The 121,896-nt window shown below is 38.2% G+C and overlaps 1 protein-coding gene across 3 annotated transcripts; it reads right to left on the reverse strand.

Moving 5' to 3' along the window:
* Positions 1 to 14,875: 14,875 nt before the first annotated feature.
* SH3GL2 (SH3 domain containing GRB2 like 2, endophilin A1) lies at positions 14,876 to 104,464 on the reverse strand. 3 transcript variants are annotated; one of them, XM_065740628.1, is made up of 9 exons: positions 104,417 to 104,464; positions 36,992 to 37,056; positions 34,821 to 34,893; positions 29,146 to 29,289; positions 26,705 to 26,838; positions 25,296 to 25,454; positions 23,286 to 23,389; positions 18,666 to 18,799; positions 14,876 to 16,341 (listed from the first exon to the last, which is right to left on the reverse strand). In XM_065740628.1, the coding sequence occupies exons 2-9, from the start codon at positions 36,998 to 37,000 to the stop codon at positions 16,142 to 16,144; spliced, it is 957 nt and encodes a 318-aa protein (XP_065596700.1). In that variant the 5' UTR covers positions 37,001 to 37,056; positions 104,417 to 104,464; the 3' UTR covers positions 14,876 to 16,141. The 3 variants fall into 3 exon arrangements, with proteins under 3 accessions (XP_065596700.1, XP_065596698.1, XP_065596699.1); XM_065740626.1 differs by lacking the exon at positions 104,417 to 104,464 and adding an exon at positions 103,739 to 103,791 and having other exon boundaries at positions 36,992 to 37,060; XM_065740627.1 differs by lacking the exons at positions 34,821 to 34,893; positions 36,992 to 37,056; positions 104,417 to 104,464 and adding an exon at positions 103,739 to 103,790.
* Positions 104,465 to 121,896: the final 17,432 nt, after the last annotated feature.

A 121,896-nucleotide genomic window follows, 5' to 3' on the forward strand; every position in this document is an offset into this window, starting at 1 on the left:
GTTTGCTCTCCTGAAGTTCAGGGTCCTGACTTCACACTTTGCCAGGCCCACATGCTCAAAATCATGAACTCAACCAGGGCATGGTCACTGCAGCCCAGGCTGCCTCTGATCTTAGTATCATTAACGATCTTCTCCACACTGTGAGCACAGGTCTAGCAATGCTTCACCTTGGGTCAGTCTGTCCAATATCTGAACCAGAATGTTCTTGTCAGAGGACTCCAGCAGTCTCCTGGATCACTTACAGCTTGTCTTGTTGTCTTGCCAGCAGGTATCTGAGTGGTTGAAATTCCACATCAGGATGAAAGCCTATGAACTTGAAACTTCTCATAGCTAAAGCATCAGAAAAATCAGAATAAAGTTATATCAGGTCATAAATGTTGCATAGTTACCGTTATCTACAGGTACAAGAAAATATAGTTTGAATATTAATACTATCTCAGTCATTCCAAAGCTTTCCCCTTGTTTGAAGTACTTGAGTAAAACCTACTGGTTAGAGAAAATCATATCTTACTAAATTATATTGTGAAACTATGCAGTTAAAAGCATACCACATGTCTTTTTTTTTTTCCTGACATTTATTTGAACTGGAATTACAATGTGCAGTAATACATTAAATATTGCCACATTTTTTAAGTTCCCTTATGCATTCTTTCAAGACACCATATTTTCTCTGCACTTCAGTACCAGTAACGACTAGTTTAGAAATGAGCTATCGTAATAGAAAGCTGGTATATCACCAGCTTTTTGGCAGCATATCAGAGATATAAAATGCAAGATTTTCAGATCCTGTTTGCACACTCAGCTGAGATCACACTGTTGATCTGACTTGCTGGCAAACTCAGTGATAGCGACCCACTAGGCTTCCTTTTAAGAAATGAGAGAGGAATTTATCACTTAAAATGTTCTTCATATATTCAAAGGAAAAAATCTTAAACTTATTAAGTTATTAAACTATCAGGACTGTTCTTTTAACAAAGGGAAGGAAAGTCATTGCTGTGATGTTGCTCTTTCTCCCTTTTATTTCTCCATCTTTAATGATTTGCTTCCTTCTTCCTCTACCCTCCAATTTCCTTGATTTCTTCAATACCAATTTCTTGTCTTTGAGAGTCATAGAAGCAGTTAAACACATAGTAACTTATTTCCAGCCACAGCATCTCATCCAATTAACATTACCTAGGAACTGCACCTACAAACTGTGCCTTATCATAATCTTTATTTTGAAATAGACTGAGTCACTAAGAGATTCTAGATACATCTCTCCATATTTTGTCAAATATCCTATCTTACTGTATTTATGAATTCTTCAGTAGAATCATAGAATCACCAAGATTGGAAAAGACCTACAAGATTATCTAGTCCAACTGTCCACCTATCATCAGTAGTTCTCTCTGAAGCATGTCCCTCAACATGTCTAAATGTTCTTAAATACCTCCAGGTTTGGTGACTTCACCACCTCCCTGGGTAGTCAAGTTATACAAATTAAATATATGTTTGTATTATCTCTGTTCGGTTATAAAGCTAAAAAAGGACTGAGTCTTGTCCTTGCATATTTCCCTGGCCTTGAAACAGTCAGCAACTCTTTTCTCCCATTTCCATTTTTCAATTTCTTTGCAAGTTAGAAATGTATTTAGTATTTTGTCATCGGTTTCACTAGTGCTATATATTTTACTAAAATATCCTCTCTAGACATGGTTAATGCTCATTTTATGTGTTTCAGAAAGTTAGTGGCACTATTGCTAAGGTAGAAGTGTATATTATAACATAACAGATTGATAACAAATATGTGAAGTGTGTCTAAATGTGGCTGCTATCAGAAACTACCATTTAGAGCCTAGGCCTTATTTTGAATGCTTCTTTCTTGTAATACTTAGTATAATACTCACATTCTCAGCACTTCCTCTTGTTTTAAAGTTTGTGACCTTTGTTTTTATGCACATATTTCTTTAACAATAACCACTTTGTCACCTCATGGTGATCTTCATGTTCTCTTCTTATCAAACTCCTGCATCTACCCAGAATGAAACATACAGTTTTGAATGGAGCAAACTCCACCACTCTGTTCATGTACCAATGGATCACTGTTACAATATGTGGAGATAAAGGATGAGTATAAATATTGCTAGATGGGGAAGAAAACCTCACAAATCTTCAGATTTTTCCGGTAGCCTAAGCAGATATTCAGGATTGGAATTTTGATCAGTTAATAAAGAATAACCATATGTTTACACTGTTTCACCTCTACCCTTGCATAGAATTTTTGGTAACAATTTCAAGATTTATGCACCTATAATTCAAGAAAAGCTGGTCAGATAATGTAGTCATTCTTCTTTAAAGATAAAATTTTCCGTAGTAAAAGCATCCATGGTATCTCATCAATGTAGATGTCTGCGCTGTGGTAATTTTCATCATGTCAGAAACTATGTTAAGCATTGCCACAAAGTTAACAAAACATTTCAACTGGTAAATCAATACTTTGGGGATTTGTTTTGTTGGAAAGTTTAGTTTTCTTGTTCATATGTGGAAATAATAGAAGTGAAAATTGAGATGCTCATATAACAAAATGTCTTCAGACTTGATGGGAAGATAAGAAAATATCCTGAAGCTTTTTCTCTTATTACTCTGGGGGAGAGCGTTCACTCAGAAGTTTCTTGCTATCTGCTATCCGTATTTACTTTGTGTCAGCCTGAGCAAGGACCTTGGATGGCAACTTGCTTGATACAATCCACCCAGGAATTTCAAATTAGCACTATCTGTCTCTAGTTACTCAGTCAGATTCCTATCCTCCAGCATCTCTTTCTACCTTCCTCTGTGTACAGAGCTCTCTCTAGCTCCTGTCTTCAGCAGGGCTAACCAGGGCCCTGAAATGGATGGGGTTAGCTGTTCCAAAACATTGCTAGTAGAAAACTCTTAGTCTGCTACTGTATTTCTCTGTAAAGTGCTTTGGTGCAGGAACATCTAAATAATGTCTTTACAATCTAGATTTTCATTACAAACCTGGAGATGTTTAAAAGCAAGTTCAATAACATTGCATAAAATACACAGCAAACCTGCTGAAGCCAACATTAAGATTTACTGAATGGTATGAAAAGTTATGCCTATAGTTGCAAACAACTTGATACGATTACTTCAGTACTTGTTCCAAGTCAGCCATAGCTCTCAAAAAAATGATATTGGGATTTACTTAGTTTCTTTTCTATACTATAGACCTCTTCCCTTGTGTAACTAGTGATAGAACTAGAAAGAATGGCCACTAGTTGTACCAGGGGAGATTCAGACTGGATGTTAGGAAGTACTGCTCCAAAAGAGTGGTCAGGCACTGGAATGGGCTGCCCAGGGAGATGGTGGAGTTACCGACCCTGGAGGTGTTCAAGGAATGTTTAGACACTGTGCTGAGGAACATGGTTTAGAACTGTTGGTGATGGGTGAACAGTTGGACTGGATTATCTTGTATGTCTTTTCCAGCCTTGGTGATTCTATGATTTTATATGCTGTAGAAGTAAAGCTAGGTAATTAATTGCCTAAGCGTAAGATCAAACTATTTGAAAGACAAAGCAGATGCACAAAACCTATGACAGTGCAAGGCATATTTCTTTATACACATAATGTACAAATTCACAGGATTTTAAGAAGTATTTTACTGGCTAGGTACCTGGAATCATATAGGAAAAACAAACAAACAAAAAAAACCAAACAATCCTACCACCTTGTCATGGTTTTATGATTTTTGTTATTGGTATTCCACATCATAACATCATGTAGTGCAGTGGGAGTTAAAGAGTTAATGCTTCAGCTCTGTGGATCATCAAGAGTTCTGGATATACCTGTCTCAGAAGAGAAGAACTATGTTCCCTAGAGGACCGTGTGTTGCTTTGCATTTTTTCCATTTTCCGCTCAGAGTGAAAGATAAAAACTATTTGTGCGTCACGAGGCACTCTCTTCCCCTTTCAGATCGACTCAGCAGTGGGTGCTCGCTGCCGTCTCACCTTCAGCATTAGCATAAGGCCTCCGGTTTTTTGAGCACTCTCTCTTGCTCATTTTATTTGGTTTATTAGCTTCAGTTCCAATTATATTCTATTATTTTATTTTGCATTCTGATATCTTATTTAGTAAATTAGCTTTCCTCCTCAGATCGTTGATACTGTTTTGTTTTTAAGCCTATCTCTGTTTTCCTTTTTCACTTTCCCACTTCCCCTTTCCCAGGATGTGGGTCCATGGTTTCCCTGCCCCAGCAGTCACAGTTCTGGGCCAAACCAGCCCGTAAACCATTGACACACCTCGATGAAGTTTTGCAGAACATTAGGTACATTAGGACAAAGACCAAATGCAGAACTACAGAAGTGAGAAGTAACTGTTTTCAGTCACTACAGGAACGTGGACAGATAATTAGGATTAATGGCAAATCGTGAGAGAGATAGAGGTGATGACAGGAAAAATGAAATGTAAGAAGAATCTTGGTAACAGGAATTTGGATGATGGAATCATCTTTATAAAAATTGTCTCCTTATGGACAAACTCATTAACAAATAGCTGTATATCTTATATGTAAACCAAAGCTATTCTCCATAAATCATGGAAAAAATATATAATAATGGTTGCTCTTTCCATCTATAGACTGGAAACTAATACGGGGCAAAGATACGTTGCAGGTTCTCCACTAATTTTTAGTATCAAACTTCACCAGTTTTAGATACCACACTACATAACACCAAAGAGGAGTCTAAGAGCAAATGTTTTAAATATATTTTTCACAGCTAGAAACATTTCTGTTGCTTTTCAGTTTGTTGTTTTACCAAAACCTAGGTAAATCATAGCTTCTAACTGTATGAGATAAAATTACAGACCTATCACTTGCAAATTCATCATTAAAAATAGTACATGACATTAGACTATTTCAGTCTCCATATGAATTCAAAGGGGAGAAATTTTACAAAAAAAAAAAAAAAATACTCCAATGTTAAGCTTTTTAAAGAAAACATTTTAGTAGTAAAAGAAAATTATAATCTTCCCCAGAAGTATGAAAATATTTTGAAGGAATGTAATTTCTAGGGTTTTGATAACAAAATAATGTAATGGAGGGAAGAGGATAGTAAGTTAGCATGGTTGAGTTAATTTTATTAAGGGGATAAGAAAGTGGGATAGGCTGTGTCAAGTAAAAGAATTATACCTGTGTATTTACATGTGCACAGACACACACAGATAACATACGTAGTTATGCACATGATTCCCCTCAGGTTCTCATGTCAAGTAGTTCAGGTTGCAGAAAAAGCAACATTCTCCTCACCCACCCCATGGCAGACTCTATCCTGGGGCTTGGCACCTGTGCTTCAAGAGTTACACCTCAGATCCTCTGCTTCTAAATGTGTCAGATGTCCACATTCCAGTGTTCCTCAGTCTCTCTTACTGTAGTAATCCCAAGCCAGGTGCTGTCTCAGAGTGCACCACAATATCACACTCTGCTTGTTCAACTGTTTCAAATGTTGTTCTCCTGCCATTTGTTATATCATGAACTGTAGGAAGGGTCATCACACTCAGCTCTTGCTTGCATTGTCCTGTTGGCCATGGCTCTTTATGCTCAGTCACCCAATCCTGATCAAGGTAAAGGTTACAATGCTCCCATAGCAAATAAAAAAGATGTTGAAGAGAAAAAGAAATTAAAAAAACAAAAACAAAAACAAAAAAAACTTGGAAAGAGATGATTAAAATATCCAATGAAAAGGATTTACTTTCACCACATCCAAGATATTTTGCCATCACAGCTGTGTAAATTTACCATAACACAGAACATGTGAATAATTTGGAGCCTGGTCCTTAGAAGCTTTGCACATTGTCAGCACAGGGGTTATAACTTTAAGGAATTCCTCTAGGTCTTCAGGAAAAAAATATCTGCTGAAGCAAGTGCTAAACCAACCAATGATGCTTTAAAAGAACACAGTAATAAAGACAGTAAAGATTGGTTGCTGGAAGGGATTTTCCAGAGCTCATCAACAAAAAGCTTTCTACTTTACAAGTTCAAGATACTTGTAAGAACTACACTGATGCTGTCATGCCCGCAGCACAGCTTGTATGCTTTTCCTAGGACAGGTGGAAGCAGCAGCATTTATTCCTTAAGTTCTGCTACTTCATCAGTTTTTTTATCAGCCTCTTTTGCTTTCTTTTTAACCCATTCTAAAGAGTCAAAATGATAGCTATCACTGGAAAAGGAAAAGTTGTCTCAATTATACAGGGAAAAAATGCATTTCATGAAGCACTGATAATATGCATAAAGCTAGTAACTTCACCTCTTCCATGTGCCAAGTAGGAGCACATACACAATGCGTTGCTATTACTGCTCCCTGATAAATAATGACAGGACAAGAGGGAATGGCCGCAAGTTGCGCTGGGGAGGATTTAGATTAGATTTGAGGAAACATTTTTTCTCTGAAAGAGTGGTCAGGCACTGAAATGGCCTGCCTAGGGAGGTGGTTGAGGCACCATCAAGAAGCGTTTAGATGAGGTGCTAAGGGATTTCATTTAAGTGGTTTAGTGGGTAAGGATGGTGATAGGAGGATGGTTGGACTAGATGATCTTGTAGGTCTTTTCCAACCTAATGTACCTATGAACCTATGAACCTCCCATCCCTTTGACATTCTAAGTAGCTTCTGCCTCAACTATGCCAATCTCATAATGCCTCAGATTATTATCCTTCTACCCCACACATTGTCTCCACTTGCAGGACGACATGTATGAGGGGGGATATTTAGAAACTGTTTTGGAGTCTGGTTTTACGATTTCACAATAAAGAATAAATTCTTTCATCACTTCAACAGGTGCTTTTTCGCTTAGTTTATCAATCCGAGTAACACACCTGTACTCCTCAAGGTCAAGCTATCAATTAATTACATTGTTATTTAATTAGACCCTCCACTTCCCCTTACTAGTCTTACATTGTTAGAGAAACAACCAAAACACATTTGAAATTATTCTAAGCTTACAGTGAAGTACAGCTGGGGACCAAATCAGCTACTTCATTATATGCTCTGAAAGAGGTTGGTCTTAATCACATGTGCCTCAAAGGCCCATATCTTAAATGGTATACTAAAAAGGATTTTGATGCAAGAAGGAACCTCAATTAATATGCATGAATTATTTGGAGAACTTCAGATGAAAGGTGGCACGAACGGTCAAAGCATTCGTATTCTAATACATTCCCTGAGACAGTTTGGCTCAAAGTAGGCTTAGCTCTCCTTGTGGCTACAAGCAAACAGATGTACTTTGGGATGAATAATTTGTGCTTGAATGAACAATTTCAGAAGTGATTCTGATTTTTTAATGTTTTCTGAAGGTGAGCATCTGCAATTCTATTATTATATGGGGGAGGAGAGAAAAAGCTGTATCCAAACATATGTGTGTCTGACTGAAATTATAAAGCTTTGTGCTGGAAGGATCTGTAGCTAGGAGACAGCTAAAAATAACTTTATTCAGGACAGATGGGTGATGTGAATATACGAGTGTTATTCAACTGTTTTACAGGACTTTTCACCCCTTTGATATGTTTCATTCATCCACTCTGAAGATCTGCATGAACAAAAGTTTGCCTATATCATACAAAAATAAATAAGTAAAGATGATGTGTGACTAGGTAGGATTAACTTGTCAAATTCCACAAGTTTGGGTTATTTTCCTTTGTTGGCTTTGGTTTTAATTTTAACGTTCAGGTTTGAGTGGTATTGAAAAAGCAACCACTTTTGCACAGTGGCCTTCATCAGTAGAAATCTCTACATTTGTTAAAGTATTTTTTATAACTTCAAATCTGAGGAGGAAAACGGATCTATTTGATAGTTCAAAACATTAAAATTAAATGCCAGAGTGCCCTCTACTGGCTCCCATTATTAAAACAGAGCTAACAAAAATCAAATATCTGTGACCTGGGGAAAAAAAAAATATATATATATATATATATATAAAATTAAAGAACTATGGGCCATAAATTATGAAAAGTTTACCAGTTGTATTTAATTCGAAGCATGCTGGACTTACTAAAAACAAGTCCCACCCTCGTTTTGAAAAAGATGGTGGCAATATGCAATGTATGGAGCTTGAAAAGATTGACGGGCTTTTCCAGGGGCTGCTAATGGCATGCTGATAGAATAAACCACGTTCATAGCCAAACAAAAAGAATACACTTTTATATGTCACCAATTCAAAAAATGCTTTGCAGGATATGAAAATAGAACAAAGCATGCTCTATTACATTATCTGTGGACAGTGGAAGCTTAAAAGTTCAGTAGGGACTGTGAGTTTTGTGCTCTTGCAGACCTTCCCTGCTATGATTTCCCACACTAGTGATGGCAAGAGGGCTGCTTTCTTATATTAGGTTTAGAAAACAGACTGATAGTTGTTTACTATCAAAGGGATCTCTTCAGCACAGAGATCAATAAGAAGTTTCTTGCAAAAACTGGAAACACTTTCTTAGAGGTACCAGCAGGTGATTGCTGATCTTTTTCGGGGGGGGGGGGGGGGGGGGGGGTGTGACTCTCATATGAATAGAAGGGATTTTAATATCTGACTGTACTTGCAGCTTCACCTGGCAGCCTCCAGAAGTGTTTATACAGTGTTAAAAGGCAGTCTTCAGACTCCAATATTGCAGGGAGCAGCAGACAAGCATGAGTTTTTGTTAGATGAATCACTGCAGAATTCCAAGAACTTCCTTCAGACATAAGAAAGTGAAAAACGTGTAAGCTAATGAGAATATTCTTTTACTTTATAGGCCCAGAAAAACAGAGAAAGAGCTGCTGATGCTGTCTGTGCTATTATTCAACAGTTAACTCTGACATAAGGGTGTGGAAGAACATAACTGCAGTTAACTAGAGAAATGCTGAAGTTGTGGCCTCCAGATATCTGACTATGAAATTGCATCAGATTAATATATTTAGCTGCCAAACATCATCCTAATACACACTGGAGGATACCTTCCACTTAATTTATTTTTCTGTCTCTGAGATGAATGTGTTAAACTTTAGCAAGTATTCTTCAGCAAGCAAAGAAAAAACATCAGAGTTCTAATTTGTGTAAATGCAGAATTTTTTGTTTGTTTGGATTAGTACAATAGCCATACAGAGCAAACTGAGCAATTTTACCTCAAGGATTAAGTCTGAGAGCTTTATGGACATTTTTATACATTCTCAACAGTTATATGGAACATGAAGTTATTATGAGCACCACTGTACAATTGGAGGTCTAGAACCACACACTCCCCAGTTTCTGTTTATAATTCCCTGACAGTGCTGGAAATCAAGTCTATGCTGAGTCACATCCCAGGATCTTAAACAGATCTCTTTGTAGTTTGGAAACAGGTATGACGTGCCATCTGTAACTTGGGTATTCCCATGAGGCCCTTCTAGGTCAAAAGTTAGCCATTTTGCAGTGCTCTCTAGAGTGAAATCTGTGAGCAGTTTCTGGGAGGAGGAAGGCTGAAGAAGCTATGAAATGATTAGTTCTGTTCTGAGCCTCTACAACTCCCTCATTTTACATAGCTATTTCAGCTTCATGCGCAGCTGAACACAACTGCTGTTCTTATGCAGTAGATGTAGTGAGTCTAAGCTATTTTACGTGTGCCAGGTTTTTATCTCTTTTTTTCCTAAGAAATACTAAAATGATGGCATACACAGTCCAGCTACCTTCTATTTACTTCTTAATTCGTCTTGCTTTCTGAAGAGGAAGGCTTATTGCACCTGTTGCTATGCAGGAACCAATGAGCTACCTTAGCACAGTCCTTTTCTCTATCCCCACTCTATCATACAAAAACTGAGTGCAATGTTGGTTCAGAAAGCTGCATACTGTTGGAGGAAGCTGATGCACCTGTGGTTTCCTTTGGACATCAGTCACCACTGGTACATGCTGATGTCCATCCTCATGGATCAAGTCTGTATTAGGGTAACAGTTTTTAACAAGCCACTTCTGCTTAGTGCATAAGGCTACTGTCAGATGCTAGCTTCTCTCACACTGAATAGGTATGCTTGCAAGGTTTCTCTTTGTACCTCTGTTTTTCTCTTCACGTTGACCCAAAGCAGTTCTGATCATATTTCACTAAAATATAAAACTCAGAGAAATTCCAGGAACACAAGTCTAAAATAGAAATTTATAAAGTCCCTTCATCCTTCACTTACAGAGTAATCTGCTGTTTCAGTCTGTCAATTTAGCAAATGTTTTCTTCCCCAACGTCAGCTGAAAAGTTAGTAATGTAGGCTCTGAAGCTTCCTGCCTGCAGACTGATCACCCTTTGTGCCTCTCCAAGAGCTGCCTTCATCATGAAACCCCATACATGAGCTGAAAACTTCTGCATTTCTACAGGAGTTGCTAGGATTCATACTCTTCTCCTGATCTTTACAAGAGCTTAGGCAGAAGGAGATAGAATATGTCTTCTTGGTATCTAGCTAGCGTTTGTGCTATAAATTTGCTAAGGATGTTGGAATATTAAATCAGCCAAGAGGCCTGGATGTAAATTTAAAAAATAAAAAAAAAATGAGGCTGCAAAGTGGACTGAGTTCTGCTTGCAATATTGTGATATTATCTAGCTCGTCAATTGCAAAGAGTTGGATTTGCCAAGGCTTCAGTGCTTCTGGGTAAGAAATTCAGGCACTTGAGGAACTTCACAAACAAAACCTGTTATCACCACCAGGTTAAGTGGAAAGTCAATAGGCACTCTGAGAAACCAAATTTAATATATAGACACTTAAAACAGGTATTAAATCCTTGAAAACTAGCCAAGACATTTGTGGAATTTTCCTTTTGCAATTAGCTCAGTGTTATCATGCAAGTTGTGTATTGTCATTTCTACCATTAAATGCTGCATTGTCTTTCAAGTACTTCATGCTGTCAACCACTGTAGCTCCAATTGTTGCACAGAGCCATAACTAGTCTTGTTCTCACTAAACTTTGGAGGCAGGCAATAAAGGCCTGTGGACATCTAACTATTCTGATGCATAGCATATAGCACTTAGGTTTTAAAGTCCTATGACTTCATTAATTTCATCTGATACTAAGGTTGTTCTACCTCTCTGTAACAGGGAAAAAAGTTTGGAGAATTCACAGCTCCAGATTTTATATGTTCAGGACTTAAATGGACATGGTCCTGAGCATATGAACTAATTATACATTCTCTGAGTAGGAGGTTGAACCAGCCCCCTGGATAACTCTCCAAATCTGATTTTTTCTTTGATTCTATGAAATTTTGTTTTCCAAACTATCATGAAAATGGATGTTAGATCTAAAGAGGGGAAGTGGGGTTGGGGAATAATCCTTCCTCTCTAATCAGCAGTGATAAGTAAAATTTGGAGCCCAATGTCCACTACTGTGCTCACTGGCAGAAGAAAGACATGGATATATTGAAACAAACTCAGCAAAGGGCAGCTGTGATGGTGAAGGGCCTGAAGCATCTGCCACATGAGAGGAGGATAAGAGAGCTGGGCCTGGTCAGCCTGTAGAAGACAAGGCTCAGGGAGATCTTATAGATTCATAGATTCATAGATACATTAGGTTGGAAAGGACCTACAAGATCATCTAGTCCAACTATCCTCCTATCACCACCCCTACCCACTAAACCACTAAATCAAATCCCTCAGCATCCCATCTAAATGCTTCTTGAACAGTACTAGGGACGGTGCCTCAACCACCTCCCTAGGCAGGCCATTCCAGTGCCTGACCACTCTTTCAGAGAAAAAATGTTTCCTCAGGTCTAATCTAAATCTTCCCCAGCGCAACTTGTGGCCATTCCCTCTTGTCCTGTCATTATTTATCAGGGAGAAGAGTCCCACCCCTCCTCACCACAGCCCCCCTTCAGGAAGTGGTGGAGTGCAAGCAGGTCTCCCTTTTCAATGTGTACAAATACCTGAGGGGACTGAATGAAAAGGATGGAGACACATTCTGAACAGAAATTAACAGAGAAAGGGTAACAACCAAGGGGCACAAATAAAACACATGAATATCCACCCAAACAAAATAAAACTTTTCAGTTGTGAAGGGTGTCGAATGCTGCCAGATTGCACAGAGGAGTCAGTCATCATCTGTGGAAGTACTTAAACCTGAAAGGGCAGAGACCTGGGAAAAGTGCTCTAGTTGACTCTACTTCAGTGGGGCTAGGGAATTTCAGAGGTGTTAGCGAGCCTCAAAAAGACAGTAAGGCAGATATCAGTACCTTTCAGAAATTCCAAGTCTGCATTTGGACTACCAGAGACTTAGAATTTCAAGATTAATAGTAATTTCAGAGCACTCTAGAAATCCTGAGCCTAAATCTAATATTTCATGTAGTCAATTTCTTGGTACATAACAGAAAATAAAGACGAAGTTCATTTCGATAGAACAGAGTCAGATTTAAAAAGTGTTACGTGGATATATGCCCTAATTTGTTGCTTAATTTGCCCACCTTGAACATGGCCTACTTCTATGCCAGGAGTAAGACTCTTGTACAGTACGTGATGATCCATACAGATCCTGCATGTCACCATAAAGACTAGAAGGGCATAAACTATATGAACCCAGGAAAGAAGCTTTCTAGTATTTCATATCATGTCTCCTTATAATGCAAACAATGTATAACATCAGAATTCAAATGAGATTCTGGCATGACTTTTCATCCTTTTTCTGTCTTTCCAGAGGGAAGATGGTATTTCAAAAAGAGGGTGAAGAAAGACACACCCACTAGCCCTAAAATGGTCGATCATCTATTTTATTTTGTTTTGTTTTGTTTAATTTTATGTAAAAATACTGGACCTTTCAGGAAACAGGAATACAGGAGTGATGAGAACTATACAGTGCAACAGGTCTGGACTTGTGTCATCAAGTGGTGGCATTTAACAGATTTTTTGACCATTTGTGCATTCTTTCTGGATCTATTTGTAGAAAGACCCTAAACAGGGTGGGGATGGGACAGAGCTGCATATTTGCTCTAAATCATACAAGATTTTCTAATAGATAGCTGCTGTACACTTTCCATAAACCCTACGAAGTAATAAACTAATAGTAATAATATGGAGGTGCTCCATAGCACAACCCCATGTTCATGATGCAGCCCATAGAAAGGAGCCATAGCGGAGCAGAGTGAAAAAAAAGAGGAAGGAGCAGCAGAAAAGTTTCAATGAAGTGACCACAAACCTCCTTCCCCTGTGCTGCTATGAGAAGGAGGAATCGGGAGGTAAGGGATTAATTTGAGCATAAGAAAATTGGGCAGAAAAGTTGTTACTTCAATGTTAGAATGCTTTTTCTTTGTTTCTTACTACCCAAACCTATTTTAATTGTTGATAAATTTTCTCTAAGTTTAGCCATTGTGATGCTTCATCCTGCTGGGCAGGTAAACTCCACCACACTGATCTCTCATTCCCATTCCTAAAAGGAAAAGGGGGGAGCAAATACAATGGAAAAGGGCTCAAGGGTCAAGATAGGACATGGAGATCACTCAACAATTATCATCATGGGCAAAACAGACTAAACATAGGGAAACAGAAAATTTATTGCCTGTTTCTGATGGACAAGAGAAGTGAAAACTAAAAGCAACCTAAAAAAAACTTTCTCCCATCCACCCTCTTCTACTTCTTTCCCCTGAGCAGTTCAAGTGGAACTGGCATCGGGAGCTGCTGTTGTATCAGAACACTATATCTCTGCCGCTTCTCCATGGTCACACTGCCCCTGTTCCATGTGGATCCCCACCATAGGATGCTGTCCTTCCCAAACTGATCCCACGTTGGCTTCCCACATGCTGCAGCTCTCTAAGCACTGCTCCAACATGACTCTCATTCCTCACAAAGCTGCTACTGCTGCACAGCAATTTTTTTTTTTATTTCTTATATATGCTTGACATAGTTTCACATGACTGTGCTTCACAAAGCTTGTGGAGGGCCTACAGAATAAGTCCTATGAGGAGCAACTGAAGGAACTGGGGCTGTTTAGTCTGGGGAAGAGAAGGCTGACAGGAGACCTTACTGCTCTCTTCAGATACCTGAAAGTTAATTCTAGTGAGAATTAATTCTCTTCTCACTGGTGACAGGTGACAGGACAAGGGGAAATGGCCTCAAGTGGAACAGGCTCCCCAGGAAGGTGGTTGAGTCACCACTCCTGAATGTGTTTAAAATTCATTTCGATGTGGTACTCAGGGATATGATTTAGCAGTGGGTTGTTAGAATTAGTTTGGTTTGGTTGTGATTGGACTTGCTAATCTTGAAGGTCTTTTCCAACCTTTGCAATTCTGTGACTGAGATTCTATGCTCTCCAAGGTACAACAGTGTCTCTCACTGGCTAGCAGTGAGTTTTCTAGACAGATGGAACTGGCTCTCTTCTAAAATTCGTCAGTTTCTAGACTCTTCTCACAGAAGCCACCCCTGCAGCCCCCGTTACCAAGACCCATACAGTCAGTTTGTCAGTGACAGTAACAAATAAATGATCTCCCTGTCTCACTCTTGGCTCACAAGCTTTTTCTTCCTATGTTCTCTCCCACACCACTGAGAAGGGACAAAGACATTGGGTGGATGTCTGTTTCTTTGCCAATGTTAACCCATGACAATAACTGTGCAATAATGAATATGACCCTATGTAACTCTAATAAAAAACCTTCAAAATAAAATCATAAGCTAAGTGAGCCATAGCATTACTTGGTGTTTTTTGAAACGCAACATGCTTTAATAGAAAGTATCCTGTCTCCACAAGATTGCATGCTGGTCATAACAACATTAACTTTATGTGCTCCATGTTCAGCCTACCCTATTTATGAAGATCATTTTACATTTTCAAGTCAGAAACATGTTTTCTGAAAAAAAAAAAAACCCCTCTCTTATTAGACAAAGTTAAGTACTCGAGATTTGTAAACAATAAAATAATAATTCACAAAAATATTCTAGTTATTCTCTCAGCATTTATTTTAAATATCAATATTCCATGATACAGTTCATATATTAAGCAGTAGGGATTTGTCATCATTTCACATCATCCAGTACTGAAGTGGCACGTTCAAAGCAGCACATTTAAATCTCTGAAAGAGTCTCTATAATTTAGATAAATAGAACTCTGGATAACTAAACTAACAGAACTTTTGCATCTGAAAGATCGCTGAGAAGCTAGGCACAGCACTGTACACACCAAGTGCAGTAAGGAGGAAAAAAAAGAGTGAACAAAACAAATGGGGAAATGTTTTTGCACATACAGCCACATGTCTTTAATTGCTCAACACAAAAAGAAGTAAGTTTTATTTAGTCCTCATTGAGGGCAGAATACACACAAATGATGTTCGAAGAACACATGGTAGATAAAAGTAAAAGTAGGGAAGGTTGTATTTGGTTGGTTTTCCTCCACAGTGAATGAGTTTACAAAGACTATCTGGTGCTTAAGCAGCATGATTTCGTGCCAAAACTTGACAAGAAATAGTTAACACTTATAACAGTTTTATCCCCCATCTTGCCCTTTTACTGGCATTTTACTGAGCATGCTCAAAGTTTCTGAAGGGCAAATTCATGTAGTTTGTGGTTCAAGCTTGTTACTATAGGAATCCCCTTTTTATGGTTCAAAGTTTCCCTACAGATGGAAATAGGTCTTTTAATAACAATCAAAAATACAAAAATGAGCAGAGACCAGAAGGGCACACAGTACAGTGGTTCACTTTCTGAGAAACCAGAGAGTCTACATTTATACTGTCTCTGTGAGAATAGCAAGCCATTTTGGTCAGAAGATACAATTCTTGTTAGTCATGGTTAGACCTGTGTGAACTGTATCACTAGGAAGGGAAAGATGGAATGGCAAGAACTTTTCCCGCTTTTTATACAGAACTAAGACTGAAAAGTAATATAGTGGTGATAGGCATTATCTTCCCAATACCACCTTCACTTCCCATACTTCACCATGAGTTACCTGTTTGGCTTGCCATCATTTTCCCAACTTCATCTCAGCAATACTCTGGTTACCACCAAGCCAGCAAGGCCAAGTGATCTAACCCACACTGTGTTGGCTCAGAAGATACCACGCATCACCACTACGTAGTATGACAACACATAAACCAAAGATGCTCAGTGGGACTTGACGATTCTAACCACTGCAGTTTGCACTTGTAAGGTGTAAGAAGCAGCATTTTGAAAGCAGTGGTACTGACATTACTATCTGGGACAGAGGTGGTGGGCCAACTACCCTAATTGGGTAAAGGAACTAGAATATCGACATAATTGATGGGAAAGAAACCTGACTGGCCATGAAGCATCCCTTCATACCAGTTTTCATCGATCTGGTTAGTGAGGGTAATAATATCACCCTCCTTAAATCCCAGCTCCCCTTCATTTTCCGGTTCGAAGTCATACAGAGCTCGGCAGCATGGCTGATCCATGTGAGCACCTATGGTAAAGAAACAGAAAAAAATAACGTTTAAAAATCTCAGCAGTTACAGTATCCCTTTTAAACTTGTACTGTGTATAGATTTTTCTGTTTTTAGAGTATTTAATATGACGATGACATTTCCTTAACTGCATCTAAATCTGGGCTGCTAAACTGCATTACAAGATAGCTACCAGCTTATGGCAGTTGAGAATACTAAAAGAACTAAACTACAGTCAAGCCCACACTTAAAACAACAACTACTACTGGTTTGGGATCTAATTTTTATCTATTTACAAAACAGAAGAAAATGAAGCAAAAGCCCAAACATATTTCAAGCTTTACTGGCAGAGATGCTTTGTCTGTGTCCCTGGGAAACAGTGAAAGGGTATCTTAAAATAACAGTGAAAATAAAACTGCATCTTTATTTGGAAACTTCACTGGCACAGGTATTACATAGACTACCATATATGCTCCTGATCTCTTGAATTTTTGTATGATGTTTACAAAGAAAAGCTTCCCATTCCCATGAAACATCTGATGATCACAGAGCCACCAGAACTGCTTTGTAAAAAGTTTGAAATTGAAAGCTTTCTAATGATATTTCATGAACGTCTAACCATAAACACTTTATCATGGCTAATGGATACTATTATAAGCCATTAGTTAGATTAGATTTTAGTTGGTTATATGAAATCTAGAAATATTATTTCCTCCTTGTGTTCCCATCTTTCCATCAATCGCCAAAGATTCTAGAGCTTTAAGTCTACCAAAAGCATAATTACTCACAGTTAAACAGTTAGGATTTAGCAGCACTAAGATGTCTTAAGCTTATATCCCCATTTGACTTTCCACAGTAAGTTTGTGTACATCCAGTGGTCAGAATGAACTGACACTTGCCTCTAAATCATAATGCAGCATAATCTAGAAATATGTGTTTCATCTTTTTAACTGTGTTTCAAGATGAACAGATTTCAGATTCAGACTTTTTATTTATTTATTTCAACCGTTCCCTGTAGCTAGAAGATCCATGCTTGACCTATTTTAGGACAAGGACAATAATATTCCATTTATATAGATGTCAGTAAAGCAAGACTTAATGCAAGATGAAATCTTTGAATGAACTAACACAAACATACATTAAGGAATTTTTAAAGAAGACATTTTTCTAAAAGCGATGAGTGTCTCAAAAGAAAGAACTTCTATTGAAGAAAATGCTAAACACTGCTCTCTGAAAAGGAAAGTACAAGTATGTGGAATACAGAAATATTGGTTTGTACAACCTTATCAAAAAGAAGTAATCATGACACCACAAAAATAAAAGTGAAGAAAATTGTGTGGCATGACATGGAGATTTTTATTATACAAGACTGACGCTACACTCATGCACAGGGAATCCCCAGTTTAACTCCCATTCCTTGCCAGCATAATCACAAAATTATTAGTTTACAAGGCTCTACTAGGCCATTTTCAGTTGCAGGTGACAAACCATTGCTACATATATCTGGGAGAACTTTAAACATTCACACAAGGATAATATGAGAAGGAAGGAAATCCTGAATAAAGATCTAGTGAAAAGTATTTGATCTTGCAACACAAAGTGTGCCTGCACTTGTCATTGAGATAAAATGGAATAGTTGAGGTCAGGGTCTTCTAAGAGAACAACTGTCATGATAATATGTACTAACAGACTGTTACTGTGAGGAACAAGTGATAAGGCTTTCTTAGTATGTGCTGACAGGAAATAAAATACATAAAGATACTAATGACGTACAGTGATAAAAATGTTTCACCTTGCATATGCTGCTTGCCACTGGATGAATAACATACCTCACTTGTCTCTGTTTCTGATTTCACTGATTTTTAATTTCAAGTTATATGTACCATAATACCTGATTTAAAAAAAGGATTATTATTAAAAATCTAAGATTATGGAGATCTGCAGTGTTCCAGGGTTCTCTATTTTACGGAAAACTGATGGTTGATCCATGAGTTTTCAGAATGCCAGTTTTATGACCTATATTTCAAGAGGAATTTAGTATGGCAGCAACTCTTTTTACTTCTAGTACTAAGGACATATTTTGAACCAAAGACGGATGATCCATCTATGTTCTTCTGCCTGTGGAAATGAATGCTTTACAAAAAATTCTGCACAGTGCTTTGTAACCAGACTAGGTTCTTCAGTAAAATGATGTAGTTAATTCAAACAATTCAAATAGTTCATCTGTACTATTTTAATTCTCATTTTCCTTACTAAGTAAGAACTACTCTCTAGGAGGAATATCTGCGCTGTAGGAAAATTCAGCCAGATTTGGCCTTTTTTCCTCTCATTGTACTGCTGTTACCTGCTGGTTTTGGAGTGGTGGCATGGGATATTCCTCCATTGTGCTGAGTATTGTCACCACCAGTTGTGAAATCCAGGCTCATACGAGGTTTGGGCTGGTATTCTCTTTTGGGCTGAGATGATGCCTCTTTTATTCTGTCAAAACATGAAATCAGTCAAATTGCAAGGCTCACTTCCTTGAAAACAGATGAGATGCAGCAAACAACTTTATTTGCAAGGCTAAAATTTAACCTTTGTCAATCAGACACTCCAAACAAGTTTTGACATTTAGAGTAATTTTTCTTTATCATGTTAGTCTGAATTACCACCTGACATGACTATGACACTAAGTTATTCATTGTTCTTTCCCCTTAAGAATTAGTATTTTGGGCAAGATCCTTTTAACAATAACAAGAGGTCCTAATGAAGAAAACCTTGTGATATGATCTAGCGATACTTAAGAGATCTATCCTTATTTTTAGCTTGACTGAAACCAGTTATTTTGTTGTTATTGCTATTAATCCTTAACTATTCAACAGCTTGATGCCAACTCTTGTCATTTTCTTAGGAGACTGCATGAGAATGTATAGACTCCTGCTGCAGCCTTTTTGCAGCTGTAATTGGCAATACTTGCTTCATAGAGACACCGAACTCCAGCTTTCCTCACTCTCAGATTCTAAGAATGTTATGCATCATTCATTTCAATTTGTTCTTCAAGTTGTGAAATCTACAATTTCTAGGAAAAAGAACCTTTTCAGATTCCTGTCTAGAGAGAATTCAAGCAATTTATGCAAAACAACTTCCAAACCTGTTTCTAATATAATGTAAAAAAGATTATCGAGTCAAGACCTCTCCATTCGAAGTGCAGGTTGGTTTCTCTATCCTTTTCTAGGCTGGCCACTCAGAATACAATCAATATTAGCCAGTCCAAGAGACTGATTTTCTTCTTCAGAAAAACAAACAAACAAACAAACAAACAAAACAGTATCTAAAAAGAAAGCAATGAAGTTAACAAACAACCTTAAATAAAAAGGCTCTGCTGCATCTCATTCATTTACAAAAGTTCTTTTTTAAAAACAATAAAGCCTTGAAAGAATATATTTAACCAGTTTATTACTCATAATACTTCTCTAAAGGAAGTATCATTTTTCACATTTTATAAACTTGAAGTTGATAGTTTGAGTTTCTAACTAAAAATTCCCAAAAAATTTAGCATAGGCCTTTTTTCTTAAGAAAAGAAGTATCTCCAAGGGAATTGTTCCTGCTTCCCAGCTGTTCTGTCATGATACTCCATCTTGATAACTGAAGCTTCTTTCTGCTTGATGAAAAATAGTTTAAAAGGAAAAGTCTGATTTTATGAAATTTACTTAAACTCTTAGAATGTTTGCCAAGTTTTTATAGTCCTATTCTCTGGAATTGGTATTTCAAGGAAGCTTAAACCTTCCATTAATGTGTAAGGAAAAAAAAAACAAAAAAACATTCTTTCATGTACAGTTCCTGAAGAAAGTTTTGAAGCCTAATCTAAAGGGTGCAGAAAGAAGAATCCACTGCAATTTTAAATGTCTTGTGTTTGCTGTTTTGGGGGTGGGTTTTTTTGGTTTAAATCATGTTCTTTTAAAATTATTTGAGCATTATTTTGAACAGAAGATAAGAGCATGAAAAAATTGCATTCGGAGCTTTTAAAAAAAGATCATTTGCATTCCGATCATTTGCAAAACTGGCCATATGCACTATAGATGTCTGTAAGAGTGAACAGTATCAGGTGGTCCATAACCAAACAATCAAGCCAAAAAAAGGAGAACCATATGTTCTAGGCTGCTTGCTTACCGCCATCAGGAAAAGACAGGTATTTGAATAATAACAGCTCAGCATTTCTGCTTAATCCGTCACAGACAGATCACAATGCATTCATTTGTGCCCAGTTGTGTGAAGCAGACATTTTACAATTTAGGGTTGAGCAGTACACTTATGCAGGGTGATTTTTATTATTATTTTAATATGGGTATTCAATAATAGTAATTTGATGCAAGGTACTTGAAAAGTCAAGTCACGTAAAGCAAAAATAGTGACCATTTAGCAGAAGTTTAAAAAGGGGAACTAATTACCTAAATTGGCACAGGATGAGAAATCTACTGTAAAGACAGACATCATCACTCTGTGGCATACTTTATTGACTACAAAACAACCTACACTTGGGAATTTTTTAACACTTCAGTACTTTAAATGAATTGTGTCCTTCATTTGGAAGTGCAGAAAATCATTCTGTTGGCTACTCAGACAGATCTGTAAACCGTAGCCAGCTCCTAATCTCAAAGAAATTGTAAGAGTTAGAACTAGGTTAGCCTCACAGACAACATACTCTGAGAAAATAAATACTGGCAGTAGCACCAGAAAATGCATCTACAGAAATGACAGAAAACAGGAAAGAATTATCTTCAACTGAAGTATTGCCTTCATATAGTATATGAACATAGGGAATCATGGAATCTACTTTTAGGAGTAGCCATTCAGAGACATGTGAAATCTATGTTATGTTTCCTTGAAGGATGTGTAAGAGATTGATGAACTTTTAAAAAACATTACTTTCCTCATCTCAAGGAGTTAATAATCTACTTCATGTTGATAGAAAGAAAAAAAATAGATTTAAAAGACACTGCATCAGTTTAGCATTCACAGTTACAGAAAAGTGGATGGAAGAGGTAAATTCAAGCCTCATATCAAGTATAATTGGATTGAAAATAGAGCTGAAGATTATTTAATAAGGTGGCAATTACATGGTACCAGAAGATCCCCTCCAAGTGGAACAGAATGTAAAATACGCTCTTTTTCATAGCAGTCATTAGCATCTCTGAAAAGATCACTTCCGAATTAATGCAAGAATGGAAAGGCAAACAAAGTTACATGTACAACTGGCATCAAGTGTTTCTAAACATTCAATTAAGTTCAACTAATAGACTTAGTGAACTGAGATTCTTTCCTGAACTCAGATCAAATTGAGTCATACTCAGAAATATCTGCACCTTCAAAATACATACACCTCAATTTGCAATTGCCTATTCAGATCGTTTTATTTCCATAATCATACAATTACCACATTTCAAAATCCAAGTTTTTGCATTCTATTCATAGATGTTCTGCCTCTGTATCATTTAAAAAACAGTTGAATAAATTTACTGTCAACAGTTTACAGGCCGGTTCAGCCCATTTCCATGACAAATGGGTTGGGGGGACCCATGGACCAATGCCCCAAGAAAGGGAAAAGGAGGAAAGGAGGGCAAGGAGATGGGCCTAAAAACAAAACAGTAGCAATGATCTGAGGAGGAAAGCTGATTTACTAAGTAAGCTATTGGGGGCCATCTTGTTTAATATCTTTATTGATGACCTGGATGAAGAGCCTGAGTGTGTCATCAGTAAGTTTGCAGATGACACCAAGTTGGGAGGATGTGTCAAACTGCCTGAGGGTAGGGAGGCCCTTCAGAGGGATCTGGATAGGCTGAATAGCTGGGCTGAGCTCAATGGGATGGGGTTCAGTAAGGCCAAGTGTCGGGTCCTGCACTTTAGCCACAATAACCTCATGCAATGCTATAGGCTTGGGGCAGAATGGCTTGAAGAATGTAGAGAGGAAAAGGACCTGGGGGTGTTGGTTGATGCTTGGCTTAACATGAGCCGGCAGTGTGCCCAGGTGGCCAAGAAGGCCAACAGCATCCTGGCCTGTATTAGAAATAGTGTAGCCAGCAGGAGCAGGGAGGTGATCATCCCCCTGTACTCAGCTCTGGTACGGCCGCACCTCGAGTACTGTGTTCAGTTTTGGGCCCCTCACTACAAGAAGGACATTGGAGCGTGTTCAGAGAAGGGCAACAAAGGGGTATGGACTACAAATCTTATTACAAGCGGCTTAAGGAGCTGGGGTTGTTTAGCCTGGAGAAGAGGAGGCTCAGGAAGACCTCATCACAGTCTACAACCTCCTCAAGGGAGACTGTGGTGAGGGAGGGGATGGCCTCTTCTGCCAGATAACTAACAACAGGACAAGAGGCAATGTCCACAAGTTGCACCAGGGAAGATTTAGATTAGATATGAGGAAAAACTTTTTCTCTGAGTGGTCAGATGCTGGAAGGACCTGCCTAGGGAAGTGGTGGAGTCACTGCCCCTACAACTGTTCAAGAAGCATTTAGATGAGGTGCTAAGGGATATGATTTAGTAGCTTAGTAGGTAGGGATGTGATAGTAGGTTGGGCAAGATGATCTTGTAGGTCCTTTCCAACCTACTGTTTCTATAACACAGTATAATACAATAGAATTGGAATTGAAGCTAATACATAAAGCGAGAGAGAGAGAGAGAGCACCAAAAACCAAAGGCCTTACTCTAACACTGAAGGCAAGACAGCTAGGAGCACACATGCAGCTCATGACTTGCTAGCAGTTTTATCTTTTCCTTTGAATGGAAAATGGAAAAACGCAAAGTAATTTAAAGTCCTCTGGGGTATGGAATTCTTCTCTTCAGAAGCAGGTACACCTGGAACTACTGATGATCCACAGAACTGGAACATTGACTCTTTAACTCCCCAGTATGCTACATGATGTTAAGATGTGGAATACTGATAACAAAGATCACAAAATCGTCACATTTACAAAAAGAGTATTACCTGTCTTCCAGCTTAGAAGTAACTCGCTGAAGAATCTGCGTGGCCTGCTTGTGGTACTCCAGCTGGGCTTGTACAAGAGCAGAAAGCTGGCTCACCTGTTCAATCTGATGATTGATATGAAAACATATCTTAGGTCACATCATCACACATCAGCAATAAAAAATAAAAAACACTGTCACACTGAAACTGCAAAGTCTGCTTTGCTTTTTCCTATAAAAATTCCTGTAGTTCATGAATAGTTTTGAATCAGCCTTTATGCATTAACGTGTGTGGTTATGACCTGATCAGGAATTGTGATTGAAGCTCTTCTCTGTTGATCATCTCCAGGGTCTATCTGCATGAACAATAGCTTACAGATCTCTTTATTCCAAAAATACTTTCATTCAGAAAGTCAGAATGAGACTAACATTAAAGAATAATACACCTTCTCCACTGCAACCTCCTTTGGTGTCCATGAGTGGCACAAAACCATATGGATCACAGGCATGCTTCTTTTATATTCTGGGCTGTGGAGTATGCCAAAACAGGAAGATGCAATTCACCTTTGGATGTAGGTTATCTGTAGTGGAGACAAACAGCATTCTACTTCATAAAGAACAAATTAGCGAAAACTCTTGTGAGGCAAGCATTTCTCCAATGAAGAAAGGCCGAAGAAGCTGAGGCTGTTCAGTGTAGAGAAGGCCCGAGGGAAACCTCATTGTGGCATTTCAGTAAAGGGAGCATATAAGAATGATGTAGAGAGATTTTTTACATTTTGATAGTGACTGGATGAAAGGGAACACTTTTAAGCTAAAAGACAATAGGTTCAGCTTAGGTACTAGGAAAAAAAAATTCACTATGGAAGTGGTAAGGCATTGGAACAAGTTACCCCATCTGTGAAGACATACATTCAGGTTGGATGGGATCCTAAGAAGTATGATCTGCTGGGTGGCAACTCTGCCCATGGCAGGGGAAGTGGAACTGGATGGTCTTCAAGCTCCTTCCAGCCCAAAACATTTATATAATTCTGCTATTCTACTATTCCATGAATGTAGTTCCCAGAAGTTTCTACAATATACAATTCCTCAGTGGTGTATCACAAGCCTGGACTATCAGGTCATATAGGGCTGTTTGTTAATACAATGATTAAAAATTCATTAAACTGATTTCATTTTGCAAATGTGTTTGTTTTTTTAATGTCTCCTTTAAAGCACTCTGTGCTGTGTTAAAGGTCTAATCTCCTAATACAACACTGATAACAAAATGAGTTACATGTGAATTTAAACTTAAAATAAATCCAGCCATTAACTTAAACTGAAATATTTGAATCGAGATTCAATGACTAGATATCCCATGCAACAAACTTCAGCTATGATGCGTGATTTTTTTTTTCCTCCAGATGAGGTAATTTTTTTTCTTGTTTGATTTTACAGTTACAAAGAATGAATTAAAAACCTGAAAGATGTTAAATCCCAAACCAGATTCTAAGCAAAAAAATAATAGGCTTCCGAATCAGGTTTCTGCAGTCAACATATTAACTTTGGCTTTCCTATTTCTTACAGCATATGATAAGGACAGAGATTGTGACAGTCGTGCTTTCATCATCTCTGATCTTTATCAGCCCTCCCAGCAGTATACATACTTGAGCAGAAGCCTCAGATTAAACTCCATAACTGCAGCTAAGTAAAAATCATTATTTACATTTATGTCATTCTAAAAAGGAAGATAATTTGTCTTTCTAAGTAGTATGGTTCTGTTAGGAAGCACAATGGTGTTATAGGGGATTTATGTTTTTTATCTCTTATCAAATACCTATTAAATTAGTCTTGTATGTGTATACTGTATATTAATAATAGCTTCTGAGCCTCTCACTTAGTGTAATGAACTAGGAAGTGCTTTCTCATTTTAAAGTTATAGGAATCTATGGTATCACAGATTTGGAAGTTCAACTGCTTTAGATTTCCTTCACTACTGAATCAGCATCCTCCTGTTCTAAGATTTAGCTCAGAGCACAGTCAAGAGGTATCTCACATCCATCTCCAGAAGGTTGAACATGCTCGACTCAGCAATTTCTTTTGATTCATCAAATTTCTCCAGAGCTTGGCGAAGCTCTTCATCAGGGAGCTTGCCCTGCCTTTTCTTTTTGTAATCAAAATCCAGACGTCGACCCTCCATTTTCTTTAGATGATGCTGAAAAGCAAAAAGGCAAAAGAATAAGTAAGAATAAAGAGTGTTTCCCAACTCCCCTTGCCTTTCTCCACTATGCGCTACCTGTAATGTAACCAAATACACCATGTACATTTACAAATATGTGTTGTTGCTGTATGTCATCCCTTCCTGAGACAGGAAAAGCAGAACAATGACGTGGTTTTACCTCTCTTTTAAGATGTATTGCTGTTTAAATATGAAAGACGTTCATCACTAAAACAGGCCACAAACAATGAATAAATACTATTGATATTTGTGTTAAAGATATGAGAGTTTATGACATTTAACTCTTTTGGGCTTGTGTAACACTTTTCATGAACAAGACAACACAGAAAAGACTTCTAATCACTTTCATCAGATTGACAAAGTATCTTAATGCTGTCTTTTATTAAAGATTTTCTGCTTTATTAATTGACAGATTACTCTTGTCATTCCTTTTAGAGGTTGCCATGCCAAGCTGGCAAAAAGTTAATATTGCTGGTCAGAACACTTAAGGTATTTACTTTTTCTCAGAAAAATCAATGTCATCTAATATGATTACTCTATCAGTTTTGTAAATTGTAACAGACTGCCTGAGACATCTTTGTTCCTTGTATATTTAAATATGTGAAAGCATCAACGATCTCAGAAGAATAGTTATTTATACCATTAAACATATGCTGAATTGGGAAGCACTTTTACTTTCTCTATTATAGAAACAGAATGCGTCCATACAAGTATCTGTCCACAAAGATTTTTTGTTGTATAGATGTTGTATTATCCTTGGACAATGAAGAATACAATTCATGCATTTATGCTCCAAATTCTCGGGAATGCTTTGGGCACGAATTTCATACAGACAAAAGAGTAGTGCCAGTCTAGAGGAAACTATCAAAATGCCTCTGCTTATTCTACACTAGAAAACTGAAAGCAAGCATCTCTTCATCAAATTAATAAGTGAAATGTATTTTCAGATGGCACAATTACAGTACTGTGTTAATGCCTACCTAAGTTTGGTGATGCTATTCTCAAAAAAATTAGAATTTTCATCTTTTCCATTCTAAACAGAGAGACAGCCATGAAAAGTAAAATTAAAACAAAAGTGGACTAAGTAAGATCATCTGTGAACCTAAGAGCTCTTGTTAAACTACACAACAGATTTTTATAAATATATAAATATATGCGTGTGTATGTATATATGTATATATATACATACACTCTGTAGATTTGGCATTATGAAAATGCCACAATACCTGTATTTCTCTCAGATCTTTGTCATGGAGATTCTGAAGTGGGTCGATGAAGTTTTGTTTAACTTCCATGTCTAAAGAGTCTTTGACCTCAGAGAGCTCCTTCATTGCTTCCCCCACATCTGCAAGTGCTGGTCCTGAAAAAAGATATCCACTTTATCTTCAAATAACTTGGTACTAATGCACAAAACTGACTCATGGACTCAATTAGCATTCCATTTTCACCTTCAAGTTTAGGAAAGAAACAGAGTATGACGCAATACGTGAAAGGGTAACAAGTACTTCACACTTTTACAGCCCCCAGAACTTATGCTTTGTAGCACAGCTGAACTTGAGAATTCACACTGCATACAGTCTTGTGTCTCCACACACCTCTCCTTGCTCTACTGAAGGAAATACTGAAAAATAATTATTCTTATTTGCTCCAGTATGGTCTCAACACTAGATTTCATATAAAACAGTATTAACTCAAATCTCAGCTTTCCTATTTGTATCAGTTAAAATGTTGACAGTTTGAAATGTAAGAATAGCTAACCAGTGTTTTATTTCTATTTGATGAAAGATTATTTTGATGAAACTGTCAACTTCGCACATAACATAAAAAAATTAACAAAAGTCAGTAAGAATTAGCAGTCTGAGTTCCACAAAAATTACCATTCCTGTTTTTCTCCTCTGCATTAAAATAAAGGTAAGAAGATAAAAAATACTCTCCTGATTTGAGATTTGGTGGAAGGAAGTCTACTTTCAAAGAATACTAAGGGTCTTAAACTTAAAAATGCAAGGAATCAGGAAGAGCTTTGTCTCCCAAGCAGGGGATGGATGCCAGAGCTACACAGTAAAACTGAAGGGCCTACCAGATCTGGATGAAGAGACGAACAGCTACAATTGCTGTGATTGGTTAAGAGTGTAAAAAGAATTCCTATATATATTCTGCTGTGTGCTAATTTAATCACTGGGAAACGCAGAGCAATTTGCACAAACTAAATTCTATTAGTTCTTCATTTTCTCTATAAGAATATATTTGAAAATAAATACGTAAGAGGCAACCAATTAAAAGAAAAAAAAAGTTATCTTTAGTACAAACAAGCTTACATCTGCCAAGATAGTCACTTCCCAGTCAACAAGCAAGTAAGTGCCTTTTCTATTGCAGACGTCTTTTTAAGTCAGAAACAACATACTATGCAGATTCAAATATGAAACAAAATTTTCAGAATCCTATGAGTGTTCTGAGTGTTGATAGATAAAAGTGTCCAGAGAAAAGCCTGCAAAATTATGCTGGAAATGTTACTTCCGCTTCTTAGACCCCCTACTGTGGATGAATACAATATAGAATCGTGGTATAACATGTCTGATTCAAGCAGCCGTAAACTCATTTGAAGCTTGAGGGAGGGAAGGGCTCTACAGATAAGACAGAATTTGAAACTACTGCCATAACGTATTTAAGATGGCCAGCAAAAATGCCCAAAATAATAGAAATGACGGCCTTTAACAATGTCTTTTAAAAAAATCTATTAGCCTTAATTCTTCACCTGTAATGAAGACAGTAACATGATTTACAATTTTTTGTCTGAGGACAAAAGATACATGTCACAACAAAAGTAATGCCTCCTATTTATTTTCATGGAAACTACAATAGATAACAACACTATTTGTTACTGTCAGCTATAACACATTATCTTTCAAAATAGGCACCACCATTAGCTATGCATTTTTGTCAGTGATGTACAAGCTTGTGCTGTTTGGAACGTGGCTTGTCTTTCACACTGCTGTCACCACTGCTGAAACACACCATCCACTGCCTCACTGTGCTCACATCCACTGTTTGGTCTCCACAGACATTCAACATCAAGGAATATCAGTGGATGCAATTTTTTTTCACATGGAGGAACTCAATTCCACACCTTTGCTTCAGATTCACTTCCATGTCTGACAATATTTTGTCAGACTGCTTCTCTGCTGCCATCTGTCTCACAGTGACGACGTGGAATAATGTTAGGAAGGTTCAGTCCCTAATGCCATACCACCAACATCCAGCTCTGATGTTGTGGGCCAACATAACAAAATAGGAAGCACTATTCTCACAGCAGTCTTTGTAATACAGGGACAGTAATACAATTTCTGAACACATGCATCTTCCATTACAATATACTGCTGTAGCATGTTTACAGTAGAGACTAAAGCGTATATGGACATTGTTTCCAAGTGGAAAAGATTTGATTTTTATCTGTAAGAAATTATCTCTAGTCCAAATACACAGAAAATACTGGAGTCATAAAGTCAGCAGACCTGGATCAACCTCAAAGGCGAAGTCTAATGGAACTGAACATGGATTTCTTGCAGAATTTCTTCCTTAATAAACCCATAAGACTTCCTTGATGAAAATTATATTAAATTTTGTTATCATTTTTATTTTGGTGTAAAGAAAAGATAAGTAATCAAATTACCAAAGTTACATTCTTCTCCAAGTTCTCGGCCAAATTTCAGCATTGCATCTGCCAGCAAGGCTTCAGCCTGAGGGTAACCTGGTCCCTTTTCCTGGCCTCGAATTTTTGACATAGTGTTGATCATGCTGAGTTTAGCTCTGGAAGCTGAAACAGGAAAGTGACAAAGGTTAAACAATATTTTGGGTCCACAGACAGAAATGCTCTAATTCACCTGAAATGTTACCGTGTATGTAACTCTTTATTTACCTTCACTCTTAATTTATTTGATCTTCCTACAATGTGTTTGAAAGACATCCAAATTTAGGATCAAGCATTGTTTCTCAGGAATGATCTCTTAGAGCAAGGAAACAAAATACTGACAGTCATTGACTATTTCTTTTGCTAGTAGTTCAGAGAGATTCAATCCAGAACTTTAAGTCAAAGCCTCCCTTGAAACAGCAGACAGAACACCAAGGAACACTGCCAAGATGGCATGTTTGATGCACTACAACTTAGGAAGAAGAATTTTCAAGCTGTCCCAAAATGCTTCATGCTGACAAACCCTGCCTAGCAGACAGGTACTTGACTTCCTCTAAAGGACATGTCCAGACTAGGCACATTCAAGAATAAACTTTTGAATGCCCCTGGTGTTTATGTTGTACAGTTTTTCATCTGTAGAGTATGAAATAAAAACTCTCTCCCTAGATATGAAGCCCAAAATCATGCAATATATATATATAAGTGAGGATTTGGATAAACTCCCACGTTATTATCTTTTTGAATGTACAAAGATAACACAAATAAATAATATGCCTGTGGATATGCTTTCTTTCACGTACAGAATGTGAATAGCCTGCAGAGACTGAATTCAGTTGAATTTTACTACAATTTTTTTTCCAGCTAATAGTGTGCTTTTCTATTAACACCATTCTATTTACTACAGAAAGGCACCTTTACATGCCTCTACCTTCCTCCTTGAAAAGAAGGGTCCATGGTCCCCTTCCCACATTCTGCACCAAAAATGTCAATGATTTATTGGCCAGTTCAGCCCAGTTCTCTGACTAATGGGGCAGGGAACCCACAGACCCACACCCCAGGAAACATGAAGGGGGAAAAAGAAAAGGCAGCAGCTCTGACAAGTTACTGTTTCTACTGACAAAGTGTCAAATAGCTAATATAATTGTTCAAAACTTGGCCTTGCACACATTCCTGCAACAAAGCAAACTATTAGCAGGGTACAGTCAAGAAGTGTTTTGCATATAATTTATTTTTGAAGAGTGTTTATTAAGAGATGGGTCTTGCTGCTGAATATATTTCACTTTGTGATGTATATACTTATGCACAGATATAGACATGGTCTATGCACAGAGACAGCAAAAACACAGATGTCATGGTACTTGTTTTGGCTGGGAAACACCTAGGAAGGGTTAGTACCTTTTTAAGAGACAGTAACTATGTTTTTGTAAGCTGTCTCAGTACATTTCAGTGCAAGAAGATCATGCTTTTCTGTATTTGAATTCCTTGATGCCTTCTGTTGCCACCCACTACAAAACTACCATTAGCAGACTGACTGTTCACTCTAAGAAACTGAATACTAATGAAGTATGTGGCCTTTAAAAATGGCATAGAAAGGATAGTGGTAATGGAGAAATTCAGAAGCATGAATGAGACTAGGGTGTAAACAAAATCAGTTGGCCAGGAAATCGAAATGGAGGAATGGATGCAGTACGCTGAAATAAAACAGAAACAAATGTGAATACTTTCAGAAATTAAAGCAAAAGCATAAGAGGAATTGTCAAAAAAGGATGAGGCTATGTCTCAGACAGGCTGCTAAGAGTAGAATGAGAAAGGTACAGAAAAGAATTAGGCAGACAAAACAAAACAAACAAAAAATAAACAGAAAACAAGGAAAGGGGAAGAAGAGAAAGGTAAAAATAAATCATATTTCAATTCATTTAATCATTAGTATCAAATCTGTTTCTACGCCTAACTTAATTGGAAAGCTCGAGTCCCAGATAATCTAGTTTTAGTAGGAAATCTCAGAATACATCCACCAGCAGCTTTATTTCTCCTCTTTTAAAGTCAATTCCATTAGCTTCCATGGGAGCCCAGATAAGTCACTGCTGAGTCAATCTAAAAATCCCTTCCTAACACATTTCAATTCTATTGCTATACTGCACTAGTGCCATGTGCTTTCTTTTCTAATTTATGTCTCAGCCTCAGTGAGGACAGGCAGAGATCTACAAAAAAACACATGGAAATGGCTTGGTTTTTTGTGTTGTTTTTTTTTTTTTCCCAAATGCGCACCTTATCCTTTGCACTGACTTTCCTGGTATCTCTACTAATTTCTCTTAATATCAAGTGTTTACTGACACACTGTAAAACACAAGAATGTTTTATATTCAATTTCTGTACTCTCAATAAGTAATTGTTTAATTTCAAGTTATAACCACGCACATCTGCATGGAAACTACATGATTTTCCCAATGAGACTTCATCATGCTCAATTTTAGCCATTTTCAGATAGCCTTCCTTTTTTTTTTTTTTCTTTTCCATAACTGGGAAGTCTACAATGCTAACTTCAACACTCACAATAAATTCAGCCCAATATTCCTTTCAATAAATTCACTTTTGTCATTAAAATACCTATTTTCTTTCCCTGATTCCTTTTTTTTTTTTCCTTCCATCAGTCTATTAAATGCTTAGTGAAGCTGGGCCACGCTGCATACTTCCTGTTTTGATCCCTCAAAATACCATGAAGACAACTGATCTCTCATAGAGCTGTACCTTATTAAGCAAGCACACTGTTGTTTTCAGGGTATATTCCAATTCTCTAGGAATGTGTGCCACACTCCAAACCCTCTTCATCCAATGAGAAACTGGTAAACTTCTAAACAAAATCTTCTGTCAAGTATTGCTGTTATTTTTTTTTCACTAATTTTCACCCCACTCTGCAATGTTATGTTTCTATTTCTTATTAAAATGAGAAAGCAAACAGGAAATACAGGAAATATGCTGTTTTGATATCACAAATAACTTTTTAGTAAACAGTAACATAGCTGTACAGAGAATTTTTAAAGACCCTTTTTTTTATTGAATGTCATATTGGGGAACATTTCTGCAATTTTGCTGTTGGCATAAACAATTATAAGGTGAGAGCTGAAAGAAGAAGTCCTTCTTTCCTTTTATTAGCAGCTTGACAGTTTAACAGTTTTATCACTAACTCCATAATGCTTGTCAATCCCATTGCTTTTCCTACAGAGAGCTTGTTGATGGTGAGCAATGAAGCTGTAGACTTGAGTCATAAACTGTATTCCATCTGTTGATATAGAAACTGTTTTAGTCATCATTATTTTCTTTTTAACAGTTCTCATAAATATTCTTCCTCCTTTTTTCAGCCCACTGACAGCATCGTCATACTGTCCTGCTTTCCACTGCAAACTAACACATAAATATCATGAAGTAAGCTATACCAGCAGCAGTTCTTCATCCTACCACACCAGTGATAAAGTATCTCACAGTAGCTTGAATTTATTTCCAGGTATATGGAATTTTGTCTGCACCTCCATGAAGCTCCAAAATATCAATGGTAGTTACATGGCCAAGTTTTGCTTTCAGACTGATCTTTCAGTTGCATAATTTCATTGATTCTGTTGGTGAAGCAGGCATTGACACAAACTCTTTCCATTTCTAGATTATATGAATATGTTCTCAAATTTACTGGTTTGTTAGACCAAAACAGATCCAGATCACCTTCCTTGTGAGAATCCTCTGGTCAAACAGCAGCATGCAGTTTTCCATCAGCCTTAAAAAGCCTTTCTTTTATCACCTCATGAAAACCATCAATTTATTTCTATTTCAAAGGTTCATGTTAGTGATCTCTGATTAGGACTGCAGACTCATCCTTTTTTACCAGTTCACCATGAACAGCACCTTTGCATTCCCCCCTTTTGTAGTAACTCTAACGAGGACTGGAAATTGCTAGAGGACCAGGAGAAGGGTGTTTCTTTTGTTCCCGTGCCCTGCAGGAATCACATAAACTCCTTCAGAACTCTGTCGTTCTTCCTAGGACCTGAGCAGTCTGCCCAGATCCTGCTCCCCAGCCTTTTCCTTCTCCCATCCCCAGGGAGACACAAAGGGCTCATGTCCTACATGGTGGGACAGGCCCTGACTGAGGCTGTGCTCTGCCTTCCTTGTGAAGACAGCCACCTCCAGCTCCAGGGAGCCCCCACCCTCATACTGCTGACATACAGATGGCTGGCACATAAGCACACTCCATTTCTAAGCATATGTTGTCTCTTTACCTAAAGGAATAATGCAAGAATAAAATAAGTCTCCTAAAGTAAGCCACCATTTCTCTGGAACCCATCACAGAAGCCCATACTCACCTTTGTCTTTTCAACCCACAGAAATTTTACTGACTTTGCATTAATCTCAGTTCTACCAGTGAGGATGAGATCTGCCAGGCTACACTTGGGGAAAGCTTACTCAAAATATTATAAATACAGATACTGAGTAAAACAATGAGGAGTACATTCATGGAGGCTGACACCATGATCATTATACGAGCATTCAAAGAACACATAATGGATTCTAAGGAGAGACCGGGAGAATTTAAAAATCACAAGGTCTATAGAATTAGCAACTCCATCTGGAGTTGCTCCCTCTGGAACTGTATGCCACACTGTATACAAAAACCAAGTAGGTATTTCCATCAGTGTTTTCAATTTATCATATAGACACATATCTCTATGGATCAGACTGCCAAACTTAAGTCCCAGTATGTTTTGAGCATTAAAAGAGAAAAAATGATGAAATGCAGTCACTCTAAGAGCTGTTTTAAAAGAGAAAGCATTTTTTTTCCCTTTACTAAAACAAGCTGGCACCATCTAAAAAACTTAACAAATATCCCAGAAAAAATTGGCAGTCTGCTCATGTTTTGAGTACAGCACCCGCAGTACAGATAAGCTTTCTAATAAAGCTCTCTGAGAGCAGAGAGAGATTTGCTCTAAAAGTACGTCCACCTGGCCAAGGCAGCTTGTGCCCCACACTGGGCACCAAAAATGTCAACTGTTTAGGGACTGATTTGGCCCAGTTCCATGATGATTGGGGCAGGGCACCCACTGACCCACATCCCAGGAAAGGGGAAGCTGGAAATGGAAAAGAGAGATGGACCTAAAAACAAAACAGCAGCAATGATCCGAGGAGGAAAGCTAATTTACTAAATAAGATATCAGAATACAAAATAACACAATATAATTGGAGTTGAACCTAAGAAATCAAATAAAATGAGAGGGAGTGTCTGATAAACCAAAGGCTAACACTAACGCTGAAGGCGGACGGCAGCGAGCACCCACTGCTGAGTCCATCCCAAAGGGAAGAGACTGTGTCTCATGACACGCAAACAGTTTTTATCTTTCCCTCTGAGCAGAAGATGGAGAAATGCAAAGAAACACAAAGTCCCCTGGGGTATGTAGTTCATCTCTTCTGAAACAGGTATATCTGGAACTATCAATGATCCAAGCTAGAGCATTATTAACTCTTTTAACTTCCAGTGCACTACATGATGCTACAATGTGTAATACCATTCACAAAAATCATAATACCATAGTATCATAATAATATTTTTCTCACTTGAGAAAAAGCATACTTTCAAAAAGTTCTCCAAGTACTGTGAGGTTGTAGAATTACATTACCTGGATTGGGCTGAAGATACTCTATTGTCTTCGCCATTATTTCCATAACTGCCCTGCTGGTAACATCCACTTTCTAAAGGACAGAGAGTTAAACAAAAAGAAAGATGAAAAGAGATGTCAGACAAAAAGAAAACGCTTCTGTCTCTTCTTTTTGTTCTTATGAATTCTTTTAAATATTCTCATCATTTTAATTTTGTGTCTGTGTGAACAGCTGTGGAGCAAATCCAGCGATGGTTCCAGAATTGTGACAATACCTGAAAAACTACCAAAATATTAGCCCACCATTTCTGCTTGTAACAGAATCACTCTTTAAGCGAAGCTATTACTGCGGAGTACCTCGAGGTGATCTATCAGGAAATTGACACAATTCATTACGCTATACTGATGTTTTTCATTAACCAGGAAAATGACCATAATATGGAAAACTTTTTGATAGAAATGACATTGAAAACTATTTAAAGATAGATGTAAATCAAAACCAACCACTAAACAGAAAATGAGCTGTCCGCCTCTTTCAGAGAGAGTTCTGCTAAAACTGCAGTAGGTAAGACAAGGTATTCCTCAGTATCTAATTTCAAGACCATTAGCAGCTAGAAAGCATTGACTGTTTATTTCCATAGGATCAGCCCATAAAGAAATATTTTATATTCAGGACCTTAAATAAGGACAACTACATAGAACTGCATATGATTACTTTCTTCTACTGTAAAAGGAATTCTTGCTTTCTTAAGTAGTTTGCATCAGCCTTCTAAGTTGCTTATAGGGAAATATACAACTACACTCTCTCAGAATTAGCCCTCAAAGAAACACTGTTTTGGCAGATTTGGGGCTCATCATAATCAGTTCTGTATTCTGCATCTGAGAAAACACATTTGTTCTTCCTGTTTGGATTTCTTTTTATTGCTACTGCAACCTGCCAGGTCTTGCTCTATGCTTTACACAAAGAAGCAGCAGAGGTTTGCCAGCCCTGGGTGAACAAGTAGCTGAACTTGTCTGGTCTGGAGCCCAGTAATGGCAAGAAGGCTGCAGAGGAGAGTGGGAGTGAGGGAACAGAAGGCCATGGACAAGCAGAAGGAATATGTACACTGCCTACAGAGAAGCTGGCAAGGGATTTGGGACCAGTGGGGAGCTGGGGGGGCAGCCAAGGAGTTTACTCTGTTCTGTTCTCAACTCTTAGTGCTCTCATCTTCTGGGCTGCCAACGCATACCTCCCACAAGCCCCCTGTGGGATCTACCCCTGACTGCTGCACTGTCCTATTTCCAGTTCTAAAGCTAACACTAGTTTTCTGAATCTTCTTTAATGAATTCCAGGTTTGATGGGAAGGCCCATGCTGGTGGCACCTTTAAAAGGAAGCTGGGGCAAGGGGGAGAAATCACTCCTGTAATACTCTGCGATGAAGTACAAAGGATACACCCTCCTCATTTAACTGCTATTCACAAGACATTTTTCCTCATCTTCCTATACAAATGCACATATATTTATCTATTTCCATTCTCTTTCTCTTGGTCTGTTATCTATTAGATATAAACCACATAGTAGTAATTACTGTTACAAGATTTGTTGGCAACTCTCAAATATGAAGTTAGAAAAAAAAAACATTGACTTTTTCAACTAACACATTCTCACCACTGCACAGAGCTCAGGCTCTCCTTCTCCCCATAAAGGCATTCAGTGCTACCACTGCCAGCTTCATTGAGCAGTCCACTGGGGGAAGTTAGCTCTTCCCAAGACATTTTGCCAGCAGAGGCTGCCTAAGGGTCTCTCTGAATCTGTGACTGAATATCCCAGCACAAATGTCAACCATCTTCATCAGACAGCTCTTGCTCCTCCTGATCAAGAAGCTGAGAATTAAAGTGGCACACTTTCCACTGAAATGACCATATTTACTCTGCTTACAGCATCCCTCTACAATGATTTAACTGATAGTAATTTGTAGCTGGCATCAGCTTCAATCTCTGAATGAAATATTGACAGCATAAAGAGTACCATATATTATGTACTCCTCCATCAAAAGATAAGAAGGGACAAGAAACAGAAACAATCTCACTGAATAGAATCTGAGACATTCCAAACTACTCAATTTATTCAGGGGCAGAAGCTTTGAAAATCTGTCTCTAGAAAGTAAAAATAAACAGTAATAATGACTGCATATATCTATACAAAGACTTACCCTTTCCATTTCTTTGAAGTCATCATCTAGCTTGGTTCCTTCTGCACCCCCTACTTTTTCACTCACTTTCTGCAGTTAAAGAAAAAAAGAAAAAAAGAAAGAAAAACATTCAGCAATAACATAAATTCTGGCCATCTAGTTTTCCTAACGTTATAACGTTCAGACACATTTTTTCTGAAGAAAAAAAAAATCAATCATACTTTAACAAAAGTCATCAGAAAACAAACAAACAAACAGCTACTGCGTAAGTCTCAGAGACCCAATCCTTTGCTGGTATTAGAAGAGATGCATACTATCACATCTTTACACTATCACCCAGCTTTTTTATCTGTGGAATGGATGCCAGTATTCTGAACTTAACAATCGTCAATGACAGAGCTGTATTCAGCAGACAGAAACTATGATCTATGACCATTAGTGCTGGTGAAAAATGAAGTGACTTGACAGAATCGACTGGGGAAGAGATCAAGGCATAACAAACTTTCTCATCACAGCTGAAAAATGGCCGCAGCTGCTTTGTTCAGTACATAAAAATGCAATACCTGGAATAATAATCATGTATAAACCCAAAGCCAAGCCCTGACTCCAGTCATCCACAAGAAACAGGCATCCACACCTTTGAACTCTTAGACAACATTTTGACCCAGGCTAAAATCAAGCCTTCTGCATTTAAAATCAGGTTTATAAATAAAAGTGATCCATACAAACAACAAAACAAACAAACAAACAAACAAACATAAAAACCCCAAACCAACCAAAAAAAACAACCAAACCAGCTATATTCACACCATGCAAGAATTTGAGGGTCATATGAGTTGTACAGTCTTTTCACTCTGGCAAAGACCCTGGGGGAATTTATCACAGTATTCCAGTACACTCAAGGACACCTACAAAGAGGATGGATGCATTCTCTTTGCATGGAGCTAAACTGAGGAGAAGGAGTAATAGTAAAAGTTGCATCAGGAGAAAATTCATGTAGATATTAGAAAGATATTTTTAAGGAGAGAACAAATGATCACATAAAAAACCTCTCCAATGTGGTAGAATCCCCAACACTGGAGGTTTTCAAGACATGATTGGACAGCGCCCCCTTTCCTCATAAAAGATCAGACCTGATCACATTCTGAAGTTCCTTCCCACCACAGCCATTCTGTCTGATCCTCTGATTCTGTCATTCCATATACATTACTTAGCTGACATACTAAAAACCAAAGCATTGTACTTTTGTGTCATTTTCGTTTTGCAAATATTCTGTATTGGTGTTCTTTTTCTTCTCTTTTTTCTCTCTTCCCTTCCCTTCCCTTCCCTTCCCTTCCCTTCCCTTCCCTTCCCTTCCCTTCCCTTCCCTTCCCTTCCCTTCCCTTCCCTTCCCTTCCCTTCCCTTCCCTTCCCTTCCCTTCCCTTCCCTTCCCTTCCCTTCCCTTCCCTTCCCTTCCCTTCCCTTCCCTTCCCTTCCCTTCCCTTCCCTTCCCTTCCCTTCCCTTCCCTTCCCTTCCCTTCCCTTCCCTTCCCTTCTCTGTCTTCTCCTCTCCCCTCCCCTCCTCTCCTTTATTTTCCTCTTCTTTTTTTTCTTTTTTTTTTTGCGTATGTTTTTTTTTAATTGTAAAGAATAGTCATCTAAAAAAGGAATTGGAAAATGAAACAATGTTATCATTTCATTTCCCTTATTCAAGCTGGAGAGTTTCCCTCTAAAGTCAGTAAAGGTGGCAGTAAGTGGATTTGAATGACGGCGGCTAGAGAGTACCAGTCAAAACATACTTTACTTATTGCTTCGTCAGTCAGAAGTATGTTAGTGGTGTAGCTCTACAAGTCAGACAGATGCACGTGACCCACTGAACGTACTCATCTTTCACTTGGCTGCTATTTGTCATATTAAATTTATCAGACATATTAGTTTCTGTTTTCTGCACATTTTCAGCTCTTTGTACTGAACATTCTTAAATTTTATACACTTTCCTCAGAGCTTCTGAATCTTCTTTCAACTGTTGTAACAAAGTGTAACTACCGACTTCAGTAAAATGACTTCTGCAACAGACAGGCAGGAATTAATGAAAAAATGCACTTCTTTTTGTTTCAACCCACGCTAACACTGAAAGACAACCCACAACCTATCATTTAACTGACATTAATAAAATCTTGACATGATTAATTTCGTCTTCACTATAGTTCACTCCCACAAAGCTGCAAGCACAGAATTACTTATTATTTATTGATGCAGACTATTATTATGTTTAGAATAGAAAATGACTATCAGTTCAGTTTGTTTTCTGCCAGCTCACTGCTAATTAGTACCCAAAATGGTACTAATTATCACTATGAAAAGCTCTAAAAACAAACAAAAAAGAAAGAAAGAAAGAAAGAAAGAAAGAAAGAAAGAAAGAAAGAAAGAAAGAAAGAAAGAAAGAAAGAAAGAAAGAAAGAAAGAAAGAAAGAAAGAAAGAAAGAAAGAAAGAAAGAAAGACAGAAAGAAAGAAAGAAAGAGAGAAAGAAAGAAAGAAAGAAAGAAAGAAAGAAAGAAAGAAAGAAAGAAAGAAAGAAAGAAAGAAAGAAAGAAAGAAAGAAAGAAAGAAAGAAAGAAAGAAAGAAAGAAAGAAAGAAAGAAAGAAAGATAGAAAGAAAGAAAGAAAGAAAGAAAGAAAGAAAGAAAGAAAGAGAGAAAGAAAGAAAGAAAGAAAGAAAGAAAGAAAAAGCAAGACTAAACTTACCCTTACCCATTTTTCCATATACAATTCAGATGATTCTCTGTGGTCTGTATTGCTGAACTTATCCTTCACAGGGATCAGTGAGGTACCACAAAAAATAATTTTAAACTCAGTACTGTTAGAAACAATTCTACTATGGACAACAGGTAGATCTCAAAAGGCATTATTCATCTGCAGCATCTGTGACAAACAGTAACAAAGGAAGTAAAGAACGCCAGAAGTTTCCCTCACCAACCCAAGAATAAGCCTTCCTTAAACAGATATCCTACTGCAGCTGAAATGGCAAAATCTGGACAGAAGTTGCTATCTACCACAAGGCATTTAGGCCTCTGAAAACAACAGACTGCAAATACGCTAGTACTTGAAGATTCAAAGCAGATTTTGAATAGAGTATATTCATCTCAAAGGATAGAAAGTACTTGAAGGTAACTAAAGTTCCAGCCTTTTTGGCAAAGCTTCACTTCTCATGCCTTAGGAGTTCTTCATAGGTGGTGAAGTTTACCACCCCCAATCATCCCCTGAAGATCCCATTTCACATCTGCAAATATTAGCAACTGCTCTTTCCCTTCATATTCAGCTAAGAAATGCATGACACTTAACAGTGCAGCTTTATAGTCAGGTAGGCTGTAGTCAGAGGTCGTTCATCCCTTTCTTCTCAACATACTTTCCATTTTTGGCCACTTTGTCAGTATCAGTCTCACAATCCACACAGAAGTCACACATTTAAGGTGGCAAAGAAAAGAACCACGTTGAGCGCAAATTTGTTCCTGAAGTTCTGGGTTAAGTGTTGTTAAGGACAACAGGGATGAGTCACAGATGAAAGATGAGCCATGGAGCCCTTCTGTAGTTGGCTGACTCTTCTCTCAGGGTTATTCACATCACAGACTTTTGGGGAAGCACCTTCACCTCCATTATCCAGACCAAAATCTAGTTTGGAAAAGTGTTATATCAGACAATATGAAAGGAGTAGCTAAACCACAATCCCATCTGAAAACTTAAAATACTGTTATTTTCTTGGAAGATTGAAACACTCAGTAGTCAGAGACAAGAAATCAAATCAGGGATTGAAATTTAAGAGAAAAAAAACCTAAAGAGTTCTTCCCTCTTATGACAGAAGGAAGCAATCTCCTCAGAGGAAGACATTATGCTCTCATTTCAAGGCCATAATCTAAGGTGATCTTGCGGGAGCTGTAGGCCTGAGAAAGGCAAGTGAAACACATCCATCTGAAACCACCTACCTGTAATCCCATATTGATTACAGATATTCCTCATCTTACTTGTATACATCTCCCTAATCAATTGTTTAAGCGTTTAATTACAGCTGTTCTACAGATATGGAATCACTGTTCAGGAAGTTATAGCAGCTTGCATCAACTGAGGACCTCCTTCTGCAAGAGATTCTGAAGCAGTCAGAAACTTGTCACTGCAAGGTTTCATCTTTTGGAAGAACAGAAGCAAAAGTGTCTTCAGGATTATTAAGGATTTTCAAACAGGTCCTAAAATGCTGTAATGCTCTGTTAGCGTTGTAAACACAAGGAAGACACAGCTGACTTTCAAAAGTAGTGATAAACATGTTTTAATTGAAAGAAGTCTGTGTACACATGCTGAAGGTCTGCCAATGCTGTGGGCTTTTCAGAAGGAGAAAACATTTGAAGCAGTAAATTCATAAAAAGCAGTCTCTAATCAAGATTTTTTAAAATTTATTCTGTTGAGTGCAAAGATATTTTAAGTTAATATTTCTGCCTGTTTGATTCCCACACAAGTTTGTACTTCAGAATTTGTTACCACAGAAAACATGATACTTGAAATTCAAATTTATTGCAACAGTTCTGGTTCTCTGCACTCAATAAGGGATATGCCTTGTGGCAAATTACACTCTCAGCCTTAGCAAGAAGCAAGAGAGGAGATACTCTGGTATTTTAAATTATAGTTTAGACTAAACCAAAGAATGCATCTAAGAAGATCAAGTAAATCAGCTCTATTTGAGACTTCTCCGTTACCAAATATCATTAAAACAGAAAAGAGGCACCTTGTCCAGGTTAGCTCTCTCTAGTAAACTAGAGATACCTCATATTCAGAAACCCTGCAAGACTATAGAAAATATCACTGCCAGTGCACAGCACCTGATTTTGTACCAGAAAGGAAATCAATCAAAAATGATTTCAACTGAGGGAGTGTAACTTGCTTAAGTTCTTCAGAAACATCCATCTAGGTGAGGAAGGCCCAAGTTCACAAGCCAAATGTTCCAAAACCATTGTTCCTGGAAAGCTTCAGGAAACTCAACAGGTCTAACACTCATCTGTTGGAAAAACGGAGCATGAAACCCTATATTCTTGTTGAACACAAAAGATTTCACAGGAATGGAAAGCTTATCACCTTTTCCCTTGCATTTAATAGTTGTTGCACTTTATTCTATTTTTCTTTTGATTTGTAAACGTACTGTACACAATAGGGACTCTCAACAGGAGATAGCAAGAGAATGCGTAAAAAAGCCACCTGAGTGGTAAAACACAAACAGGAGACTAAAAAGGATACTGAAGCCTATTTACATCCCATTAGCAAATTTATCAGCCCTGGCAGCCAGAAGAGCAGTCCACAATACCAGCTGGAGTTCGTCAGCACAGGATCTTCTCTGTGCAAAACTGTGAAGCATGCTACAACAGAAGCTGTGAGGAGCCATGAAAACAATGTGAACGACAAAAGGGTAAAAAAGAAATGTCCAAGAATCTCCAGGAAACTTCACTGTTTCTGTTGTTTGCACTGAGTCTGACTGTGCCATTGAAGCTTTGCTTTCTCCCTGGTAAGATGAAGAAATACACTTGCCTACCACATGGCAAAATTGTGAGAATTAATTTGCACCTGCCGCTGCTTGTCAGCATGAGCGTATCTAGCAGAAATGTTAGTGATGTAGTTACGGTAAGCATCTGCCAGACAAGTCTGAGATTCTCTCTTCCATTTCCCTTCTTCCATTTGACAGATATATTTAATCAGGAAATAATATACTGACTCCCCTGATAGCACTTTAGTGACTCTCTCCCTGCTGAGAGTCCTTTTTCATGGATCTGTTCCATCCAGCAGCACATTATCACAGCTGGGTACATTTACCCTTTCTTAAAATTTCCCTTGACTCTGATGATTTTAGATGCAGTGTGACAACAGAAACTACACTACTCAAATTATCAGGAAGTGAATTGAATTTGGGAACCTGAACAAGGAAAAAGAACGCTAAGACTGGGCCACACAAGCCTTGCCTTGGCCTCCCACAAAGCATTTCCTAATTACTCTTTATATACATATAATAGCTTGGCCTTGCTGGTGCTCACAGCTGCTAGCAGTAGTGCCCATAGCCTTGTACAGAGCCTCGAGTCCAGAGGCAGGTTAGATATGGGAAATCAGCTGTATCACATACAGAAGAGACAGTCCTTAGCAGTGCCACTGCTGAAGCTTATCAAGTCACAAGGGAAAATCTTCACAGGACAGGCTCTCTAGCAATAATCTGGAGCAATGGCAAAATGGCTCACTGAAACTCTTCCTTCCCAAGAAATCCAGAGAAACATCCATAGAGAATCTGTCCTATGTGCTTAATCTCATCATTCAGATTCAATCCCTAAACTGGTCTTCATTTTCAGTTAAAGCTAAAGGGAGATGGGGATGTTTGGATAAGTGATTACTTTGTCCATCTTATGTAGCATTTTTCTTTCTGAATGCTGGCCATGACCACCCTGCAGAATTCTCCTGTTCTAGAGCTGTTCCGCACTAGCACACAATATGAAAGCATGGCTGCATCTGTGCAAGCTTCTGCACTGACAGCAGCTACTGCAGAGCCTCTGCTGCACTGCCACTGCATTAGACTGAAGGCTGTCCACTGGTGAGAGGAACAAAGCCAGACGAGAGCAGGGACAGAACTGCTGAGAAAGTGCTGCAGAGTAGCAGCCAGGCTGTATCCAAGTCCCTTCACACAGGCACCCACTGCAAGGAAGCATGTAAGTAGTACCACAGGAAAGACACAAAACTAAATCAGTATTACACATTCTAGTGTCAGAAGTGTACTGACAGCTGAGACACTGTCATGCATCCAATACAAGCACTAGAATGCATTTCACATGTATTACTGAAGTTTTACGTTTGCCATATACAGATCTCAGAAGCTCAGTTCCTGCGTTTGTGCTCAGCCAGAAAGCTAGTCACAACCTCAGAACCTTTGCTGTTCAGAGTAGGCTCAGGAGTTGGCAAAGAGGAGCTGAGAAGCTGGCAAATGCTAGCAGAGAGCTGAGGATAGTAAGAACACTATGTGCTTTTTTGTCTTTACCTCTCTGTCCCCAGCATGACACCAGAGAAGAAATCGGTATAAAAAAGGTTGTTGTGTCAGCTAGAATATACGCCAATCTTTTTTTAATTTTTTTTAATTTATTTTTATTTTTGCCGTAAGCAGCAGGAACAGTCTACTCCCATATGGAATTTCCACTTCTGATGTCTACAGTGCTATGATCTAGGACCTGTAACAGACCTGCAGGCAATAACACGCTCATACACTTTTCACTCCTGTGCAAAGGGACCTGGACTCAGACCCACTGTCCTCATGGCAGCAGTGGCGGCTCTGCCCTACACTGTATGGTCACAGAGAAAGCAGATCTCTGTGCTTCATTTCTCTGAGCAACAAAAAATATGATACCACTGCTTTTTCCAGGTAAGTGGTTCACTCAAACTAGGTGGTGATAAAGAAATTCTGAGCTAAGGGTAAAAAGCAAAACAAGAATACACTAAGTTTTTTGGATTCTGAAACTTATTGTATGGAGAGGTAAGCAATGCCAGCTTTCACAAGGGCTCTTCCTGACCCATCATCCTCTGTTACCATAAATAAATAATGGTTTTGTATTTGAGGAGAATGTGAACTACAAAATTACACATTTGTTCAATCTGTCATACTCCTTTCATGTATCCATAGCAACTTTTATGAAATTATAAGGGGAAGATCACAGAATCACAGAGTTGTTTGTGCTGGAAAAAACCTTTAAAGGTCATTTAGTCTACCTCCATGGTAATGAACAGAAATACTTGCAGATAGATCAGGTTGCTCAGAGCTCTGTTGTGTCTGACCTTGACTGTCTCCAAGGACAGAGCATCCACCACCTCTCTGGTCAACCTGTTCCAATGCCTCACCACCTGCTTGCATTGTAAAAAACGTTTTCTTCATGTTCAATTTAAATTTCTCCTCTTTTAGTTTAAAACCACTTCCCCTTGTCCTACCACAACATCCCCCACTAAAGAGTCTGTCTTCTTTCTTGTACCCACCCTTCAGATACTGACAAGCCTCCATCAGGTCTCCAGTGCTCCTTTTAAAATTCCCGCGTAGGTAGATTAAGAATTGCAATTTTACATGTTATTGCTGCTCTTTAAAGCAGAGGAGTTGTGAAGATTAAAACTACTACAAATGCATTAGATAGTATGAAGAGTGAACAAGAGGCTAAGAGAAGCATACCATGTATTCATTAAGTAAGCTGAATTATCTAGAGCTAAGGTACATCGTGTTTATGGATCACAATCTACATCCTCTCAGTTTCATACATTAACACATGCCTGCCCCATCTACATAGCTTCTGACTGCAGAAGAAGTAATGACCAGTTCTTTCTCCCTGCTTCAGCTGGCAGATGCTTACCTCACCATACAGCAGACCTCAGATGTACAGGTGACAGGGCAATTAAACCAAGTCACCAGTCTGCTTCAGCACATCTCCATTTCAGTACAAAACTGTGAGTTTCCTACCTGAGAGGCAGAATTCACATTCTCTCCTCGTGAAGAACATAATTTGCAGTAAGCTTCAGCTTTGAAAAGTTGAGTACCACACATGGAAGTATAAAATGCAGGTGATCCATCTGATCAGAGGGTGGGAGCACCTCTCTTATGAAAGCTGAAAGAGCTGGGAGAAGAGAATGCTCTTGGGAGACCTCACTGCAGACTTCCAGTCCCTTTCAACCCAAGCCATTCCATGATTCTATGATAAGTACTACAGCTGCTCACAAGGAGCAGAGCTGAAGTCCAGGCAGTTAACAGATGCATCTTAACTAAGCAACCACAGAGCTGAGTCTGCTGCCTTTATTTGGAACTTCTAAGAGATACCAAAGAACAGAGAAAAATGTCTGTAAGATCCCCCTGGAAACAGCTTATAGTATAGCAATAATTTCATTAACTGGCTCATCAGCACTATAAAGAGCCATCGTAAGACAGCATAGCTCAATGTAATAACTCTGCTTTACATGCACACTGCAATGCATATTATACAAATATATCTTTATTTATATATTTATTATATATATAATAATTTATATATAATAAATATATACATAAATAAAAATAAATTACAGTCAATTTTTCTGTTTTTATAGCCTGAAGTATTGTGCTATATCTACCTTAAGTCTCAGAGAAAAGAAAGGGAGAAATGTTTCTCTGAAAAAGCAATTTCATTTGCTGCTTTTTGTCTGATTATAGTCCATATAATTTTAAAATGATATGAAAGTAAACTATTCCATTAACAATTTCAGCTTTATAAAGCTCTTAGATTTTATTGACTTTTCCTAAAAATGTTACGTAGTCTTGTACTTGTAGTACAGGCTCATTTACAGTCCTTGACTTTTAAAAGCAGAATCGGAAGATGCAGAAGTAGAACTGCTTACATTTCTCACTTAATAAATCAGGGTGAAGATTTACAATGTAAACTTTTTTGACTGGGAGGTGAGGGAGCTGATCCATTGTTAACTCTTTCCCGCTCAGTGTGGAAGTCCACTATCCAGAAAGAAAATATCTGCTCACTGAATTCTGAAGTCTCCATAAAAATTAAAGGGAAACTATCAGTGGTGGAATTCTGTCCTCCCTAAGTTATACTACATTTCTCATCACAAAGTTAAGCAATACCTTTTGAACAGTGCACCACAAAATGAAATAATTAGTATATGAAGGGAGCAATGTTCACAGATCAGAGTGCAGAAATACGTGCATGGGAATATACTTCTCCGTACTAAAAGCCCACCAGATCCTTTCAGCAGGCTCATGAAGGTGAAGAAGCATCCTAATTGAGTCCTAGAAAGAAAGCTGCATACCTATAAAGTACTGGCAAACAGACAGTTTAAACTTGCCTCATTGTGTTTAGAGAGAGAGACCACAGCTATGTTTCACAGGTGAAGGAAGTCATCCTAGTGTCCACAGATGCTGCCCTCCTATGCATCCAAATCCATCCCATTGAAACCTGTTTTCTCCTGACTGGATCTATTTTGCTGTACATACCTGCAATAAGGCATGCTGCACAATCCTTAACACATGCTCAGAAGCTTTCCAACTACTGTACAGTAATTGGAGGTTTCTGCCTGCCATCTGCAAAACAATGCAGCTAGGTGATGTAGAAAGAGCTAGGCCAGAGAAACAGAGGAGATGCACTTTTGAGCTGGAGTAACAAATAGATCTGTTTCCACTCCACCAGACACCATCCTAAGAGCTGCTCTACACTGTCACTGCCACTGAAAAGCCCATCTATTCTTCTTTTTTATTAAAATCATTTACATTGTTGTCATGTGCTGTTCTGTTTTCTGCCAATTTTTATCCCAGAGTCATCATATTTCAACAAAATGTTATCAGTATACTTTGTAGAATAGGTAGCATTTCTCTTCCACTTGAAATATCTACTCCAAATTCCAATTGAAATACAGGTGTTTTTAAGGACAACTGCCTTACACTGCAGATGAAAATAACACTTTTTCTTCCCTTCCTCTTTGCTATGTTTTCCATAATGGCAAGTCTTAAAATTTATCTTGGATTTTAAGATTTAAGTATCTTGTAGTCTGCACTGAATTTTTAATCATGTACTATTCTTCATGGGAATCTGATAATTTAATATCTTAGAACATTTATATTTAGTACACAATCTATCAAAAATTAGTATATGGTGGTAAATGCAAACCTCACCATTTAGTACACCAAGAAGTACTACAGAGCAGTTGAGATTTTCAAATGTTTAAATTCAAACATCAGAATTAACAATAAATATATAGCATTAGTGTCTTCATGTAATTTTGTTAATTAGCCTGATTATCTGACCTATCCACTTGCTCAGAATTACTGTCCTCTGTACAGACAATTACTACAGTAACATCTTCATTATAACCATACAGCTTTATCTTTTTGGGATAGAGGATATAAGTTGAGATCTGTATTCTTTCACATCCTTCAGACCTGTACTTGTCTGTAAAAGAAGAAACACAGGAACAGAAGGAATGCTAAATACTTCACTGCCTTCATCTGCACTATGATGCTTAGCAGTATAACTTAGTCTAAAGAAATAAATAATTCCTGAAAAATTCTAATCTCATATACCATCACTTCTTGCTTTAAATTACTGCATTTGAATTAGTTTCCAAAGGCGACATACAAGTAGAAACCATACACAGAAGTGGTTGGTTTGAAGGATGCCAATATTCTGTGCTAGACTTGAGCTATGTTAATGCAACTTCAAATCCAGAGAAGATCCTGGATTAGCAAGGACAGAAAGGTCAGTGACAGGAATAAATTCCTGCCATTTGTTACCACCTATAGGCTGTGGGGACACTGAGAACACAGATTTTTCACTGTTACCTGCTTATGATGACATCTGACATTCATGTATCCTTTAAAAATATTTCAAACTAACTAATGCTTGCAAAAAGCAAGTAAACAAGGAGGGCTTATATTACAACCAATACAGCATCCTTCCCAACAGCTTCAGACAACAATTTTGCTCACATGTAGGTCTCAGTTATGCCACAGGCTTTACAGCTTTTTTCCAGTGAAGTATCATATTGACTGTGTGGGCTGTGCCAAGTAATTTAATCCACTTGTGCTCAGATTTCATCCCTCCCCACACCACATCAGTATCAGGGTGGATTAGTCAGCTAGGATCAGTTTCCACAACAATTTTTTTTTTGCAAAGTACAAATGTTCTTAATGAGCTGGCAGCATAACTTGTTTCTTAGCAAACACACCATAGCTTCCAGAGCTGACTTTTATCCATAAGGACAGGTAGTAAAACTCCCACTGATATTACTGATACAGGATCAAGCAAAACAGCAGAAGTAATAGGATTTAAAGCTAACAATTGCTACAGTCTGGTTATGAATAATTTCATTTTAAAATCAGTCTTAACAATGTCAAGATTCTTCTCACAAGCCACTGATGGTTCAAATACTTCTTTCGTGATTCTCGAGTCTCCCACATTAACAAAAGATGACTGGAGTTGATAGCACTGTACTGCTCAGATTTCAGAAATAACAGCTGAAAATGGAATAGCAATGTTAGACACATTTGTAAAAGTAAACTTCTACAGAAACTTTGACCTTGTAATGGTTTTGCACTTTGCTGTTGTTTGAATCTATATAGAACAATCAATAATGCAATAGCCTACGGTTAAAACCATTAGCCCCTTTGTTTTAAGCACTATTTTAACTTATTAGTGAGGATACATAAAAGCTTTGCCTACTCTAGGGAGTCGTTTCCAAAAACACCTCCTTTATGGCTAGAAGTACTCTGGCTCCCAGCAGAACTTTAAATGCTATCACTAATATTTCCAGCAAATCAAACAGAACTACTTCTAATCCTGCTCAAGTATGGTCTTTGCAAAGCCAGGTGACCTCCCTACACCTGGACTGACAATACAACTTAGCAATGGTGAAAGTCAACCATATTAACACTTCTCAGCCACTGATTATGATACAACAAAGGCATCTGAGACTTAGAGATGGCTGCTGGAATTCAGACAGCATAAATACACAGTAGAGTAGGAGCATGCTGAATTACTCCCACCTTCATACCCATGTAAGGTGTGAAAAAAGGAATGAGTGAAAATACATCTATATTTTAATTAATAAGATCTTAGATACGTGAATGGAAGCATTCTGATCCTTGTATATTAAATGCAAATGTGGAAGCTCAGAAATTATTTACACAAATTCCAGTGCTAGCAAGCACGATTAACAGCATGCCACCTGCTTCCTAGATGATTCATCTTTAATTCTTAGCTCCACAAGATAAAGACACGACAGCAGCCAAAAAAGAAAATTTGGTCCTTATCTTTAAATATAACTTAGATTTGTATCTTAAGCTTCTACACTGACAATAATAATCTATTGCTAAATTTGCCATGTCACTGTCCATCATGAAGTCACATCCAAACATGAAATATATATGTATTCGGGTGAGATTTTAAACTGTATATGATTTTGGAAGCCTGTTGGCAAAAGTAAATGTGTATTTTTCACTGTTTGGTAATGGCAATGCAAAACAGGATTCTAATGGTGGAAAAGTATCCAGAACTGAAGGTAGGGTGTATGGAGACTGAAAAATTGCACTGACTTTTGCAAGATTTCATTTTTCACACTTCATTTATGCAGGACATGTCACTCACTCTGAAGTTGCGTAGTCTGATGGACAGTACATAAGCCACATCTTGAATATTCATGAATCTGTGAATAACATTTTCTGTGTCCCAGTTTTTAGCTGCTGTGTGAAACGATAATACTCAAAATAAACCATTTTTATGTCTTCTCCTAAAAGTGTGCATAGGCTGTAATGGCATCCACAAATCAGTTGTGTCTTTTGGTTATTATCTGATTAACTCATATTCTACTCTATGCCAATGTAAGTATCAACAAATAGTTTACAAGAGCTCTTAACAGGTAAAACTCCTTAAATATAAAATCCTTCTCTGGAGATATTCAAGACCTGCCTGGACGCCTACCTGTGTGACCTGGTGTAGGAAACCTGCTTTGGCAGGGGGGTTGGACTCGATGATCTCTTGAGGTCCCTTCCAACTCCTATGATTCTATGATTTTCAAAAGGCAAAAGAATTCCTCATACATCTTAAGACATGCCATCACAGGATCACAGAATGGTTGAGCTTGGAAGAGACCTCTGGAAATCACCTGCTCAAAGATCTCTTGCTCAATCAGAGCAGGTTGCCCAGGACAGTGTCCAAACAGAAAATCTGCCAAATTAAGCATATAAAAAAGCTATGTGGATACATTTACTAGCGGTGCTTTCTTAAGACTTAACATTCAGTTCTTATTTTTCAGGCCTTAAGGTTTTCCACTGCTGATCTCTTGAATATTCCTTGTTAGGGCTTTTTAAAGAGCTACATAGGAAAGCAAACTTTATCTCAACAGTGAGAGTCTTGAGGAGACTGCCTTCCTGCACTGCAGAAATGTTCAATATGAGAGCTAGTGCTGCTAGTACCAACGTAGTGTTAATAACACACTGAAGTTTTAGTTGTTGCTGAGCAGTGTTTACACAGTCAGAGACATTTCAGCTTCTCACACTGTCCTACCAGTGAGGGGCAGGAGTGCACAAGGAGCTAGAAGTGGGCACAGCCAGGGCAGTGGGCCCAAACTAACAAAATGGATATTTCACAACAAGTGGGGTCATGCTCAGCTATAACAGTTGGGAGGAGAAGGAAGAAAGAAGCCGACGTTCACTGTGAAATTGTCTGTCTTGACAAGAAATTGTTATGCGTGATGGGGACTGCTTTCCCAGCGGTGGATGAATATCTGCACGGCGATGAGAAGCACTGAATGTATTCTGAATGAATTCCATTCTTTGCTTTGCTTGCATAGGCAGCTTTTGCTTTACCTATTGAGCTGTCTTTATCATATTACATGAGTTCTCTCACTTCTATCTTTCTGACTCTTTCCCCCAACACACCTGGGGATAGTGAGCAAGCGAGCGAATGGCTGTGAGGGGCTCAGTTGCTTTCCAGGCTTAAGCCATCATGTGGGCAATAGGAAAACCAACACTCACAGCTGTTCTCTTTTAAGACGCAATAAATGCACAAGCCAATACCTTTTTCCAAGGGAAGAAAGTTTCATACCAGCTAAACTAAGCCATTTCCTGCTTTTCACCAAGAACATGAGGCAGTGTCTAGTGGTGGAGCTGTCAGAAAAATGGTTACAATTTCACATGACGTCTTGACCACACAACCACTTTCATTTCCATTCAACTGTCTGTGCATAAGTTCTACCACAGGCCACTTCAATGAAGTATTTTTTGGTTTCAGAATCAGTACAACTGGAGTCTTCCACTAAGATAACCCAGCAGCATGATCCACTCTTATAATCGCTAAGCTATTTTAGTTAGCAGAAAGTGGGGAAATTAGAAGCCTTTGCTCCTGAGCAGATTCCATTTCAACTTCAAGCTTATATTACCACAGCACACAGTCTGAAGAATAGTGAAACTTTAAATTAACAAGGAAATTGGAGAGAACTACCGTGCTTAATGCAAAACAGCATTTTGCTCTTGTAATTTGCTCTTGTAATAGACACTGTCCTTATCTTTTGGAGTACCTGATAAAATTTCTACTTCTTTTTTGACATATAGTATTCTTTTATGAAGTTGGTGCTCTTCCAGTTCACCTTAACAAATGAAACTGATTCTGTCAAGCAAAGCAAAATAAACAATTAGAATTGCAAATTAGTGTTTCCCTTTCTTATAATGTAGGGACATCAGCGGAACAAAAATCAACAAAAATGACACTTTAAAATACGGAAATTTTCAAGGGCTTATTAAATCCTGAATATTTTATCAGTAAGAGATTTTACAATCATCACAAAATTTGAAACTGGAAAAATAAACCTAAAGCAGCAAACCTAAACCAAAACAATTAACAGCAAAACAATTGCTCACCTGACACAGGAAAGTAGAGAAAAATTACCTCCAGACGACTGCAAGGCTGGCAGCAGATGTACTAACTATGTAAACTGACAAAGCTACTAAAGTTCTGAAATGAAGCTGGTAATATTTCTATGTCATTGTTCTTTGCATAAAATGTAGTATCTCCCTTTTCCTCTACTTTTATCTTTCTTGCCTATTTGAGCTGTAAGTCTGCCTGGGTAAAATTGGAGTTATTTGTATGCAGAGTATATGTACATCATTAAGATGGCTCAGTCAAGACCATGGGCTTGACATTCCCTAGGCACTAGTGCTGAGATTTACCTACATTTTGAGATCCAAAATTAAATTGAACTTCTACCCTATCAAACTACCCAAAGAAAAGTCTAAAACCTCACACATTCCTCATTACATGAACTTTATAGCCTCATGCAAACTGCAAGCAAACCAATAAAATAGAAGGTATTACTACACATAGGACAGTCAAGCTCTGTTTAAACAGCTCAGATGACACAGTATTACGATCTCCCATTCTTTTTAAAGATCTCTTCTGTGTCATAGATTCTGATTATTCAGATGCTCTGTGTGAAAATAATTAGGAACACAAAAGATCAGTATGTTAAATTACTGCAGAAGAACTATAGTTTAGGGCATGGAAATGGTAATCAGAAATAGTAATTCTGACAATATGCTATAGAGTAACTTCAGAGATGCTGTGTATTTCTCAGTTCAACAGATAATGTCACTTGGTCAAATAGAATATTTTTTGGCAGAATTTTAGTGGTTTCCGTATGACTTCAGAAATGATTTCTGCATGAATAGATAGCTATTCTGTTCAAAATCATGCAGAATAAGTGACTATGTAACTCGCTCTCAGAGTATCTCTAACTGAAGAGACTAAAATGTGGATTTCTGACATCTCAAAGCCTTATCTGTTCAACAACAAAAACTGGGTTTGCCCAGTTAACATTTGTAGACAAGGGATATGGAGAAGGATCTCATACAACGTGGAGAAGGTCCAAAGGGAGAGATCATACAGTTCACAGAAAAAAAATCAAATGAACAGTATATATTTGAGCAAACTACTCTCTGCTTTTCACATAAAAATTCCTCTATTTCAGAACTGTTTTCAGCATCATGCAAGTTAGCAGATTTTCTGTAATCTCTAGAAGATTTACAAGATAAGTAAATCATGCTTTCCAAATCTGATCAGTTTGTTTCTTTAGAGTTTTCAGGTTCACTGTCCTTTTAACAGACTCTGTGGAAGACACCTTGCTCTGGAGATCAGTGACAGGTTAGCTGGCCGATGCCATTTCCTTCAGGATATTGATAGGGCTGACAACTTTTACAGTGCTCCTAACTACCTAAGGTAAGAATTAGGTAGCATCATAAATGCAGAATGTGTGACTCCTCTATTTGTGTAAATCATAAAACAACAGTCTCAGTTTCCCCTGCTGTGTCAGCAGTGAAACTTCTTTTATGTAACTTCTGCTTTAAAAAGACCAGAAATATAGCTACAATAACTATGTGTGCAAGAGAAAAACATCCTTTTTTTGCACAGCAAAAGTACAAAGAAAAATTCTTTGTGGTCTGTGAATTTAATTATATAACCTTTCTTAATTTAATAATTAATTTAATCTATTAACTATAGCTCTTGAGGGAAATGATCAACCATGCTTGCTGAGGGAAAGGCATTCAGTTAGTTGCTATGACACAGTAAATCTTCCTTTCCTTTTTATGTAACCACAGGTTATCATCTATGTATTTCTACAGCACTGTAATGAGATGTTTGAATCATTTCATAGTAGCCTGCTGCACCTAATAAAAGGTTTCACTGCATCAGCGTTCACAAGGGATGAAATACGTGCCAATTATTCACAGCAGAATGATCATTTTCCTTTACCTTTGTCATTCATTCCAGCAGAGAAAATAGTCAAGAGTTTTCATACAAGTTTTGCTACTCTGAAGAGGTTTTAGACAAAATGCACTGAAGTAGTGCACAGGATTGCAAAGGTTTTAATCCAGGTGGTAGACATAAAAGAATTAAGAAGCAAAACCTCCACCAGTTCCTAAACATCCTGCTCATGCTTAACTTTAATTCTATATGCCTAATTACCTCAGGAAAATACTTAAATCAACAGAGGCACCAAAACGAAAATACTTAAATCAACAGAGGCACCAAAACTTGCTGATATTAAGCAAGTTGACAGGGCTGCAAAATTTGTGATTAAATGTAACAATTACACTGCAGAGAGAGAGATGATTACTCCTTCCAAGCAGCAGTTGTGCTAGGTCCTCACAAATTTGAATTTGATCCCCAGAAGACTGGGACTTGTGCTGATGTCATTTTCAGAGATAAGATTTGGATTCTCCGAGTCAAACAGGCTTTTCTACAGTGAGTGTAACTGTGCTTAAATTCTACTGAAATCTGTACTTCAAATTTTGCGTCAATGTATGTCCATTCCCCATGCTTCTTGTGTGATCAGCCCTCTTCTTAGAACTACTGGAATTTCTTTAATCTAAGAACTGTTTGATTAACTGAACAGACAAAACATTAGTATTTGTAAAACAAGAATGGTAAAGTCCTGGTTTTGTACATAGCATCACAGAGCCATCAAGGTTGGAAAGGACCTCCAAGATCATCCAATCCAACCGTCCAACTATCACACCTATCACCAACATTTCCCCACTAAACCATGTCCCTCAGGTCCCCTGCTTCCTCTCTGGGCAGCCCATTCCAGCAGTTGGCCACACCTTTGGAGATCACTCCTTTGGAGAAGGATCCTACCAGACTGGATGTGCTAGACAGTATCTGTCTAAAATTGGAATGGGATACATCAGCATCAGAAGAAAGCTCAGGGAAGTTTAAGCAGAGAATACAAACTGGAAAGATCTGAATGCAAAGACATAATTAGAGCAAATTTACTACTGTTTATTTATTAAGGTAATGCAATAGCTGTATAGTTGTTTTTTCCAGGCAAAAAGAAAGTACAGCTAACAGATACCAGTGTCTTGCGAAGTATGTACATACACTAATAGAAGTCTTTATATTTTTAACTTAAATTTGTCTTTGAAATTCATAAACAATGTATCGGCAACCCCAAATCAATTTTTTTATATATAAAATTGTGAGAAGAGGGCAAGACTTTACACATTAAAACAAAATTTTGATAAATGAAATAAATGTGCAAGCTATGAAGGCAACAGCATTTCGGGCTAACATGTAATAAAATATATCAGCACAGATGGATACTCTTTTGATAATAATTACGCTGACCACTGTAGAAAACATACCATTAATAAGCACTTAAGCTTCACTCTTCTCATAGTAGGGAGTCTAGGTGAATACTGTGTGCAGAAATGCAGCATACCATATCATATACAGTTTTATACAACATGAGATAGAATTATTACTTGTTGCTTTCCTTTGGTTTGCACTTGCAAGTAAAAACAAGGGTATAAATATATAAAAACAACCTTAGATTGTACACAAGTATAACCATTTTTCTATTTAGAAATTATCATTAAAGGGATGAAGAATAATGTTTTCACTGCTTTAAATTAACTTTTAATTACTTTCTTCTATGATGAAAGCTACCATGATTTGAATGTAAGGTATTTCCTGACAGGTGAGCAGCTGTTGCATGCAAATAATACAACACTGGATCTAATTTCTTGTCTTCAGCCTCATTAAACCAACTTCTGCAGTAGGCCAATTTCAGTAGCAGTGCCAGTGGCACAGGTTTCCTAAATTAGCTCAGCTCAAATTAAATATTTAAAGAAGAAGAGCTTTTAAGGCAGCAGGGTATCATTAAGCCACAACTGCCATGAAGAGCTACAGAAGTGTCATCTCAAAATACATGCAGGAAAGAAAATCTGCTGGCTATCAAGGCAGACAATTACCGAGATCCTTAGGTTAATATAAGGATTCAGAAACACAGTGCATTATCTTGCACTGACTTATAAACTGTGAATATGCATTTCCTCAAAAATCCAAAATTATGCACATTTAAAACCATGTAAATTCACTTCATCTGGGAAATAAGGATGTATTCTTTACTGTGGAAATCCATGCCAGCGATTTCACATACCAAAAACATTCCTGTGTTAGACCTAAATTAGAATTCTACATAGAAGAATTACTGTTCATCATGTAGAGGTGTTGTATAATGTCTTTAATATCCATTACTGCACAGAAATCGGCATTGGTAGTGTTTTTTTGTGTGGTTTTTTTTTTCCTAACAGCTCAGAAGTAAAATTCCTTTTCATTCAAAATTGATTTTACTTTTTTTCTTCATTACAATTGTATTCTTACTAAAATTCTCTCTCAGGAAAGAAAAATGCTACCAAAATAGCAGTGTAAATAACAATCCACTTGAAAACTTAGTTCTGCTTTCGTTCCTTGTTATTTTTTATTTGGCAAGCACTCTCAATGGCAGCTAGAAGCAGAAAATTCTCAGTTATGCTACCACCTTTACATGACTTTTCTTCCTAGTGTTTGGACTCTGTGGGACATTCTCTGAGGTATCACTCCTCAATCTGAGACAATCTAACTCTCACTTCTCACACAACTAGCATTTATTACTAGCTTGTCCAGTCTGTTATCATGTCAGTCACTACCATTTTAACTGACGTGTTTTTGTGAACTAATCTACTCACTACTGAAGTAATTACTGTCCAAGCTCTTCTTATTCCAACTAAGAAGTTCAGGGTACTTTTACGAGCTCTGAGTAAAATGGAAGATGCTAGATAGCAGGTAGTATAGCACTATTTGATATTCAGTTCTGTCCATGCCTAAAGAATTCAGCTATAGGTACCTCCTGGTTCTCGACATGCTATGCCTCTAGCCTATAATGACATAACAATCCACTGTCCAATGACTGTTGAACCCAACTCTCTCTCCCTAGTTTTTTCCTCCTTTTTTACTGCCCCCATTGCTCTTTGCAGCCACTTCATTTGTTTACATTTCCCTTTCAGTTCCTAACATCTTCACTTCTCTGTAATTCAGAGATATTTCTCCCACTCCTCACCTGAGTTTCCCTCCCTTAGATACCCTAGAAAGATGAACTATCTGGCAGCAATCCCAACTACTGAAATATTTTACTAACTACACCTCTGACAAACAGTCTACATGCTGTAGGAGTAACACTAAAAAAGAGTTATCATAAACAATGAAGATCAATGGGAAATAAATCAAGATTCCTAGAGCACAAAAGATGGAACATGTTAGTCTGATGAGACATAAGGCAAAGGATGCACTGAAGGCCTCAGATTGTTTGGCTGCACAGTTTAATAATATTTAGACATTAACTGTGCCACATTAAGTTGCAGAGCCTCAAGACAATACTTTTTGCCAATTGAGAACTCAAAAGTGAGAGAGCTTTCATAGAAAAGTAAGTAAAAATAAACATCCAAATGTATTTAATCAGTGTTAAATCTGAAGCTTTTATACTTCCAATAGGAAACAAACCTATTTTGTAACCAGCAACCTCAGTTAGCCATATTGTATAAAATCTATTTTGTATATAATCCATTGTATGTAGCAGCAACATAGCGTAACACTATAGTGGTTTGCTTCACACTAATCATAGTTATCACAGAATCATAAAAGTTGGAAAAGGCCACTAAGTCCAACCATCAACCCATCAACAAACCTACTAAAATATGTCTGAATGCCACATGGACACTTTTATTGAACACCCCCAGGGATGTTCACTTTACCACTTCCTTGGGTAGACTGTTCAGTCTTTCAGAAGAAATTTTTCCTAATATCTAACTCAATCCTCTACTGGTGCAACTTAAGGCCATTTGCCACTCTTGCACATAATGGACAGGGAATCTCTAGATCACAAAACAACCACATCCTACTAAGAGTCACATTGGTAATGGGTTAAAGTATGCAAGAGTTCATTCAAAGAATACAAGATATCTCCACTGTTTTGCAGATTAAATTCAGTAATTCAACTAGGAGGACAATGGCTTTTTCTCTTAAATCATCTTAGGTATTGCGCCATGTCCAGTCCATCTCTTTTGATGGTATTTGACGACAAGTCCCTGATTAAGTGTACTTCTTGCTAGCTTACAGGGGCTCCACTAACAACCATCATAACTGATGGCTCCTTAATCCTTGGTGAAGTTTTGTGATTGTAGTGATCAGCAATTATCCAGATACAGCCTAACAAATAGAGTTCAATATTTGCTAACCTGAGTATTTTTACCCAAACAGAGGTGAACAACATTTGTATGTAAATCTGAAAAAAAATGTTACATTAAAATTAAAAGTCAGAAAACCTTCCTTAAGTTATTCTTCATGATTTACTTGAGATCTCATAGCTACACTACAGTTTTTGAGTATTTTCAATTCTAGATCAGCTTAAAAAAAACCTCTTAGATAATGTCAGTTTCCCAAAACAGCTGACTGACATCCCACTATGTAACTTCCAGGCCCCACACACTCAATGGGCCTTACCATGTTCCACATAAAACACACAGGATGCACTGCAAAACCTGCCCAGCAGAAAATGCTTGCAAACTCCAGGCCACTTTGAAAATCCATGGGGTTTCAGTTCTGAAAATCACCACTTAACTACACAAATACAGAAGACTGATGAAAAAGTGAGGGTCACACTAGCATTCCTTTTACATCTTGATAGGTAAAAAGATGCTTTTGTAAGCAAATGATGCAGAGCCTATGCACATAATGTTTACCAACAGAAGAAGCTTGTTACTAACATTTCTCATCTAGCATTCTGTACCAGTTCTTCACTACTTAGCAAGTCCTCTGTGGCATTTCACTCAAAGCCAAACATGTTAGCGTCCTGAAGTTTTATACATAGATTCAAAGAAACATCTAGGATGGAAAAGACATTCACGATTAACAAGTCCAGCCAATCTGAACACCAGGTCTCATCACCAAATAAGAGCTACATCCACATCTCTTAAATACCTTCAGGGATGGCAACTCTGTCACATCTCTGGGTAGACCAATCTAATGTTTCATCATCCTCTCTATGAAGAAATATGTGTCAACAGTCCAATCTAAACCTCTTCTGATGTAACTTGAGGCCATTTCTCATATTCTATCAACTTGTCACCTGCTCCTCTTAACATGTGTCTCCTAGTCCCTTCATCAGCTTCACTGCTGTTCTCTGCACATGCTGGAGCATCTCAATGTCCTTCTTGTAGTGAGAAGCTCAAAGATACACACAACTAAAGGCTGCTTTTATTTTCCTATATCCTATTAACTTTAATGGGAATTAATTGTCTAATTGCAATAATGCTTCCTATGTATCTCAAAATAATAGATCAGGGGTTTTATCCCCAGATTTGCTATTCCCACAAAGAAGACCCTAAAAGCCTACACAGGTGAATGAACATTACAGGATTCTTCTTCTTGAATAATTAAATCTTATGTTAATGAAATAAAAGGAATGTGAAACTAATTGGTCTGAGTACTCCAGCTGCTGAAACAAAAGTAAATGGTACAGTTTTATACACTTTCTTAGAAAATGTTAGTTCACGTACCAATTAATTCAGTCAGGGACAATTCTGTCAACAGGTAGAAACACCAGAAGGTCTACATGGAAAGTGTAAGAAAGAGAAAAATACATTCTGAATTCTGCAGTGTAAACAAAAGAACAAAATATTTTGTTTTGGCTTCCTGCCAACTCCAAATCGTATGAATATCAAAGAAACCTGGAATCTAAAAGCAATATTGCTAAGGGGGAGAAAATAAATAAATAATTTCAAAAAATATCTAAGTTCATGAGCAAACAATTATGTTTTATTAAAATGGTCTTCAGGAAACCTAACTTGAGGTGGTCCCATTGTCTAAATGTTGAATCACTGTACTGATACTAATAGAATTATATCATTCTAGCAAATGATTTGCAATGTTACCAATTGCAAATGGGCCAGGTAATAATAATGCATTACCAGATTCAGTTTTTAATACAGCACAGACAAAAAAATGCACTGAATTCTGTCATTCTTCATGCATAATCCTAAGGATGTTATCAAATAGGTCCATTAGAATGGCACCTTGTTTCTTTTCAGAATGAGATAACCTATCTCATGGATTGCTTTTTTGCATCAACCAAATCCTCACAGTAGCCTAGATATACCCAAACTTGTAAATAAGCTGCTCTCTCCTCTCACCTCAGACCTCTCACCGTTTGTTCAAGGAAACACCCGTCAGTTGAAAGACTAATTAATTCCCCATACATGGTCAGGTTTTTTTTACCAATTCTTTAACATAAAGCAGTCCTAAGCAGGACAGCAGAATGCTCTGAAGCATACCAAGAACATCAGTACCTTTAGCACAATCCACCCATTTCATCTTGTACTTGTCCACCTCACTGCCACTGCTGTTAATAACCTTCAGATAGGTTGTGATGACTTAATGACCTTAATAAATAAGGAGAAAACATATACACAGTTTATGTTAACATAGGTTACAGTACTGAGATTGTTATATCTCCACCTGTTGCTCTTTAGAACATAAAATCATCTTTTTAACACAGCTTTCATGAATTCTTTACGGTGAGGGTGACGGAGCACTGGCACAGGCTGCACAGTGGGGGTGTGAAATCTCCCTCTCTGGAGATATTCAAGACCCGCCTGGACACCTACCTGTGCGACCTGGTGTAGGGAACCTGCTTTGGCAGGGGGGGGACTCAATGATCTCTTGAGGTCCCTTCCAACCCCTATGATTCTATGATTCTATAATTTTTCAAAATATATAATCTTCTATTCAACCTAAAGAACCAAATATATTTTGCACGTTTTTCATGTTGGTTTTAGTGTGAGAATTAGAACTGTGCTTTCTTGAAGAGGAAAATAAAAATAAAAAACTCAAAATTTTTCTTATAATTGCCTGCAATCATAATGATCATATTGTAGGCAAGAAGACCTCTGCCTACAGAGTCACACAGTGACAGTTGATAACTTTAAAAAAATATTAAAAAGAAAATAAAATTGTTCTACTTTTTTCATTTTCATAAGACATTTAGAACTTTTTATACAAACAGAACTTTGCTTCAAAAAGCTATGAGAAAACTATGAAAACTATGCCAAAATCTTTCTGAAAGATAATACCACATTCACTGAGGCTTTATATTCTGCTTTGTTTTCTGGAAAAAGTAGGTGTTCGTTTACAGCCTCTCTGACTGCACTGAACAAAGCACTTTAATCAACTGTGGAGTGCTTTCAAGCTGAGATTCCTGTTTAAGAGGAAAATCCCGAGGCAGCAATTGAAGTTTTGCTATTTCTCAGCATTACTACTGTGATTCAATTATTTCAAAGGCTCAGAGTGACCTCCATGAGTTCCATTTATACAGAATAGGGCTCATCAGTTTCTCACCAGGACCATCAAGTCAGCTCTGATCTTGTCTCACTCCTGCTGAAATTCTGAATTAACTTCAGAATTTGATTGTTTTTTTAAGATTATCAATTGTATATTTTCCAGATCTTTCTTATGATTTTGTCTGGTTCAACCGTCATATATGGTGCAGGACAGTAGATCAGAACAAACAGACACAATCTCATGGAGGCAAAATAGCTCAGGCTCTGTAACTCTGTGCATTGTGAAAAAAAGGAATTTGGATCACCAAGGTAAAAAATTAATACCTCCGGCCTGAGTCTATGATGCATCTCTCACACAGTGCAGCACCCTGCAAATGGTTAAGAGGATAGGCAGTAGCCATTATGAGTCTCAGAAGCAAACAGTTTCTAAGGACAGATGCTTCTGTATGGTGGCAGGCAGAGACAACAAGAAGGCAGCTAGCTTTATTTACTAATTTCCCTTAATGTTTAGGTAAATCACAGTTTCAAAAAGTTAAAGCCATTTACCCAGACAATTTTACCTGAATGTTACAGGAAAGATAATGTGATTTACTTGAGATTGTTACCTGTAGCAAATTGCATATTTCTGTCACGATAGGCAGCTTTATCATTATCACTTTTGGTATGAAAAAAGTTTAGGAGTTTCTAAAAAGAAGTTATTACCTCATCACTGATAGTCAATCTGTTTTTATATTCATTTTATGGCTTTACCATGATCATTAACTCAGATAGAATTTGAAATAAAATAAAATAAAATACAGCCAAATTCTTCTAGAGGTATTAAACAAGGTATTCCCAAGCAGCTGTAAATTGTAAAATATAAAAACTACATTCTGCTCTAAGAATTACAGGATATTTTGCCTTACCATGACAGGCACATTCACAGAGGAGTATACTGACTTCCAGTAACAGTAAGTAACTATAGCTTAAATATGATTTTATTTCTTCTATTGCATCCTATTGTATTGATTCCTAAGCTATTCTAAAAGAATTAGAAATGCCAGCCAGCCAGTCTTTTTTGTCTGTTTGTTTATTTATTTACTTAATAAATTAGCTGAAAGCAATTGTTCATAAAAGACTAAGCCACTTCTTTCAAGGAAAAATTAAACCTTCAGCATCACTAAGCACAGAATCTTGATATATTCCTGAATTTTTCCTTTTTCTGTTTGCACTCCCTCAGCTCATGAAAAAAAATACTTTTATGCTGGTAAAGCTAGGATTGTGATTAATAAAAAGAGATGCAATAAGGATAGTCTTTAAGAGTGAAATACTAGAATTTTATCAGAAGCATTTCAGAAAACAAACAAACAGAAATAACACAGAAACACACAACAGAATGCTAGCAGTCCTGGCAAAAATTTGAAGTGATCACTCATCATGAGCAGTATAGGACACCATGGATTTGCAGCTATATAGCAATGCCAAAGGAAAAGAAACGCTTAAGTCACATCTGCCACAATTCAAAAGAAAAATGTAATTGGTTTACCGGGCTGGTTTGGCCCAACAAAAAATCAAAGAGTAACACCATTGTCGGTGACAATAACACAGCTTTAATATATTCAGTGCTCACCTTACACATGCCCACACACCATGTGCTAAAAACCCTTATTCAAAATTTTCTTCTAATACAGATATTGTTAATCTGTCCTGCTAGTGTGAAGTCAAATGTACAGGAAAACATGATTACATACAAGTTCTGTAAAGAAATAAAGATTATTGCATAAATGAAATATGAACTCTGTGTTGTAAAATCTACTTATTAGTCAGTCTGGTGACATTGTTATTCATAACACAGCAGGTAACTGATCAGTAATCTCTATCAGGAGGTTCTCCTGATGACTGGGAGTTCTCCCACGGTCAGATTTCTCTCTTCTAATATTTTGTACGAATGAGCTAAAGGAAGAAGAAAATTCTAATTGAGTATGCTGCAGGATTTCTATCTCTGCTGCTTTCTATCTCTTCCTTTCAAGAACACAGTTTGATTGGCACTAACAGCTCTCAATGCAACTCCTCTGGTCCACCGCTTTCCTTGAGTAACGGGTGCTGGACCTGTGCATATAGCCTAACACCAATGAACCTTGCTCCTCTCTAAGTCCTTGCCCCAACCCCTGAATTTCCCAGGCGCACTAACTGGCATGGTGCAGAGTGCCTTTTCACCCATTTTTGAGAAGCAGGGAAAGCGGTCAGCTGTCTTCCTTCCCAGCAGCCCATGTCATCACAAGTGGGCTTAGGAAAAAGAGTTTCTGCATATATGCTACCCAGACAGATGGAGAATGCCAGGTTCTCACACCAATTTCCTCCTAAAACCAAATGTCAGCAATTCCTTACACAAGGAAAGACATTTTTTACATTAATCTTTATAATTAAAATATTAATTATAGTCTATTTAATTCTTACAATTTAATTATAATCTTATTTAAAAATAACTAATTTTATCTATATTTACAAATTATTTATTTTGAAACAGTTATTTATAATCTAAATTTATTTCTAAAGTCTGCCTATATAATTTATACTTATAATAGTCCCTTTCCAACCCTACAAGATCATAGAAAACCTATTTTTTTTATAGTTATTACAGTTTATGACATTGTCTTAATCTAGCATGTATAGATTGAGAGGTTGTAATGCTTATAATCACTAAGTTTGCAAACTTTAACTTCTGCTTAAAAATATTTAAAAATTATCCCATACAGTAGAGACAAGACCTTTAGCAAGGTTTGACTCAGCCATTTCTAGATGCTGCTCAGCCATTTCTGACTGCTGGAGGTGCTTGAAAGAACAATATCCATCTAAAGACAGAAAAGGTGAACCCCACACACTCTTCAGACCTCTCAGAAAATGTGTCCTATTTTAATTCTGAAATACTAAAAGATGCACTCTGCAAGGTATCTGAACTATTCCAACTGACTTCAGCAGGATTAAAGAAAGAAAAAAAGAAATACAGCAGAAATTAGGCAGCCGAAGGTCATAATATGATTAAAATACATTTTCATCTTCCAAATAAAGATTAAAAAAAAAGAAAAAAAAGATACTTATTTCCACAATTTTCACCTAGACTTTCAAATTCACTGGTTGAAATGCTAACAGTGATGGAAGAAAAGTCTTCCCATGACTCCTAGGTAGGACTGAAAATACCGAAGGTACCATATATTTTTAAATATAAGACCATCCACTGTACCCTAGCAACTCAGCTGAAAAACCAACATCTTCTAAACATATGCAATGAACTCTTATTTCATATATGTAGTGCTGCATATTAGAATTTGTTGCATTATTCATTTGTAACTGCAGCAAATCTTCCAGTTTCTGACTTCATGTTATTCCTGAGCAGTCCCAACTTCAAGAAGCCAGCAACAGAAGGGACATATTAGATGATTCATAATCCTCTTTCGTAGGCTTAAATCAGCACTCACAAAATTGTCTTCATTTCAGCTGCAAAGTATATGCCAAGTTCAGAAAATGATTAAAAGCAAAAAACGTGAAAAAATATATTTTTGAAAAAAAACACCCACAAAGAAAAGGAGGAAAAGAAGAAAGGGAGGCAGAGTATAAGTGACAGAAAAAAAAAACTGAAAATAAGAACAGAATATGCTCCATCCCATAGTATTTTTCTTGTAGGAAAGAGGCAGTAGATCTTTACCTACTGTTCAGATAATTGATAGAAAAAACTCAGCACATATTGTTTATTTCCTGAATTGCAGCTTTCTGCTTATTTGTTGCATAACCTGGAGAAAGTAAATCCATTAATGAAATCATAATTATTTTTATTATATAGTCCCATTTCATCTAGCTACCTTAATATGCTGTCCAGTCACAAACTGAAAGACCTTGTACTCTGCTCAATGGAAGTTGTCATGACAACTATTACTTCAGAAGTCTTGACTTTGTATGACTAACATTTTATGTTTTAAAATAATACTACAACAAAATATAAGACAAAAAAAAAAAAAAAAAACCTACTTCCCTAGGCAAGGTACTATGGAAGTTAGATAGCCATTTTCACTAAATCATTTTAAAACCACACTTCACAAAATCAAAGAAACTTCCTTGAATTGCTTCAGCATGCTTTTAGCAAAAGCACTCTTCAATGTCTCTAAAAAGAGAGTTTCCAGAACACAATGAAACTCAGAGCCTAATTTTAACAAAATGCAGGAAATGGAGAAATTGTCACAATTTTTAAAGATTAAAAGCACTGCACAGCAGCTGAGAAAGACCAGAGCAAGAAAATGAGTTGCCCCAAGGCACTGGAGCTGAAGTTGCCACACAGCCCATGGAGAAGCCCATGGTGGAGCAGATCAACACATACATGCATGAAGGATGCCACACCACGGAGGCTGCAATCCGTGGAGATCCCACACGGGAGCAAGCTGGCCAAAACTGCACCCATGAACAGGAGTTTACACTACATCACTCCGTTCTTGAAAGACTACACTCTGTGGAAAGGACACATGCTGGAGCAGTTCTTGAAGAAATGCAGTCCACAGCAGAAGGATTCACACTTGAGCAGTTTGTGAAGGAGTGCATGTTATGTAGGAACTCCCAGCTGGAGCAGAAGAATGGAGTGAGAAGGAAGAAGCAACACAGGTGAAGTGTTCTGTACTGACCCCAACTCCCATAACTCATCACTCCCTGTTGTTTTGAAGAGAAGGGACGGAAGAGTCAGAACTGAAGTTGTGTCTAGCAGAAATGTGAGTGGAAGAAGATATTTGCCTTACATTTATTTCCCACTATCCTACTTCGTTAGTTAATGATAGGCAATAAACTCCCCAGAGTGAATCTGTTTCACTTGTGTCAGTAACTGGTGAACAATGCCTTCAACCCACAAACTTTAAATATTTTATTCTCCCCAAGTCTCGCAAAGGAGTGAGAATGAGAGAGTAGCTTAGTGGGCACATGGAAATCAGTCATGGTATGTAATGTAATATTAGAACAACTTAGTTACAAATAATTATACCAAAATGAAAGACACCTTTGCATAAGCAAGAATGTGTTCCAGAAACATTTTTGTTCTATGGACAGTTTTGAAAAATAATCTTAAAAAATATTAAACATAATTTGCATCAATTATATCATAATTTTTACTCAATGTAGATGGTGCACAGAACCCCATAACATAGAAACGATATGGTAGCTGCTAGACATCTGCAATAAAACCGTTACATTTTTAGGGAAGATACTGATGGACAGACAAAATATCAGATAAAGAGGATGTACTCTTTAAGATGAAAAAATATCACGTGGGGTTAAGATTTTTAAAAATATCCTAGGTGCATTTTGTCCCTGCTGCATTTATCAGGTGGTACAGCCAGATTCAGTCAGGGGGTCTCTCAAGCAGGGAAGACCACTTGTTGACTTTACAGGAAGTCCTATAGAACTGTCTAACTTCAGAGTTAAAAGGCTGAAGAATCAGCTACCCTTCTGAACATGCAAGGTGTAATCTGATGATGCAGTATGCTTCTTACAAATGTTTGCAATACTGCTTTTTAAGCAGAAGTTTGAAGCCGTTTCCTGTCCTGTGATTTTACATTAAGGTGAAATGTCTCAAAGCACAGAATTAGAGATATGTTAAATACATCACAGAATATCCAGAGTTGGAAGAGACCCACAAAAATAATGAAGTCCAACTCCTGGTTCCCCACAGCACTGCCAAAACTCAGCTGTCTGAAAGTACAGATGCTCCTTGAACTCCAGCAGCCTGGGGCTGTGACTGTTGCCCTTGGAAGACATTCCAGTGCCTCAGCATCCTAATGTGAAGAACCTTATCCTAACCTACAACTTGACCCTCCCCTAATGTATCTCCATGCCATTCCCTTGTATTACAGCACTGTCACCAGAGAGCAGAGCTCAGCGCTGCCCCTCCACTCCCCTTGTGAAGGACTGTAGGCCGCCATGAGGCCTTCCTTCAGCTCCTCTGCTGAACACACCCAGGGACCTCAGCCACTCCTTAAACACCTTCCTCCCCCGGATTCTTCACAATCTTCAGTCATTACTACTTTCATTATTACTATCCTACATCTCAATGAATGGTAATGTTTAAACATCTTCATTTTTGATCAGGATGTAAAAATTACCAAGTAAGACCAAAGGGCAAAATATTCAGTAACCATCCATTTTCATACTGATTAGCTGTAATGTGGGTTAGTGCCCCTGATATTAATAGCAAAGGATAAATCTTAGGACGAACTTCATCTGACATTTCTGGTATTGAATGGAGGCAAAGGGTACAAAGCAAAGCTATTGCTGACCTTCTATGTTCTGCATAATTTCAACAGCACCCTTGCCAAGTAATGTCCACTAAGTTCCAGGAAAAAAAAATCCTGAAGAATGGGCATAAAAAGAAAAGACACCAACTCATCTCTGTATCATGGGAAATCTTAACATGAACAAGAACGAAGAGACTGGTGTATTTCTGAAAGTATCTCCCTGAGCTATAGTATGTAGGATTTTTCTCCTCAGCATATATCCAAAAGTATGCATTTTTAGGAGTAGAAAAGATACTTCATTGTAATTGTAATCTAAAGAGATTACTTTCTGAGTTGCTTATGACAACAGAATAAGACTCTGATGTTCCTCTGCTTGAGGAGTCTGATATGTTCTAATAATTGGGTTCTGAATAATTCTTCAAAGAACTGCCCTTCTCAGTGTTAATCCAAATGGAGGACTGATATTAAAAGAAACAGACAGTTGAAAGCCAGGCCAAAGTCCTTCTTAACAGAATCAGTGTACAAATAAATTCCTATGAGGGCTTGGTTCCTTAGAAATTCACTTGTCATCTGTTGAATATGGCAGCAAGAGGAAAAATGCTTTACATCTATTTGCTCCCAGCAGAGAAGTTAATATACCATAGAATTTTATATCTGCATGTACAAGCTGTTCACAAAAAATGGCAGTGCTTAATAAAAAAGAACATGCATGTTTCTACAGAAGTATCCATGCAAAAATCGGAAGTACATTACTGTTAAGTACTCAGTACATGTTTTTAAGATCTGCATCAGCCCCATCTCCTTTCAGATAAAAGTTCTTCAACCTTCAGAGACCTGTACTTATTGAGCCACGCTCATCACACTCTACAGCACTCTTTCTACATACAGGATTGTATTTTACGGGAAGGAACTGGTAAGAAACCATTACCCTGAATGACTAATTGTCATCTGCTGCTCAAAATAACCACTGATATTAGAGAAGGGGTGTGCAAAGTGAATTCAAGCATTAACTATGTAAGAACATGGAAGATACAAAGTGAGGGACAGAAAGAGGTAAGGAGAGGACAGAGAAACTGGGTGCAGGCAGCTCACAGGAACAGTGATAGAGGAACTCAAACTTCCAGTCTTGGGGTTCGTCTTTACTGCAGTTACCCTTGACACTTGCAGTGTCATTGTTTGACTTCATTTGGCTCTAGTGAGACTATCTGCACTACAATGCCCAGACTCACCCAGTGGACAGACAAGTAAGGTGCTGTATGAGGAACTAGGTCTTGTCCCAGATGTTCTACTGCAGCATTAAAATACTAGCTGACTTACAAAGAGAAATTAGGTTCCTCAGGACTTAATAAGGCTTTGGCCTATGAAGTGTCAAAGATGCGAATCATATAATCATGAGCAAAGCACTCAAAGCCAAACACACATCTTTGGGATGCGGAATATAACCCAGATGTGTAACACTATCATCTTCTGGGGTAAAGTTTATTTGTACAAATGGAATAGAGCCTATTCACATGGTAACTCAGCAACAGAGATCAATCCTTAAGATTCACGTGAAAGACCAGTCTTTTTGCTCACACTTTCTGAACAGAACTGGAAAAATGGAGGGAAAAAAAGAATTAAAAGACACAATTCTAAATTTTTCTCACAACCTAACACTCTTCCTTCTACTGATATTCAAAGAAATCTGCACTGCTGTCAGTTAAGACTCAAATTATTTCATTTCAAATGTTTTAAAAGACAGAACATGCCTTATTGTAACTTTCACCAAGTTTCTAGAAAAAACTACAAATTTTACCTGCCTATGTATCTACTGGCTTTGATTTACTTGCACTACAGTATTTTCTAGCACACATGCAGAACTTAAACAGGTTATCAAACTGCCTTATTGTATTTAATATTTGTATGTTAATTACAGTGGTTGTTGTGCACTGCTGACACACAAATGGAAGATGCATATTCCAGATGTATATACCCACACACTGAGTTCCTGATTCCCAGGAGATATCTAATATACAGTTCCTTCAACTTCTGATAATAGAAAACACGAATCTTATTCAGTCTTTTAGAGATTTAAAAGTATCTTGTAACAGAATGTCATGGTTTTATGATTTTTGGTACTGGTATTCCAGATATTAAGAGTTTGGGTTTAATTAGCTATGAAATCTCTGAAGAGGCAACACAACTAACAAAAAAGTGTTTTTTTCCAGTTGTAGTTAATCAGTACAATGCCTGCTCAATGTCAGCTCATACCTGTAAAGCTGGTGGGGGGGGTGAAGGTGGTAGGACTAACTGCATTTAGTCCATGAAATGTGAAATGAAATGAATTTTCTTGATATACACAGGATTTTCATTTAGGAATACCTTAGGTGGAACAGCCTAGTTCTTTTCCTTACTGAAGGAAAATTTCACTCCAAAGCAAAGCAGAGCAGCAGCTTGCATTCTCTGCTGGAGGCAGGAAGGGTGCTGTGCAGGGTCATCAAGCAACCTACAGCCCAGGCAAACTGCTGTCCTCCAAATTTAAATACAGTGTCAGCTTCAAGGCTGCTGACTAACATTCAGCTAAATTTTCATACAGTCAGCCATTTAAAACACATACTAAGATGTTTCCTGACTATCCTAGTATGCCATCTGCAGCCTGAAGGTCTGGAGCATTGTGTCTCACAGCTACACAGAGATGTTACACTTACATAATTTAGTTACCAAGCATGTCTTACTCTATTTGAAGAAAAGAATATCAGAATTAATTCCCTTCTCCTTGAAGGAATATTGATTGAATATTAAATTATCCAATCCTTAATTATTTTTTCCTTTGTGTGTCCCCATAGAAATGTGCCACTGACCATAACAGTTAGCAGTAATGGAAGCCAATGCTGCATACTTCCCCTACAAAATAATGTGCAAAGCAGTGAACTCCCATGTTCGGTAATGATTAAAAAAATCAACATAATAATGACTCAGTTCTTAATTGTATGGCACACACAAAACCTGTGCAAAGTACTCCCTAAGTGTCTACAGAAAAGACAGAGAAGGATTCTTCATCGAAGAGTGTAGAGATAGGATAAGGGATAGCGCTCTTAGTTTAAAGTAGGGTAGCTTCTGATTAGATATCAGGAAAGAGTTCTTCACTATGAGCACAGTAAGACACCCGGGGATGTTCAAGGAGAGGCTGGATGGGGCTTTGGGCAACTTGGTCTAGGGGGTGGTATTCCTGATCTTTAAGGTTCCTTACAAACCAGACCACTCTATGATGGCAAGACACAAACTATTCACCTACATTTAAAGGTAGGTGAAATATTCTTGTAAAGAATAAAATTCACCCTAAAGATAGGGTGAAATATTCTTGTAAAACTTCCCACTGACTGTCCAAATTTTCTTTTTTTCCTTTTCAATTTTTTCTTTGATTTTGAAATTATAAAAAAAAAAAATCACATACTGGAAGAAAAATGAGTGTCTCTAATAAAGCACAGCAGTACAGCATAAAGTCCTCAATATTTTTCAGAAAATATAATTTTTATTTGAAAAATAGTAGATGCTAACTCTGTTTCTATGGTCAGCTCCAAAAGAAACATTATAGCTTACAAGTATCCCTGACTGCATGACATTAGCTACAAACTACATTCTTTTGCAATATTCTGTGTGCTAAAGTTACTTCACAGTCTTTTCTTTAGAGTATTCAGCCTCAAAAGAATCAAGCGGAAATAACTTCTGGTTTCAAGTGTTGATACTGTAGTCATCTGAAGAAATTCAGATAATCTTTAGCCATGTAGTATGATGTCTTCATCAGAAGGTAATTCTACGATCACAACATGTTCTCAGTATGTTTAACAAGCACATGCAGTATCTTTAAGGGGAACATTATTAATGTTTATTTTTTAACTGGCTGCTTTATTAACGAGTTTTCAGTGCCATCAAGTAGTTAATTTGAGACCCATCATTACAATTGCTAATAAGGGAGGGAAAACAAAAGAAAAGGAACAGAGGTCCTTTGTCACTTGTTGAGTAATTGTCTTTAGAATATTTTAAGATAAGAAATAGCTACTTAAGCTGTAATTAACATCCATAAATAAATAAATAAATCAGAATTGGAGGTGATTTATTCCTCCTGTTTGTTATGGATGATAGGTGAATAATAAAATAAAAGTCAAGTGCTTTTTTCTAAACCAGATACGGAGATACCAAGATGTCAAGAGTCACTCACTGCTTTGGGTCTGTCATAGATCCGGAGTTCTACAAGGACATCTCCTTCCTGCAAGATATTTATGGGGGATTTTATTCCCCAAGTGATTAAATGTAATAGATGTGAAAACCAATGCAGAGTTTAATTAGCAGACTGATGTTCTTCACACAAGCTGTTCGCTTACAAGCAGAGTCTGTTTATCTGGAAGGAGAGCAAGTGCATCTGGAGAATCTACTGGGGATTTTAACTAATACAGATATAAGTAGCTGTGACATAATCACACTTCAATTTTTTGTCCTTACATCTCTGTCTCATTCCTCCACAAATAGACTTTATCGTGCCTACAAGAGTTTTAAAATAAACTTCAGCTAGAGAGATTCTGACTAGTGTTAATTCCATGCCATTTAACTAAAACAGTGACAAGTGTGAAGGTGTCTATATGATTATGACAACAGTATTAAAATAGACAAGCTCAACTTTTAACACAACCAAGAATTAGTATGAGGGAATTAGCATTCTTTTCCTCTCTTTCTCTGAGTACTACCTTTTTAATCTAAAGGCAGAAACTTTAGTAACGTTTTCTTTCTGTTAAGGGCTCACAAATCCAACCTGTATGTCGTGCAGTTGTTCTGCTTTTTAGCTCTGCAGATGAAGCCCTAAAAGTAATGAACACATAAGGTTTTTCTCTGCCTATGCATCCTAAGTAATGATACATCCTTGCCTAGCAAAATATGCTTATTAGAGCTGAATTTCTCCTTGCACAGATGGATCTGAGAAATCCTTTATCCAGAATCCTGAGGGGTATCTTCATGATCCATTCTCTAATCACTAGCAAAAAAACCCTTTTGATTTCACTAATATAAGATGCACAGAGCATATAAGTGATATTTGCAAAGGAGAACCATTGTAGAATTTGATCCATGTTGCTTAGCTCAGTGCCACAGTCTCCTCACCTCTGACAAAGAGACAAGTGTATTTGTGACTGCAGTGCAGGAGTGCATGAAAGGATTTGTTAGGATCTGTTCAGTTCTATCTCCTCATCTCCTTCTCTTTCTCTACAAAGCCCTTCTCATTCTCTACATGCTTTTTCCCTTTTTGAAAGCAACTTCTACAGAAGTAATTACACACAATTTCTAGAAGAATTCCACATCCACAAATTTTCATGGAAGCAGTGGAAATTATAGGCAGCTTCTTAGTGTAAAGCAAAATGTGTGTGAAGTTAAACTCAACAGACGCTATGCCACAGACATTCCCCTCTGAAAAAGATGAACAGCTGTTGAGTTCTGCTTTGTGAGGCCTAAGCTATACCAGCATGATGATGTAGAGCACAGGAAATAATACTTCTTGCTTGAAGGCATATGAAAAACAGAGTATCCTTTTGGTTGCTACACCTGGATACATTGGTGTATATTATGTAAATCCCTGTCCTACATTTCAGCAGGTGTCTCCAAAACTTATTTGACCCAATGATTCTAAGTGCACAGAGTTCATTGTAACCAACTGACTCAGGAGGAATTTAAATACCTTGCGAGGAAGCCAAAACATTAAACTTCTTTTTTTTTTTTTAATTCACACTCCTCTTCTTGTCTTACTGCCATTACTGCTAAAACACATTTTGGTCTTACAGACATCAGCAGGTTCTGGTGTGAGGCAGAATAAATTAATGTTCAGGATGTTTTGCTGAAAATGCAAGTGTGCCCATCAGCTCATCTGTAGACCATTTAAAATTCCACTAACATACACATGCACCACAGTGAGTTTGTTTATACTTCATGTTTCACCTTTCCTCCACACAGACAAGAGTTGTTCCATTAGCAGCTTTCCAAGTCCTCAGAGAATGGTTAAGGGAAAGGAATACAGAAAAACGAGTTGCAGTGCTTTCCTATGGCTTCAGTTAGGCTCTTGTTACAATGTTAAATTTAAAACTCTTCGGAGGATCTTAGTTAGCATTAAATAACATCTCAGTATAATAAAAATGATACAGAAGTAAAATCTCTCAAGCAAAAGACAGGACAAAGGTTGACTCCCTCACTTTCCCTTGTTCTCTGGATATAAATCTTACAAATTCCATATGATTCAAGGTAGGGAAAAATTATGTCTCACAGTCATGTTTCCAGTCACTCAAAAGACCATACTGCAATTTGTTACATCGACTTTACAGATTAGGTATAGCATCCACATTTTGGTGACTGCAAGATTTTTAAGAAAAATGGGAGATGAGATACTGAATCTAAGAAGCCTCAAGAAGAAATTTCCCATTTTCTGAATGAGTGTCTTACGACATAATAAAAGAAGTGGTACAAATGAATCCACCACGAAAAGAAAGATGACCACCCCTGCAATGAGTATGAAATAAAATCTCACTGTGGAAAACAGGAAGCACCGATCTCTTTATGGAAAGCAAACAAATGAACATCAAATTCCTTAAGTCCAGTTTTCCTGTAGGGTAAGCAAGGCACTCAGCTGCTCCATTGTCTAAAGGCTAAGATTCAGCTTGTTATCCAGTAAAGAAAAGAACTAAAACCATAGGGAGATTTTTAAAGTCTGTAAAAGTTTGGATGCATTCTGGGCTAGGGGCAAGGTAAACAGTATTTAGAATTTCAGAAATGGATTTCAGCTAAATCTGCTTTCAGATCCAAGTGTAAAGACATATGGACTGTAAAGCATAAATTATTAAAAGTTTCATTAGAGAAAGGAATATGCCTAATTTGTATGTATTAGTTAAGTTTGAAGCCTGATATTGTTATGTAGGATTTAGGATAAAAATAAATAAACATCTCATAAAAGATGTAATTTTGACTGTCTTCTAAAGTACAGCTATACAATTGCATAAACATTTCATAGCACTGAAATGTAGCACTTCCATAAGACTTTGCTCATTGAGAAGTCATATTAAATACAGATGAAATTAAGCAGAGGAAAATGATGTATTAAATATTATTATTAATTAATAATCTGTTTTCAAAAATTAAAAAAACTAACCACACATTGACAACTCTGCCAAAGCAAAAAAAAAAAAAAGGAAAAGTATGATGGGCTCACTAAAATTCTTGACCTCAGTCGTCAGGGAACTGTCACTGACAGTTCAGTCTGAAGGAAATAAAAGTCACAGAGTGCTACCCAAAAGCAGCAATGACTTGATGTCCATGACAAGTGCATTCTGCATTCAAACAGACCAGGAATAATCAGAGGGGAAGTCAAGCTAGTGACTGAGACACACTTATGTTCTTATATCTTAATATCAGAATGTTTTTCCAGTGCTGCTGTATGTATTTCAGGCAAAACTGGACCTACATTATAGAGCAATCTGTAACTATAATCATTTTGTTAAATCCAACATTTTTACTCAAACTTGACCCTTAAGAGGTGGACATGTGTCTTGCAAACCATTAAAAAGTATTCTCTATATTACCTTCATTTGTCCCTAGAAAGGACTAACATAACAACTTCTGTTCTTGGCTAAGAGGCCACTATATCTTCAAGAAAGAAATTAAAACTGAAAAAAGTAGGGTATAATATGCAGAAGAACGTAAATACAGGTAGGCAAAGGTATGCATAATCAAAATGACTTATTCAGAGCACACGACTGCAAATTGCTGAACTTAGCAGCTGATAAGAATACTTGATAATCTGTAGTGGAACAATGTTTTCTTGTGTTTTTCAGTTTTTTATTATGCTTCACTGCACTAGCCAAACTACTGCAACCACCCAACCAATAAACTTCAGATCACTTTCTCCATATCATATTTTTATTTTTATAGATAAAACATATAATGTCTTAGAAATCCATCCTGTCTCAGTTCACAAAAAAACTTTGCATAAATAAGACTTGGATCCTCTTGTAGAACTGAAATGTTTGTTAAATCATAAAACCATATTACAGAGTAGCCACTGAAAAAGATTTCTCAGTTTGGAGCACAGAAATCTGATCTGAATAATCACAGTGCATTAGATTTGTCCATAATTCGAAGCAAATTTTAGAAAAATCCTGTAAGGCAGGAAGTCCAAATATCAGAGAAAAGAATGTATTGGAGGATACAAAATAATATTGCAACAAAAAAGTGCCTTTCTGCTGGTTTTCTGTTATACCTACGCTGGAATTTCACAGCATCCCCATGCTACATTGTGTAAATAGGTTATTCATTATTTCTTATGGCTCTGGTTTTCTACGCTGACAGTGTTGATAGGCTCACCTTAATGGCACAGAAGAAAAGATCAAAACATTGGTACACTGCTGGGAGAGCAGGTTTGAGAAAAGAAAATAGTGCTCGGTAGCAGGACCTGGGCAACAGGAGTAAGAAACTGAGTGAAAAGCATCCAAGGTGCAGAAGGACGCAGGAGGTGCTCCATGCCCAGAGCAGAAGCTCCATGCAGCCCAGGGAGGGGCCCATGGAGAAGCAGGCTGTCCCCATGTAGCCCATAAGCACCATAAAGAGCAGATCTCCATGTGCAGCCATGGAGGAGCTCACAGTACAGCTGTGGATGAGGCCTAAAGGAGCTACAACCCATGGACAGCCCCCACAGGAGAACCCCAAGCCAGAGTTGCTGGCCATATGGATCAGCCCGTGATGGGGCAGGAGGGCTGGGGAGCTGCCATCTGTGGGGAACCTGTGTGGACCAGTGCCTGATGGGTTGGCCCTGTGGTATGGAATTACGTTGGAGCAGTGCTCAGAGCTGCAGCCTGTGGGAAGCCCAAGAGGGATCAGTTGGGGAAGGATGGCATCCTGTGGAACTCATGTGGAGCAGGAGCAGAGTGACCCTGGGGGAGCAGTAGAGATGAAGCATTATGTACTGACTGCAGCTCCCATTCTTCTGTGCTGACTGGAGAGAAGAGAAGGTTTGAAGAGGGTATATGGAAAGGAAAGATTTTTTGGTTTGCTTGTAGTTCTCACTGCTCTGGTCTGTTAGCAGTAGGCAATAAATTATATTAATCTCCCTACACAGCCTCTTTTGCCCATGATGGTAGTTGTCCTTATCCTTATCAAAATCGTCAAGCCTTTTTTCACTTAATTTTCTCCCCTTCTTCCCTTTGATATAGGGAATAAGACAGTGCAGTGGACTTTGGTTGGCCATCAGGATGAAACCATTTAATAGAAATCCTTCAGAATGGATGTTAACTGGTGTCCACCATTTTGATACACAGATAGCTACAACTGTGACAGAGACTCTAGTCAGTTTTCTGGAAGCTTTGCTTTCAGTTATCCCCAGATAATTCAAAATTTATTTATTCACGTATTTCAGAAGTAAGAATCAGTTTTGGTATCACAGTTTTGCACATACAGAACACTACAGGTTCAGAAATACTGACCAGAATTTGTGCCACTTTACAACTGCTTCACAAAGTCATGAATGTTTACTTTGAGAAAGTTTTATCACCTTAGTCCCTAAAAACCTAAGTAGATGGCCTAAAAAGTCCCAGGAGTAATAAAATAATACATCAAAATTAGAATGCAGCTGAATCAATTTCAGATTTCTGATTTAGATCATCAAACTACAAATGAATACTTCCAGTATGGTAAGACATGTATCAGAGTTTTACAATATCCTGTTCACTGGAATGGATAATCTCCAGGAAGCTTCTGCCGAACACATGCTTATTCCAGAAACTGTAGCAGTTAAGTAACAGGCTAAGACAGCTGGGTTCAATTTAGGTTGCGGATTACTCATTCAGTCAAAAAGATAAACACTGTTAGGCTGGTGAAAGCCTGCACTACTATTAATGAATTCAGTTGCCACATTCAGCTTTTCTCTATTTATCTATTTATATTATTTCTAAAACACTCTTTTTATTGAAAGGGAAAAAAAAAGAGGCAAATATTATTTCAAAGCAACAATTATATCTTAAAAATAAGTACTGTATTTAACACTCCAGACTAGTATAAATTGAAGAAATTATAAACACGGATACTTGCAATTTTAAACTTATCCAAAAACACTTCATACAATCATCTCCTGCATTTTACTATATAGTTGATTAATTGATGTACCATTTTTGCAGAGGGGTGAAAAAATTTGGGTTAGGACTATTTTACAGATCACGATAAAATTCTTTTTTCTTGTTTATATTGTAAATACATTATAGAAAATATTGCTGTGAATCAAGCATGGGTGTACTATCTCAGTCTACTTATTTTATTTTCCAACTATCTCAATTTCAATTTCTATGTACACATTTTCTGTCAAAAATATCAGTTGATTGTTTTATACTGACCTAAATAAACAAAGGCAATACAAGATTATCTGTCCTATTTTCCATAGGATATCTGAATAAATATTTACTCTAAATGCAACATCTAGAATTCTACACAATACGACTGATATGATATAGGCTCAAAGTCAAAATTTCTATCTATTCTGTATCAATTTCTAGTTTTACCAATGGTTTTGTTTTTCAATTGGAATTTGGTAACTGATACTAAGTTTTGCTGAAATACTTGAAGAGAGCTTGTGGGGAAATGCATTTGTCAATTACACACGTCAAGCACAAAATCACGATACTTTCCTTGCTTTTTCTAAAATATATTTTAGATGTAGAACTCATCCTTTCAAAGATAACTCTTTAGAAACTCTTGACAATGCAGAGAGAGAAAAATGACCAAAACCATTGCAGAAGTATCATACTGCTTTCTTGCATGAAGTAGTTATTTGTATCGATGATTTTTCTTTGCAGATTTGAAGCCTAAATGACCATATATTTCTCTATCTACCAAACTCCATGATATTTTGAGCTGCTCCTTTGATTTCACATCTCCACTCAATAATTACTCATCTCTCACTTCTTCACATAATCACCATCATTACTTATGAGATATCTTATCTGTAAACTATGTATCTCCATGCTCACACACTAAAGACTTATATTAACAGTATTAACAGCCCATTGCCTCCAGAAACCAGGTGCCCTAAGTATCCAAGTCAAGAATATCCTATCAGGGCAACACCGTGACTTGCAAAGTTTCCACATACTCAAGGATGAACACAAGTATTTTCAGTGTTACTTGGTTTTTTGGATCTGAACCTGAGAATCAATTAAATTAGTGTGATAATGATTTCTAGTCACTAGTTCTTATCTTCCATGACTAAGTTCTAGTGGCATTCTCTGGAAATGCAACATATTTAACAGCCTCTCCCAATTCAGAATCCATCAACTCCGAGCTTTTCAAAATAAACAACAAGAAAGAAGTTTTATAAAGAAGGAAGAATATACACAATATAAATAAGCAGTTACATTTATAACAGTGGAAGTCCACAGAAAAACTCTCAAATAACAGTAGTTCATACCCATCCTAACGTTGTGTTCCCACAATGCACTTGAGCAACACAGCCATGAAAAGCTTGTCTGTCAAAATATGAAAACAATTTCTACTAGATCTGGAAGTTTCTGACATGCAGCTCACCATCCATAAATAGTTACACTAGGACTGCAGCCCTACTATTGCTATAGTAGGCTGCTCTGAAATTAATGTCTCCAATTTTTTCACTTTGGCCCGTTACATCAAAGGTGGATGAAGTTGGTATGGTAGTAGAGGCTGAACCTTCCCAGTAGCACTTCATTACATGTTGTGGTAGTGACAGACTGCAGCAGAGGGGTACTGTGATAAACAGCATCTGACATGGAAGTGCATATAAAACAAAGGTGTGGAATTGAATTCCTCCATGAAGAAGAAAAGACACTAACTGACATTCATCAATGGTTGTTGAATGTTTATGGAGACCAAACAGTAGATGTGATCATGGTGAGGCAGTGGATGGTGGGTTCCAGCAGTGGTGACAGTGACATGAAAGATAAGCAAAGCTATTACACCATGAAACAAAGAGCATCTCAAACCAGATTTTTGCATGAATCAACTAATGGATGTGTTTGTGCCGACATACTATTTTGTTGCTGAGAATTTGTTCTACCAAATAGTGTTATTGTGCTCACTGAATCTGTTGTAGTTTCCCTTGAAATAAATATGAGACATTACTTTCAGGACAACCTACATATTTCACAGTATCACCGGTAACTAAATTCAAGACAGTGGAAACTTTCCATGTATGCAGTTATGTATATTTTGATAAAGAAGAAGATAATGTCTTGTTTGTAGATCTTGTATGAGTTGGCCTTAAATCCTTAATAAAAGGACACATGAAATGGAATGGCTGATTCTATAGAAATGGATAAATATGAGTCCTTAACAACAGCACACAGCAACACAACTAATACATGCATCCCATGTATTAGTAAATAACCAGACCAAGACAAATTGAGCCACAACCCTGCATTTGTGAGACGTTATGTAACATACACGTAAGCCATATATAGATTATCATAGCATGTGACTAAGTACAGCCTTTGTATTATGCAGACAGAAAGAAATATGTTATACTGCTTTATTGGCCAGTGATAAATCAATTTAGGAGGCCAGTGGGCAGTGCATTCCAAGAAGGGCTAGTAAACCATAATTTCTGTGAATAGATGACCTCAGATATGGGATCTGCCGCATTTGTCTCTCAGAACACTGTAATAATGGTGTTATGTAAGCACTGTAATACTCTTAAATAAAGGGGAAAAGGCCAGGCACAGGGTAAAGCACGACTGTCTACCTTGCCTCCCTCCTCCCTCAGTGCTATAACTAAAATTAGCTAAGTGAGGGCCTGACCCCATGCTGTTCAGAAGGAGACCATGAAGCAGCTCACAGCTGCCCATCCAAGGTTCACCTCAGATGCTCCTGCAGCACTGCCCTCTCATCAGGGACAGCAGTATCACCAGTCACCAGCCCTGCCCAACTGGATCATGCCACAACATACACAGGCAAAAGGCTCTCTGTGCCTGTCTGCATTGCAGTTGCTTCTACTGCAAGCCAAAGAGAAATAAATGCACTCAGAACAGGAGCATCAAGCATGGATAGTGGCCTTTATAATTTTGTTTCAACTTCAGACTGCAGCTATTGCACTGACATACTACTCTGCTCCCTACAAAGAGACTCATTCAAACTACCAATGCAGCTCTACGAAAACCAAATTTGACAGTTTGGCACAGTTGCTTTGAAGTCCTGCCAGGAGAGAATGTGTTAATTTGTGCTACTGACACAGCCCCAGCAGAACATTTGACTATTTAGAGATGAGGATGAGGACAAACCCTCTGCAGCAAAAACAGGTTTTAAATACAGCTTGTCCAGTATTGATTGACTTCTGTCAACTTAAGATCTTTTCTGCTACCACTGTCCCTGGATTTACCTCAGTTTGAACTAACCATCAATTAAAAGAGAACATTTTTCATAGGATTGGATACAAAGATTCATCTCTGATCCTCTAATGATGGGTCCTTTCTATCCTCTCTGCAGAATATAAACCAACTACAACCCCAGCTAGACGGGTTGGGATTCAAGATTAACCTGAACTCTCTTACACTTTTAGTCATGGATGTTCCTCATTTAGCTCCAGTCAGTCAGTCACAATAAGAGATCACCATTAAACAGGGGCAAGAGTGAAGTTCACTGACTGAAGCTATAATAGCCCTCATTTATATCCGTGTAAAAACAGAATTGGTTTCCTTACAATGAAAAAGTGAACTTTTCAAAATATAGCCTCGAGTGGGAAGGGTGTTCATTTATAGTCAGAAGCACAATGAGAAGCAAAGCAATACTGCAGAGATCTCCATTTTTCTTTGGGTATCCATGTAGGAGCATTCTTTACTGGACTTTAAATCCCCATGAACTTCTGCTTCCAAGCTATTAATAGTGAGAAATTGAAGAAATAGCCAGCTCAAGAAACTGCAACTGTGCACTCTGTATCCCCAAAATGTCATGTCTGAACAGCAAAGCTTTATTCATATTTTACTCCTGTGCACAGGCATGAGGCTTAAATGGAAAATAATACTGAATAAATACACCAGTGACATCACCGTTCTTCTCAAGCAGTCTCTATATATACCATTATTCAAAGCACTAGCAGCTCTTTCATTCAGCACTGAGAATACGTAAAATATTAAGAGAAATTTTTCATACAGTAAAAAGCTATTTCACTTTGTGAGCCATTTTTGAGCTACTAGCAGATATTCAGATCCCCACGCTGTGTCTATGTTACCAGGCTGTCAAATTACAATAGACTCCTCATTCCTTGAGATGCCCAGGGAATCTAGTATCGAAACAAACAATACTTCATTATTTCTAGGCAGTCCACCCTCTGTCTAACTTCACCTGATCCTCCTGTTAATCAGTCTTCAGTTTTCCACACTGTTTTCCACAAAAGAAAGAATCCAACCTGAAATGGTAGTAGAAGTTATTTCAATTTTCTGTGTCATTCAAGAGGTCAACTGATGATCCCCGATTACTCAGTTCCAAGAAAGTACTGAAATCATCTGTTGACATCAAAGATGTTATGTTATGGTAATGAACAAATTTGGCTGGTAGCTCAAAGTCTTTCAGAATCAAACCATAAACTTATGTTTAAGTTATTCTATGATTATGCTGAGCCAGGTGACCAACATTCTTGGGGCCACCAGGAAAAACTTGCTCTAATAATTCGCACAATGTGTGAGAATACAGGACCTCTACAAGTGAGGAACTCTCACTCATCTCGACTACCACTTCAACTCATCAACAGCTAAAGTCCATTACCTCAACTAGAAGTGATTTAGAATCATCTAGAATGTCAGATTATCATGATCACATAACTTGCTTTAAAGAACACCACGGACTTTCAGCACAGAAATCATGAGATTTGCATCCCAATGCATTACTGTTTGTAGCCTGGCTTTAAAGAAGTTGCCACAACTGATGGGTGGCAGAGAGAAAGTTGGGAACTCTTCTGTTTTAATTAATGAAGAGGAACATGAAGAGGAATAGCATACAAAACACAGGCACTATTCCTTTTTTTTAATTACAGCAGTTTCGCCTCCTTTCTAGCAAAGGCAATGCTAACAGCTAAAAAACATTCCCACTGTGAAAACTTTGTCAAGTTTTTATCCTTCCTATAGCAATACTCTTCCAAGCTTCCACATCTGCCTGTTGTGACATTTGAGACAAAATAAAAGCAAGGATAAACAATTTAAAAAGTTTCAGTTTCAATTTTATTCCCCATTTAATCTGAGAAAGTAAGAATTAAACCCACAAGCACTTGGATGAAGCTCTTGTTTACCCCACTGAAACAAGTGTGTGTCACCCTTGGAAACATAGATCATTTTGTAAACAATCAACGGTGCTATTTTAAAAACCAAATAAACAAACAAAAAACAACAACACAGATCTAGTAAATAAAAACAAATAAATAAATCCTTTCTTCTGAAAATGGTGACAGTTTTCTACTAGTTCAGCAGTATAAATTAGCAGAGTTGGTCTTTTTTGCTAGCAGACAATTCTGAGTACTTAGTTTATAAGAAACGTATAATTCCAAAAAATAAAAATAAAAAACCAACCAAAAATATACTCTACAGAAGATACTACAAAAAGACTAAAGAACCAAACAGTGAATACCAAGTTAATGAAATGGTTACCATTAAATTTCACTGGACTTCACCATCATGGCAAAAATTAATCTTAAGTGATAATGCTATTACCATGACTTGCTTATTTTAACAAGGATAAGATTACATGATTTTAGAGAAAAGCTGATGTAATAAAATCCTCCACACCCAACCTGCTCTGCTGACTCAGCATAAGAAGGATGGAGCTGTTGGACTGGGTACAGAGGAGGGCCACAAACACCACCGGAGGGCTGGAATTACTTTCCTAGAAGGAAAGGCTGAGAGAGTTGCAATTGTTTAGCTTGGGGAGGAGAAGACTCTAGGGAGACCATATAGAAGCCCTCCAGTACATAAAGCACATCACGGAGTGCATTAATAGGACAAAAGATAAAGGTTTAAAACTAAAATAAGATAAATTTAGATTAGATGTTAGGAGAAAATTATTTACTCAAGAGGGTGGTCAGGCAAGGGCACAGGCTGCCCATTCAAGGCCAGGTCAGGTGGTGATCTAGACAGCATGACCTGATGGGTGGCAGCCTTATCTATGACAATGAGTTGGAACTGGAAGACCACTAAGGTCCCTTCCAAATCAAAGCAATCTATGATTTCATGCTGCTACTTCTGCAAACACTCTACTTTCACATATGCTTTTGTCTTTATGCACCATGAAACTGGCTATAAAAGTAGAATTGGATTTGTATTCTGTCAGCTTATTGCAATTTAAGTAAGCCAGGATACACTTCTTGGTATAAACTTCTATTTTTTTTTTCTTAGTATGTGTTCTTAATTTCTGCAATTTTTCTTATTTCAATGACTCTTCGAGATAAGTACCAAAAATCACAAAGGAAAGAGGTAACAGAAATATAAGATTTTCTTCAGTCTCTGTTTTGCAGTAGACATATAAAATAAGTCTCAATGGAAAAGAGATGTCAACAGTGTTCCAGTGTAAGAAATATAAGAGAGGACAGTAGACAGAGTTCTCCATAAACAGTTGGGTGTTGGTTTTTTTTGTTTGTTTGTTTGTTTGTTTGTTTTTTCTTAGGCTGAAATTAAATAATGAGCTGGGAATATAGGCAGCTTCCCTTTAAGGACAGGTCACATAGGAGCAATATGCTCTGGGACACTGCAACATAACACACTCAATGCAGGAAACACTTGATTAAAAGTACTCCCCGCCAAAGCAGGCATCACTGCTCCAGTGTCACTGGTCTCTTCACAAATAAGAACAGAGGAAGACTCAGTTTTCAAATCAGCAGTGATGTGGGAATGCCTAGAAGAAATGTGACCTTGTAATGTCTCACAGACATGCCCCATTAAAGGCCTGATGTGAATTTTACATTCACTGCTTGATTTTCTGCTGAATACCAGAATTGCCTGTATTTCTGTAAATCTGTATTTCTTGAACTGCCAATGCTCAAAATAGTCTCATCTATAAAGCCAACAAATCAATGAATTTATATTTTACTGTCTCATTTGAAAACATTCTTGGCAAATGAAGTAAACTTTTTTCATGAACTGTGATAAAAGAACTCATTTAACCCTTAGTTTGCTGACAGTTCATCTGTTTGATATAGCAAGCATCTGAACAGAATCGTTCAGTTGGAAGGGATCTACAAAGATCATCTAATCCAACAGCCTGACTACTTTGAAGATAAAGAAAAGTTGAAGCAAATTAATGAAGGAATTATTCAAATGCCTTTTGAGCATTTGACTGACATAGACAGGGCATGAACTACCTCTCTGGGAATGCTGTTTCAGTGTCTGTCCACCTTCACGCTAAGAAATTGTTACAATGCCCAGTGTGACCCTCCTCTGCTCCCATCCTGCCGCCAGCTCCCAGGAGCAGAGCCCAGTACCTCCCCTCGCTTTCCCTCCTCAGGGAGCTGCAGAGAGCAATGAAGTCGCATCTCAGCCTCCTCTCCTCCAGACTGAGCAACCCTAGTGCAGCCAGCCCTCCCCCCTCACTAGACATGCCTTCCTGCCCTGGTACCAGCTTTGGTGCCATCCTCTGGATGCTTTCAGGAACCTTGACATTCTTACTTTGTAGAGATTGGAACCACATACAATGTTCCAGCTGAGGCTGCACCAACGCTAAAGACAGCGAGAGGAGCTGCCTTTGTTCTTGATGAAGTCTAAATGCTCTCAATATAGCAGTTAATGAAGCTTAACTGTGCTATGGTACTTTTGTAAGAAAACACGTGTGTCAGAGCCTGAGTTGTGTCAGAATATCAGCCACTGACATGTGATAAAGATTCTTACATGTGGACAAAATAAGACTAGTACCAATGATTGCTAGGGTCACACTGTCACAACTGAGAACTGACTTGACTACAAATACCCAGACCATGAAATCTGGACTAAGACCGAGACCTGCAGTGTCAAAAGGAGCCACCCACACGGAAGTGCAAAGGACATTTTCCTGCTATATTTTTTTTATTTGTGTGGGATTCATAGTGGCTTTAATGACTTTACAGTTTGTCATGGTGGAACTCACTAGTAGACTGATATTTGCATACTGGTATAGTAATCCTCATTCACATAGAGCCTTTTTTCCCACTATCACTGAAAAACACTCCACAGGCAAGGTCTGTGGCACACTGAGCACATTTAGTGAAACTGGATCCAACCTTCTCTACTCTGTACAGAATTGAGTTTCAGTCCTGCTGTTTTTACAGAGCTACTCCACTGGGACCAAGATATCACACCCAGTATAAATGGGTTATCTCTGCAGTTGTATACTTGGTGAACCAACACATTAGGGAGAAGTGGAGGATATGAGATCTAAAGCATTAAGAATTTTCTTGACAGTCTTAAGAACTGATTAAAGAAGTTTTGTGCTCTGCTGGCATAAAAATAAATAGTTAAAAATTTAGTATACAATGGGAAAGATGTGTAAAGCTTAGCTAAAACACACATCATCCATCATTTTTTCCAACCAGTCGTGTCTGGATTTGGAAGAATATAATCCTGACAACAGCAATGGAAAGAAATGGCCATACACTATACTTATTCTATGGGGAAACATGCTTTATTGAAAGTTCTGAGCTTTCAATTACTTTGAAATTTTGCAATTTTATTTAGTATTTTCCAAAAAGCTCCTTATTCTGGAACCAAATGATAGTTTGAAAAGAAGTGTTTCATAAAACTTTGAAGCAAGCATTTGGTGCCAGAACTTGTTAGAAGGTTAGCAAACATGAACACCCAAAGGTTCAGATAAAAAACAATGAATAAGTCCAAAACTATTTTTTAAAATTTCAATTTTTAATTGAACTTCTCAGTACTGCAATAGCCCACATCATGACTTTAAAATGTTCACAATTGTCCATGCTATATACAAAAATGCTGTTCCCATTAAACAGCCATAACTTGCAACTTAAATATGTGACATAAAATATTCACCACCACTTCAGAACCCACTTTCATCCTTTAATTTGCATCAGGATATTGCTCTTCTTATGTCTGCTCCAAATAGCCTGCTAATATCCTTTCTGATGCTATCCACATTTTGTCCTGTTTGTGTTTGCAGTGGACACACGTACAACAAAAACATTTCCACAAAATAATCAAGTACTGCATTACATCTCAGATATTTTGTGCTGGTCAGATGGGAGGCATTATCTTATAATTTTCCCTTACCTACCACTTCATTTAAAATGCTGCTCAAATTGCAGTCTGCAGATTGCCAGAGATGAAATGCAGTTGCCTAAAAATCTCCTGTGCTGCCACATGAGAAATGGGAAACATATACAAAACTTCATACTCCCTTTATCTGAGTATAATGTGCACATCCCCATGGTGAGGAGTGTTTGATACATAATCATATACAGATCTGCAAACAGGGGATGTATTGCAGTAATCTCACTGCAAGTTCCACAAGGACAAGTAAAGCAGGGAAACTAAAAATGAAAAAGGCTTGCATGTCTACGGGGAGACACTAATTGGATTCCAGAATTTTAAATCCATCTCCAAATGCGGAGACACAAAGAATGACTCACAGGCATTTCCACAGAGCATGCGGAGGTGAAGTTAGCTGGGAAGATGAGGATACTATGTGTGCAGCAGAACTGGTATAAAAACAAACATTTTTGTAGTGTAAAAAAAACAAGTGCTAGTAATGTATTTATAAGGCTCCTAAGAGCTTCATATCTCCTAAGAGAGGACCAGGACCAGAACAGAGGAACAGTTAATTGCCAAATACAACAACACCTGAAAAGCAGTGAACTGTCAAGGCATCTGATAGTAGGCAAAGCTGTGTTAGCCTCAGTGGCACAGCTACTCTCCATGATGCCAGTTGAACAAGCCAGTAGTAAAATCATGCAAACCAGGTTAGCAGTGTATGAGGGAAGTGCCTGGGAAATTCTGCCAGTGATTTTTGCTCTTATGGACATAGGTTAAGGACTGCATTGTATGTAGGATGCCACTCAGATATGTCTATCCCTGTAATTATTTCCAGCATTAGACAGAGCAGACTGAGGGCAAAGCAGTCCCTCCATGTTGTTATCTAGACACATATCCTCCTGGGCCTCTGTTCTGTGCAGGTCACTTAAGCATTCCACTGAAAAAATATAATTCAATTTATTGTGGTTGAGGTCTTCGGACAATTCACAAGTGATTAGTTCACATTAAAGAGCCAAAGATTACTTGCAACGATACTAAGTGATGCCATTAAATCTTACATACAGAAATTTATAATAGACCTGAAAACCACAAGCATGCTGAAGGAAGAAAGCTGTCACGAAGGCTATTTACAGAGCTACAGATAAGCATTACTTCTGCAGTATGACAGTGAAGTAAGTACACCACACATCTGGTATTCAATTTTAAAAAGCTTTACAGATGGAAAAAAATAAAAAATCTAGAACTATCCAGGTTGCGTGAAAGGGCTTTCTGAGAATTTTGAAAGTCCATACAGCCTTGAAAACTTTGGCATCTGCATGCCCTTGCCAAGTCTATAGAGATCACAGTGACTCCACAGACCCAGAGAGACAGACACTGAGATATTTATATATCTGCTGCAGTTACTCCTATACACTACATCATCTTATTACAGGGATACAAATGACATAAATAGGCATCCAATGACACAAAGAAAAGACATCAGAGCATTTTTAATGGTTTCTTCACCTTGCTTATCATTTTCATGCTACAGGGCATCCTGAGCTCTGAACAGCTCTGACAGCAACATCAGTAACAAACTGAAGATAAACAAATGGCAAGATATAGATCCATAAAAGCTATTAGCTGTGAACTTATTTTATTGGAGCTCAATGCAAGCACAAAAGCCACAGGACTGTAACTTAATAAAAACCTGTCCCAGAAAAGCATAGATGTGAAAAAAACAGATCCAGAACAGCATAGCTCTTACACTACATAGGGAACCAGGGTTGAAAATGTCCCTTTTTAATAACGCTGAGAGAAACTAGCACAATGTTGTTGTTCTTTGGTGGTTTTGTTTGTTTGTTTGTTTGTTTTTTCTTTTAACATCTTTGGCTGTTTTAAATACTTACAATGTGTCAAAGTACTAACTTTTTTTTCTCCTGAATTTCAGCTTTTTTGGTTCTCGTTATTATCTATAGGCTGCCATTTAGACCTTTGTAAAAGATCTTCTGACATTAACAGTCATTTCACCTTGTTTAAATTCATAACACGTGACTAAAAAAAGAAAAGGGTCCCTTGAAATGTATGGTCCTAACACCCAATACTACATCTGTCCAGACTGCTCTCTTACAAACTGTCTTTCCATATCTTCCAGAATTCACAACTTCAGTTTGCAGATCAGAAGCAATAATGTACTTGTGGATAATAAGCAGTAGCAGTGATAGGACTGCTGCACCTTGAACCATAATCGGGGGCAGTACACATACGGAAGAAAAATCCTATATTCTTTCCACAACTTAATTCCCCCAAGTGGTCATATTCCTCTTAATTGTGCAGAAAAAGATGGAGAAGTAATATACCTAGGCTTGTATGTCTGTTTGATTGTAGCAAATACTATAAACTCAGCTCGACTTGCTAGGGCTTATGTAAATCCCACAGCTAACAGTCACACCTAGAGTTCCTTGCAAATATTGTCTTATCAAAACATAATCTGCCTTGCTAGTTGGTGCACATCACTTGCACAGATACAAAGAACATATCCTTTTTTCTCTGTTTTTAAACCTGAAAATCACATCCATGCATCTCAGGTTCAAGTCTGCTCCAATAATATTCCTAGCAAATTAAGAAGGTCTGCAGAACAGAAGCAAATTCAGGGAGCATACTGTGGAAAAGTATTTAACCTCTATCTTTCAAGCAAACCTACAATTAAACAGGAGGTACATCAACTTGAATGAAGAGAGAATATTTCTCACAACATATATTAACAGAGCTATAAGTTTCTCAATAGATTAAAAATAAATTTGTGAGAAGCTGTGTTTGTCACAATTCATAAACCTTTTGTGAATGACTGGGAAATTGCTGTCAGACAGCCCAGATTTAAAAAAGATGATGAATTATAATCAGCTCACTTTCAACACAGAAAAAAAATTACCTCTCTAAATAATATCTTCATCTAGACCCTCAACTTGATGTAGAAATTAAATATGAAGAGTTAAAAGAATGATGTTCAATTGGTTAGCTGCCACACAAAAGAAGGATGGAAGCAGTTCAAATTCATGTAATTGAGACCACAGGAAGCTTATTACTTGGTTCTAGGTATCTGGAAGGATTAAGTCTCTAAAAGCCAGAAGGCACCACACTCTCCACTCTTGGGACTTGGAGTCGAAGAACGTCATATACTCACCTAAAATGCTCCCATTCCTACAAGGAACTTTGTCTATCTAGTGTAGATAAAAACCACCAGGTCTCCAGCCCCACTGAATAGAGCAAAAGCTTACCTTACATCCCACGAAGAAAAGCAGGCATCACTCTGATAGAAAAACTGTATTTTTAAAACAACATGTTTAAAATCAGTAGGAAGAGACAGGAATGGCAATTTAGCAGATCAAAAATTATATCACATTATATCTGCAGCCAGACCACGGTAAGCAAGATAGTGCTCCACTGAACTTACAGGGCAAATACACTGTTTGTATGAATGCAACGGCTCCATACTGGGACAAACAAAACAATACGTAACAGCAATAAAAATCAGGATACAGGCATTTGCCTTTAGGATCCTATTTATAATGGTCATCTTTCTTGTCATATCAAGAAGTCAGGAATTCATACAGCCTCCTAACCAGCTTGTAACTGCTCTTAAAGTGTCACAGGTCAAGCAGATATGTGAGCTCTGATATCTACATCAGTTGGACTAGTAAGTAAAGGATCTTTAATCACTCTTCTTCTGTGCACCCAGATGAAAGCTGGACAGTAGATAATCCTAGCAACCAACAAATCCTAACATCCAGTCACAGTCCAAGCTTTGCTGTGAGTTCCTCTGCCTCTTTTGTATTATTTAATATGCCAGAACTATGCCCTCCACTGAATGCTCTGGATTCTCTGCACCAATTATCCTGTTCTGCAAACTCATGCTTATTTCTCTGTATCACTCGACAATGTAGATATAGCCCTGGAATTTCAGATCAGCAGATACATCACTCAATCTGAATGAAAGCAAGAGGGAGAAGTACAATCAAGCCTCAGTCAAAGTTCTGGCACATATTTTAAACTGGAACAGCTCCCAGAGGAGACAGGTTGACAGAAGACAAAATGGCTCAAAGGAATTATCATCAGGTCTTTAAAAAACTTGACATCTGTCTCAAAATTCTTAAGATTAGCTTTATCCTTAAAAGAACCAAAAATTTAAAACTTGAAGACATGAAAATTCAGAAGAGAACATAGTATTAATTATTAAATGTCTCAATTCTGTGTTGTTTTCTTTATGTTTGGTTATATATACTGACAAAACATAATTCAAAGAATAGCTTTGTTAAAAGTCACCCCTGAATGTTTGAAATATAACAAAGCATTTGAAAAATAATACAAATTAGCAGAATTTAGTCAGCTTATTTATTTATTTATTTATTTATTGCTGTTGAGTGAACATATATAGCACAAACATTAGTGATCATCTCCTATTCTCCTAGCTAACTCCATAATTAACTTCCACCAACTATTAGGAGACAAAAATTGTGGTACTATGTTTCAGTTTTTAGTATGCATTGCTTGCTTCCAAGCCCTTTGACATTATGAGATCATTTTCTGCTTTTGTGAACTGATCTACCTTTTAAATACCATGTTTAAGAATTGATCCATATTATGCTTTTTTATAATGTAGAGCAGTTGCCAAAGACAGAACTCTTTTTCTTTTCTTTTAATAATGAATAAGGTGTAAGAACAAACACCAATCTTTCCAGTATTCAAAGCAAATACATTCTTTCAAAAAGGTCAAAGTTACTTCTCTGAAGTTCCAGCTCCTTGGTAACACAGAGATGTCTGTACAGGAAGCCAGATTCCACAAATCCTGCCAGAAGTATCAAAGGATGGCACTGAAAAAGAGGAGAAAGTAGCTCTTCCCTCCTTGGTGCTCCCTTTGCAACAGAGACTTGCATGAAAAGGATCACTTGGGAATAAAAAGGTTGCAGAACACTGCACTGAAGAAAAGCTTCCCCTGTAGGCCAAGGCTAGTGAGAGCTGGAGCAGAAAACAAAGCTGTTGTTGACTATAGTTTGGTTTATTTATTCTTTCCTTTTTTTCCCCCCACTCACCCCTGGGCTTTTGTGTTGGGATGAGTTGGAACAGAGATCCTATCTCCTTCCCTAAGGGTTTCCCAATGGCTGAGCACAGGGCAGCCAGAAATGGCTGCTACTCTCTGTTCAATGTACAGAAGGTGATGACAGCCCACGAAATTGAAAATGGGGCAGTAACACTTCAAAGCATTTCTGAGTCTCAGCTGGGAATACAATGGAGCAAGGTCACATTATCTCACCAGGCTTATTGGTAACACTAAGCGTCAACACTGCATGCTTTACATTTATAACCTCAAAATCACTGTGACTCTCTTACAGCAACAGACCTACAGTGACTGCTTGCCTGATAGCACAGTATAGAAAAGAAAACAATAAGTATCAGAGCCTCCCTTATGAACCCTTTGTAACAGCATATTGCTAATAAGCTTCCTAAATCCCAGAAAGTAAAGGTAAGGCCAGGTGCCACTCTCCATTCTTGCTGGCCTGTACCGCCTTCTCCATCACATGCTCTCAAAAGCTCAAGGACTCAAGCAGGCTTTGCCTCTGGTTCAGTGATTGCATGGAGTTGTTCCTCATACTCCTGACCAGGTCTTCATTCTTTCACAAAAAGCTCATTTGATATGCATGGCTTCTCAGCTGCTTAACTTACCCTCCTAAATTTAATTTTATCACAATAAAATGAATTAAGAATTTAAAGGAAGTACAGTTCTCAAGAATAATTATTTTACAGTCGTTTGAAAGAAGTTTCAGTAGGAAACCAAGGAATAAAAAGGTCTACAGCAGTGAATATGCCTATGTTCACACAGATGAAAAAAATTCCCTGGACAGGAGTGTAGTTAATCTGCAAAGACATCTGAGAAAAATCTGGAATTGGACTAGTCTATTTTATTGAATCTTCATTAAATGTTCAGTTCTCCCTTACTCCAGTGCACTGAGCATGCAGGGACAAAGTCTGAGTAAAGGATGAAAGAAAGTATAGGATGAAAGAAAACAAGGTTTAACAGCATTACTTCAGTGTGTGTCCAGAGAACTTTGCAAATCTGCTTGAACATACTGCCTCTTTTTCATCAAAGTTATTAAAAATTACACATACCTAACTTTAATTAAGCACTCTTGTTCTCAAAATGAGAGGTGTAAATCAGCAATTACCTTTACAGAGCCCAAAATTACAGAAAAGGATGTGAGAAATCACCAAATTTACTCCTATACCTTGGCAGATATTTTTAAATTTAAGACCACCAACATTCCATTTTGTTTTTAATCTGAGGGCAATACCAGTAGTCATTAATCAGAAATGGAACCCAAGCATGTCCAGCTGCATGCTTGGACACTATACTGACAATGTGCATCATGAAACACAGAAAGCTAGGTCCCAGAGTTGAAGCTTTCTAGACCAGTGATTGACAAGAATATGGGTAAGGAGGCTATAAAACTTAGTCATTTATGGTATGCATGGATCAGCACAGAACAGAAGGATAGCTCCTTTCCTAAAGACACCAGAAATTTTACCCTGCATGTCTGCACTGTTTTGTCACACTAAAACAGCACAGTCTCTCCCTCTGTGAATGGGCTTATGAAGAAGCAAGAAAAACTGAGACAGTCTTGTCCTGACTCACTCAAAGTTATTATAAATCAGATATTGTATTTTGCCTTTGCAGTTTATCCAGGTACTCCAGGTTTTGAATTCTACTAATAATTGTTACAACGCATGAATGAGTTTAAGCAGACACTTTGTTCATCACAAACTAGCAGAGTTTTTGACATCACTGAGGAAAACTTTCATGTGCTTAAGGACTGCCACCCTGTCCGGGACAGCAAACAGCCCTGGCGAAGGAAGAAGTACATGGGGCTTACTTTCCAGCGACTGTTCAGTATCTTCTGTTACAAGATTATCCACAGATCAGGGCTTTTCTGTATTCTTTCTCCCCAGTGAAACAGAAAATGTGGAAATTATGGATTTATCATCTTAGTGTCAGCTGTTTCATTTTTAGTCATGTTTGATTCCACATGCACTGACAGACACTATTAAATCCATACTGGCCTTTTTAACCCAATAGTTTAATTAATTTCCTTTGTGTGTTTTTGGCCATTTGTCTTTTGTGCTGGAACAATACATATGGTTGTAACGCCCAACTGAGGAACTGAGGACACTGGATATAGTGCTCTAACGAAGCAGAAAATGCCAAACGGCAGCTTCATTCACAGCCTGCCATTTCTTCTAAGTCCAGTTAGAGTTACCTACACAAATCTGAACAGATCTGCCTCTGCTCTGTTTTTGAAGCTTTCTCTAGAGAACTCTAGTACTCCTTCATCCTCACTGATCTTCATTTCAGGAATCTTACTCCTACCTATCTCTACAGATAAATAACAACTAAAATACTCTGAAGAGAACACCAGAAGTTCTATGATCCATATCAATCACCACAAGGATTTTATTTACTTTTTTTGGCTCTCAAAATGCACCTTCTCTGAAACAAGTCAACCCAGACATCTGAGGAGAGATTTTACATTTTTGAAAATCACAGGTCCCAAATCACCCTATGCTGAATTATTTTGAATTAAGACACTGTAAAACAAAACAAAAACAGAAGTTATATGGCTTTCAGTATCAGGTATTTGCAGTTCTTATTCTAGTCAGAGAATCCCATTCCTAGCATGTAGAGGTAACTAGGTAAAACAAATTGGTTAATAGCAAATAAGGAAAAGGTATTTTTCTGCATTAAAAAAGAAAAAGGTTAAACATCTACATTATCTTTTACCAAAGCATCCAAGGTTCTCACTGCTTTCAGCAATTAAGTCTTCCTTTCCTTCAGAAATTCACATTTTCCCTGTCTCTACTTAAGACACACAGATGTATGGCATACCATACCTACTGCCCACAACAACCATATTCTAACAGCAAAGGATCTGCCTTTGATGCAGTATGACATTTTTTATCCCTTTTCATGGAAAGATTTTCCCTCATGCTCAGAACTAAACAGTTCTATTTTAAAAACAAATAATAAATAATAGAAGTACCATAAAATCCAGCTACCCATCCTGAAAGACAAACTTTTGTTTGTTGATGCTAACACTTAACCCTTCAACTAGACTCCAGTCTAATCAAGAAACGATGTGCATGTGTGATTGTTCTGCATTTTAAGGCATACTTCTACATTCAAACTTTTTGGTTCCTATAGAATAATTGCATATTGTTGAAAATTCCTTATGCTTCAGCTGTTTCAAAAGTTCTTACTGTTTCGTAACAATAGGAAATAAAATCAAATCTCTTCTGCTCCTGCCCAAAGTGAGAAACAGGATCAGAAAAATTAGGACTTGATTCTACATAATAAAACTTCCCTTTACTACATCTAGAGCTATGCACAGCTTCTGTTCAGAGTAGCATTCCTAAATCCTATTCTATTATATTCTATTCTGATTCCAATGGAAATAATGGGGCTTCATTTGTTGTCTTGATTCCATACAGGGCCAGTTAAATAGAAAAGCTACTCTCTGGCAGAAGGAAATCCATCTATCATCGAGTTCTATTTGTAGAACTGCAGTGCTTTAAATCTAGTCCTTAGATTATGAGGCCATAACTTTTCAGGACAGACAGTCTAAGTGACTCATCTGGTAGGACAAACACTACTTTTGACATTTATGTCTTATGAATTATTAACTGGTTTACTGCATCTAGATAGATTTTTCATGAAAAGGAAGTCTTGGCACATTCTTGGAGGTTGAAAATTGCACAGACTAGAAAAGAGTGTGGCAAAAATTATCTAATTGGCTAATGCTGTTTGAAGGACCAGGTCATGTTAGTTTACTGAAGTCATGAAAGATTAAATGAAGAAGAGCTTTCAGGAGAATGGTCTTTCTAGGGTAGAACAAACAAACACATCCTCCCATTCCACCACTCCACATGCCATCTGCACCCAAATCCAACTCCTGGCTTCACACAGGACCACTCAAAGTACAAACCCTATGTCTGAGAGCACTGAACCTCTTGAACATTGACAGCCTGTTCCATCACCTGACCACCACCCCAGTTAAAACCTTTTCCTAAAATTCAGCTTGACTCCCCTGATGCAGCTCCACGCTGTTCCCTCAGGTCCTGTCTCTGTCATCAGAGAGCAAAACTCAGGGCTGCCCCTTTGCTGCCCTGATGAGAGGATGCCTTCTGCCAGAAGGCCTTCCTTCAGTCTCCTCTTTTCTGAGAGCTTTCCTTTGAACGCTCTCTAATGGTTTTATGTCTTTTTCATATTGCAGTACCCAGAAATACATATAGTGATTGAAGGGAAGCTGAACCAAAGCAAAGCAGAGAGACAATCCCTTTCACAGTGAGTTGGCAGTTCCAAGCCTGATGCACCCCAGAAAAATCTCTTTTGGGGTGTGCTCTGCTATGACCCTATTTTGTTGTGTTGGCACTTCTCCCCATGGAAACAGAAGAAAAATGATGCTCAGTACTGATATTTAAAAGAGGAAGAAAAATGAATTGTGTCTTTAGTGCTACTGAATTTGAACATTAACTACATTTTGTTAGCATAAAAGTGAAAAATAAGCCACATATCAAAACATTCAGGTAAACTGTCTTCACATTTTAAAGACTTGCACCCAGCAGCAGAACTGTGCCATCTCATTAAACAAATAAATGACTCATAGAACATCATTTCAAAAATGAAACTGCAAATCATTAAAATACAAAGAGGACGTCATTATTTTACTAGTGTGTGGTACAAATAAATCCTCTCTGCCACCACAGTAGGCAAAAATGGTGTAGAAAGTCAGCATTTTTCTCTGTTTAGAGCTTCATTTTACAAGAAGTTGGTATAATTTCTTAATCTGACAAGAATTTCAAATGCAAAAGAGAGATGACCAAAACAGCCCAATGGAAATTACAGCAATACAATTCCAACTGTTTTGCAGCTAATCAACTTAGCTAATGCTGCCTACCTTTTCTTAAGAAATACAGAATCATTTTACTAGCCCACTCCCGCATGACACGCCTGTTGGGTGAACCAGAACCAGGGGCTTAATTTCTCATTCTTTCATGAGGCCCTCTGGCATCACTTCAGGCCTCCTTTACATGCTGTTGCTAGCAAGGTTACAGTTTGCTGCGGTTTAGCCCGGCAGGTGGCTAAGCACCACACAGTTCACTCACTCCCTCTTGCCAATGGGATGGGGGAGAAAATTGGGAAAAACAGTAGAACTCATGGGTTGAGATAAAAGTATTTATTAAGATAATGAAAAGGAGAAGGATGGTAGTTATGACTATATATATTTGAATTATACAGGAAATGATGCAGAAGCAATTGCATACCAGCCCCCAGCAAATGTCCAGCTTCAAATCACCTACCTCTTGATGTCATACAGTATGGAATAAACCTTTGGCCAGTTTAACAGAGCTATCCTAATCCTGTAGCCTCCCAGCTCCTTGGACCCTTCACTGAAAATGAAGTGAAGGGTCCAAGGCTACAGCTGCTTAGCAGAAACTACCAACAATGTTACCAACATTGTTTTCCTCCTAGAATCAAAACATAGCACTGTAACTGACACCATGAAGAAAACAATTCTGTCCCTGCTGAAACTCAGACAGCAGAGATCCCAGCACCTTCTTTGGTGGATGAGTGGAGACATGGAAGGCAGGTGAGAGCAAACAATTGCCCCTTGCTGTCTTCACGCAATGCCACAACAACTGCTTCAGCCAGTCTCAGTCTAAATAAGAGAACTATTTTTAAAATGCTATTTAATTGTACAGATATGGCCTCCAGCATGGGCAGAAGGGCATCATCTGTATCACATACATTACAATGACAAATCAATGAATCATCCTGTCTCAGACTGCCACTGTAGTTTCCACTTACACAAAATAAATAAAAGAAAAAGAAAAAGAAAAAGAAAAGAAAAAAAAAAACAGAATTACACAGAACTTCAAATAGTCACTTATTTTCTATTTTCTTCTATTAAGACCTACAAAGAAAAAAGGAGAACCCTGTGAAAAACACAAACACGGTAGCTGTGAATTTCCACTGCTTTATCTCCTCTCCAGAACTAACTAACTAACTAACTAACTAAATATTTTAATAACAATTTAAATAATTATTATATTTATAATACTTCTGTGACAAGCTCAATGGATCCCTGTAAGATCCGCTCTGACCTCAAGTTAAAAGAAAGCTACTCTTTTCTCTCCACTACTAAGTGCTGGATTATACAAGCAGTGGAAGGTAATACTGCTGTAGCAATGATCATCATACAAATACTGCGCTTTAGCTTAGTGCTCTTTCCTCTGCATAAAGCCATACATTTTACAGATGGTCAGCAGCACCACTGTCCATCAGCAGACAGTGTGAAGAAAATGATAACTAGAGACAGAGAAGTTGCCAGAAGGTGACATAAAACAAGATCTTTTGGTTCAAGGAAAAAAGGTGCTGGAAACAGGCTTTGGTTGCCTGAGAAGGAAGCCATGGGTCTGCTTAATTCCAGGCACTTAGAACCAAACCCTGCCAATTCACAGTTCACATTTACAGACCCGAAACAGCTCCCTAGAAGTTCCTCTCCTGGAACCAGAGTTCCAGTGCTTTCCCTCTTGTCAAGCCTTTAAGGTCAAAGATTTCACCAGAACGCTCACATCACAACAGCCAGTGCACAAGCTCCTTCAGCTTTCAGACTCCTTTAAAATATGCACAGTCACCCCAGCACCTCACGGAAGTGTTCACATATAGCACTGTAGAATCTTCTGCAGAGCAACCTCTGCAAAGTCCATTTCTACTAAACTTGTACACACTGCTTCAATGCTTTTTATGGAATGCTATTAGCATGCTAGTCACAAGGGCACATTTAAATTTTAAAGACACTGTTGTGCATGGATGATCAACAACCCATTCTTCCTAATTCCTTGCTGTGTAATACTTCCAGTGGAGATAAAATCAAGACATAAAATAAAATTCTGATCCATATTATGTTTTGAGCATATCATCCACAGATATTCATTGCTTCTAAAGATCAGTGGGAGCACTATTCATCAGTGTTCCAGCTTTATATATATGTACATGTATGCAGTACCCATTTTCATATATCAGGTGAAAAGATGCAGTGATGGATGCTTAAGAAAAAAAAAAAAAAAAGCCATTATCTTTTTTATATACTAAGCTGCACTTCTTCCTATTAGATTAGTACCAGAGTTAGAAACTGGAGCAGACTGTTTAAGCCATCAACAATTCAGAAGGGTTATACAATATCTAAGCAAAGGGTAATTTAGATTAAGGTCAACTTTTCACTCTTTCAGTTATATAATATCAGTAGAAAGACATATGGGAATGATACCAAATACAAATACTGTATCTGACAAGGAAGCTGAAGTGCACAAATAGTAGGGATTTCCCTATTTGCAGCTGGAAATATTCCCCTCCACAGATAAGTAAATAACTTTCTCAAAAACATTCTTAATTTCTGTATCAAAACTTCACTCATTTTCCCTGACCTACAAGTGTATCACTCCAGACTGAGAGAAAACAGTTTTTGTGGTACACTGCCCTCAAAGAGGTTTCAGCATCTAATTTGAGCACCGTTCTTAGAGCCATGCCACCTCAAAAACATATTTGTTTCCTCTTTCTTCCATCTGCTTGCATATTTCCATGTTGCAGAAGGTGAAGGTTTCCCAAGTCCAACATAAGCAACACAAAATGCAGCAGCTCCACCAGGAAAAATACAGTATCGTCTAGCTTCTCAAACTTGCCCACCTACTTATACACATATAGAAACAGAACAGAATTTCATGAATAATGTTGAGAGGAGACAAAGAAAGAGATAAACAGACACTGTGTGAGTCCAGTTTCAATCAAAGTCAGTGTAAAATGACAGAAGTGCCTCCCTTGCAAAGGCCTAGGATGGTAAGCATGAACAGCTCGTGATGTACTACATAATATGGGGCCGGATGGGGATTTTGGAAAATAATGACGTTGATATACCAGTGTCCATAATCTCTATCAGTAAGAAATAAATGGTGTAACAACTGGGCAGCTGCAGTTGAAGAGTTCAACAACAGAAAACATGTTTCAAGGAAGGCTGTTTTACCCGCTGCAGTGAAAATTATTTACATACTTCACAAGTTTACATGGTTTTATGCACTAAGTTTGCTTCACTCATCCTAATAACCAGACACCCTAACAGGACACATTCAATACATGTGCTCAGTGTTTTCAAATTCTGTCTCATCTCTAATGTGGTCATTTTGCAAATGAGAAATCATGAACCAATGCAGATCCCCCAAATCATAGCAGAGCAGGACAAGAGACTTATTTGCTCCTCATGAAACAGTAAGTTCAGTCTCACCATGCACTTCACAGGCTGCCATGTTTAAGAAGGAAGAATGGTACCTTCCTCTAAAAGGCTGTGGTCTAGAATCAGTTCCTCCAGCTTTTCCTTCTGGAAATAATCCCTTCTCCATATAAGAAAAAAAAAAAAAAAACATACACAGGTAATTTCTGCCTTGGTGTAAAGACAAATCAGTTTTTATCATAAACAGCAGAATACAGTAGTGAAAAATAAATAGTATTTTTGGCCTTTTTCACCAGTTCAGCCCATTTGGATGCACTATTTAATGGCCAGTTTACTTTATTCACCACTTGCCAGGGAAATCTAGCACATGGCCATTCCCAACTTTTTTTCTTTCTTTCTTTCCAAAACTTATGTGGTAACCTACTTTACCAAAGGACATGGACTACATGATTTCCAGAGATCCCTTCTAACACCTACAATCCTGTAATTCCCCATGAAATTATCCTAGTTTTGACTGTCCCTCACGAGTGCCATATTATGTTGTGAAAGCAATCACGTGGAACTGAAGCTCATGCTATTCTAAAACAATTCTCTTTAAATGTCCCATACTGTCAAATCTCTACTACCCAAAGCCATTCCAGCAGGGTTAAAACTGCCCACAAACCTGCAGGCCACAACAGCCTCTCCATGCTGGCATAGCACAAATGGCAGAAGAATGTGCACACCTAAAGGAGAAGTGACTATTTAGTAGCATAGCATCTAGCTGCCCTTTTCTAAGAAGAAAAAAAAAAAACACCAACATTTAAAAGTACTCTGAGTAATGCTCTTAGTTCAAGGATGTCCAACAGATTTTCAGCAGCACAGTCAATGTTCATATGTGGTTATTTTTCCTCCTTAGCTGCTCTGTGGATAATAGACATAAATGTGCAATAGCTTGTTTTATACTTCTGTATTTGTCAGCCTAACATCTTGCAACTTTGAAGGAATCTCTCAGCTACACACTCACTCTTAGCTTCACCAAATCAAGAATATTCATTCTAAAATTTATGATGTTGTACAAAGGTAAAACCATCAATATTTTTTCTCTAAAAGGCAATAGGGGTGAACGCTCCATTCATTCTGTAAGGAACAGTTGGTGCAAAGAATTTAACAGACATTAAGTTCATCAACATGACTTCTGGTGAAAAAGTGGCATCATTTAATTCAAGTGAGCCTGACCTTTCACAAAACAAAACAACAAAAAAACCCACGTAGCAATAAAACAGTCTAGACATAGAAGTCATACTATTCTAAATTCTGCCAAGGGCTAATTGATTAAAGAAATACAGTTTTGTAATATTTAAACTTTGAACAAAGCTTTGTGCTTGCAACTGAAATTGTATTCTGTAATAATAATACTGTATACTCACAACGCACTTGTAATATTAGTAGTTCTCCTACATACAACAATGAAAGAAGAAAGAAATTAAACCAAAGACTTCCAAATGCTTTCCTTGTTTAAAAGACACATCAGAAATAACTTGAAATTGTTACTGGTGTGACTTAGGACTTCACTAAGACTGGGCATCATATGGAAGTTCTCACTCATGCTGAAAACAAGCCAATAAACTGATCTGTCTTGCAACCTACTTGTGAGTCATTCTCATACATGAATGTGTCTTCATGCCCTGCATACAAACACTCTGTGAAAGTCACGGCTGGGCCCAAAAATCCCTGGGTCATCTGATAGCAGGCTGCTAAATCTGGCATCAGAAATGAACTATTTTGGCTCCAGACAGCTAAAACTCTCTCTTCCTTCTACATGACAGTTCTGCTGACAGTCCATGTGAGCTTGTCATCTGAAGGACAGAACAGCACTCACAGACCTTCTGCACCACGCTCTCCAGAGGGGATGCGCACCCCTGATGCTGTGGAGGCACACTCATTAACTTAAAATAATGCTGATTTGAGGCACGCCATTAGAAAGTGAACTTTAGATCACATACTTTTTAACTACGGTTGACACAGATGCTGCAATTCTTACTTACTGGTATGAGAACTGAACGTAGCAGTGACAATTCCTGGGCTTGTAACAGTGCTGTAGGTAGCAGGAAGAAACAAAATGAAGTAGCAGCAGCAGAGGGACATTGCAGCATGGGCTCGGGCACCCTTAACCACTCCTTACTGCGTCGGTCATGAGTGCAGCATGTTTCCGTGAAGTCTGTTTTACCAATGATGCAGCATAATTTGGTATGAAAGGTGAGACACAATGTCACCCTGCTCCTTCATGGGCCCATGGAGGACTTGGATCATCCCACCACACTTGTAGTAGGTGCAGTATAATTGCAAAGACAGCAAGAACTGAAGTTTGGACTGATTCTTGTGTAAGAGATCATTCCTTTAGGCACATTTCTCCTCAGTGCAACAACAGATGAGGCGAACGAGAAGAGATAGATGAGAAAGGGAAAAGTGTAGGTGATGAAAAGCCTAATGGCTGCTGTATCTGCAAGTCTGCACCTAGGGGCTTCTTACAGCAACATACACTGCTACCTGAAGATGCAATGACAATCTGTGAAAATTGCTACGAGTTCTGTACTTACTTGCAAAGAAAATAACAGAGCCTCACACAAGTCTTGGATTACAGTGTGTAAATTCGATTAAATTCCCTCAGCTTCCACGAAACCATTTTGGATTTATCCCCAAAGCACACCGAGTCCAAACCCAATTCATAAATTGTACCTTTATGGACTACAACATACAGACTCTGCATTACGAAACAAACCAAAGCTGGGTGAAACATCCACCCTGACCTCCTTGTAGTAGCGCACCATGCCTGAAGCAACACGACCACATCTCATTATTCAGATTTTGTCTGTACCCTGAGCGGGTCGTGGTGGGCTGGGGGCTGGGGGTTGGGCGCGGGGAAGGGGGAAAGTCATCCTAAAGCCGTGCCGATGGAAAACCGGCACACAGCCAGCAGAATGCGCCCGCCGCCCACGCGGGCACCTGCCCGAGCTGCCGCTCCGCTGCAGCCAGCCCCAGCGGGATCGCCACTCGCGCATCGCCCCGCACCGCAGCGCGGCCGTGCAGCCTGCGGGGCGCTTCGCGGACCGCACACTCATGCCAGCCCGTGCGTGCTCACGCGCCGCGAACACGCGCGGACACAACACGGACGCTCGTGCACACTCACACCGCGCGCAGCGTGTACCCGCGCAGCCCACGCGCGGCCGCGTGCGTGCTGAGCAGCCGGACCGAGACCGGACTGCGCCACGCAGCCGCGGGCGGTACCTGGGTCGCTTTATGGAACTGCTTCTTGAGCCCGGCCACAGACATGGCGAGATCGGCGCGACGCAGCCGAGCGGCGCCGAGGAGCGATGGGGCCGGGGTCCCGCCGCCGAGGAGCTGCCGCCGCTGTCCGCAGCCCCGCTCGCCCGGCTCTGGGAGGTGTCAGGCGGCGGCCGCGCTGCTGGGCGCCCTGACGTCAGGGCGGGCCGCACCGCCTCCCCGCGCAGCCCCGGGCCGCCTCCGCCCCTACGCTGGCCCCGGCAGCGTTGAGCGGGGGCGCTGCGGTAACGGCGCTTCGCGCTGCGGGATCCCGCTGGCATCCCTACGGCTGCTGCCCGCTGTCCCGTACCTTCCCCGGCTGGGACGCGGGTCTTCATGCCTGGCTGGCCTCAGCGGGATGATGCCGGATGTGGCTTCTTGCGTGCCCTCAGTGTGAGGGTTCCTCTCCCCTTGCAATGCCAGTGGTACGCGGGCAGCCAAACCTACAGCCTGCCACACCGCTGGCATTCAGGATATTGGCTTGAAGGTGAAGAGCCTCAAACCCAAATAAATGCCAGTAATGTGTGCTTTAGCAATTTGGTCAGCTGTGCTATAAACACTACCAGAACAGTAATTAACAGTAATTACTAGGCTCTGCCAGGAAAAGCCTAAACAATGTCAGCAGTGTGATCCAAATGTAACGACCCTTCTCTGCAGACTGGGCCAGCCGCTGTGTGCACGCTGAGTGCAAATCTCAGCTTCTCTGAGATGCACACAAAGCTCGTGTCAGCTGAAAACAGCCATTCTGCACTGGCATCTCCATCCCCACTAACATCCCACAGCAGCTAGGTAGCACAGTTCACAGCAGGCAGAGTGAAAACGTTCTGAGAAATACGTGGAAACATCTCTAATCTGCATGTGGATTTGCCAAGGCGTAGCACGCATGCCTGGTGCATCTAAAGCAAAACTGGCACTGTGCAGGCCCACGCACTACCTCAGCCCTTATGGGACAGTGCTGACACCACAAGGCCCGACATCGAGGTACAGTTCTGCAAAAGGTCTGCAGTAGGAGAAAGAACCACGAATGCAAGTCACACTGGTACATTCAGAAGCATCACTGGCATTGTTCATCGTGGAGAGTGATAAGCAAAGAACGTCCCTTTGCTCATGGGGAACAGAATGGGAGAGCTTCACGGCCTCCTCATGGGCACAGTAGGAGGTGTTTGTTTTTGGTCTAGTCCTGCACCCACAATGAAACACTTCCACTCATGTTAGTATTAATTCAGAGGATGAAAATGAACACCATATGGAGATGACAGGTGAGGAATGGAAGGAAGTTTCTTGCACTAATCGTAGAATATCCTCAGTTGGAAGGGACCCACAAGGACCATCAAGTCCAACTCCTGGCCCCATACAGCACTGCCCAAAACTCAGACCGTATGTCTGAGAGTGTTGTCCAGACACATCTTTAAATCTGGAAGTTTGATGCCATGATCACTGCTCTGGGGAGTACTCTTCAAAAGATTACATTTCAATTTCTTAAATATTTTGCATGGAAATTATGTTGGGACTGATGAACTATGTGTTCTACCAGATCCAGTTTGTATGTGGTATGCAGAAATACACAGTACCTTCCTCTAGATCATTATACCCTTGCAGCTCCCGCTGCAAGTATGCTGCCCATCTATACATCAGCCCAACTAGTGGCTGGAAGCCCTGATTAACTTCCTATTACTTGTCTTGTTTATTGATATTCTTGTGGGTGAATCTATTCAATTGTGCTCATGGTTTGCATTGTAGTTTTAAAGAAATCCATGTTTCTGAAAGCTGAAAGTACTTTCTTTCTTAAGACACAGTTGATGCATGTCAGTCTCAACAGACTTACAACTGCTTTGACTTAGTTAAATTTCTTTTGGTGCTTGACAAAGAAATCCTTGTTTACTGTCAGCTCTACTACCTATCACATCATACATGACTTTTCAATAAATCTATGTGCATAATGCTTTGAAGACAGAGAGGTGAATTTTGTTTTTAATGAATTGTAATGAGCAGTAACAAGTTGCTCGCTTGTAATGTATTATTTTGAAGTATTCATATTTCTTTATAGGATTACATATATGCAAAGAATGAATTAAGAAAATATCATCATTGCATATTCAATCCAAATGCAGCAAGTACTTTTGTGCGTAAATTTAATCTTGTCTTTGTGCACACTGTAATGACTTCAGATTTGACTGTTTTCTTATATAATAAAGGAAAAACAGTTGATTTTGCAGATTTAGAACTGCATGATACTTCTGGCTATATTTTTGTGTGTGTGAGTTACAAGTTGATGTTAAGAGAAAAAACTCGAACTTGTGCAAGTATAATTGTGAGAAATACATGGAAAACATAACAGAAAAAGAATTGGATTTTTAATTACATAAGAGCTGTTGTGTGACCTTGTAAATGCTGATACTGTGGCAAAGATCATGATCAAAATGATCATATCATACTATAGAATTTAGAATAACAAGATTTTTTCTCTTACCAGTTGCCTACCTGTGATTTTCTTTAAGAAGGCAAAGAAAACAGGCTAAGTATATAAAATAATATGAAATACAATAATAAAATGAATGTTCTACTTAATGATCAAAGCAGCAATTAGCTTGACATAGTATGTTAAACTCCTGTCTGATTTTCAGAACTCTTACAGGTAGACATCAAACTCACTAGGGCTGAACATTACTAAAAAGTATACCTCAGCTTTTTCTAGCAAAATGCATTAATTTTCTCCTCTCTTCACCCCCCACCCCAATTTAGACATAAGCCATCTAAACTGCATTTTTCAGCAAAACATGGTGAGAAGATTCTTTGCGGACAGCTAGATAATAGCGTTAATTCTTCATAAAATGCAGCAATTTTCAGGTCAGTGGAGCAGCAGTCTGAGGCCTCATGGCAGAACAAGGATTCCATTAATGTTTGAACAAAACTACAGTTAATATTTTATTAACACATTCTAAGATTTTTTTTGCACCATGATTTCAGTATGAAGTCCTTGGCATTTCATTTGGGTGCAGAAAAACTAACACCTTTTCTCCTCAAAAATCTTTATTTCATTCATTCTTTTACAGTGCTGTTTCTAGACTATTGTCTGGTCATTCTCACCACAATTCTCAAGTTCTTCCTCATGTTTTAGTACAGGAAGTATAAATCCATTTTACACTGAGAGAATAAAAGTGAAACAAGTAGATCACATAAGGGATTTGGAGTTTGATCTAATTTCCATTGTCAGGACATCAAGATGCGTAGCAGAATTCCGGAAGACTTCAGCCTTTAGAGATACAGTAATCTAAGCATCTCTGGCAGTGATAGAAGGTAGGGTATACCCCCGTGCTGCTCTCATAAGGCAAGACATTCTGAAGATGCAATCTACTGCACTGGCTCTAAAACCAGTATAAATTGAATCTGCTTTAGTTTAAAGAATTGCCCCGTTGTCTCCTGAGTTTTCTTTGTAAATCTCTCATTCACATTCTGAGCAAGTTGAATATATTTTAGAAACTGCCTGTTGCTGTTATGCAAGGTGATATAATGACTTTCAGAATGAAACTAGCTATGTAAACAAAATAGGAAAATTCTAATTACAGTAGACTCTGAAGAATCTGATTTATGTTTTTCTGATGCTGGCTCCATCTTATAGGTTCATAGGTTCATTAGGTTGGAAAGGACCTACAAGATCATCTAGTCCAACCATCCTCCTATCACTATCCCTACCCAACTACTAAATCAAATCCCTTAGCAGTCCCCACATCTTAAAGTGTGGCGTTTCATTTTGTTTGTTTTATTGTGACTTCTTTTGTTGTTGGAAGTGTTGTTCTGTTTTTCTAACTCAAATGCATTTCCAACAACACAAAAGGATGTAAGGCATAATAAAATCCCTTTATAAGCTCCCTGAAAAAATAAAATACAACTCTAAAAATGAAATAAAAGCATTGGGAAAATGTACTTGAGGCAAAAGATTCAAAAAAGAATCCCTGGGTAATATGGCTATGTATTATATAATGTGGCTATATATTACAGGTTCTTGAAGAATATTCACTGGAATCAAATCACTGTATTCAACACCAGTTGTAAACTAATGTAGTCTTCTTTTCTAAAGGCTAGAGAGACCCAGTTCACTCAGCCTTTCTTCATAGGGGAGATCTTCCAGGCCCTTCACCATCTTTGTGGCCCTGCACTGGACTCTTTCCAAGAGATCCCTGTCTTTTTTGTACTGGGAGCCCAGAACTGGACACAGTACTCCAGATGAGGCCTCACCACGGCAGAGTAGAGGGGGAGGATCACCTCCCTTGACCGGCTGGCCACGCTCTTTTTAATGCATCCCAGGATGGCATTGTCCCTCCTGGCCACAAGGGCACACTGCTGGCTCATGGTCAACCTGTCGTCCACCAGTACACCCAGGTCCCTCTCTACTGAGCTCCTCTCCAGCAGCCCATCCCCCAGCCTGTACTGGTGCATGCAATTATTCCTCCCTAAATTTTAATGTACAGATTTTCTCTAGTAAAAAATATTGTATAATTATCACCTAAGGATGCTATATGCCTAGCAAAGTTTGAGCCAAATACCTGGATCACAAATATATGCACTTAGAGTACTCAAGCCACATTTAAACTGGGAAGAGATCTCTCCTCTGCACTACACATACCGCTCTGTTAAGGTGAATGTTCTTACATTTACTGGGTTTAGTATTATTAAAAAAATTTAACATGAGGTTTGGAGGCCCAAAGATCCTCAACCTGTACTAATTATTCTAACTGATCAAACTTACCCTGGGTGAGAAGATGAATCACAATCACCAAGGTTGGAAAAGACCTACAAGATCATCCAGTCCAACCACCCACCTATTACCAATTGCACTCCCTAAACCACATCCCTCAACACAACATCCGAACATTTCTTGAACACCTCCGGGGACGGTGACTCCATCACCTCCCTGGGCAGCCCATTCCAGAGCCTGACCACTCTTTTGGAGAAGTAGTGCTTCCCAACATCCAGCCTGACTCCCCCCTAACACAGCTTAAATCCATTCCCTCTAGTCCTATCGCTAGTTACATGAGAGAAGAGGCCAACCCCCAGCTCACTACAATCTCCTTTCAGGTAGTTATAGAGAGCAATAACATCTCCCCTGAGCCTCCTCTTTTCCAGACTAAACAATCCCAGCTCCTTCAGCCATTACTCATAAGACTTGTGCTCCAGAGCCCTCACCAGCTTCGTTGCCCTTCTTTGAAGAGGGAAGCACGGTCTAGTCCAGTGCTTGGTATCAGCCAAACTGCTTTCATTTTACAGATTCATCACTGTTATTTAAGTAACCAGCATACCTCTCATTTAAGGTCATTAATATTCCATCTCTTTGCACCACAGGAGAGACTTTCATAATTCCACTGGAACATTTTTTTCTGCTTCTATGAACAAACTCAGGTCATAATAGGTTTTACACAGAAAAACACATCTCTAGTGGATATGAAGAAGTTATACAATTAATGAGCTTGGTTTATATAATAGAATAGATACCACAGTTTGTACTATTCACAAGGCTTAAACTACAATGGAAAAAAATATATTTTCTGCTTCTAGGAAAACAAAACAGGTGAGGAACAAGTCTCTCATAGCCATTGACTACAATAGCAAGAATCATTTCTTGTCATACACTTGTGGAACAAATATTACTCCCCTATTTCCTTCAGCTTCTGTTTCTCCACTACAGGGCTTTAACATTCTACTCAGAAAAACAGTGTAATTCACCAAAATGTTGTCAGATAATCAAGGGTTATTTTCACATAACATTTTCTGTACTTGCAAGAGAGAAACAACACAGCCTGAGCACGTAGGATGAAACCTACAGAGTTTCTTTATGCCTCTTCTGGACTTACTCTGCATTCTAGGTGAGAGACTTATAAAGGCAGACAGAAGACTTCTACCACTGCACATTTTTTCAGACTGATATATCAGATTCATTAGCCTCAGAGTAGCAGTAATGTAGTACATGTGCTCAGTACTCCTTAAATATTAATCTAAATACCCCAATGGAAATGGGTCTCAAAAGACAATAAGAAAAGAATGAACACTGAGCACTCTACAAAATTCTCAAACTATCTTTTCTTGAGAAGCTCAAGAAAGACTTGACCATTACCTGACCTAGTATTTAAAACTTGACATCATCTCTGGGATTTTCTGATAGACGTTCTCTTCAAACATGAAATTATTCTTATGTCAAAGTTTAATAACCACTAACAGTGGGGTCTAAAATCCATTTCCACCTAAGATTCCAGAACTTTACTTTTTTTTTCTCTCCAAGTCGCTAACCATATCTTTTATATTCTTTTATAGAATATAATCATAGAGTCATAATCATCTAGGATGGAAAAGATCTCTAACATCAAGTCCAACCATTAACCCTACTGAATCACATCAGTAAAGCACATTCATTAATACCACAGCCATATATCTCTTACCATATATCTCCAGGAAGGGGGACTCTGCCACTTCACTGGGCAGCACATTTCAATGCTTGTCCTTAAAAAAAAACAAAAAAAAACCTATCTATACTTCTCTCCCAGTGCAATTTGAGGTCTTCTCTTCACATCCTGCCACTTGTCACCTGAAAAAAGAAACTAACACTCACCTCACTGCATCCTCCTTACAGATAGTTGTAGAGAACAAAGAGGTCACCCATGACTCTCCCTTCATAGTTCACTCAATTCTTTCAGTTATTCCTCCTAACTCTTGTTTTCTAATCCCTTTACCAGCTTTGTTGCTCTTCTCTGTGCAGTCTCAAGCAGCTCAACATACTTCCTGTAGCAAAGGGCCTGAAGTACAACTCAGTAGTCAAAGTATGGCCTTGCCACTGCTGTATTAAAAAAGACAGTCTCTCTCCCCTAGTCCTGCTGGCCATGCTATTTCTGATAATAGCCAGGATGCCATTGGCCTTCTTGGTCAACTGGGCACACTTCTGTCTCATGTTCAACCTATTTTTGACCAACACCCCTAGGTCCTTCTCTGCCAGACCAATGTCCAGCCACTATTCACCATGCCTCTAACACTGCATGGGGTTATGCTGATCCAAGTGCAGCACCTTGCACTTGATCTTGTTGATAACCATACAGCTGCACATGGCTCATCGATCCTGCTCTATTCAGACCCCTCTACAGAACCTTCCTACCCTCAAGTAGGTGAGCATTCCCACTCAGAATCATCTGAAAACTACTGAGGGAGCACTCAATCCCCCCATCTACAGCACTGATAAATGTTGAAGAAAACTCCAACATTGAAGAAGACTCCAACATTGAGGAATAGCACTGGTGACTCTATGCCAACTGTATTCAACTCTATTCACTATGACTGAGCCTGGCCATGAAGCCAGACAGAACTGTACATCTGTCTCTAGGTCATATATAATGATCCTCATAATATTTGAATCACCACGGACTGCTCAAATGCTTTTTTCTTTTAAGCTGTGGTTAAGAAAGTCCAAAGATACAATATTTAGCAAATAAAAAAGCATTTTTTCCAGGTTTCCCAATGGGACAGTCTTCCTCAACTTCGTGTTAAAGTAGTGTCACACAGCTAAACACAGTAAATACAAATCAAACTTATGTGAAAATGCAAGACTGTTGGAGGCCATGGAAATCTGTAAGATAGGAAGAACTGGACATTCTCCATTCATACAAGCATACCATACTTAAAACAAGAGAATGAAATTGTTAATATTTAGGGATGTTCTTCTCATCTAAATCTAGGTCAAGTTAATCTTGGCTAGCAGCCAAGCATCCATCATGCTGCCTGCTCACTCCTCCTCCTCAGTAGGATGGGGTAAAACAGGTGATAAATAAGCTCAGGGGTTGAGATGAGAACAGAAAGATCACTCACCAATAATTAGGCTGATGACTGTGGTAATCATCATAAGCAAAACAGACTAAACTTAGAGAAGATTAATTTATTACCAGTTTAAAATAAATCAGTGAGAAACAGTCAAAAAACTAAAAACATATTCCCTCACCCTACCATCCTTCTGAGGCTCAGCTCCCCTCTTGACTCTAAGAAGTGGCTGGGAAAATGGGGAGTAGGGGTCGCTGTATGTTTACAGTAGTTTGCCTCTGGGGCTCTTTCCTCCTCACACTCCTCTGCTCAAACATGCAGTCTCTCACAGAACGTACAGCCTTTCACAAAGTGATGCTATGTGATTCTTTCTCAAGGTCTGCATTTCTTCAAGAGCTACTTCAGCATAAGATTATATCATGGGGTCCATACTATAGGAACAAATTGGTCCAGCATGGGTCCTCCACAAGCTGCAGGTTCCATCCAAATATGTCCCCTTGTTCTGGTGCAGTAGCACCTTCTGGTCTCTCCTCATAGAGGCCCTGCTACCAAAGTCTTGCCACATAAATCTGGTACAGATATATATAGAAGAGACATCTAGTCTCCATTGGCTGTCTTTTTAAATCAACAAAATAAAATACATACTTTGAGAGCAGATGTTAACTGATTTAGCTACCTGTTTTCAGATGGCAAGAATTGCCTTTCAGGTATATCATTTCTCTCAAAGGACTCTAAAAATAAGAAAACCAGCATAAAAGCAGATTTTTTTCAAAAATTATCTAAAATTAGATGTGATTAATCTCATTCAGTGTCTACATTCTTGAAGATATTGAAATCCAAGTGAACAGGGTTTTAAGCCACTTCAGCTGAATCTGTTAATCCATAGTTCTGATGTTTGGTCAGGCTATGGGGTTGAAAACAATCACAAACAGAACAGAAAGATCATGAATTGAACTAATTCAATCAGTAAGAACTATTTCTTTAGTTCCTTCTTCTGAAGAGCAGTGACTTGCCTTTGTCCTGCTTGGCAGGAGGAATGACTTAGGTGCACCTTTCTATTTGTTATTTGATTCACCAGACTCCATTAGGGTCTCTGGAACTGCCTAAGTTGCTGCTGCCCTGTGCAAGAAGAGGCAACTTCTACAGTGCTTTAAAATTTCTATTCTGGAAACTGACTTGGGATAATGTAGTTCTGTACTGTCATCAGGCCATGCTTACTAATGTCATTTTAGCTATGCTGCCAACATTTGTGCATACAAGACAAAATAGGCAAACCAAGGGATGGAGTGCCAAGAGTCTGAGCTGATAGTCAGAAATGAACAATTGAGAGAAGCACTTACAGTGTTCCCATTCAACATTCAAGACTTCAGGCAGTGCCAGACTATAAATATCTTCAGCTCAAGCTGCTTAAGGTCACTGAACTAACATTAACAGTGAACAATCATTAATATATTAAAATCTCATGTTACTACAATTAGTGGACCTGCTTAGAACAGAAATATCATAGAATAAATTTCACCAAGGAATTAAATCCTTCAGTTGTATATTGCGATTCTGCACTTAATGAAAAAATAGAGCTAAAATTTTGCACCTTTGTTCTTATAGCTCTCAACAGGTTCTTATTTTATGTCATTTTCAAAATCTTGGCATTGTGCTTCCTGAAGTTATTTATAGTGCCTGGCCCTTTCTCAAACCCTATTGTTATTCTAAGGAGTCCTTACAAAAAGCCCAAATCCAGATCTTCTCTATTCCTATTCAGAGTGATCTCTCCATTATATTTCTAAAATTATACTAAACGGTATTAATCATCCAATGAAAATTTCAAAGCAGCAACTGACAGTCAGGAAGTCCATCTTTTTTTCTTTATATTTCATACTGTTACTCATTCACAAACTTACCATTTTGTTACTTCCCTTTTATTGTTACATAGTTATAATTTCTCAGGATACTTGACCTGGTGGCTGCCATGTTACTTGCTTGTCCCAGTTTCTCTTCTGGTCAGCATTTTTCTTTCCAGTGATGTTAGATTTAACTGTATCTGCAAGCAGTATTCGCCTTCTGATCTTCCCACTTTTCCTTCAGCCACAAGGATTTGGTAGGAAATTACACACATGGACTGGTAAGGTGTTAATTTTTCTCAAGACTGAGACAAAGGAAGCTAGAGAAGGTAATACCAAAATCTTCCCAAAAACTTGGGTAAAAACAATGGCCTGTGCTTGCAGGATCCTTCAGGGATTAAGCTGGGGGAACTAGTATATCCAAAAAACATTATTATCTTCATGTATATTTGTCTGGTTCCTTTCAGCTCACTAATAAGATATTCACATCCTTTCTTGAATCAACCTTACTAATGTATTTCCCTGTATACAAAATATAAAAATCCTTGTGCATGGAGATTCTTCAGACTGAGATTTATGAATTTACTTACTTAGTAGATTAAGGTAAGACTACTGAGAGATCTTGGTTTCTGCAAAACAAAAGCACCAAAGACAAGAAATAGTGCACTAACTGTTGAGAAAAGACATGATTTCCAGAGACAAGTCAAATCCAGGAAAATTTTCAAAGCTGTCTCCATTGATGCCTGCAGTGATCTCAGATTGAGAGACCTGAATGGATTTTCCAAAAAGAAAAATGAGAATGTTTTTCCAACTTTGAATTTATTAAGATGTTTTCAGTGGATAAGCACTTCTTTTTTAGCTAGAAGCAAAGGAAGAGCCAGAAGACTTGTGGGTTCCGCTTTTCAAACAAATATATGAAGCACTCTTCTCTTTCCTACTCCTGTATCTTTACAAAATTTGAGGTAGCGTGTTTGGATTTCAAATTAAAAACCCAGTTCGAGTTCAAAGCAGTTTCAGCATTACTAAATAATCTCAAGGTGCTCTCTTTCTCTATATAGTGGCCTTCACAATGGGGACTGTGACTGTTGATAAAGAAAACAGCACTACAGTATCTTCCTTTAAGAAAAAAGAAAAAAAGAGGTGTTTTGAAACCAGACAATATAAACATGAAATAAAAAAAAGCCTTCCAGAGTAAAGGAGCCTTTAGTATGTCCCATTGGAGTTATGAACATAACAGCTTGATTGTCTTTTAAAATTATTTTTATACTGAGCATTCAGTGTTCTTCTACCTCAAATGCCCACAGAACCTTGCAGAAAATATGTGCTGCTTAACCCAAAGTTTCCAAATTTACTCCTCTGTGAATACTTCTACCAGTATTTGGGAACTCAAAAGGTATTTCTGAAGGAAGGTAAACTTGGAGGCAGCACCCCAGGAGTCCCATAGTACACCTGCTAATTTGCTTCCATTTCAGGGCTGTAAGGTAACTTCTACTGATTGAAACAATCAGCCTACTCAAAGTTTAAACTGTAGCCTGTGCTCCTAAAGATCAGTACTTTAACAGTGGGACTATCCTATTTGCCCATAGTATTTTGTCTACAGTATACACAACTACATCATCTTCTACGTATTCCAAACAGTTCTGTCTTAGGTGTCTCCTCCAGCATAAGCACACTAAACAGATTGAAAGATAGGGTAGCACATAGCAACCAAGAGACTACACTGGCTTCTGTGTTCTCAAAGTGAAATCTTTATGCCATTACGATCAGCATGGAATCTGGCATCTGACATCAACAAACTGACCCATATCTTCATTTCTTCAGTGTAGAGGAAACTGCATTTAGAAGCTCAGCATTCCTTCTGGGTCTGGACAGGCTGCCTTGCTATGCAACAGCTGTTACAGGTGAAGACAAAGTAGGTCTCATGCAAGAAGGTTAGGCCACAAGAATAAAGTCAGTGCTGCTTCTTCCTCTTCTTCAAGTCCATGCATTTCCTGCTTTTCCTCCCATTCCCACACTGTGACTGGCTGTATTCCTGCAGCTGCACTCCAAGCTGTGTCAGAAAACTGATATAGCTGGAAAGTAACCAAATGTAAAAAAAAGTTTCATTTGGTTTAACCCACAGTAGTAGCCCAAAGGTGCATGAAGCCAAATCAGGGAGTAATGGAGAGACTGTCACTTTTAAAGGCAAGCAGCAGTACTTTTGGTCTAGGGTAACAGTAAGACCATGGCCAAAGCAATGCCTGATCAACACTTACTGCTACGACAGGAAAGAAACCCTGATGGGGAAGATGAAGCAGATGAACCTGCATTGTATATTGAAGTTATGCAGAGTGGTACTACATTAGGAAATAAATAATAAAATAAAAAAAGGAAATCTTCGCTTTGTGAGCAGAGAGACAGTAATTGGTTTTGAAGTCCATAATAAATTAAACATCTTTTAGCTTGTCATGTGCTGGCAACTGAATTGTATGAAATCAAGAAAAGTGACACTCCATATAAAAAGTAAATGGAAAAAGACAGTTCTATTTTGAACAAAGCATAAAGGGAAAAAGTGGGAAAGAGCACGTGGCTAACCTCACCTAAAAATAAAAGAGATTTGTAGGGCTGAACACCTGCTGAGAGAGCAGATCAGGAGCAGATTCAGGAACATTACAAGGGCAGGACAGGGAGGAGAGGGATACAGTGAATTCCTGGCAGCATAATAAGACTTGTTCAAGGTCAGGAAGAAAGAGCATTAAGAAGAAGGGTGAGAGTCCACAGTACTCTGTAACTGAAACTCCAAGAACTGGAAGGAACAACATAGGGGATTATAGCTGATGTGATTCATCCCCAGAAAGAAGATAAGTAGCACACTGCCACTCACTCCCTCCCTCCAGTGGGATAGGAAAGAGAATTGGAAGGGTAAAAGTGAGAAAACTCATGGGCTGAGATAAGGACAGTTTAGTAGGTAAAGGAAAAGCTGTACTCACAAGCAAAGCAAAACAAGGAATTCATCTAATATTTCCTGCTGGCAAGCAGATGTTCAGATGCTTTCAGAAAGCAGAGCATTTAACATGTAGCGGTTACATAGAAAGATAAACACCATATCTATACATCCCCTCCACCCCACTCCTTTCTACCTCTCTTCATACAGCATTTACTGCTGGGAACATCACATAGTACCAAATATCACTTCAGCCAGCTTGAGTCAGCTTTCCTGGCCCTGTTCTCTAACAGCTCTTTGTAGATGCTCAGTCTCAGCTGGCAGAGCAGTGTGAGGAGCTTGAAAAGCCCTTGGCACAGTGTAAGCACTGCTCTACAGTGCCTAAACTTCAGTATTTTGTCAACACTGTTTCCACCACAAATTCAAAACACAGAGTCACATGAAGAAAATTAACTCTTATCCCAGACAAAATCACTACAAAATGTTAGATAGAATAACAGCAAGTGGACCAATGCAATGAGAAGGTGTTATAGAGAAAGAATGAAATGGAATGCTCACCTGTCTCTAAGGAGCTAGTCTTGCACAAAAAATTAAAATGAAAAAAAAAAAACACAGCCCCACAAAGGAGGGATCTCCAACTAGAGACCCTTCCTCAGTGGCAGCCAGCTTTTAAATGAAGTCTAAAAGAGATGGAGCCTGGCTCCACCCATTCCAATTGCCCAGGTGAACTGCCTTCACCTGTGCTCCCAGGGCTGACTGGGTCTTTTCTCAATGTGCTCAATCAGTGGTTCTGGTCATGACTCAGCAGTTGCCATAGAGATGGATAAGATATATATATAAAATAAGAAAAAGTGGAGATGTATACGGTCAAGTCAGTTATTAAGATTCAAGAGAAACAGACAAGAAACAAAAATCTGAATTTACAAACTTCAGCAAATTATGCTCACTGTACAAAGGTTACAACAGTCATGTTCTTCAGATGAGTTTTTCTGGTAATAGAGTAAGTCTGGACAATTATGGCACTTATGTGTCAGGAGGCAAAAACTGTGTCTTAGCAATGCAGAAAGTGTTGTAGAGGAAGTGAACTAATTCCAGAGAGATAATGAGCTTATCCATTAGAATTTAAATAAATTTGGTTTTATGAGCTTTCTCTTTCAGACTCCATTACTTTTAAAACAAGGTCTGGATCTACCCCATCTGTTGGTTAATCACCAACAAGGTATCCTAAATAGCTGTTCTGTGGTCATAAACTGTTGTCCAAATTCAAACTCAGCATTATCCCATTCTCAGTGTGAAATGTATAATTTATCCTGTGATTTAATTTTCAGTAGGAATAAAAATTTAAGTCATAGTAATCTTCATTAAAAGCTCATTTTTTCCCCAGTTGTCTTGTAAATTAAAAGTAATAATATAATTATTATTAATTAATAGCTACCAAGCTGATCAGATTAATTATGTTAATAAAATCTTCTCTAAGGATATTTTTTAGTGATGACATCTGCTATGTTTTCCTAATGCAGGATTAGGACAAATATGCTCACTGTATGAAGCCTAAAAATGGCTAATACTTAGAACACATCTAATATAAAGTTTAAGTCACAGAAGATATCACACGGGTTGTATTTTTCTTCCTTTTGGCTTAAGAACAATCTTAATATAAATATATGAACTCAATATACAAGTATAAATCATCTGTTACTGCAAATGAAGGCTACAAAATGAGGAACTCATTAGAAAGAGTCAAGGGTAGCGAGGGAGAACATACACATGTATATTTCATTAAGCAGTTAAGAATGATACATAAAACAATTAAATGTCAAAAGCAATTTACTGTTACTCAGGGTTGAAATCTACTAAAACTTTCATGATCAGGATTATTTTTTGGGACTAGATATCTCTAGACTTGTTACAATTGATTTATTTTCCTCTCTATATTTTGATAAACTTCTGTGTAACCCCCTAAAAGTGCCACTGGATATTTTACAAAAAGATGTTTGATTTTCTATCCACCCTCACTTTCCTTTAAACTAAGTCGTTGATTACTTAGGGGACGTTGGCACCTGGTGAAAAGATGAGGCACTTTTCATTTGCCTGTTGGAAAGTCACTGTGTTTTTAGCAGTATTCCAGGATTTATGACTTCAACATAAAGACCACAAGAAGTAGATTCTTTTTAGTTTATGTGTGTGTGTAAAATGTCACATATTAGTAACAAGCAGCAAGCAGTAAAACACAAACAAGACAATGAGTCACTGCTATTTGTAGCCAGCAGATTTCAGAGCAATATGGCTTAAAAATGAATAGCCATTATTTTTCTGTGCCACAAAGTCTCCCTAGAAGTTTGCAGGGATCAGAGAGGGAGGGGGTGAATCACTGATGTAAGACTTAGTTACTGGGCAATGTAAATATCGTTAGAATCATGGTAGGTTTGCTTCTTAGTTTAATATATATTTTCTTAACAATATAGCTTGTTTTTTTGTTTTGTTTTATAAGAATTGCTTGTAAAAGACATGGTGTAGCTATTAAAAAGTGCTTCTCACACTATTTCTTTGTGTCAATTTTCCCATCCTTGTCATAGTATTTTCATAGACTTCAGGTTCTTTAAGAGTACAAGTACAGAATCATTAATCACCTTGGTTTACATTTCAGAAATGCTACTTGGTAGCACAGGTCACCGTGCAGCAAAACAACATGATAGGAAAAGACAGTCTTGGTTAAGAGAAACACAAAATCCACAGGGTGATGTATCTATGATCCATGATTTCCATATTGCAGCACTGGGAAACAGATTTTTCTGCCTGACTTGGTCAGTGAGTGATTGATGCCACATCTCTGGATAGACCTAGTGCTCCTGTCCCCAGATTTCAGTTCCTTGTATTCTTCAGGTATAAGACATAATAATAGATGGCTAATTGGTGTATATCAGCTGAGTTTAGGTATTAATCACCAGAAAGTTGCTGACACTGCTCTGGTTTCAAATGCTGCCACATTTTGCCACTCACTCTCAGTCATACAGTTCTGTAGGGAAGAACTCAATCTCAATAGTTTGTGGACAAATGTGCTCTGGAAATCTGTTGAGGAATAGACTTCGCTTACACAGGTATCTGGGAGACTTAATTCAGCTAATGATTGTGATAAAAAATATAAGATGAAAATTATGACTAGGCTGTATTTACTTTTAAAGGAAATATTTCTTTTTTGAGCAGATGATAAGTCTTCAGCTAAATATGGGATCATACTGCAAGTTAGTGAAAGAATCCAATGAACAGAATCATAGAATCATACAATTATTTGAGTTGGGAGGGGCCTTTAAAGGCCACCTAATCCATCTCCTCTGCAACAAACACCTACAGCCTGATAAAAGACACCTACAGCTCAATCACGTTGCTCAAAGCACCATCCAGTCTGACCTAGAGTGCCTCCATGGATGTTAACTCATTACCTCTCTGGATAACCTGTTCCAGTACCCCAATACCCTTATAATAAAAAAAAAACATGTTTGTTGTATCTAATTTAAATCTCACCTCTTCTAGCATGAAAGCATTTCTCCTTGTCCTGCCACAACAGCCTCTTCTAAAGAATTTGCCCCCTTTCAACAACAGCCCCCCTTCAAACACTGAAAGGCCACTATAAAGGCCACTTCTTCAGCCTGAACAGCCCCAGATATCTCAGTCTGTCAGAGAGAATATGTTCTGTCCTTTGGATCATTTTTGTAGCCCTCCTCTCAACACACTCCAATAGGTCTATGTCTCCCCTGTCCTGAGGACTCCTCATCTGGGAGCAGTACTCCAAATGAGTCCTCACCAGTGCAGAATAGAGGGGTAAGATCACCTCTGTAGCTCTGCTGGCCATACTTCTTTTCATACAACCCAGGATTCGGTTGGCTTTCTAGACTGTGAGGGCACATTACTAGCTCATGTCCAGCTTGACATCTGCCAGTACCCCCAGGTCCATTTTGGCACTGCTGTGCTCTACTCTTTCATTCCCCAGCTTGTACTCATAATGGAAGCTGCCCTGACCCAGACACTGCTCTTGGCTTTCTTGAGTCTCCTGGGGTTCTCCTGGACCCATTGCTGGAGCCTGACTAGGTCTCTCTCAATGACATTCTGTCCCTTAGGGATGTCAACTTCACCACACAGCTTGGCATCATCGGCAAATTTGCTGAGGGTATGCTTGAACCCACTGTCAGTGACACAGATGAAGATATTAAAGAGCATAAAGAGCATAAGGATGACATCCTCATGGACAAAGGGGTTTAAAAAAAAGAGCAATGTAGTGAATCGTTATAGTTTGAAAAAGAAAAATGAAGCAAGGCAGTACTGTCTAGCAGAATTCAGAAAAAAAAAAATAGGTGAAGGTCATGAGAAGGAATCCCGTCACCTCCTACATCTTTAGCAAAGAAGTGGCAAATAGCCAGTTGCAACATGCAACTTACCTGACATAGTCTCAGACTCATTCAGGATATAAAGTCTTTTCATTGCTCTGCATAAGACACAAATATCTGAACTCTAAATGTGGCAAATACACAAAGGTAAGAAAACTTATTTAAAATAAGCCTGAACTGGATTGCCTTCTGTAGAGTATACAACAGATGCACATAGAAGAAGGCAGGAAGGAGGCATTTTTACTCATCTGGTATCTGATGCCTACAGTGCATCGTCTTTCTTCATTCTTTAAGTAACAGAGCTATCAGTGTCTCAGGAGCAGTTGCTTACAGGACTTTCACTGTGTTCAAAGTTCAGGAGATACTCAGTTTTCTCCCCATTTTGGTTGCACCACTGTAAACCCCTCATGTTTGTAAATACTGACATCCTCTTCTTAGAGAGCAAATATTCAACTCTCAAAAAATTGCATGTGATGTTCTGTAGAGAAGGCAGGATCATATGAAATCAGACAGAAAGCTAGTCTGCACTATAGGATAGAGTTCTTTTTGTTCAAGTGTAGCTTATCAAATCATCACTATGGCAAGTGTCTACAGAGTTTCTGTCATAATACCAGGATTAATATCGAATTGGATATCACCAATGACTTATAAATCCTCTTTGCATAGCACCTTAAATACAGATACTATTTTAGAGGAGGATGATACTAGGAAAAGCCTTATTCAGTTAATTCCATGCAAAAAGAAGCCTTATAATGGAACTTAGACACTTCCTGTAACCTACTTGGATCCATATTATGTACTAGTGCCATCCAGTGTTAGGTACAAGGTCATTTATGTACAGAAAAAAAAAAAAAGATAATAATCTCTGATTCTTGCATTCTGCCTCATTTACTTTTCCAAGTTCACACTACATAGACTTGAATATAAGCTCAATTACTATTGTAAAAGTCTGTTAGAAACACTCCATTTTTAGTTCAATTATAGATTTCAAACACTAAACAGAAAATGAAGAGAATCACAGCAATCTGACAAATTCTGAGCCCCCCAAAGATAAAAGATTTTCGAATTCTAGTAATTTTAGTGGGTTCAGACAGCTTGTTTCCTGTTTATTTCTTGCTTGGAGGGAAGGTCTGTTTTATCTGGAGGACATGGCTGTCTCAGTTCTAAAAGTTCAAAAATGCATCC

Source organism: Cyrtonyx montezumae, unplaced genomic scaffold (assembly GCF_038088225.1).
Source record: "Cyrtonyx montezumae isolate F1298 unplaced genomic scaffold, pur_monq_1.0 scaffold_29, whole genome shotgun sequence".
NCBI classification, from domain to species: Eukaryota; Metazoa; Chordata; class Aves; order Galliformes; family Odontophoridae; genus Cyrtonyx; species Cyrtonyx montezumae.

What these genes read in the sequence shown, in the direction of transcription:
- SH3GL2 (XM_065740626.1), bottom strand. Translation starts at nt 103,783, where the DNA reads ATGTCTGTGGCCGGGCTCAAGAAGCAGTTCCATAAAGCGACCCAG. An exon ending in GTATCTTCAGCCCAATCCAG is followed by an intron (nt 29,290 to 34,820) that starts GTAATGTAATTC and finishes TTCCTGTTTCAG; the next exon opens with CTTCCAGAGCTAAACTCAGC. An exon ending in TGGAGAAGAATGTAACTTTG is followed by an intron (nt 26,839 to 29,145) that starts GTAATTTGATTA and finishes ATCTTTTTTCAG; the next exon opens with GACCAGCACTTGCAGATGTG.